The 104,478-nt window shown below is 50.1% G+C and overlaps 6 protein-coding genes across 12 annotated transcripts; 3 read left to right on the forward strand and 3 right to left on the reverse strand.

The window, feature by feature from the left end:
• Positions 1 to 4,275: 4,275 nt before the first annotated feature.
• MRRF (mitochondrial ribosome recycling factor) lies at positions 4,276 to 17,121 on the reverse strand. Of its 3 annotated transcripts, none has more exons than XM_030461177.1 (7): positions 17,032 to 17,121; positions 16,275 to 16,474; positions 15,712 to 15,867; positions 14,349 to 14,467; positions 12,048 to 12,139; positions 7,098 to 7,257; positions 5,084 to 5,606 (listed from the first exon to the last, which is right to left on the reverse strand). In XM_030461177.1, exons 2-7 carry the CDS (start codon positions 16,447 to 16,449, stop codon positions 5,529 to 5,531), a joined length of 780 nt encoding a protein of 259 aa, XP_030317037.1. In that variant the 5' UTR covers positions 16,450 to 16,474; positions 17,032 to 17,121; the 3' UTR covers positions 5,084 to 5,528. The 3 variants fall into 3 exon arrangements, with proteins under 3 accessions (XP_030317040.1, XP_030317037.1, XP_030317038.1); XM_030461178.1 differs by lacking the exon at positions 17,032 to 17,121 and adding an exon at positions 16,843 to 16,929; XM_030461180.1 differs by lacking the exon at positions 16,275 to 16,474 and having other exon boundaries at positions 4,276 to 5,606; positions 16,475 to 17,067.
• On the forward strand, positions 17,113 to 27,300 carry RBM18 (RNA binding motif protein 18). 2 transcript variants are annotated; one of them, XM_030461181.1, is made up of 5 exons: positions 17,113 to 17,357; positions 22,246 to 22,372; positions 22,912 to 22,998; positions 25,255 to 25,340; positions 26,687 to 27,300. In XM_030461181.1, exons 1-5 carry the CDS (start codon positions 17,245 to 17,247, stop codon positions 26,844 to 26,846), a joined length of 573 nt encoding a protein of 190 aa, XP_030317041.1. In that variant the 5' UTR covers positions 17,113 to 17,244; the 3' UTR covers positions 26,847 to 27,300. The 2 variants fall into 2 exon arrangements, with proteins under 2 accessions (XP_030317041.1, XP_030317042.1); XM_030461182.1 differs by lacking the exon at positions 22,912 to 22,998 and having other exon boundaries at positions 17,114 to 17,357.
• Positions 27,301 to 30,523: 3,223 nt separating this feature from the next.
• LHX6 (LIM homeobox 6) lies at positions 30,524 to 46,376 on the forward strand. 2 transcript variants are annotated; one of them, XM_030461214.1, is made up of 10 exons: positions 30,524 to 30,603; positions 31,097 to 31,237; positions 31,393 to 31,575; positions 31,671 to 31,792; positions 37,180 to 37,400; positions 39,437 to 39,537; positions 39,621 to 39,716; positions 41,366 to 41,540; positions 42,197 to 42,300; positions 43,778 to 46,376. In XM_030461214.1, exons 1-10 carry the CDS (start codon positions 30,526 to 30,528, stop codon positions 43,796 to 43,798), a joined length of 1,242 nt encoding a protein of 413 aa, XP_030317074.1. In that variant the 5' UTR covers positions 30,524 to 30,525; the 3' UTR covers positions 43,799 to 46,376. The 2 variants fall into 2 exon arrangements, with proteins under 2 accessions (XP_030317074.1, XP_030317073.1); XM_030461213.1 differs by having other exon boundaries at positions 30,526 to 30,603; positions 42,197 to 42,292.
• A 300-nt stretch (positions 46,377 to 46,676) lies between these two features.
• Positions 46,677 to 61,168, reverse strand: MORN5 (MORN repeat containing 5). Of its 2 annotated transcripts, XM_030461217.1 has the most exons (6): positions 61,082 to 61,168; positions 60,858 to 61,005; positions 60,323 to 60,434; positions 59,378 to 59,509; positions 48,031 to 48,146; positions 46,677 to 46,775 (listed from the first exon to the last, which is right to left on the reverse strand). In XM_030461217.1, the coding sequence occupies exons 1-5, from the start codon at positions 61,129 to 61,131 to the stop codon at positions 48,067 to 48,069; spliced, it is 522 nt and encodes a 173-aa protein (XP_030317077.1). In that variant the 5' UTR covers positions 61,132 to 61,168; the 3' UTR covers positions 46,677 to 46,775; positions 48,031 to 48,066. The 2 variants fall into 2 exon arrangements, with proteins under 2 accessions (XP_030317077.1, XP_030317075.1); XM_030461215.1 differs by lacking the exon at positions 46,677 to 46,775 and having other exon boundaries at positions 47,606 to 48,146.
• A 45-nt stretch (positions 61,169 to 61,213) lies between these two features.
• Positions 61,214 to 63,358, forward strand: NDUFA8 (NADH:ubiquinone oxidoreductase subunit A8). Its single transcript, XM_030461218.1, has 4 exons — positions 61,214 to 61,341; positions 61,428 to 61,591; positions 62,464 to 62,629; positions 63,111 to 63,358. Exons 1-4 carry the CDS (start codon positions 61,291 to 61,293, stop codon positions 63,246 to 63,248), a joined length of 519 nt encoding a protein of 172 aa, XP_030317078.1. The 5' UTR covers positions 61,214 to 61,290; the 3' UTR covers positions 63,249 to 63,358.
• Positions 63,359 to 76,893: 13,535 nt separating this feature from the next.
• On the reverse strand, positions 76,894 to 104,254 carry LOC115599271 (carboxyl-terminal PDZ ligand of neuronal nitric oxide synthase protein-like). Of its 2 annotated transcripts, none has more exons than XM_030461433.1 (11): positions 104,114 to 104,254; positions 100,983 to 101,054; positions 84,587 to 84,679; positions 83,844 to 83,902; positions 82,286 to 82,394; positions 82,027 to 82,168; positions 81,495 to 81,655; positions 80,473 to 80,640; positions 79,665 to 79,830; positions 79,089 to 79,446; positions 76,894 to 78,654 (listed from the first exon to the last, which is right to left on the reverse strand). In XM_030461433.1, the coding sequence occupies exons 1-11, from the start codon at positions 104,216 to 104,218 to the stop codon at positions 78,165 to 78,167; spliced, it is 1,923 nt and encodes a 640-aa protein (XP_030317293.1). In that variant the 5' UTR covers positions 104,219 to 104,254; the 3' UTR covers positions 76,894 to 78,164. The 2 variants fall into 2 exon arrangements, with proteins under 2 accessions (XP_030317293.1, XP_030317294.1); XM_030461434.1 differs by lacking the exon at positions 104,114 to 104,254 and adding an exon at positions 97,314 to 97,443 and having other exon boundaries at positions 100,983 to 101,033.
• Positions 104,255 to 104,478: the final 224 nt, after the last annotated feature.

The following is a 104,478-nucleotide window of genomic DNA, read 5'->3' on the forward strand; positions in this document are numbered from 1 at the left end:
AGTGCCATTGTCCCATGGGGAATGTCCCCAGCAGCCACTGATACTTCAGTCCAGCACAAGGGCACAGCAGATACTGATGCCTGGAGACTCCTCATGGGGCATCGGCCTGGGCTGGTTCAGCCTGCATTGGGCTTGGGGGGGCCGTGGGGGCACAGGGCCAAGTGGGGCAGCAGTGGGGCAGCCCGGGGAGTGAAGCTGTCCCCGATGGCCGAGCCGGGCTGGTGACCTCTTCTCCAGCTGGGCCGGGCACTGCGGCAGAGGACCCGTGGCACAGGGAGCTGACAGGGGCTGTTTGGGGAGCTACAAATCAGAGCTGAAAAGCCGGGGCTGGACAGGCTGTCTGGGAACTCGTAACCTGAGCCCCAGGAAAGGAGGACTCAGGAAAGCGCTTTCAGCAATCATATTCATCATCTTCAGCTCAGACTCATTAGGCTCGGGGAGCCCAGCCCCGCCACCGCCACCGCCTCCCGCACGCAGATAGAGCCGCCGGCTCAGACAAATAAATGCTTCCAGCTTCCCGGTGGATGCGGCAGGTCAGGGAGCATCTGATGCCAATTACCCACGGTGTAGGGTTCCCCGGCACCGCACAGAGAGGCAGCTCCGGCCCTGCCGCCCGGGTCTGCCCCGGCCACGGGGCTGCTCAGCTGCCTACACGGTCCCTCCAGTTTGGGGATCACGGATCACCCTCTGATGCCTGTGCCAGGGGTCATGGGGCAGCCAAGGGGGCATCTTTGGTCTCCTGTCGCAAAGGGAAGAGCAGCCCTGTGACACTCATGTTTTGGGCTTCTCCCTCCTGGGGTCAGGGCTTGCCCACCCGAGTGTTTCAGGGGATGCTCGGGGGTCACCTCACTGCATGGCTGTCCCCTCCACGCCGGCTGTGCACAGCACTGAGCACTCAGCGCGGCACTGCAGGGATTAACTCCCCCAGGGCACTTCCTCCCGGGCTGTCCCATCACATGCGCTCACGGGGACCGCCACGACCCCCGCAGGGACCCCTCCTCCTAAACTGCCCCGCCTCGTGCAGCTGATTTGGAGCTGTCTGGGCGGAAAACACGTTAGGGCTACACATCACCGTGGATCAGGGCGTGGGTGCCCTGTGCCCACCGCACGCGGGTCCCCACTGTCCCGGGACATCCCTGGGGCTGCACATCCCCGCCTCAGGGGCGCTGCGGTGAAACGGGCTCTCCGGGACAGCTGCACATTTCCATTTCCCCGGGCTCAGCCCGGCCTGGATGTCCTTAATTGCCCAAAGGTCGGTGTCCCCGGGCCGGGGGCCACGTGTCGGAGGGACCCCGGGCAGGAACCTGACACGGACTCGAGTCATTCGGGATCAACGCTGGGGGCCAGGAAATTGCAGCGGACACAAACCCAAATACACCGCGTGTCCCCCCAGGTCATCAGGGGCTGGGCCAGATTCCGGCTGACAGTTTAAATGCCTTAATTCCTCAGCCACGGTGGTTCGAGGGGGTCCCGTGTGCCGTGGGCTTCTCCCAAAGCGGCCTCCGAGCTGGAGGTTTGTCTGTAATTGGAGGCATGTTGCATTCCCCTGAAAGTAGCCAGGTCCCGGCGGAGGGAGGCTGCGGGAAGGCAGCAATTTCCCTTATGGAATTATTTACCTGATTAGAGAGTTTATTTTATCAAAATTGCTTCAGAATGGGGCTGCTCAGTGTGTCCAGCGAAGGGAGCTCCCCGGTGGGGCCGGCGGCCTGGAGACAGGTAATTTGTGTGGCTAATGGGACTAATCCACCAGGCAATTACACCAATAGATTTCACGGCTGCAAAGTGTTCTGTTCCCATTAATTAAAAATCTGTTAAGAAGATTAGCGTGTAAAGGTAGCAAAAAAAACCCCAAGAGTTTCTTTCTCCAACGGCCCCCAAAGGCGAGTGTGGGAGTGCTGGGTTGCTCGCATTAGCACAAAAATTATTCTTTTAAAGGTAAGGGCTTCAAATCCAAAGTAACCGCTGACAGTTTCCCCCGACTTCCCTACCAAGAGGTCCTTTATGTTTAATTATAGCTTGTTTAAATTAGCCCTGATTGTTCGCGTGGAGTGCTAGTTTAAATTTCTTTAGAACGCGTGGTTGGCTGTGCCCTGCCGAGGGCAGCAGCCCCTGCCCCAGCCCCAGCCCCGCCGTGCCCCGGGGAGGAGAAAGGGGTCCGGGGGGTCCAAACTTGGCATTCCCCGGTTGAGATGGTCGCACCAGAGGAGGAGCCGGGCTTGCTGGTACCTGGTACCAGATCCAGCCCTACAGCAGGTGCTGGGCTGCGGTGGGCACCTCCCCAGCAGGGTGGGCAACTCCCCAGCAGGTTGGGCTGCCCAGACCCCACCAGCAGCTTCTCGGCAGCGGGAGCTCTGCCCCATGGACTCCCTGCTCCTGTCCCCACGCTGCCAGCCCGGCGCTGCTCAGCCACCGGTGCCACCCCCTGGCCTTCGGCCACAGGCGGTCCTTGAGCAAAACAAAAGCAAATCCCCCGGCAGCTGAAGGTGCCATTTTTTACGGCTGGGCTGAACAAGGAAGTATTTTTTTATCTCTTAAAAATCCTGAATATTATCTGACAGTTTATCTTGTTTCTCGCATCCGTGTCTTTGCAGCAACGCCAGCTCATTTACATGTGTATTGCGCCTGCCTCCACGGGTGCTGAGGTCAATTGAAACTCAAGAAAAGAGGAGAAATTTATGCAAAACTGTTGATTGCATTTGTATGTAATGAAATCATCCAATATTCATCTGACTATAGACTCTAATCTGAAAGGAGAAGTGAAGGACATAAGAGTCACTGGAAAGCAATAATGAGCTTCTGTAGTGATTAAAAAAGCACTTGAGCTTTCTGAAAATCCAGCCAGAAATCGTGTCTAATCAACACGGAATATAGGAGGCAGAGATTACATTGATACATTTTGCAAAGCTCACTGTTGAAAATGTATGCGAGCTGTAAACTCTGACATGCCATCCCTGGTCTGTTTTACACAAATCCGGGCGGCACACAATCAGCACCCGGGCTCGTCCCTGGCACAAAGCAATCTCGGTGTCTCTGCTCGATGACTCACAAGGAGTGCAATCACATCTATTTTGAAGAGCAATGTTGGTTTTTAACTATGTCGAGAGCTTCCAGCTTCCTCAGAGTTTTTCCTTCCTTCCTTTCACCTCCGCTTGGTGTTTTCCAGGGCTCAGTCCTGGTCCCTGACACAACTTCTGGCTGTGCCACCCTGGGTTGGGGTTTGGGAGCACATCCAAGGGCCCCGGTGACCCCAAAGTCTCTGTAGGGTGTGATGAGCAGGGATAGGGCCAGGGCAACCACTTGTGCCTTGGGACCACCACCCCACCTGGTGGCCGTGGCAGCGCTGGTCTGGGGGTAACTCTGGGGGTGCCCCAATTCCATGTGTGCCATGGGGTGAGGGCTCCCAGGGGTCCAGCCACAACTCTCCCCCCCCCTGCCCTGCACTTCCCCATGGTGTTGCTGAAGCCAAACCATTTGGTGGCCAAAGCATCGTGGCTGACATCAGCCCCACGTCACACCCAGCCCCAACATTTTCTGGCTCAAGTTCTTTTCCCCCACCCAGGTCCTTGGATGCAGCTGCAGCTCCTTTCCCACCCGCCAACAGCATCAGCTGCAGCTTCTTATCAGCCCTGGATGCAGCCCAGGCAGGAACCAAGGGGAGGTTTCTGCCAGTGCTGGTGGAGCAGATGGGCTTTTACTGCAGCTCCTGGCATGGAGCATCTGAGCAGTGGTGATTTGTGCAGCCAAAGGGACGAAACAGGACCTGTCCAGAGCCACCTGCAACTGTGGCCACAGTGAGTGTCCATTTCTCTTCTCCTGGGTGGGTCACAGTGGCCCTCAGCACTGTGCTGTGGCCAGGGCAGGTGGAGGGGTTGTGGTCCCTCAGAGAGGTCTCTACCTTTCTTCCCAGCTAAAAGCTATTTTTGCACCTGGCTTTGCCTCACCAGCATGGCCAGCCCTGGGCCTCCTCCTGCTGCTTCCCCAGGGCCCAAGGAATGGTGGCTGTGCTGGGACAGGCAGTTCTGGTGCTGGGTTTTAACTTGTGAGGTGTACTGAGATGCTGTGGGATAAGGACTGTCAGTAAATCCTTGGGAATTTCCTCCAGCCCTCAGGTCTAGGGTGCTGCTGGATGCTTAGGCTGTGCCAATAGCAAAAACAAACAAACAAACAAAAACCCTAAACAAAAAAAAAACCAACCCCCAAAAAAACCTAGTTGATAAATGTCAAAAGAAATCCAGTAATCAGCTGAAAGCAATTTACCCAGCCATGTAACTGCCCTGGGCTCACCATTTTCCTTTATTCATTTATCATGGTAAGAGCTTTGGCCAAAATACACAAAGCAGAGAAATTGTTGACATGTGGGGCCCTAGCAGAGCAAATCCTTCATCCTCCTCCCACTGCGCACAAACTAACTTTTTGGGAGTTGTTTATTTAAGGACTGCAGAGCACTTGGTGCTCTTTGAACCCCAATGCCTTGGGAGCAGAGCTGGGGGTTGGCCACCACCTCCCCTTGCCTGGGGCTGGGGGGAGAGCTCTCTGCTGCTGTTGGGAAGTACCTGCTGGTTCTGAGGAGCTGAGCCCTGTGCCCAGCACCCTGTTCTGCTTCTGCCTCCTCCTCCACCTCTTAAAATGTGGCACTGGTGGCTCACAGGGGTGAGCCATAACAGGTCAGGGAAGGCAGGTGCTGGTTTTGGAAGGTTCTTGTGTTGGTTTTTGGTCTTCTCAGTCCTGGGTAAAGCAGCTAGGCCAACAGCATTGGTATCAGTTCCCTACCCATGAACCTCAAGGAACCTCACAGAATCAGCTGGGTTGGAAAGGACCTCTGAGATCATAAAGTTCAGCCCTTGAGCCACTTCTGCTGGGGTTCCCAGACCACGGCACTGAGTGCCACATTCAGTCTCTTCTTAAAAACCTCCAGGGACACAGAATCCACCACCTCCCTGGGCAGCCCATTCCATGCAAAGCCCATCTCCCCTGCCCACCCTGCACCAGCCCATGCTGAGCTCCCCTGTGCCTCCCCAGCAGCCAGGCTGGGACATGTGAGTTTGAAGGGATACACCAACCAGAAATTGGCTGTCTATGCTCCTCCTTGTCCTGTTATGACTTTATTTTAAGCAAAAATAAATGCCAAGGCTTGCAGCACGTCAGTGCAGGTTCCTCCTTGCCTCTGCTGGGCTGTGAGGTGTGAGGTTGGGGCCAGCAGGGCAGTCCCTCTCCTTTGCCTTGGCTTCTGTGTGGGAACCCTTCCAGCAGCCTCCAGTTTTCCTTCCTGCTGTTTTATTTTTAATCTTAATTCACCAAAGTCTGTTGCCACCTGGATGAGGAACAGTGAGGAGAGTTCCCCCCCTCCCTCCAGCACACTCTGGTATGAGGAACTGGAGTAGCCAAAACACCAGAGCTGCTCCTCCAGAAGTCCAGCAGAGCCATCCCTGCCCGTCACTGAGGCTGCTGACTCAAGGCAGGGATGGCCCCAGGGGTGGGTCCAAGTCCTGGGTGTTCTTGCTGGGGGAGTGTGTCCATAGGGATGGTGCTTATCCAAGCAGCTCCTTGGTCTTGGCTGCCAGCAGTTTGTCCATCTCGGCTGTAGCACTGTCTGCCATTTGCTGGATCTGTGGCAAGATGGCACAAATGGCACAAGTGTGAGTGGTGTGCTAGGTGAGGCCGAGTGTTTAAAGGGAAAGAAATGACTGGACCACCTCCTGAAACAAAACCTAAAGTCCTAATGAAATCCAAAATAGAGCATGGGGCAATCACTGGCTCTTCTTGGGGGCTCCCATCAGCCCTCAGTGACTCTGTGCTGGTGTCTCATGTGAACAGACTGGGGAAGGGCTCTGAGAAGAGATGCACAACAGAAACTCTTGGCTGAACTTCACAAGGGACTTGGTGAGGTCCTGATTTAAGGGAGGAAGGCAGAGGTGTAGAGACCTGCTGGTGCTGGCACCAGAGAAGGAAGGGTTTATCTCCTTACCTCCTGCAGCCTTCCCACAGCAAACTAGGAGCACGGCCTCAGTACATGCTAAGTGTTCCCACATCAAGTACCATCTCTTTATTTCTTGTAAAAAGAAATATAGGGTGATTGTTAAAGCCCTGCATAGAGATCAGGTCTCCTGGTAACAAGGTGTGGACACAGCAGCAGGTAAATGGGACCAAAATGTGTATGCATGTATTTGAGTGATGGCAGACAAAGGCTGGAGCCCATCAGGGAGTTCTGGACTATTTTTTGGGGACTAAGATGCACTCACTGCCCAGGTCTAAGGTCTGGTGACAGTGACCTTTCCCCATGCTGAAGAATTTGGGTACAAGCAAAAATGAGATTTGAGATGCTACCTCTCCAAATGCAGAGGGAGACCCATGTGTCTGCTTTGGGATGACTGCTTCCCAACAGGATTCAGCTTCAATGGCATGGCCATTTTTCCTGCTTGCACAAATGCTCTGTATATCAATGTTTATTTTTGTGAGCACACGGGGAACTGTCCTGAAGCATTTGCAATGTATCTAACTTTAGCTGTTAATAAACAAACAGCTAAAAAGTAATGGCCTGCCTTCAGAGGCATCAACTCAGTAAAACACTTAGGCTTGTGCCTGAGTTTATGCCCAAGTAATTGACTTCAGTGACATCTGCTCTTAGGGAATTAGGTATGTGCTTAAGTATTTTCCTGAATCAGAGCCAGAAACTCCTAACAGAGATAATCTTGCTAGCCTTCTCATTAATAACAAACCCAGGCAATCCTCATTAACACCAGCTGTTTCACAGTGGCCACGCAAGTGGTGGTAAAGCTATGGCCAGGGATCATTTTGCTCCCCAAGTTCAGCTCATTTGTGCATCAATCCCTCCTAGAGCTTCCTTGGAAGATTTTATTTTTTTCCTATGTTAACTTACAATGGTTTACACCACAAATTTGTCTTTGAGATTGAAGCTCTACATCTTGCACAGAAAAAGCAAATCCAACAGCCACTGCTGACTCAAAAAATGCAGCCCAGGGCCACCCATTCCCCAGCTGGGTTCTCAGTGCTGGAGATTTGTCAGCAAGGGCTGGGACAAAAGCACCACTGAGCTGTGAAACATCACAAGGTAGCAGGAGGGGGAAAAAAAAAATTACCTGTTTTTCTAGCAGCCAGATGGTATCTTCAGACACTTTGCTCTTGAACTTCTTTACCTGGTTCACACTTTTGCTTCGCACCCTTCTCAGGGCCTCTTTGGACTTGTTGGTGGACTGCTTGGCAAGCTTGGCCAGACTCTCCCTGTGCTCCCTCGTCACCCTAGCAGTGAGGAGAAAAGAAAAAACTAAAAGGAAAAACCATGTCATATGTAGCACAGCCAGATGTGTTTTGTGTGAAGGACTTTGGGTGAATGCCATGATCCTCTCTGAGCATCCTGGAGGAAGCTGCCACGCAGCACTGAGCTGGGCTGTGCTGGGACACCCAAAAGCTGCCAGGGTTGAGATGGAGCTTGCTCTGTGTGGATGCCCTACATCTCATGGGCAAAGGGACAGCTTGGGGTGGTTTTTATCTTGCTTTGATCCAACGGAGTGAAGCAGCCACTTCTGTGTAGTGCAGCCAGGACAGCACAGCCCAGTCAAGCAAGTCCCCAGCCTTGGATGGAAAGTTCCCAGCACAGCCCTGAGAGACTTGGACTGAATCTTACTTGTTTTATAGTTGGCGCTGCAGTGCTTGAAAGTCAGGTTGAAATGTTCAGACTTTTATTTTTTTCTGCTGCTGAAACATCTGTGAGAAACAAGGAAAATCCATTTCCAGATCTGGGAGGTGAGAAGTGTAATCCTGCAAAGCCAGGAGGAAACCTCTGTCCCTTTCTGAAGCTTGGTATCATCTCCCTGCACCTCAAAAGCTAAATTATATATCTGGAAGCTACAGAGCTTGTTTCACTGAACCTTATTCCTGTTCATTATCACCAGGCTTCACCAAAACAATCTGCAACACCCTGCTTGACAAGATGGGGATGTTGGACATGGCTCTGGAATGAGTATCTCAGTACAGCTGCAGGTAACTCAGCCCAGGAGAACTTCAGCCCCACTCTCCCCCTGATGTGCTCCCAATTTCCTGCTCTGGTACCACAAGAAAGTCCTCAGCTTCCCATCCCAGACCTAAAGCTGCAGGTGATGAGGGAGCCCAGCCATCTGAACAAGGCACAGGCATGGCTGACATGTCACCTCAGCTCTGGTAATGCTCCAGCACCTACAGCTGATCACTGTCAACATCAACTGCTAGTGCTTAACAATAATATTTTAATCATTTTCATGGCTATTGAAGTTTCCAGACGGCCTCAAGAAAGAAAAACCCCGGTGTGCTCCCTGGGACTGGCTAGCAAGAGATATTGCAAAATAAACATTTCACAGGAGTATTTAGAAATTGGCTGCAACAGCCCAGGTCACCAAAACACTGAGGCCAAGACTCTTCCTGCAGAGAGCTCAGGAAACACGGGGTGAGAGCTCCCAGGGCAGCCCCAGCTCTGCCCCACGTTGGGGAAGCTGCCAGGGGCAGGATGGGACCCTCAGCCTGGCACCAATCCCCTCCCTGGGCATCCAGGCTGCTCAGAGCAGATGGCTGCAGAGGCACGGGAAGCTTATTGGAAGTGAGTGGGGTTACTGGTGGTTTCCTCTGCCTCCCACCTTCAGGGCTTCTCAGGTTGGAGCTCCCCAGCCAGGGTCCCACGGCAGACATAGAACCAGCAGAGCCGGCTGCAAGCAGAGGTCCAGGGGAGGTCAGATTCTCAGGCAGATTTTTTTTTTTTTTTTGGTGGGGGGTGGTCTGTGGGAAGTCAATCCCAGCTGCTAAACTTAGAGGAGGGAGCTGGAAATCTCTCCCATCTCCTGCTGGGTGGCAGGGCAGGAGCAGGGCTGCTGTGGGAGGGAGAGCTCCCCGGCAGCTCCTCAGCTCTTGTGAATTGTGCTGAGGGTATCACTCGCCTGCTCAGGGCTGCTGAGCCTTTAAGGAAATGTTTTTGTTTATGCAGCACTGCCAGATTTCCTATGCTTCTTGGCACGGGGTCACAGCTTTCATGCCTCCTTGTCTGTCTTTATTAACACCAATTTCTTTTTATCACCGCGTAGCGCCGCGGAGTTTCTCAGAGGGTTTTATGTTCCAGCCAGACTGTGTGTAAATTCTCAGCAATGCTACCAACAATGCCAGAAATGGACACTTTTGCAAGCAGATGCTGTTTCTGGTTAAGGAATCCATCAACACAAGCCAGGCCCATGGTTTCTAAGGACAGTTGTTTAATCCTGCCCCCAGATCTGGGACTTTTAAGCTGTTCTTAGATATGTTTTCTTTTCTGTCTAGTAACTGTTGCCCCTACCCCCCTCTCTAAAGCTAAAAAAAAAAAAAAAAAGCATGAAGGGAAGCTGAGGAAGGGGTGCCAGAGGTGGGGAACAAAAGCAAGGTTTCTGCCTGCTGCCCCTTCCCTGGGGAAATCTGCCCTCCCTTGAGCTGAGGTTTAAATCCTGCCCCCCCAGGATGAGAACAGAACCTGGTGGGTGCTCAGAAACACACACCCTGGGTTAACATCTCTTTTTTTCCTTCCACCAGCCAGCTGTAGGGTGACACTGTGACCCTTGGGTGCTCCAGCCTGGGGTGGGAGCAGACCCACAGCAAGAAGGACAGGGCCACACTCCTCACCAAGGAAAGGCATTTATGTGGGTAAGAATAATTTCTGTATCTCAAACACTAGGAATTTCCTGTGAATGAGAGGGATCAGCTAAAGGAAAGTGGGTTTAACTAGATACTCTGCATGCATAATTGCAGATAAACATAGGGACCAACGTGAATTGCTCAACAACACAAAAAAAAAAAACCATGCAAGAGGCTCCTGCTGATGAGAGACCTGGAGCAACACAGCTCAGGAACAGCTTTGGTTTGTGTCAGATGGATTTTTGAGTCCTTTCTCCCCACAGTAGGTATCTTTGCATGTTTCTTAAAGGGCAAAGGAAAAAAAAGCTCACAATGAGTCATTAAACTTTCAAATGAGTCATCTGGCTTTCAGTAAAGCATGTGTAAAAATATTACTAATTTACAAACAATATCCAGCGTAACACAATGGGTCCAAAAAAGATGAATCTAAAAATGAGGCAATACCATAAAAGACACAAGGTCAGGTCAAATTCGGCCAAGAGATCAACCAATACAAATGTTCCCATGGCTGGTTTTCTTTACTTTTTTTTTCTTCTTAAACCCTCAGAGAGCACTTTTTATACAAATAAATATTGCCTCTGCAGTGCTAGCAACACAAACAGGCAAATGCCCTGGGGAGCAGAGGGGATCCTAGCAGGAAGGAGAAGTAAACATGAAAGGAAAGAGTGTATTTTTTCTGTTAAAACTGCAATGCAAAAACTAAACTAACAGAATAAATACTGAGAAGTAAGCTCCATTTCAAAATGCTCAGTTGAAATGCTCTCAATTTCTCAATATGTGTCAACTGACACATAGCTGGATCTGCATAAGGCACGATGTGAGAGGCATGTGTGCCCAGCTGGTAGGTCAGAATAAAGGGTTTTTAATAACAGGTAAGGATAATTCAGGTTTGGTTTTGCTTTTGCTGTGCCTCCCATTATGAAATAACCAGTTTCTGCAGAAATCACATTGTCTCTTCATCCTGGATCTGTCACCTACCATAATTTTGGCAATATCACTGCATCTGTCATAATTCTTTTGTACACATCCTTAGGGTTGTCAAAATGAAGAACTTATTGGTAAATTAGTTAAAGTAATTCAGGGATGCAATATTAGAGAAGCCTCTACCAGAATTAGATTGTTTCCTTCCCCCCTTTGCATGAGAAGGTTTTAAAAGGTTGGAACTGGCTGCTTGTCTTGTGGATGAAACTCAGGGAGACCCAGTGGTGTTACTGATGAGCAGGTGAGAACCCCCCAGGGGCAGAGCTGCAGGGCAGGGCTCCCCAGCCAAAAACCTCTCACTCAGGACTGGCTGGGCTGAACCAGCTGTGGGGAATGGGGACCAGCAACCCTTACAGAGCAGAGGAACAAGGGGATGCAGCAGGCAGATCTCTCCTGGAGAGAGAAGACCTGGTTTTTGCTCTGCAAAAGGTAGTGGCAGACTGTGCATGTATGTTTAAAAAAATAAGATTTTTTTTTTTTTAAAGATTGGGCTTTGCAGTTTTCTGAGTTTCCTCCCCTGTGATTCATATTCAAGGATGACCCAAGTGCCCATTAACAATCAAACCACTGTGCAGCAACCCGGGAGCCTCAGCAATTATGAAGATAATGATGGCCTCCTCCTTCTCCTCCTCTCCTGAGGAATGGGGGAAGGGCAGGGAGCAGAGGGAAAAGAAAATCAGCAAATAGAATGATAATGCCATTCCTGCTCACCGACAGCAATGGAAAGCTGCAATTAGACTCCTCTGATCAAAATGCTAGACAAAATCCCACAATTTTTTTTCCAGTAGATCTAAAGCACCAGAAATACTTGCTTCATCTTTACTGAGGAGTCACCTGCTAGTGAGCTGCAGTGCACGAGTGAGGTGCTGGTGAGCACAGGCACTGTATGGAGCTGGTTCTGCCCTTCCTCCTGGGAGTTGTTCACAGCACCCCAACACCAGGTAGCCCCAGAGATCATGTACAGCCCTGTCTGCCCAGGGTACTGAGATGGCTCTGTTGCTACAGGGTCTCAGTACCCACAGGTGCCAGTCACCCCTAATCCTACAGGATCACTACAGCTGCTCTGTGCTGGTGTAATTAAGGGAATTTACACCAGAGCAGCAAAGAATCAGCCCCTGTGTTCAGGCAGTATGCTTCAAAAGCCTTTGGCCACCTCTTATGAAGTCCTGCAGCCAGCTAGGACCAAATTTCCTCTGCAGGGGGAAGATAAGAACAGTAAGACCAACCCTCAGATGCAAAAACGGTGACTGAGAGCTCAGACACTTGGAAAAGGTTCCATTAGGGACTCAGATTTTTTGTTTTTGTTTTTTTTTTTCCTGAGCCTGAAATGCAGCTATTTGGAAAGCAGTTGCACCATGACTTTACACTGCAACCTCTTGCTTTCTCTTGCAGGATGATGAGCTCAGGCAGCCCCAAGTACTCACTTAGGAACTGGCACCCGAATTATTGTCCCATCCACTTCTGGGTTCAGGTTCATGCCACTCTCCCTTATAGCCTTCATAGCTGCAGCTGTGCTCTGTAAAACAGATCAAAAGGTAAAGGGAATTAGGAAATAATCATTCCCATATGCCAGAACTCTGTCAATAGTTGGCAATCCATCTCCATGGAACATGGAAACATTTACTTCTGTTACCAGTAAGATCAGGAAGTTACATTGGTGCAGAGAGCTTTGATCAAACCGAATGGGGAACTATGGCCACGCTCAGTATTGGGGTAGGGGGGCACGAGGGGGGGAGAGGGAAGGGAAGCAACAACAAAAGAAAACTGTTTTGCTTCTTTGAAACTATTTGAATGGTTTGAGGCTACGCAGAGTGAAACCGCAACGTATTCCCAAGGCACGGGCTGACTGTGGCAAAGGAGATGAAAGATTCTGAGCATTTAGAAATTCCAGTTGAATGTTTCCCACTAGAAATCACCCAGTGCCAATTTAGAAATGTTAACTAACTTAACCACTTCAGCACTACAGCCTAACCACACGACAGCAGGGCAGTAGCAGCTGGCTGAGAAATTGCACCTCTGCCCAGCTCCCTGTTTATTTTGCAGCTTATTGCTTGGGATTAACTTCTCAAAACCCCACCACTGCTGGCTGACACTCTGCTCTGCTTAAAAAGTGGGTTTGCAGGTTTGCCTGGTAGAGTGATTAAACATCTTTCCTACCCTCATCCTCCCCAAGGTGCTGGTGTGCTGTTAGGGTCAGCCCTGCAGTGCTCTGCCAGGCTGCTCTGCTCCTGACAGTGACAACAAGAGGACTGAGTGAGTCTGCCTGCTTGAGGGTGACATTTCCTATGTGGTGTGGTGCTATTTCAGGTGCTCTTCCCCATTGTTAACTTTAGCTCCAGGCTGCTGCAGCTTAGCTTTTGTCAGCTGAGGCACAATCTGTGGCTGTTCAGGTCCCTGACATCATGGGATGAACTGACTGCTCTGCTGGTGTTTTGCAAGACACGACTGCTGTCCTCTAGAACACAACAAGGGCAGGGAAAATGTAACCAAGATGATCTCAGCAGGTCAGGAATGTAAACGTGTTATGTTATGGACAGTGCTTGCTCTGCAGGAAGGAAATGCTGGGTCAGAGCTGTGGTGTTGAACACAAACAGTGGAGGAGATCGAGGAAGGGGAAATACTGAAATATTTTGCCCAACATTGCTCAATACTGCCCATCCTCTGTAGCCCATGAAATGCATAGCCACACTTCAAAAAACCACAATCTTGTTTGGTTTTATAACTCTCAGGCCAAACAGATTTTTGGCCTTCCAAGTCCTTTTCTATCAGTGTTTTCTCTCCCAGACTCCTCAGGCATTTTTACTTGCTTTTCAGTGCCAGGAGGCACTGTCTATATGCTGTGAAGAGTGACATCAGGGAAACCTGTCTGTAATGCTCTTAAGGAGCTCACTCTGCCTGTGGAATGGCTATGGTATAAAACAATTGCATTGAAAAAACCAGTTTTAGTTCTAGCTGAAATGAAAAATGGGCTAAGTCATGGAGTGACTTCCTGGCCCTCTTGGCTCTGAGCAGCTCAGTGTTCTCCCTGATGAGGGGCCTTCATTCTCCACAGCCATTACACAGGCTGGATACACTTTTAAAAAACACTTAGGCATCAAGTGCCTTTCACTGACCTTCTCTGAGACTTTGCTGATTTAATTAATTGGGGAAAGCCTTTGTAAAATAAATAGAGATAAGCTTTGGCAAAGCTCCAGACCTGGAGTGGGATGAATAGCAAACCTTGTGCTTGTCACATCTGCCCAGCTCTACCTGCTGAGCCTGCTGCAGGGTCCCAAGGTGGGATTCAGATCTGCTGCCTCATTTAGGGGCAGATCTCAGTGAGGCTCCTGCAGAAAACAAAGGGAAGCCAGCTCTTCCAGAGGACATGGCAAAGCACCTCAGTTGGGTTCTGATCTGCAGGCACTGCCCAGGAGGAGCTGAGCCATTCCTGAGCAGGGCCCCAGGACAGCACTGAGCACTGTGCAGTGGGTACAACCCCACTGGGGGTACAACCCCAGAGCCATGGCAGCCAGAGGGGCAGCACAAAACTCTCCTGTGACTCTCTGAGAGGCTCTGTGTGCCTGGGGAGTTGCTTGCCCAGTGCAGACAGCACCAAAACACTGCTCCTGTGGAGTGTCAGCAGCACAGCCACAGCTCTCCACCCTGCCAGGTTTGAGTGATTCTTGTCTAATGTTCTTTTGCTCAGCACCAAGCTGTTGGTTCCCATGGTGATTATCTCCCCTTACCTCTGGAAAACTTGTCATGTTCACTACCAAGAGCTGTGGTGACTTCTGTGAGATCTGCCCCAGCTGGTTGAGCGGAAACTTCCCCTCTTTTGTCATCACCACGATGTGATCCAGGGCCCCTCAGAAAGAAGCAAACAGAGTGAATTTCAGTATGAGGCAGCAGCTCCCAGGGATGCTGAAGAAAAAGGGGTATGCAGTGTCCCACTTCCCTTCTGGTATGCAGACTACAGACAAAACAAAACAAAAACCCCCGTGTTTATTCAGGCTTCAGGTGCTGTTTGTGTTCCTGCATCCCCATTGTGGTATTTGCAAACTAAATATTTCAATGCTGCTCTGGAGCACAAAACCACAAAAACAAAACTCCTGTTTGTTTTTGTTACTGGAACAGAAAAACTTAAGCAAGATTGTTAAGAATTAAAAGGAAATTGCTACTTTTTAATTCTCAGAACTTCAAGAAAACCGAAATGTTGTTATAAAAACCAAGACAACCATTGTCTGCAACTTAGTGGTGTTCTCTTAAACCTGTCTTTTTTTTTTTATTCCAGGTCCCAAGAGGAGATGTTGTTCACTGCCTAATTTAAAGTATTCAGTTTCTCCCTGAGCTACCCTTAATCTGCTCTCTGGTTTCTGCTGCAAAATGTTAACAGGCCAAGAGGCACATGGGACAAGAGGTACTTTATCAGTGCAATTAAAAAAAATACCTATGGTTAAAATAAATAGTTAAGAGACTGAGCTATGCTTTTCAACTCCATTAAAGACTGAAGTGCCCCTGCCAGAGCTGGGGTGGTGAATGATTCAAATGTGGTCATTGTTTAATGTTAAATTTTATCCCTGAAACTTGATACTTGATACAAATATGTATGTTCAGAGTGTTATAGTAACTGTAGCTTAGTCAAATATATTCACATTTTTTCTTAGAACACAAAATTCACTAAGTGAACAAGGCTTGTAAAGGTCACTAACCACAAAGACACACAGCAAAAGAAGTTTGTATATGCCAGACACCAGCCTGGTGGCAATTTCCAAAAGGCTAATTTAATGGCAATTGGATTTTTCCTGCCCTACTGCACCATTAGCTGACAACCTGCTTCTTCATCACATCTGCAAACAGTTCAGTTAGACACTTCTGACATCTCCCACTTACAAAGGCTATTTCCAGGAAACTATTAACAAAAATGGGTTCTTCCTGGTCAAGGTCAGGGTGAAGAAAGCCTTTAGCTGGGGATGTCAAGGTTGGAGTAATTGGGTGCCCAGTGAACAATTTAATAAAAGGAAAATCAATTTGGATAAAATCAGGAGTTCTCTGTTCCTGGGACAGGTATCCTCACTGACAGGCAACAGAGCATATGTGAAAGGTACCAACCTGGTGAGGTTCTAACACTGAGATTTCTGCTGAAATCTTCTTTCAGAGCTTCTACCACTGCCTGCATGTCTTCACTGGTTTCCTCCAAATTGATAATGTCCTCCACGAGGGCAGCTTTGATATTCACTTTGGCTTGGCTCTGCCCCTTCCCTTTAGCTGCAGATTACACACAAGATTAATTTCCATTTCTGACAAGAGTTCACTGCTGCTTTAGAAAGAAGACATTAAAACCCCTGTTAGATTCAGCACTGAGTCCAAGATAAACCCAACTAACTCTAGTTTTCGGGGTGTAAATGGGCCAGCAGAGAGTCCAGAAGCCACAATGCACTTGCAGGTCAGCCTGGGTCATGACAGCTGCCACCTCCTGCCCCAGCAGGGGCTCTCCTGGGGACAGGCTATGGTCAGGGGACACTGCTGCACCCTCAGGCACAGCGGCTCCTCCTGAGCTGCCTCCTGCCCAGCTCAGATCAATTCTGATCCAGGAGAAAAAAGGGAGGAAAAAAAGAAAATCTGGCCACACACTGCAGGGGTTGCAGACCCCAGGAAACAGGCGGTGCCGTTACCTTTTTTGGTAGCAAACTGCCGGGTCAGCAGCACCTGATGGACCCCCCGCTGGCAGCCGAACCGGAGCGGGTCGGGACAGCCCGCGGGAGGCTGCGGGAGCCCCCGGAGGGCAGCGGAGGAAGAGGAATAAAGCAGGGGGGGCAGGTGACGGAAACATCTGAGCGCCATGGCCATCCTTGGGGGCTCTTCTCCGACTCACCTGGAAGAGAGAAAAGGCAGGAGCTGGCCCAGGGTACCGGGAAGGACCGGATTCGGGGTTCGGCTGCGCGAAGGGAGGGGGTGAGTGGGGCTGGGGCGGGTCCGGGGCAGCGCAGGGACCAGTGGGGACATTTGGTGTCAGGGTTTGGTGGACTCCGCCCCGTGTCCTGTCACTCGGCTGCCCCGGGCCCGGTACCGCCCAGCACCCGAGAGCTTTGGGTTTCTGAGTCCCGAACCCCCCAGTTCATTCCCCTGGGACTGTTCCCGCAGCTGCGGCTCTGCTGTGCTCGGGACGGAAAGTTTGGCCCTGCTAGGGGACAGGCGAGGTGGCTGCGAGACCGGATCGAATCGGACCGGACCGAGCGGTACCCCCAGCTCCCGCCAGCGGGCTCCGGGACACCGATCCTGGAGGCCCCCGTCCCGCTCCCCCGCAGAGGGCTGGGCTGCCCCGCCGGGCCGGATCGGAACCGGGGCCGGACCGGAACTGGGCCGGGGAAAAGTGGTGGGGATGGGGAGGTTCGGGGTATGTGGGGGGTTCGGTTCCGCTGCCGCGCTCACCGCCCCGCAGCCCTGCGCACTCCCGCTGACATCATCGGCCCGCGCCGCCGCGCTGTGTCGTCATAAAACGTCGCCAAGGGCGGGGCGAGGCCTGGGCAGGAGGGAGCGGCCCCAGCGGTTCCGTCCCGGGGCTGGTGCTGAGTGTGGGCCCGGTTCGGCTCGGTCCGGCCCGGCTCACTCCGCTCCGCTCCCACCGCTGCTCTCCGCGGAGCTATGGAGCCGGGGCGACAGACGCTGCCGCTGGAAAACGCCTCCATCCTCTCGGAGGGCGCCCTGCAGGACGGGCACCGCCTCTGGATCGGCAACCTCGACCCCAAGATCACCGAGTGAGTGCCTGAGCGCGGCTCCCCCGGAACCACCCAACCCAACCCCATCCCACCCTGCCCTGCCCCACCTCATCCCATCCCACCGACTCCACCCAGTCCCATCCCATCCCCCCGGCAGCGGCACCGCCTCCTCCGGACCCCTCTCCCACCCCACCTAAGGGTCTCCTCCCCCCCCCGTTACCCCAACACCCCCGGACACTCCCACATCTCCCCTCCAGCCCCTGTCTGCTCCCTCCCCAGCCCTGGCCGCCCCCCGGGGTAGCTCTGAGCACTGCCGCTCCTCCGGTGCCCCCCAGGTGTGGTGTGGGTGATGGTTTGGGGGACCCCAGTGCCCAGGAGGGTGGCACGGGCTGGTGTTGCACCCCCGGCTCTCAGCTCAGCCCCCAGCGAGAGGTGACAGTCACCCACTCTGTGTTTGAGTGACCCCTGGGCGCTGCTGCCCTGAAGGGTGTGTGATGTTGGATGAACTCGGGAAATGTTGGAATTTGAGGTTTGAGGCTTTCAGGGTGAGCAGGAGCCTTGTTGTGTTGTTTGTCTGATGCCAGCAGTGGCACTGAAGTTGGACAGAGGAGTTACTCACTCAAGTAGCTGAGTAGTAACAGTGTGACTGGCTGCTTGTGGTGGATAAGTGTGTAAACCACACACATTTGTGTGTATTTTGTGTTTTCTCCAGTCTACAGATAATTATCCTCTGAGCAAACATAACATTTGAACCTCTGAAATGTCAAGGAAATGTGACTTGCTGTGCAGTGTTGGGATAGTGTGCTGAGAAATTAGTAGGTTGTATTAAAAAAAGAAAATTCCCCAAAAAGCCCAAACCAAACCAATTTGAGGTTTGCTAACAACAAGCATTTCTGATTAACCATTGTGTGGGACTGCCATGGAATACTTTTTCTTCCTGCTTCTTTTTGTGCATGTGCAGGTGCTGGGTTTTTATTCTAAATGTTGCTCATCTTAACAGAGCACTTTTCTAATAGCCTCTAAATGGAGTCATTAATGCATTGTGCTTTCCAGCCTTTCAGCTTTGGGTTATTACTGCATTAATTACCATTTTTATCCCTATGTTCCTTGGGTTTATCCACATTCCCTGACCACATAAAATGAGGGAGAGGGGAGTTCTTGAGCGTGTGGTTTGCTAGGACCTTAAAGATTCTGGGGATGTGTGAATGCATGAGATCCTGCACTCCCCAGGGTGGTTGTTGTGGTGCTTTTGCAGACCCTTTCAGCCTGGGTTGTTCCTCTGAACCCTGACACAATGCCCTGTGTTCAGAGCTGGGGTGACAAGAGTTCCCTCCAGTGTCACCAGACCCAGAGTGTTTCTGTGTCACTGAGTGTTCGAAGTTGGCTCAGTGATGAGTGACAGTGCCTGTAGCTTGTTCCAGGCTTTATAATTCTGTGGTTTGCTTTAAAAATGGCTGTGCCCTCCTGCTGCTGTATTGTGATCTCCATTCCATTGTGAATAATTTAAAAAAAAACCAAAACACTTTTTCCCTTTAACACCTTCTCAGGGTAGAGAGAGAAAGAATGCAGGTCTTGGGCAGGTCAGCAAGTTCCTATAAACCATCTTGACCCTACTCTCTTATCCTAAGGGTTTGTATCTCTGCTCATCATTGCTCATCTGAATTCTTCCTGGTTGGGGTTCCCAATTCCACACTAAACACATTTCTCTGACAGCCAAAGTTCTGCTCCTTCCCTGGCTGCTCCTCTCGGGTTTTTTAAGGGCTGCCCCTGCAATTTCTCTGTTTGATTTAAGATGGAGTGAAGTTGATTGAGTTGTTGCAGGGTTAATAACTGGGTGTGACTTTCTTGAGCAGGAACGAGCTCAGAAAGTCTTGAATTAATCCAAGGCTTCCATTTTGAGAGCAACCTATAGCTGCAATCAAGCCCTGGGGAGTTAATAGGCAACATACACACAAGCTGCAGTCACAGGAATTTATATAAATGTTGTGCTGCCACAAATTGCAGCCTGGCAGGAGGGTTGTGCACAATCTGAGCAGCTGTAACTCAGCTGGGAACCTCAGAGGGTCTCCAGCCCTAGGTGCTGGGATGGGCCTGCTGGTGGCCATTCCTCCTCTCCAGTAAGGTTTGGTCTGCTTGGCTGAGTTCCCTCCCTGCATCCAGCATCCACCCCCGGGGATGGAAATCTGGAGGAGGTGTAAGGAGCTTGGAAGGTGGCCTTAGCAGCTGGGGGGAGGTGTTCTCTCACCATGGGACATCATCTCCATGCTGAGTGGTCCCTGCTGTGGGGCTGGCAGGGTGTAGGGCATGAGGAGGGCAGCAGAGGGTGGGTTCTGGCTTTGCTGTCCCTGAGGAAGGAACCTGTGGGGTCCCCCACAGCTGTTTGTCCCCCGGCTGTGGCACCACTTCAGCTCTCAGTGCTCCCTTCCCACAGAGGAATAAACCCTCCACGTCAGTGATGTCTCCTGCGTGGCAAGCAGGGCAGGAGTGCCTCCTCTGCCTGTTCCTGTTTGTAAAACTTTTGGAGGCTTTTCAACGTTTTGGACAGGCAAAGGTTTCATTTCCAGCTCCGCGCTTACGCACAGGCATCCATCTGGTTTCCAGGAGCCTTTGGATGACCATTCATTTTCCACAGGTACCCAACAGCGGGTGTTGGACTTCCTCAGCTGTTCTGCACTTGTCTGGGATCCCATCTTGATGAGTCTCACCTAGAAAACAATGTGTGCACGAGTTGTTGTTACAGCCTCCTGCTGACTCCCAGTGGGGCAAAATTCTTCGCAGTAATGGGTTTTGCATGTGGCCCGGCACCTCTGCGGTCTCCTCGGGACAGCATTGTTCAGAGGAAGCTTTGCCTCTGCTTGAATAGTGCTGGGGGTGCCAGGAGGAAGAATGGAGGAAAAGGAAACGGGGGAGCTGCTGGTCTGCCCCGAGTTCACATCAGATGACAGGAAGTGGAAATGGAGGTTGGCTGCGGGGCCACGTCTGTGCGAGTGCCTCCCAGAGCCCCAGTCACTGTCATAGGAAAAGCTTTTTGTGTGTTCTCACTCTTTTATAAGGTGTTTTTGGTGTTTTTTTTTAAGGCTTCAGGTCTTCCTTCAGCACTCAGGTCCTCTTGGCTTGGGGAGCTACTCATCAATTTACTGTTAATGCCCTGACTGTAACAACAACAAAACATAACCCTGAAACTGCTGCTTGCACCAGAGCTCAGTTCTGAGCTGGTCTGGGGAGAGCAGGGGAGCTGCTGCTGTAGGAACTGCATGGTTGGACTATGGTGTGTGCATCCCCTGCAGCCTGGAGATTCTGAATAAATAGACTACATGGGTGGCTTCTAGGCTCCTAGTGAACTTTGTTTTGAAGGAACAACTTCCACTTTGCTGCAAAGAAAGTGGTATTTGAATGCAGAGGTTCTCAGAATCAAAACCACACCATGAGGTACCCCTTTCAGCTGGGCAGCTGCAGGGGGGTTGCTGTAGCCAAACAGAATGCAATGCAAATCTTTGTTGCCCTTCCACTACCTCTGGAAATGCCAGAAGGGGAACAGCCTTCCAGTGGCAAGGACTTTATTTTCACACTGCTGAAACTGCAGGTGGTTTTTGTAGCAGTGCCTTCACAGACACAAACCTGAAGTGTATTTTGGAAGCTCTGGAAGTTCAACATGTGGGGTTTTACATACATGAAATCTCCAAAGTTAGTGTTTTCACTTGTACATCTGACTGCATGTTGGTAGTTGGAGGTGCAGAGGTAAAACTTGGCTACTGTGTAACCAGCTCCTTGGGGTTTTTTTGGGGTTTTTTTTGTTTGTTTGTTTGTTTTTGCCGTGTTCCTGCTTTGCTGTCTCCCTTCCAAGCAGAGAGTGAGGTTTCTAGCCTCTTGGAAAACCACAGTGCTTCTTCTGTATTCCAGAGGATGTAGGAAGCCTTCCATAACCATTACAATGTGTTTATTCCCCTGGGAGATAACTTGGCCCTTCTGCACTGCTCATCTGAACACTTGCTGCACCTTCACCTCTTTAAAAGTGCACATCCTGAATGTCCACTGTGACCCATCCTGTGGGATGACTCACATTCCTGGAACTTTCTTGCCTGGCTCCTGAGGCTTAACAAAGGGCTTGTGGCCTTTTTCAGACATCCTATCAGGCTTTATTAGGAAAAATATTGTCTGCTGTTGCCATCTGGGCTGTCTCTAAAGTTATCTGCTGCATTTGGCCATCTTGACCACTGCTGGTCACTCACACAGGGTCCCACCCAGTGCCTGGGGGCCACGTCCAGGCTCTCAGAGCAAAGAGCACTGGCTGAACATTGGGCTTAAACTACATGGCCTGCTCACAGGTGCTGTACAGATGATCAGGAGCAGATAATTCCTGATTAAGATGCCCTTGTTAAACCCTGAGAAATTCTTAAACTCTTGGGTTAGGGTCAGAGAGTGAAATGGGAACAGATGTCATTGTCCTTCTGGGTCAGCTGCTCTTAAACTCAGATCCAGGGAACCAGAAAAGCTGTAAAGAACTCTCAGGATAGCTGTAGTCTGTACAACAAACATTCTCCTTATGTTAAGTTGCTCAGGGCACTAGATACTTAGCAGACAGATTTGCTCTGGCTTTTCCCAGTTTGATTGGAAGCAGCACACTGCCCACTGGATGGCAGGGAGAGAAGTGGCTGAATATGTGTCTGACTTTCATGTGTGTGGCACTGGGAAGATGTCAGAGCCAGGAGCACTGGCAGGGCTGGCCTGGATGATACTGAGCATTTTTTTGGCCTGGTCTGCTGTCAGTTCCTGGCTGCAGTTTGTTCTGCTTTCCTAGCTCTGCCAGGTGTGGGGGAGAGTGGCTGTGACTGTGTGTGTGTGTGTGTGTGTGTTTTGGGGGGTTCTTCTCTATCTCCTTGTTTTCAGAGTGGTGAAGAGTTTCACAAATGTCTTGTCTCCCTTTCAGATACCACCTTCTCAAACTCCTTCAGAAGTTTGGCAAAGTAAAGCAATTTGACTTTCTCTTTCACAAGTCTGGTGCTCTGGAAGGGCAGCCCAGAGGTTACTGTTTTGTGAACTTTGAAACCAAACAGGTAATGTTGTTTTATCTCAAATTCTGATTTAAATGATGAGCTTATTTCCCCATTTTATTTTTTTTGTGTTAATGTAAAGCTAAAACAGGAAGAGGTAAATTAAATATCTTGCCTGCACAAACCCTCAGACTCCAGCAGATCCATTCTGTGACTGGTTCTGTGAGTAGCAATAGTGATTTCCTTTCTCTTGTGCTGACTTTTCCTGAATCTTGCTTTCTAATCCCAATCGGAAAGGGCCAGCCAGTTCTTTGGTCCACTTCTGTAGTGAACTCGAGGAGTTGTACTGTGGAGAGGCTGTGATAATTTTCCCCATTTCCTGCCCCAAAAGAAGTGAAAGAATAAACCATTAAGGCTGATAAAAGTCTGCTGCTCAGATGTTGGAGTCTTTCAAAGGTATTCCTGGATTAGGATACAGTGGGGAAAGCTTTGCTGTCAGTTAGCTGTACTTACAGAAGACTGATTAACAAAGAGAACAGTTTACATCCCAGTTGGTTTTGACTAAAGTCTTGGTTTGTTTATTGAACTCTCTTCCTGAGCAGGAAGCTGAGAAGGCGATCCAGTGTCTGAATGGGAAATTGGCCCTTTCCAAGAAACTGGTGGTGAGGTGGGCACATGCACAAGTGAAGGTAAGCTGCTGGCTGGAGGGGTGCTTCTCATTTGCAGAGTTGAAAAAGTTTAAGGAACCATTTTTAGCAAAGCTTCCCTTAGCCTGGCTAAGGAGAAGAGGAGGCTGAGGAGAGGCTGAGGGAGCTGGGGATGTTCAGGCTGGAGAAGAGGAGGCTCAAGGGAGACCTCATCACTCTCTCCAACTCCCTGAAAGGAGGTTGGAGCCAGGGGGGGGTTGGGCTCTTTCCCAGGCAACTCTCAGCAAGACAAGAGGGCAGGGTCTCAAGTTGTGCCAGGGGAGGTTTAGGTTGGAGATGAGAAAGAATTTCTTTCTGGAGAGGGTGATCAGGCATTGGAATGGGCTGCCCAGGGAAGTAGTGGATTCTCCGTGTCTGGAGATCTTTCCAAAGAGCCTGGATGTGGCACTGAGTGCCATGGGCTGGGAACTGCAGCAGGAGTGGATCAAGGGTTGGACTTGATGATCTCTGAGGTCCCTTCCAACCCAGCCAATTCTATGATTCTATGATAAATACTTCCAGTCTGTTCTAGGAAGCAGCTCTCCCAGAAACAGGATTGACAAACCCCCACTTCTGTCAGCCTGAACTGTGCTGGATTCTCTGCCAGTTAGAATGGGGCATTTTAACCTGATGTTCTTTGTGAGGAAGTTTCTGGTGAGAGCAGTGTGAGCAGATTACTTCTATAAATGTCCATGTTTTAACTTTTCCCAAACTTGGTGAGTGGTTGGCTGGAAGTTTGGGTCCTTTCCTTTGTGATTTTGCTCCCTTTTTGGATAGGACATGCATGGAAATTCCCAACTACAGAGTACTTGGTTACATTGTTTCACTTCTGAAAGCGCTTAAGTGGCAGCAGCTCTAATTACTTTTGACTTTAAAGCAACATATTTCACCTCTACATTGAATATCGTTTTAGTGCTTGTTCTGTTGCATGAAACATCAAGTTTTTAGTTTTAACTTAGGCAGTACTTTCTGGAATATCCTTGGTTTAGTATTTTTTTAATAATTTTTTTGCTTCTCCTGTGGTTTTTTACTGTCTGGTATTTGCTAGAACAACTTACTATTCTATCTGATATTTGGTAGAACAATTTATTTTTAGTATCTTTGCTTTAGTATCTTTACTCCAAAAGGATTTTGGAGGAGGTGGAAGGGGAGCTGCTTGTTGCTGTTTTCCTTTGAGTAGTTTATAAGCAGCTTTCTACCCTCTCTCTTATCAAATATGCTGTACATCTGTTTTGGATGCTAAAAAGAAACCAAACCAGGTATCTTTGTGAAAGGAGACCATGTTGTTTTAATTACTGCTTCAAGGGCTCGGGGGTTCTTGTCAGCACATCCAACCTTGTGCAAAAGCCAGACTCCATTTTCTCTAGCTCTGAAGCTACTACATTTGCCATGTGCTTCCAGATGCCTGAGGAGTGATCAGGCCATAGAAGGAGTTAGAGCCAGAGGAGCAAGTGTCTGCTCAGTTGGGAGTTCAGTGGGTAGCTCAGTGCTTGGCAGGCCAGGCCATGGTGAGGAACGTTCATAAATCATTGGTTCAGTCTGCCTGGCACTTCCTCATCTGTGAATGGAAAGATTTAACAAGACAAAACTTTGGCTTACTGTGATGAGTGTTTATTTCAGACTATACCAGCACCATGCTAAGTTGTTCTAAGATGGGCAGCCAAGGCTTACCAGACACTGTCAGTTGGAGCAGCTCTGCTGAAAAACAACCCTGACTTTGTGCCAAGCGAAATAAGGAGGCAGAACACTGCAAATAGTTCAGGAGGCCCATTGCCCAGAGATGACAGAATCACAAGCTGCTTTCTACAGAAAGGAGGTGGTTCCTAACTGGCCTTTTTTTTTTTTTTTCTTCTTTAATTTTTTTTTCCAGCACTGGGTGATTCTGTGCAGTTATGTGCTTGGGTTACCTTCTGACTCTGCACAATGTCTGTGCAAAGAGTGTTAACAATCCAGTACAGGAGTTACCTTAAAATTTACCATCTTTGCTTCATGCCTTGTCTAGGAGGAAACAGGAAGTGTTAAGACAGGATAAGGTTTAAGGATCATGTAAGTGTTCAGGATCAGAGTCTGTGTTCTGTGCTGGTACTCAACAAATATTATGGCTGGGATTTGTTTCAGTATTTGGCCACCAAAATTGTTTCTAGTGAAAGCTTCACAAAAACTGAGGTGATGCTAATCCAACCTGAAAACATAACTTTGGGCTGATGGCTCTTTGTTCATCATTTCACTTCACTTCAATCCTTGGTCTCTTGTTTGCAGAGATATGATCACAATAAAAATGAGAAGATCCTTCCAATCAGCCTGGAGCCATCTTCCAGCACAGAGCCTCCCCAGTCTAACCTCAGGTAGGAGAAGGGGTGGGTGAGAGGTGACCAAACTCTGCAAGTAGTAGGGGACTCATCTCTTTAACAATTCTGGAGTGCTAAAAATGTAATATGGTAGAAAAGCTGGTTTCAGGAGGGCAGTGTGCTGCAGAGGGACTTGTTTGATGTGGGACACTCGAGACCTGGAGTTCATTTTCTAATGTGTGAGATTGCTAAAGTGGTGGGAAGAAGAGAGTTGAGGAAATGAATTGAGAACATGTGGTGTTTCATCTCCTTTGGCTGAAATATCCTTTGTGCTGCTGCTTGTGAATTTCATTGTGAGGTTATGTAGTACACAAATTAGATTTAGCAAAATACTTATGAACAAGAACTTCTATTGTAGGGGCAAAGGATTAAAGCAAAATCACAGGTAGTCCTTCACATAAAACCTTTTTAATTTTTTTTTACTTTGGCTACCATTAGGGCTGGTGGGTTGTCTTTGTGGGATGTAGTTAAATTCTCCAGCCCCTCTATGTACCTAAGGCATGTAGTGCTGCTTTGTTAATTCACTCTGGTTGAGAGGGTTATGTGATTTTCCTCTGTGTCCTGTCAGTGGAACCCTCTAAGGAACAAGGACTGGGGATAACAATTTTGCCTGCAGATAAATGAGCTTGGAATTCAGAAATAGCAGGGAAGTCCTGAGCAGAGAGACTTGAGCTGTGCAGCTGGTGAGCTTGCATCAGAGGCAGGAAGGAGCTGGTTTAGTGAGCATGGATGCTGCAAGAAGCCACAGCAGAGAAGGGAGCATTCCTCAGCCCATACCCAGTGGAGGACAGCGAGTAACAAAAGTCCTAGGAATCTGGGGTGTAACCTAGGATAGCTTCTCCCTTTGGGATAAACCCTGCTAATGCTGAAATAATGTTTCTTCCTGACCTAATTAGAGTCTGGGGTTTTCCCATCTTGAGCAGTCTTGTAGCTGGGAGGAAGTCTGGCTTTCATTTCTCTGCTGTTTCCAGCAGCCTGGCCTGAGCTGCGCAATGCTGCACATGCTCAGACCTCTTCACATGACATCATTTTACATTAAGTAGGAAGCCTTGTTATGTACTGGTCTTGCTCAGTGTCCCCAGGAAAGTGCTGAGTTAGGTGCAAGGGCTGTTTTTTTGTGGTGCTGTGTTGTGTTTTGGAGGAGCAAATCCATTGTGGGCTTTACGGAGCAGACTCCTGCCTCCCAGCTCTGCTCTGCTGGTGTGTGCCCATGGGGTTGCCTGGGCCCTCCTTGCCTAGTGGAGGAGTTGTATGTCAGCAAAACCTCTGGATTGCTGTAGTCTGATTCCCTGCAAAGACCACGCTCAGTTTCTCTTCTAATTTTTTTTTCCTTCTGTTTCCAGTGTCAGTGCAAAAATCAAGGCCATTGAAGCCAAGCTGAAAATGATGGCAGAAAACCCAGATGCGGAATACGCAGCAGCACCCGTTTATTCCTACTTCAAACCTCCGGATAAGAAAAGGACTACTCCTTATTCCAGAGCAGCCTGGAAATCTAGAAGATGATGCTTATGAATGGTAGCAAGAAACACTGCTTTGTGCACCTGGGCTCCTCCAATGCTTTTGTACTTTGTAGAGTGAGGACCCTGCCGCCCGAGCGCGGTGCTGCGGTACGTGGCCCGGGGTTGTGCGACACCTCAGGTGCTCTGCTGAGCTCTCCTGCCTGCCAGCACGGCCCCACAGCTGTTCAGAGAAATAGGTTCCCTTCAGAGCCTCTGATGAACACGCAGACAACCTCTCGTTAGTGTGCATTCATTAGCAAGATTAGAAACAGTAACCAGCGCGTGGAGTAAAGCACATCCAAAAATACTCCATTTAACTGATTACTTTTTAAAGTATTTTTGAACAAAACGTATTCCAATTTGTGTTTTTAATGGAGGGGAAGCACTTGGTTTGTGATTAACATTCTGTAGTTACCATGGAAGACTTTTTCATCTCAATAAAACTCATTTGAAATAGATTTTGCACCACTTTTAGTAACTGTGCATGTGGTAGTTCATATGCACCAAAGCAAGTTTGTTTTGCATTTTGATTTGCAAAACTTTCAGCTGTTCCTTTATGATATGGTCACTTTAAGATAAGTCCTGATGGTATTTTCAGTGTCATTCTGGCAGTGGCTCTGGGTAGGAATTCCCACCCCACTGAGGTCTGCACCATGCCCTAAGCTTCAGAGCACTGCTGGGGGCACATCTCCTGTTTGCCTGCAGTACCCCCTTCAGTGGGAGCTCCTCATCAACCAACTGTGACAGTGTGAGAAGAGCACTGCAGCCTCCCAGACATATGTCAAGCACCCGACCTCAGCAGTTGCCTACTGACTGCTTCAGCCTCTGATCTGCAGGAGCTGCTGGAAGGGGTTGGTTGTGTTGTGGTGGGAAGTGGCACAAGCGGTGGTGGTGAAACAGTTCCACAGTGTGCTGAGGGTGACCTGAACCATGTGCTTGGTTTACAAGCCTGATAGATGGCATTTTGCTTAAACCATTTCACCTGTAGCATGTGCTTCTCTTCCACAAATGTTACCTGCAAAATAGAAATCTGAGGAAAAAACACTGCCTGGCAGTGTTTTACACTTAGTACATGCAGTGCTGTGGTTGTGCGTGCAAGGGGGGTGTTGCAGGGTGTATCCAGGAGACTGCTCTGATTTTGCTGATATCTGTTCTCTCCAGTCCTTCCTATAATGAATCTTCACCTCGTTGGTCTCTGAGTTGCTTCCTCAAGCTGTTTAGCAGTGGTCTCAAGCAAGAACAGGAAAATGATTTTTAAGCAGCCCCTGGTGTCTGTAAGCAGGTGTTGCTCCCTGGTGTAGCAGAGAGCTTTGTATCCCACAGCAATGTTCTTACAGCAGCTCCCTGCTTCCCACCCGAGGGTCTGGAAGGGAGCTGTGCATGTCTGATGGATGGGTCGTTAAAAGCCTGAATAGTTCAGAAGTAGGTCTAGGTGCTGTTAAATGTTGCTTTTTTTGGTTTTGGGCACCTGAGTAAAGAGAAAAGCCATATCTTTGGGAGCTTGTAGCCCTCTGAATGTCAGTAACACCCATTTACATTCCTCTGTGAGCAGCCTGTGTTTTGTTCTTCCCTGGTCTAAAGTTTGTCATCCTCCAGATCTGTATCTGCATTATTTAGAAGAGCAATCCATTCTCTTTCTAGTAGGAAGAAAACCAAACAGGTAGACTCAGACCAGGTATGTGGTTGTGTTCCTGTCAGAAACATCCCTTGCTATTATTTGTATTTAAATACAATCTGTTGAAATTCTTTAAAATTTCTTTAAAATGCATGTTTTTCTCCAGGAAAGTGAGGGTGGTGAGCAGGAAGTGAGGGTGGTAAATGCTTGGCATCACCCGAAGGCGACTGATACAAATCTGGGCACAATGGCAGTAGTCTCTTGTAATTAATTTTTTTTTGGTTTTTTTTTTTGCACTGCCTCAGTCAGTGACAGAAGTGCCTTGTCTGTGCTCTGGCCAGACACAGACCTGGGGGAGCTTTATTACTGCAGGTTGGTGTTTGTGCCCATCCCAAGAATACTGCAGCTTCCCCAAGGCTCTGCACCTCCTTGGCAGTGCAGCAGAACCCAGGAATTTCTAACCTGAGGCTGGAAGGAGGTGAATGCTGGGTGAGCTCTGGCTGTGCCAGCTCTGGGGCTTTGCAGATCCAGCTGGGTTGGGAGCACACTGCCTCGCTTTGCTGGAGGATGTGTTTGTTGCCTCTGAGGCTGTAAGTACAGAGGTTGGCAGTGGGATGGAGCAGGGCTGGGCCCCCGGGTCCCCTCAGGAGGGGACTTTTATCTCTGGTTGATTCTGGTGTGTGATTCTGATTCTTTTGGTGTGATTCTGTCCCTGTTAGGGGCATCTTGCTCCCCAGCCAATCCCTGTGGGCATGGTGTGGTACAAAGGACAATGTTCACCATGGCCATGGTGTGAGTTTTTTCTCAGCAATTTTCCTGCCTATGGTGACCTCTTCCCTGGAGGTAGGTATCAAGTCATGCCTTCACCTGTGGGAGCACAAACCACCCTCCACCCCAAATCCTGGAATTCTCCTGGGGCTGAGTGACACACAGCCTGGTTGCTGCCTTGTAAGAGCTCCAGCACTGGTGGAGGGGACACAGGGGTGTAGAAGAAGGGGTGAGATTGGTGCAGTGCCTAGTAATTCCCCAAGAGCTGCTCGGGCTGTTTCGGATGCAGGCAGAAGCCGTGTTCCTCAGTGCAGGCAGTGAGGGCAGGAGAGCAGCAGGGCCAAGGACTTCTTCCCAAAGCTGGGGAGAGGCAGAGGCTGGGTCCCCCTCAGCCTGCTCTGCCTTTGCAGGGCCTGGAGCACCTGGTCTGTCACCACCAGCAGACACCCGCCCACGCTGCGGTGCTGGGGTGGGCCCTGGCTGCAAACAGAACCCAGGTGGTGTGTAAGGGGGGCAGTCAGTGTTCATGGCTGTGTCCATGAAAACTCCTACGTGTTCCTGCTTGGTGCAGTCGGAGCTAATTCAGACCCTGCCCGTGTGGACGAGTGGTTTAAATTGTCCTTTCTCAGCCCTGCTCCTCCGCACTTGTCCGTGTCCCCTGTCCCTGAGCAGAGCTGATGGGCCTCGGGCTGAGTTTCCGAGAGGGTTTTTCGGGCTTTTTATGCAACCTCAATGTTTAAACCTAATGTCTTGTATTTATTCTAAAATGGCTTTCATCTGATTTCCCTCTCGGTTAACAATTTAGCTGTCAAAATCAATAACGGCGAGGATCCATCCCCGGCCGCCATCAGCTCACGTTACCGTCCTGCAATTACTCCGTGGTGGAACCGCTGCCGGGGCTTTGCCGGGGAATTATCAGGTTACTAATGAAGCCCGGGCAGAGGCGGGCGGCCAGACGCCGCGGCGGTGGGCGCGATCCCCGCTGCCGCAGCCCATCCCAGCAGGGGGCTGCGGGGCCCGGCGGGGCGGGCAGCGCTGCCCCGGGGCCGGTGCGCCCCGTCGGGGCGGGAGAGGAACCGGACCGGGCTCCCCACCACCACCCCTTCGCCGCTGCCGCAGGTAGCGGGGCCCGGCGGGGCGGGCGGCCCCCGGGGCGCGGCGGGGGGGTGGGGGGAGCCGCTTCCTGCCCGGCCCGCGGCCGCCCCCGGCGGGGGAGCGGGGCCGTCGCGGCTCCCCGCCCTTCCTGCCGCGGCCGTGGGCACGGAGCGCGGCGGCGGGCGGAGCGGGGCGCGCCCGCCCCATGCACCGGAGCCATGAGGGAGGGCAGCAGCCCCCGGGCCCGGGCCGCCGTGCCCCGGCCGGCGCCGAGGTGGGCAAGGTGAGCGCTGTCGTCGGGCCGGGAGAGGGCCGGGTACCGCGGGGGTCGGTACCGGGGGCCGGTACAGGGAGCGGGGCCGTTTCGCTGCCTTCCGCGCCCGAGGGGAGGATTTTCTATCCCGGCGTTTTCTGGGGCGTTTTGTGCTCGGCGGAGGGAGAGGGGGAAGAATTTCGATTTTTAATTACTACCATTAAAAAAATCAAATTTGCAATTCTTTGGGTGGCCTGATGGATTCCCTGATTGACAGCCGGAATTGACACTCTGGGTACCTCTTATCTCGGGCATTTACGGCAATTTCTAATTGCAGGTAGTTTGTGGGGTTTTTTCAGCGCTTTGGCTCGCATGGGAACCGAGCGATTACTTCAAGAGGCCCGGGTTAAGTGCAGGCAGGGAGAGAATTCAATCCACATTCAAATTGCTTCATTAAAGAGACGCAGCTTTTGTTGCAAAGGATTTAAATGGCCACTAGAAAGTTCTTATTTATTGTTTTGAGGCGGTTTATATAGGGTGCCCCGCTCTCGCCCGGCGCATGGAGCCGCAGCCTCCTTCTCCCGCTCTCTCCCGCAAGGTGATGCCGCCGGAGCCGCTGCCCAAGGGGAGTGCGCGCTGCCTCGACCCGCACACCCGCACCATGGTAAGGGGGGGCCGGGGGCTGAGGGGACCAGCCAGGACCCGTCGGGCCGGGGGGCTGCAGAGATCTAAGGGGCCGTAGGCTGCGGGGATCCACCGCGCCGAGGCGCCCGGGGCTGGCTGACCCGGCTGACGGCCCCGCGGCGGCTCTGCCCGCAGTCGCAGCCCGACGGGGACCCGCTGCCCGGCACCTTGGAGAAAGAGGACGCCCGTTCGGCACCCAGCACACCCTCCACACCGTCTGTCTGCTCCCCGCCATCCTCCTCCTCCTCTACGCCGTCGGCCGGCAAGAACGTCTGCTCCAGCTGCGGGCTGGAGATCCTGGACCGGTACCTGCTGAAGGTGAGCGGCGGCGGGAGGGGGACGGCCCCGGGTGTCCTGGGGTGGTCCTGGGTGTCCTGGGGTGGCCCCGGGTCTCAGCCCTTTCTCTGCCGCAGGTGAACAACCTCATCTGGCACGTCCGGTGCCTGGAGTGCTCGGTGTGCCGCACCTCGCTGCGGCAGCAGCACAGTTGCTACATCAAGAACAAGGAGATCTTCTGCAAGATGGACTACTTCAGGTAGGGGAGACGGGCTGGGAAGGGGGCGGCTTCACATTGACACCCCCGTTCCGGAGGGGACTCCTCACCCGGCTGCTGAGGGGCCGGGGCCGCTCCGGTGCTGGCCGAGAAGGTTTGGAAAAGCCGCCGGCTCCCTGGAGCAGAGCGACGGAGGAGCATCCCCTCGGGGCACGGGGAGGCAGGCGATATGGGGTGCAGCTGCACCCCCGAAGGTTTTTTTGACCCCTCTCCTGGTTGTCGGGGTGTCCGTGCCCCCTGGTCCGGGCTGTGCGGGCTGCCTGAAGCGCCTCGGCACCGCGGTGCTAAACCTGCGGGCGCTGGTTCAGCGGGGACTGCGCGGAGGGGCAGTGCGGGGCTGGGCTCGGGCCGGATCCGCACCCCCGGGTGAGGGTGTCCTGTTTCTCGCGGCTTCTTTTAGGTACAAACCTAAACCCACGAATTTTCCCCTAAAAGAGCAGTATCATGGAATGGAGGATCGTGAGCTGCTCCCTAGGGTTTAACCAAATCTTGGAGCTCCCCGCTCTGACTTTGCCCATCTTATCAGGATGAGGCAACACTGTTTGCGCCATCAGGAAAGGGAACCGCGGGCCGACAACGGGAATGACCCGGGCGAGGAGCGCGGGTTGTCGGCAGCATCCTCCTGCCGTGGCGGAGCGGCTCGGGACTGCCCTGGGCAGGACAAAGGTGCCCCGGGCACGGCGTGCTCGGCAGGAAAAGCCTTTGGGATTTCTCTGGCACTTTTTATTCTGAGGGTCTCTAAACGTTTGCTAAGTCGCGTCTCAGACCTTGTCCCAGCCGAGCTCGGTGCCGCCGCGGGTCGTGCAGAACAGAATCCGGCCCCGCGGCTCCGTGTCCTGCCCTCCTGTTCTTGTTATTATTTATTAAACTGCGATTTTGGGGTGTTTTTGCCGAAATTTCCTTCGCTCTCAGCAGAAAGGTATGGGGAGATCCGCGGTGCCGTTGTGTTGCTTCGGGGCACTTTCAGCGGCTTTCTTTAATTAGTAACCGCTCCGATGCCATTATTTATTTTTATATATATATATACATATATATGTATATATATATTTTTTTTAAGAGTGGACGTTTTCAAAGCCGGTTTTACAGTATCGAGTGGATCTCTAAATTGCGTTTGAACAAATCCAGCGAATAACATCTGTTAAAAATAATTCTATTTCGTTCGAAGCCCCTGAGCACCGGGCTCGGGGCTCTGCCCGTCGGTACCGGCAATGCTGAAAGAAAACTACAACGAAAATCACTGAAGGCGCTGCAGGACGCTCCCAGTTCCCGGACAGCTGGGTCGGGGGGCGGGGGAGCTCCGCGGCCGCGGTTCCCACTTGTCTTTTCGTTGAAAAACATAGGTTGGAAATTTTTTTTTTTTTTTAATTGTGGTTCGCTATGTGGCTGGAGTGGCAGAACTCGGAGCTGGGCGGGTGAGGGTCCGTCATGCTCCCCCCCCTGTTCCCCGCTCCATCCCTCTTGTCGGCGGGGCTCACTGCGACCCTCGGCCGAGCCCCGGTGCGGAGCCCGCGGGGGCAGCGAGCAGGGGTCGCCCTCACGGCCGGGTTGAGCCGCTGCTGCTGATGCCGTCGGGGCGGGTTGGGGCAGACTCCTCCTTTGTTGCCCCCTGGTAAACCCGGCTTGGGGGCTGCTCCATTCCCCTTCTGTGCTCAGCCGGCCCCCGGCAGCATCCTGTCCCCCAGCTGAGAGCCGGGACTTGTCAAAGGACAAATCTGATTCTCGAAATGGATATACATATATTTTAAAATTTATTATTGAAGCTTGTGGTTTTGCTTGCTGGGTTTTATTTATTTGTTTTGTTTTGGTTTGGTTTTTTTAAGCAAAGCAGAAATCCCATCATTATACGTGTGCATCTTTGAAGCCAAGTCAGATGGGAAAGGGCGGTGGGATGCGCTCCACATGGAGCACACGGGCAGCTGCTTTTGCAGCAGCGCCAATTTCCCTGGAGCCGGGGCTGCTCGTGGGCACCGGGGCTGGGGGCTGCCAGCCGTGGGTCTCAGGCACTGCCCCACTGGTGTGTTTAGGCCTGGTCTGTCTCACCTTCTCTTCCCTGCTGAGGCGAGGGGCTGTGTAAGTGCTGGCGCTGCCGCGGCTCCGTGGCCTCGTGTGCGTTTTTAAGCAAACGCTGCTGTTTCCTGTGTCTTGTCAAATAATTGCATTTGGCATCCAGGGCTGCAGCACTTCGAGGAGAACCAAATTAAAATTGGAGCTCATGGAGCAGAACATTGTGTTCCCGGGCAATGTGAGGGCTGCTCACGGCCAAGCTCCCACGGCTGTGGCTGCAAGGAGGACTGAAGGGATCCTGATGTGATCTTGGGGGTGATCCTGCTGGGGCCCCCGTGGCTCCCTGCCTCGATGTACGGGGCACACACGTGTGGTGTCACTGGCCCTGGTGTGTGTCCTTAGGGGCTGGGCAGCAAAAGATCTGTGCCATGGGTGGCCTCTGTCACCTCTTGCTGCTGTGTCCATCTGGGACAATGCTCCTGCTTGAGCATCATGGCTCAGTGTGGAATGGACTCATTGGGACAACCCCTTGCTGGTCTGCTAGGCGATTTGGAATGATGTCTGGAAGCCACAGCTGACTCTGTCAGCTGCTAGGGGTTTCCTACAGAGTGGACTGAGGAGGGGATGGGGATGTTTGGAGCTGTGTGTGGACCTTGTCCTGTCCCTGCAGGCAGGGGTGGCCAGCAGGGCTCAGGGAGTTGCGGCAGCCAGATTCAAGTGGCATGTGAGAGCCAGGACACACCAGGGCATCCTCCTGCCTCTGCTCTTCCCATGCCCCAGATGTTGTGGTCACTCCTGGGGAAGGCAGGATGAGTCTTTTTGGGATGAGTCTTTGTGGAATGAGTCTTTCCTGGTAATGTTGTTGGCAGTTTCCATCTCCCAGCTCTAACCATCGTGGGGAGCAGGCAGCATCTGCTCACAGGCCACACACAGGGCACAAACTCATGGCTCTGGCAGATGCTGGTGATGTGTCAGCCTGTGCTGCAGTGCTGGGCTTGGGGAAAGCCTCTGGTGCTGCATCTCCTGCTGCAGCACACCGCTGTCCCCATCCCTGTCCCTGCCAGGAGGGTGTCAGGAGCCACAGGAGTGCTGGGCCTGCTCTGGGCTCTCACTGCCCTGTGAGTTCAGTGAACTACAGTCAGGTTTATTTTTGAGCCGTTTTTTCTAGTGGTGATGGGACAGCCTGCCCACTGGCTTTTCTGTCCTTGTTTCTGTGTTGGTGACAGTCCCTATGGTGATGGTCCCTGTCAGGGGGCAGCAGATGCCCATTTCCAGCCCCATCTCAATTTGCTTTCTGCAAACCCCAATCCCTGTGGCAGGTGTTGGCCAAGAGCTGCAGCCACAGCATCTGCAGCTGCAGTGCCGCAGCCCCTGGGCCCGTGTCTGGCTGCTGAGTGCTGCTCATGCAGTGGCTTTACAGGGACAGTGGCACCAGCCTCTGGCTGCTGCAGCCCTGGAGTGTCCCTGCCCTGCCAGCCTGGAGGACACTGTGCCGTGGGGCTGGGGCCACCTGGGTGTCTCCTCCAGATCCCAGCTGGTGTGTGATGGTGATTTGTCACCTGTCCTGCACAGTGCCTTGTGCCTGAATTCCCCCCTGGTCCCGGGGGCAGAGGGACATGCCTGTCCCTGTGCTGTGCCCCCCCTGCAGCAGGCTGGAATTTGAGCAGGGAGCACCAGTTCCCACGTATTATTAGCTTGGGATCGCCTGCCCCTCGTTTGATGCCGTTCAGCAAGTACGACTGTTTACATAGCACATTGTTCAAAGTAATTCAATTTACAGGAATGATCTTTATTTCTAAATAAAAAATTAATACAGTTCTTTTGTTTGTGCGTTTATATAAACTAGCTGGCACAAAGTCAGTTTACAGTGTTCCCATCTGAAGTAAATTAGTGAAGTCTCTTAGCTAAGTCTCTGTATAATTTCAGAACAGAAATGTCCTCTCTAAGGCAGCCCGGTTTTGGTTTGGGTTTTTGTGGGGGTTTTTTTGTTTGTTTGTTTGTTTGTTTGTTTGTTTTTTTCCTGGGGGGGGATGTTGTGTTTGTGGGGTTTGGTTTTTTGGGTTTTTTTTTTTTTTTTTTTTGGTCAGCTATGGTCAGGCTGAAAAATCGAAACCCTTTCTTCTCCTCCCAAATAGTTTTGCAATTAGTAATTCCAGCACAGGACAGTCTTTCTGCATATCGCCCAGCCTGGGGCCAGGCAGCGCGGCTGCGGTGGCTGTCGTGGCTCTGGTGGCTGACCAAGGGCTCCTCCATCGCCGGGGCTGCTCCGGCCGAGCAGAATTGAGCGGTTTTTGGTGCAGGTTTTTTTTCTGTCACTCGGTGCAGCCGTCTCTTCTCTGTGTTTTGTGCGATGCTGGAGCCGCTCGGGCCGCTCCGCTCCCCGGCTGGGGCAGGGGCTGGGGGCCGGGTGGGAGCTCCCGGCAGCCCGTGGTGGGTGCAGGGGGGAGTGCGGCAGCTGCCCCCGGGGCTGTGTGGGTGCCAGCACCAGCTCTGCAGTAACAGAGGAGATGCTCGCTTCCCCCCTGCTGCTCTTGCTGCCGATGCTCGTTGCGTTTAGTTTTTGAAGCAGCAGCAATCCTCAAACGCAGAAGCCAAACCAAGGCTGTGCCTGGCCCTGCCTGCGCTGTGAGCAGCACCTCCCGGCCAGTCCTGGTCCACACAGGGCTGCTGGGGCCACGTCTGCTGCTCCACACAAATCGCCTTTTCTCAGTAGATATGATTTGTTGTGTTTATGATGTTTTTGTTTGGTTTTGTTTTTTAGTTTTTTTTTTTAATTATTGTTTTTGTTCGTTTGTTTGTTCTGCTTTTTGTTTTTTGGGTTTTTTTCCCAGAAGCTTGTGCTAACGCCCAGTGCCCAGTCAGGGGGCCTGGCCCTCTGGCCCTCTTGTTGCCTCTTCATTGCGTTGAGCTGCTTCCCAGTGTAGCTCACTCTGGTGCAATCACCATCCTCTTGCAGTGAGGAGACTCCTTGTAGGAGGAAAAAGCAGATGCATGTGGCTGTACGTGTGAGGAGAAAACACATGGTTTGATTTATGGCAACAGGAGAGAACCAGCTCTGACACAGTTTCCATCCCAGTCTGACACTGGCGGTTATCAAAATAAAAAGCCCATGGGCTCAGAGGCTGATTCATGGTGCTGCATCACCCTCAGCCCTGTCTGGAGCTGTGGGGCCACAGCAAGTCACGTCCTGCATCGCGGGGGAACAGCTCCAGCGCGATGGTTTCAATGCGGCTATTTCCCTCCAAGGGTGTTGTGGGGTTTGGGCTGGATGGGGTGAATGATGGGGCCGGCAGCAGCACCCATGTCCCTGTGCCATGCTGCCTGCCTGCACCCTGCCCTGACTCTGCCTCTTCTTCCCTCCGCAGCCGGTTCGGTACCAAGTGTGCCCGCTGTGGCAGGCAGATCTACGCCAGCGACTGGGTGCGGCGAGCGCGGGGCAACGCCTACCACCTCGCCTGCTTCGCCTGCTTCTCCTGCAAGAGGCAGCTCTCCACTGGTGAGGAGTTCGGCTTGGTGGAGGAGAAAGTGCTGTGCCGGATCCACTATGACACCATGATAGAGAACCTCAAGAGAGCAGCAGAAAACGGTAATGCAGCCCCAGCTCCACGGCCTGGGCCAGGACTCATTGCAGGGTGCCAGGGTTGGTCATGTTATTGCCAAAAGAGGGTGACGGCTGGCCCTGGGGGGAGCTGAGCATGAGGCCCTGGGGTAGCAGAGGGCTCCTGGGGGTGGTTGGTGTGCTGGCAGAGCCCGTGGCTCATGGGGGATATGTGCCGTGGGCAGTACTGGGGATGAGCCCCCAGCACAACACATGCAGACAGTGAGGAAGCCGCTGGGATTTTGAGGCTGTGAGTCATGAATCCAGAAGGTGGGAAAGCTGGCGGTCAGACAAAACCTTCCCGTCATTTTCCACCCGCCCTGCCCGCCCAGGGACACGCCGTTCCCAGCTGGACTGGGCCATGCCAGGTGCTGCCGTCCCCATCGTGAGCCCATGGCCAACCTCTGCTTTCCCAACCCAGTCCTGCTGCCAGCAGGGCCGGGATGGTGACACTGAGGTCACACAGGCAGCAACCCCACTCCCCTTGGGCACAGCCCAGCACAGAGAGATGCACAGAGGAATGGATTGGTGGGATTAGCCCAGCATGGTGAGCGGGGAGGCCATGGCCATGCTTTGCCAGGGCTCTCCTGCTTTGTAAAGTGCCTGAGGTGTGCTGACATGGGCAGCTTCCTGGGCTTGGTACCGCAGGAGCCCTGATGTGCCTGGGGCAGGGACACTCTTGTGCCTATGGGAGTGATGGCTGCAGTGTCTGTGGGCTCCTATCACATGGATGCTGTGTGGGCGAGGGGAGTTCTGCCTTAGGACTCTCCGCAGCTGCAGAGTCACCAGGGAAGTGTCCAGTGCCACTTCCAGAGCTGCTCTGGGGCTTCACCCTGGGCTGAGTGCCCTTGGTGGCCTGTGCTAGTGCTTGGTGGGCACGGGGAGGCAAATGCCATGTCCTAGCCCATGCAGCATGTGGAAACCATTAACAACCTGACACAGAAATAATCAATGTTTCTGTTTATAGTGTTTGAGTGGAGGATGAAAATGGAGTGCCCAGTCGGGTACGGAGGGTCCCAGCTTGAGATGTAGTTTGCAGCATCTTGGTCCACATGCTCAGCTGTTGTGGAGACGTGAGTGAGGTGGTGGGGAGAAGGAAAGGAGAGCAGGGATAGCGGGGAGCAAGGATGGAGGGGGAGAAGCCTCAAGGTCTGGAGAAGCAGGCTGGTGTGAAGAAGATGGCAGGGTCTGGTGTGAGGGTCCTGCAGAGTTGTTCCCCCAGCTGAGGGCTGGAGCAGTGGGTTTGCTGGTGTGGGCTGAGCCCCTTGTGTCCGGGCAGTGCTGGGACACATGGTGAGTGTCCTGTGTGTGTACCTGCCCATGTGTCCCCTGGCTTTGAGAAAGGGATGGGATTGCTGTGGGGAGCTGCAGTTGCTGTGGAGCTGGAGGGCCATGCTTCCCCCCTCCAGTAATTACCCAGCAATTTCTTCTGCACATGAGGTTTTACACACAAGAAAAATAAACAGATGTTGCTGAAGTCAGAGTCCCATTCATCATCCTAAAAGAACAAGTCAAACTATATGAGAAAGTCCTTCAACTCAAGCCAAGACAATCACAGCCCGGTCCAGCTTGCAGAGCCAGTGCTGGGCTGTGCAGGCGCATCCTGGGAGCGGGGCGAGCGCCAGCGCCTCTCCAGCATTCTCCCTCATCCATCACTCCTCGGTGTTTCACCCGCACTGCCGAGAGCAACCACAGCGGGTATGAGGGACCACAGTGCTGGCCACCCCCGCCTGTGTGGCTGTGCAAGTGTGACAGGGCTTGCCACGCTGGGGAGAGAGGGGACAGTGTCCCCTGGTGTGTCCTTGTTAGTGTGGGTGCTGCACAGAGTGTGGGCACCCCAAGGCTTTGGGATTGGGGCTGCTACTGCTCTGGAAGCCAGAGGAAAGTGGTGAGGAAAGGAGCAGCTGGGGTCCCGGGAGGCAGCAACGTCGGGGCTGTTTTCCCCTGGTTTTTGCAGTCATGGCACGCAGGGAGACTGGTGAGCAGGGGGTTTCTGACCCGTGGTGTGGGGGTCTCTCTCGTAGGCAACGGGATCACGCTGGAGGGGGCTGTGCCCTCGGAGCAGGACAGCCAACCAAAGCCGGCCAAGAGGGCCCGCACCTCCTTCACCGCTGAGCAGCTGCAGGTAGCGGGGCTGGGCCAGGGGGCAGGGAGGGGGCTCAGCTACCCCACCTCACCCTCACCCTCTGTCTGCTCTCTAATCCCCAGGTCATGCAGGCACAGTTTGCTCAGGACAACAACCCCGATGCACAAACGCTCCAGAAGCTGGCAGACATGACGGGGCTCAGTCGGAGAGTCATTCAGGTGAGGGATGGGCAGGGTGCAGCACCACGGGGCTCCACGGGGCTCAGGTCCCACGCGTGGACCCCAGCACTTGCCACATCCAGCAGCTCCGTGCTGCCTCACGGGCATGCTGGCTTCCCCGGGTCCCAGAGTGATGCCAGCACTATCCTTTCCCTGTCTGGCTGGTGGGTTTTTGTACTTGTTTTTCCTTCTGATAATACAGTGAAAAAAAACCCAAACCAGCCCCCGGCAGCACCCATAAGCAGCCGGTCGCTGTGCAGCCCCGAGCTCCGGGCTCGGCCCAGGCAGCAGGTATCCATCCCCAGCAGCCATCCATCCCTGTCAGAAGCAGGCAAAGCTGGGTGCTTCGGGAAGGGCTGGCATTGAGAAGTTTAAAGGAAAAAAGGGGTTTTGCGGCCCCAGGGTGGCAGGAATGTCCCCTGCATGTGCTGGTGAGGAGGGAAGGGAAGGGGTGCTGTAGAGGCTGAGAGAAATGTCCCCTCTGCAGCTCCCCGCAGAATGCTCAGCTCTGCTCTCTGGTGACATTTATACTTGTCCCTTTAATGTGCTGCTGACATACTTTCTGTGTACAATAAAACCATGAGCGATTGAAATAATTTTGGAGCTTTCATCTGGGATTATTTTGCTAACGACGCATCTAAATTTTGTGTGTGAAAATCTGGCTCCAGCCTCAGTGACTGAGGCTCTTCATCTAGCTAAAGATCAAGCAGCCTGCACACTGGACTATTTTTTATGTGGATATTTTTTAAAGGCGCTTTGAACAGGAAACAATTTGTCAAATGCTTACGACTGTTTCCCTCTCTGTGGTCCAGCATGCATGGCCTTAGCCTTGCCTTGGAGGAGATTTTTACTCCCAGCTATCTTACAAAAATTAAAGGATAAGAAAGAAATCACCACGTTAGCACAGAGACCCCCTCCATGCACTTTTTAACTCTAGGATGTAATCCCCTAACTGGTCCTTTAGTTAGAAGCTGTGAGGTATGGTCTGAGGGCTCATGCCTGCTGGTCAGGGGGCTGGAAGCCCTGCAGTACTCTGCTTTCTCAGCTTTAGTGTGCTGCTGATGTGGTTTTTGAATACAATAAACCACAAATAAGTAAAAAAAATATTGATTTAATTGTCCTTAAAGTCAAATTTCTTACTCTAAGCTTTTTCACTTGGTTTTCTTTCTTCGCCAATGCTCACGTGTTTCCCAGCTGATCCCAGCTGTGCTTTTAGACCAGACTTTCTGAGGCTGATGGTTTAAATCTAAATAAGACCTCCTTAGGGTGCTCCTATCGTTTGTGATCAGTAAGGTGAGATTCTGCCTCCCCTGCTCAGGGTGTTCCACCCCTGTAATATTACCAGTAACAATTAATCTAACAAAGAATGGTGTTGGTTTTGACCAAAACCAATTCATAGCAGAGATGCTGCTTTGGGCACCCTCATGTCTGTGCTGACTCGAGACAAAACTCTTGCTTCAGTGAGTGTAAAACAGAGCTATGGAAGCCAGTGGAATAATACTGAGGCATTTCAAGAGGGCAGATTTCTAAATCCCATTTCTTTTATAAGAAATATTTGGGAGCAACACCCATCACAGGAGCTTGGAGAAGGACCACGCTGCAGTCCAGTTGTCTCTCCACTGATTCAGGGTTTGCTGCTTTTCTTCCAGGTTTGGTTTCAAAACTGCAGAGCCCGCCATAAAAAACACACCCCCCAGCACACGGTGCCCCCCTCGGGAGCCCCCCCGCCCCGCATCCCTTCCTCGCTCTCCGATGACATTCACTACTCCCCCTTCAGCAGCCCCGAGCGGGCCCGGATGGTGACACTGCACGGATACATTGAAAGTAGGTGCCAGCTCTGGCAGTGGGTGCTGGGGGGGAGAAGTGGGGTGGTGGGATGTTCTCTGGGAGGAGGTGGTGGCACAGAGCCCTTGTCCTGTGGGAGTGAGGCTGATGCATGTCCTCCTCTCCCTCCTTCTCATGGTCTGATGGACTTTGAGGTTTCTTGAGGGTCCATTTTTTGGAAAGCCCAGGCGAAAGCAGGAGAGACGGGGCTGCTGCAGCTGCTTTCCCTCCATATTTCATCCCCAGGGCTTTACCTGCCTGGGTCTTACCCGGCTTGTCCTTGGCTCTTTTTGTGTTTCCTTTGTCATGGAGAAGAGGTGTGAATGTGCCCTTTTGAGCTTGGTGGTCAAGTGGTCTCCTTCCTGCTCACAGGATCAGAGTTTCTTTCTCTCACAGTTGCCAAGTGCTGGTGAATCATTTACAAGTGAGGGGCAGCTTTGGTCATGCCTGGACAGAAGTTTTGGCTCCGTGACTCTTGTGAGGCTTCTCTCCTCCCTCGCCCTCATGGCTGTAGCCATCCATGGCTCCTGCTGCCCTCCACTGGTCCACTGGGTACCCATTTTCAAGGCATGTTGGGAGCTGCTCCCTGGTGGAAGCCTGGCCGTGCCGGGGTGTTGTTTGTGATAACAGAGGCTGAAGCCTCTTCTCATCCACAGGTCAGGTACAGTGTGGACAAGTGCACTGTAGACTCCCCTACACTGCTCCACCAGTGCACCTCAAAGCAGACATGGAAGGACCACTATCTAATAGGGGTGAGAAGGTAATTGTAGTCCCTGTTTCAGGCTTTGGGCTCAAACCTCAGCTGTAGCAAAGATGTTTGTGTAACATCATTGCTGCTGCCATCTCCTGTCAGCATCACTGCTTCCCATCACCTCTGGCAGCTGCCACCCCCTCACATGTCTTTTCTTAATTGTGGTGGCCCTAGATTGATGTACCAACTGTTGGCCAAAATGGCATCATTTCATTCTTCACTAACCCCTCCTGATGCTGCGATGCTCAATTCCTTGCCTCCATTCCCCTCCACATCTTGGGGTGCAAAGAGCCCCTGGCTGCTGACGGTGGGGTGGGGGGGACTTTAGCCTGTGCTGGCTCCCCAGTTTTCCATGAATTAATAAGCCAGATTAATTTCGTGGGGTTTTCAGTATTGCATAAAACAGTAACAACTGCTGTTACAGTATCTGAAGTGGGAATGCTATTTCACAACTTCTGGACAGCAGACAATAACTGCTGGTTGATATTTTTCTGTTCAGCATTTCCAGTTACTGGCTGCTCTAGCACAGCTTACTGGGGGGCAAGACTGCTGAAATATGCTTAGGCTTATAAGATTTTGTTTAGGATCACAATGTAAGTAGCTTTATTTTGAGGAAACACCAATCCTTTGGCAACTCTGATTGGTTTTAGCTTTCATCTTTCCTGGTAGAAGTTCTCAGCAGCTCTTTTTAAATCTCCCTGTTCAGTGTGGCAGCTGCAGATTATTGAGCTCAGTTCCGATCAGCACAAGCAGGGGCACAGCCAAGTTACTTCCTCAGTCTAAATGCTAACCTTTTGCCATGATATCTGCACAGCAAGCTGCAGAGTTTTTAGAAAATCTGATACAGTCCTGGTGCTGTCAAAGAAACTTCACTGTGACCGAGATGCAATCATGGTCTGGCAGCTGCTGCAGAACTGGCTCCTCTGGACATGGAGCTGCCTCCAGCCAGCTCCTGTTCAAACCACCACTTGCATGTGGAATTCCTGAAACGTGAAGCAGCCCCTTTTTCCACATCCACTGTTTTTTAAAAGTAGCAGTATCGGAGATTCTGGGAAAACACAAGTAAACACTGCATCTGTGTTTCCCTCTGCCCATGGGCCCCCCTCTGGCTCCTCTTGGGGTACCCAGCACAGAGAAGCAAGCTGGGACCAGCTCAGCACTAGAGAAGGGCCAGACAGTGCCTTGGCAGAGCTGTGAGTTGGGTGGTTTGAGGAAGCCTGTGCTAAGATGCCAGTGAGGAGGATAGAGTGAGAACCTCTGGTACTGATCTTCATCTTTCTTGGCAGCTGCAGTGTCCCAGAACAGACACACAACCTGCTGCTCTCTGTGTCCTGCCTGGCACACTGCAGTGTCCTGGTGAAGTTGTGCCTGGAGCTGCTTCCATGTCCCATATGTCTGTTCTGTTGGTCCCTGTAACCCCATTTCCATTGCGAGGGCCGTCTGCCTGGGAAAGCAGCTAATGCTTGGCTCCTGTTTTTCCCACTAGGTCATCCTCTTTCAGTACTGACTGCACAGACCCTTCCCCATCTGCCCATGGGGCTACCAGCACCGCTGCCCCTCAGCCGCTGAATCCCAGCATCCAGCCCGAGGCAACTGGTGTCCATCACACAGGAGAAACTCAGCTTCAGCATCCTCCGTTCTTGCCACTGTGCAGCACCTGACATCCAGCATCCTTCCTCCAGCAACACTCTGTGTGTGTGTGTGTTGAGTGCAGAGTTACATTTTTCACTTGTTTCTTGTGGACTTGTAGAACGACCATGAGTCTCTCCAAGGCAATGCCAGTTCCAAGCTAGTGACTCCACTGTGCTTGCAAACCTTGCTCCCAGTCCCATGGGAATACGAACAAACCAGGACACGCTGAGCCTCGGGGGGGGTCAGTGATCACCTCTGAACATAAAGGCAGGAGGAATTTATGTGGTTTGGCCTGATTCTTTTTTTGCACCAGTGAAGCGCTGTCGGTTCCTGGACATCCCTCATTATTTCCATTTTCATGTGTGAAATCTGAAATGGGCTTTTTTGGCTCAGGGATTCAGTAGCTACACAGACCTTCCTGAGCCAAACCCGTGGGTAGCTGAGACTCCACTAAGTGGAAAACATGATGCCAGCTGCACATAGGCAGTTTTTCTTCCTCCTCAAAGTGCTTTAGAATCACATGTCCTTTGATCACTCTAAGGTAAGTAAATCTTAGTGGGTTTTTTCCCCCTGCTTTATAGGAGGGGAAACTGAAACGTCCTAAACTGAGCGGAACCGTGGGGTTTGGTGGCAGAGCCAGGATTAGCACTCTGAAGCTTTTGGTCGCTGACTTGTTCTTAGAGCACTGAATCTCTCTCTCCTCTCACAGCCATCTGCCAAATCTTTTATTTTCATTTTTATTTTTTACTCTTGTTCTTTATTAACAAGCTACTTTATTTCCTTGGACTCATATTGGATCACAAATGGGTGATTTCAGAACGTGTCTACACTGAACTCTCAGACACTCCATACCCTGGGACCGGAAAATCCTCAAGGCAAGATGGCCAGGAATGTGTAGAAATGTTCTGCCCTGGTGTGGACCCAAGTTCAGTCAGTGGAAACAGTGGGGTGGAAACTGGAGACCAAGGCAAATCCAGTGGTAAGGCCAGCAGGAATGGGTGCTAGCCAAGTGGACAGCAACGTGATGGCCAAGTCTTTGGTCTGGCAGCCCCTCCACAGCCCCCTCTGCCCCCCTAATGTTCTCCCTGGCTGTTACTCTTGCCAAATCCTGGGAGGAAGGCAGAGCCCAGGACTGGGGCAGGAACCTAAGGGCTGGTTGCAACAGCGAGGGAAGTGCTCAGCAGTCTGGCCCCACACCCGGAAAATAACTCTGAAATGATCCTTCACTGATGGTAATAACAAAAAGTAAACAAGTAACCTTTGCCAGCCCTTCTCAGTTTGCACCGAGCCAAGAGCAGGTCTGTCGTGAAGCCTCTCTCCATGCAAGCACACGGGTCTGTCTTGCTGCTAAGTCTGGGAGGCCACATCTCCAAGAATGTGAAACCCTAGGATGAGCCAGAGTCAGCGTGTAACGTGACCCCAGGAGCACAGACAGGAACCCACCCCTTCCAGAACTGCTTTTTAAAACACGTTATTTTTCTCTCTGGGAGCTCCTGGATCAATCTCCAATGCTGACACGGGTTTGGCCAGCCCGTGTTGCACACATGGTAAGCCTTGTCCTGCCAGTGTCACCGAGCTCTGTGTGACAGCCACGGCCAGCAGTGGCTCCGGCCACGTGGGGAGGGCACTGGGCAGGGTGGGTGCCTGTGGGGTGGCCACGGGGGTCTCTTGGGTTGGGAAGTAACTGAGTACAAGCATGCAGTGGTGTTTGTTGGAACAAATATGTTTATATATACATACACATACTCTGTGTGTGTGTGTGTGTATATATATTAAAATATGTATATATATATAGGGAGAGTGATGGTAATGCCTTGGACAGTTAGGTCAGTGTTCTGTGTAATTGCAGCCAGCAGCTTCATCCCCATTTTAAAACAGCATTTGAGAGAGGAAATTAAGTCTGCAAAGTGTTGTTGTCATCTGCTGACGTGTGAATAACCATTTCCAGTGACACAGCACTGCTACATGCCTGACCAGACTAGAGCCACCGTGGCAGAAGTGTCCCCCCCAGGGAGGGGATAGTCCCCAGCCCCCACGTTACAGTCACTTTTCTCCTTACCCATAGCAGTGACAGGATGGGTGGTCCTGGTGGTGACCATTGGAGTTTGAACCAAATGGGTTGCTGTGTCCACACACAACAGCCTTGAGATGCTGTGGTTGTTGTCAGGGTCTCTGGGCCTGACTTTCTTCTCCATTTGTGCTTGCACATCCCAGTGACCTTTTATGTGTGGAATTAGTGCCACGAAGGCACAGGTAGCTGTTCTGTGTAGGACTGAAGGTGAGACTCCAGGCTGTGACTTGACCTGACATCCCAGTACTTGAGATTTCCACAACAGTTTTGTTGAGGGAGAAAAGGGTTTGGTGCATTTCTCTTCTCTCTCTCGGTGGTGCAATGAAAAGGAAACTATGAAATATGTACCTGTGAGGTATCAACTTAGTTACTGATAAAAAAACAAAACAAAACCAAAACCCACTTGTGAAATGTCCTGTATCTCATGGTGTTTGAAACCAATCCCACTGGTGGGGGCAGCCTGGGTGCTTCCCTCCCAGGGCCATGGGGTGAGCTGGCCATGCTGGCTGGGCTCGGGCACCTGCCCCATCAATAGCCAGGAGCAGCTTTGCTAATTCAGAAATCAGGCTCTGTTTATATTAAGCCCAAATTGTTTGCAAAAACTGGAAGCAATTCAGCTTGTGCAGTTTTAGAGCTAATTATGTGTATGGAAAATACTCAACCGTACCAAGAATGTAAGAACTCCTCTAATTTATTCAATACATTGTTTCACAACGTATTTCACACTGACTGTTGCCACTGAACCAAACCTTATCTCAGGTCATTTGCATTCATCTCCTGTCTGTAGATTAAAAAAAAAAAAATAAAATTAAGATCATTCTCATTTTCTTAGTTTATTCAGTAATTGCCAAATGGGTTCTGGTGCAGCAATGCCGACTCCACGCACTCAACTTTTCCAGTTGCTATTTACAAAACCTTTTGCAGACAGAATCCAGTGTTGAAAACCAGTGGAAGGCTTTTCACTCCAGATTGATAAGGTAACTCAGTGTGGCTGGGGTCTGAGAGTGGAGTGGGATACAGTTTAATGACAAATTCTTTTGTTTGTTTGTTTGTTTTGGGCTCGTGCTGGTTCACCCAGTGCCCGAGCTAAAGGTGCTCACACAACTTCCTAGCAGGGGAACCAGCCCTGCACTGCTACCAGTGCCACATCTGTGGGATGCCAACTCTAGACACAGCAGTTTTATTTCATCTGCCAATCATTTTGTTGTAGCATGTTGCAATTCTGCATGTCTTGGCTACAATGGTTAAAAAAAAAAAAAAAATTAAAAAAAAAAAATTCTCTGAATGAGTGGACAGTCAAGACTAATATTTATTTTAAAAAAAAGTAAAACTAAATTGTAAGCACTTTTTTGTAAAACCAATGTCTGTTTTGTTACATACTTTTAATGTTGTGCTTTGTAAATGTCTTATTTGTGTAATAAATAAAGTTAATGCAAGTAGAAGTGCTGGCACTTACATCCAGAAAATGATGTAATTCCATTTTATTTTATTTTTAAATACTTTCTGGCTTACTAATCAAGCAGCAACCCACCCAGTTTTCCTCTTTTATTATTTTGTTAAACTCTGGCTTCAGGAGAGTTCAACAAACGTTCGTAGTAAATGGATATAATTTCCTAGTTAGCAAACCAGTCATTAAAGAATACCTCTGGTGTACATTATTACAATGATCAATCAATATCAAAGTACTGAGCAAAAAGAGAGGAAAGGAATTCACCAGGACAGCTAACTAAAATCTGGGAAAATAATGTTGATTAAGATGGATTTGAATGACTTCAACGCTGAATCTGAGGCACTCTTTTTAACAAATTGTTTTCAGGCTTAATAACGTGTGTGTGTAGCACACTGCACACCTCTCGGGAAGATTATTGTGAGTACAATCTGCTTTTCTTCCACTGCTTTCTCTCAGCGTGACTGATTAAATGATTATTTCCATTTTGTTTGTGCTGACAAAGATGACAAAAAGATTATATTCCTGTCAAGGGAAAGGGTGAGACAAATGCAGGAGGACAAATTAGATTTATTGTGAATCAGATTACCTGCTTTGGAATATTATTGCCTGGCAAGAACTGTTTTTATGGCTTGGGTTTGTGTTTGACTATTTCATCCCAAGCTTTCCGGCAGGTCCCAACGATCCACTCATGTTCTTCATCATCTAAAAGGGAGATAAAGAGAACACCAAATATCACTGGGTCAGGGCTGCTTGTTGTATCACCAGGGTCCTGATCAAACAACTCATTTTTCCTTTTGAGAAATAAATCCATTGGCATCTCCTAGGACACACTTTGTTGTTGTTTCTTTCAAAGATTTTGTGCTGTTGTGTTGGAATTATCAAGGCAGGAGATACTGGGGCTATGGCTATGACTCAGATTATTTGTTTGATAAGATTAGCTTGGGCAGAACAATGAGATTGACCCCTCTATATTTTATTTTTTGACTTTTTGGCAGGGGATGTGAAGGAGGTATGTTGAAACTCTCAGAAATTAAGATACACATTTATTTTTAAATTCAGTGTCTGTATTGCTTGGTGGTTTCTGAAAAGTGAAGCAAAATCCATAGTCAAAACCTAGGTTCTTGTCTTCCTGTTTTTCCTTTGGTGCTGTGTTTTGAAATGTAGGTTATGACAGGTATGGATAAGCTGATCGAGTGGCTGATGGATGGTTTTTAGTCCATCTTGTGTCCCTTGTTAGTATTCATGTCTTTCATATTTATTCTCGGAGCATAATGACAGTGTGGAAAGAAAAAAAAAAAAGCAACAACAATGTAGAGAAAAGCAACTGTCCAGCAGAGTTTGAATATTGTGTTTGATTACAAAAAAATGAGTTGGCAAATGTTAAGTTGTGGCTTCTCAGTTCCAGGGATTTAAACTGTCTTGTCTCCAAAAAAACTGTTTTGCTGCCTTTTTCTTTTGTGTTTGTGGAGGGGAAAAGAGGTCTGTGTAGCAGACCAGGAAAAGCAAACTTCAAAAAGCTTTGAAAAAAAAATCAAAGTATTATTAAAACAATACCTGTATTTATTTTTATATAAATGATATGTATTGGAGCTGCTTCTTGTGTTTACCACTGTCATAACAAATTCATATTAGGTGCTTGTGATGTGTGCCTCTAACCTGCCTCTTTCTAAATTTTAAGAGGTTTGCAGCAGCCTTTATTACCTGAAAGAGCAGATGATTACAAGGATGGAGCCAAAGGTGCTGTGACCATCACTTGGCACAGCACCTCAACCCAGTTATTTGCACAGCTGCCCTGCACAGCCCTGCTTAGGTAGGTCAAAATCCCTTGGGAAAGAAGCATGCTGCTTGTTAGGAGTCAGGTTTTCATGGAGATCTTTGGGCTGTGGAGTTAAAGCAACGTAGGAGTGTCTGAAATGCAAGAGGTAGGAAGGTCCTGGGCATGAAGATGTGATCCTCTGAGGCATGAAAATTCATAGGGAGGGTATGAGACCCATTAGGTCTGATATCACAGGAGGTTTTCTCTTGGAGCCTGCTCTCCAGTTTCCTCTTTGTGTCCAAAGTACCCCTGGTGCCCACTGACCCTCTTCTTGTCCCCCCTTCATGGGTGCTGGGTGTACCCGTGGGTGCCCATCACAGTGATGTGGGGGGGCTGCAGGACACACCTATAGTGCCACTGGTCCCTCAGCTCAGTCCCTTGCTTTAATTCCTGAGAAATGGTTTCCCTTTGGACAGGACAGCCAAGTTTGTCTCCTTCTGGGTTGCCCTGAGATGATCTTTTTTATTCCTTGTGCCTATGACTCGATAGATCCATAACAAAACCCCCTCTTAATGGAACCCTTCTCATTCGGGTATAAACTAGGAGAAAATACATGCTGAAAAATCTGCTAAAAGGGAAATAAAAAAGATAAGCCTTGCTTAAAGATCACGTAATCCTTACAGAGGCAGAGATTCCCCCTGAGGGCTGCAGCAGAAATGCAAATCTGGTCCTGAAGCAGTCTCAGAAAACACCACCAATGCCATAATCAATGTGCTGGCTTTTGTTCTATGCTCGAGGTGTTCCAGCACAGTAATGATGTGATCACGTGTGCCTAGGGAGCAGACTGACCAGCCTGGGCAGCTCTGCCATTTTAGCTGGAATTGTCTTAAAAAAAAACAAAAAACAAAACAAAACAAAAAAATAGTTTATCTGAGCTTGGAATAATTGCAAGAAAATGAAACTTTGTTCCTGCCCTGGTACAGGAATACACAGAAGGTGCATATACTGTATATATGTCACCACTGCCTAGTTGGTATTAGGGACAGATGTACGTGGCTGACCTGGGCACCACAAACAATCCACCTGCTGACCAGGGAGCAACCCACAGTGCTCACCTGGGGAGCATCCCAGGGGATGCACCAAGAAATGCAGGTGCTGGCTTGGCTTTGGATAACAGGGTTCCAGGATACCCTTGGATGCCCAAGTTGCTTCTTTCTGCACTCTGTTTTTTCATAGTCTAGGAAAACACTCAGGGCAGGTTGCTCTGAGGATTTCAGCTTCCCCAGACCCAAAATGTCTCTGTTCATGCCATGCAGCAGTGTCCATAAGTACTGCTGAACTCACACTCAGCTTAATCAGATGTAAAAACTGCATGAATTCCAGTTTGTGTACGAAAAGGAAAAATAGATGTAATGACTGAATATGCCAAAAAAATAATCAAAAGCAAGTCCCTAGGACTGGTGTCCAACCTCATGTGCCCTGCTGCTGGTCCTTGGTCTCGGAAAGAGGAAATGAAAGCACTGATCCAGGACAGAGAGAAGCCCAGACCAGAGATGAGAATGGCTCCAGGGCTAGCTGTGTGAGAAGAGGCAGGGGAATATGAGAATGTAAAGAGTTAAGCTATGGTAAAACATACTTTTGCTACTCTAAAGAAGACTGGTTGATAATTACTGTAGTTTTAGGGCTATTTGAATCAGTGCAGCTGCAACCTCTTCAGTAGTAACCCCTGAAACAAGACAAACTGGGTTTATTGTACTGAACAAGTCTTAAAGCTCCTCCCTGATTGTTAGTAATTGGCAGCAATGGACTTAACAGCCTCTTGACTACCCTTTTTACACTCTACCTGACTGTGCAGCTAACAATTTAAATCACAGATGCCGATCCTTCTTTGTGGCAGCTGCTTGTTAACTACACGTTCCTCTTTTTCTGTCCCTGGCTGCTTCCATAACCCTGCAACACCAGGGTTAGATTGGAGAATCACATTTCATCAATATTTAAAATGGAATTAAACCTTGAAGTTTGATTAATGCAACCAGATAGTGAGTTGTAATTACTATTTTGCAAATTGCAATTGTTTGAATATGTTAATATGATTGTCTAAGCACATCTTCACCTTCAGAAGTAATTTTCCCTCTAAAAAAGATTTGAAAAAAATACAAACTCTTTAATCAGTGGTAAATTATCACCCTGTGCACAATTAGGTAGTATGGGGTTCTTCATGTTGTGTGCTGAATTCTGTGTCAGCAAATTTATCTGTAAAAGTTTATCCATTTTTTTTTATTTTCCTCAGTAGAATAAACATTCATGGAGCAGACTGCTGAAACGGGACTGTGTTGAGATTTGAGGGGAAAGTAAAATGCTTTGTCTGAAAATTTTATTGCAATCTGGTGTATGCCTGTTCAGTTAGTAAATGTTAACATTATTTCTTCCAAAGTTAGTGAAATACAATTATTACAGTCACGACAGATCACTGAAATCTTGAAATGGACCAAGAGATAGCAAGAGATCTTAATGGATGAGCTTGTAGGACATATGTAAGTACTGATTGATTCTTTTGAATTATTTTCTTGCTCCTTAATCAAAAATCAGATCAGTTTTCTAACACCCACAGAATATCTTTTGAATATTGTGGGCCAGATCCTCAGCCTGGGATAAAATCTCTTATTTTTGGGATTAATTCCAGCTATTTTTCTTAGGGAGCCAGAGGCATACCCAATCCCCAGCAAGAGCATCTGCCCCGAGCAGATGGTGAGCCTGGCATGCAGGTCCTGCTGCTCCATGGTTGGACACTCTGCAGTCACCAGGTCAGTTTGGACAGAACCTTTTTAAGCACCTATGACCCAGCCAAATGTGTTGGTTCATGCTGTATTCCTGTAAGCAGCTTGTTTCCAAATTAGTTCTTGCCAACAAATGTTGCTTTACAAGTTTTTCCTTGTTTTGGGAGGCTTTAGGGGAAGGTCCAAACAGCAGTGAAGTCCAAGCAGGTGTCTGCCAAACCCATGGTTTGGTGTATTCTCTGGAGCTCACATTGCAGCCCACTTAAATCAGGGTTTTTCTGCTCAACAGCAAAATGAAACCACTTGACTAATTGTCAATGCTCAGTCTAAAAGTAGTGGCAGAAGAGACTTCCCCAACTACACACTCCAGATTTATCTCTTCACTGGGATTAGAAACAGCTGAAAAATTCAGGGTGGCCTTGCTCCAGGGTGCTTCCAGGGGATGACTTGAAAACACACTGTAATTTAGGTGCATTTAATCTTCCTATATTAAATGTATATGGCAAAGTTTAGAATTATTTGCTTCCAGCTATCCCGTTTCTGTGTTGCTTATGGAAACCTCAGCTGTGAGAGACTTGTTAGGACTTGGCATGCTTAGGTGTCTGCCAGGATGCAGAGCAGAACTTGCCAGCAAACAACAGGGCTGGTGTGTAGGCTTTGGGTTTGACCTCTTAACAAACGCTTTCCCAGGAAAGCACCTGGAGGTGCACAGGAAGATGTACTGCATTGAAATCAGGACACTTAGAGGTTTACACAGAGGGAAAAAAACCCCCAAACCTCCATTGTTCACCTTAAAAAACCTTGTCTGATGTTGTGTTAGGTCTCCATAGTGCATTTGGTAGCTCTGTGTGTTCCTGGTGCCTCAAGGGTTTTGTCTGCGCTGGCGGCCTGATGCAAACCCCTGATGCCTTCCAAACCTCAGGTCCCTGGGTGAGCTGGGAGCAGAGGAGGGAGCACATCATCCCTGTGTGAGCAGGAGGGAAGCAGCCATCCCCTGGCATGTCCCTGCATCAATCAGGACAATCAGGCTCACAGCTCTGGTGTTCCTGGGGACACAGCCATGTGGGAAGAGCTGCTTTCCACCACCCTGGCTTGTAAGAGAGTGTGTTTACAATAGGCAATCCATGAACAAGAGCTGAGCTTCCTCTGTTTGCAGAGGGCTGAGCACACACAGCCCATTGTAAACAACAATATCACTTCATTCTTTTGCCCGCCTGACTCCTCCCGGCACCCGCAGTGCAGTTTATCATGTTCTTCCACTGCACAATTACAATCCCATGTGATAGCATCTCAGGCACGGATTCTGCCTGGCACACCCCTTCCATTTCCACTGTCCCCCCACCCCTGGGTCCTGAGCACCACCTTCCTTACTGCACCTGACCCCACCAACATCAAGGCTGGCAAGAAAATGGAAAATATGTTTTCAATTAACCTTTGCCTCCACCCACAAATTCTCACCTTTCCATTTACTCTTAATTGCTCTAATTCCAAAATGGCCTCCAAATGAACTTTCCATCTCTTGTGAAACTTGTTTTCACATGAACTGTATAGTTGAATATAAACCTATAAGACTTGTCTATAACCTATTAAATGGATTCACAATAGGATGGCCAGCACACAAACAAAGCTGTTGTTCTTGGCATGCCACTCTTTGGAACTGAAACTTTCACAGCTTTCAAAACTATAAGTATTTTAAAACCAGGAAACCACAAGAAACAATATATCAGCAAAAGCTATAGCTACTGAAATGACTGGAGTAACTCGCATTATGATGCATATGTTAATTTTATCATTGTTGACCATAGCCTTGAATATAAAACATATTGGTTTATAATCTACTTTACTGAATGGAGGACATTTTATATTGAAATATGTTACCCAAATTTAATCTGAAAGTATTATCTGGATTGCATGGATGAGAAGTCTCCAAGTGTCTCTGTCACCTGAGCAGACTGACACTGGGAAAGACACAACAGGCATGCATTTTGCAATGAAATTCAAAATGGGCCTGATCTTCACACATTTCCATACAAAAAGACATGAAAAGGGCATGTGATGGATAGGAAAATTGGTCCAACATTTTAAAAAGTGTTTGGAGTAGAATAAGAAGAGATGTGAAGCTACTTATAGTAGTCTGCGACCTTGTCTTTAAGTCAGCTCAGTTCCTTTCTGCCACCCTCACTTCATACTCATTCATCTCCCTTACCCACACAGGACTCCCCAGTTTGATGCTTGCTGACTTTCTCCCTCTCCTCCTTCTAAGATCTGGCTCCTCAACTCCTTTATTTGTTAAGCACTGGAGATTATTTAGCTCCCCAACTCTCACATCAGGACAAAAGCAAGCTGAGTAACAAATAGGAAGAGATGGATGAGCAACACTTAGAAATCCAGTGGGCAGAGCTATAGTGCAATTTCTAAGCTTCCTCTGAATATTGGTCAAATCTTTTGACTATCATAGAAACAGTGAGTTTCTGGAAAGCAAGTACCAGAAAACTGGAATTGTACAAATGTGGGCAAAACCCCTGGGACTAGATGCCAGTGAAAAAGTGTATGTGAGATGGAGGACACAGGAAAAAAAAGGGGAATTTCTATGGACTTGTGTGAAACCTCATGGGCAAAAAAACCAAGATGAGTGCCATGGCAGAGAGAGAAAACATGTTTTGCAGTGGAAGTTTGGTGGAATATGAATCCAACAGGCCAGAAAGAGGAATTAGCAGGAAAAGGGACAAGCACTTGAGCAGTTGCAAGGAAAGCAAAGGGCTGCTCTCCTCCCTGTGCTCTACTTTTGTAAACTGAGAGCAGCATTGACTCCCTGCTTTACAAAACCCTGTTTTCAGAAAGAAGTTTGTCAGCCAAAGTAAAGAGAAAAAGATCAATGGATTGCAATAAATGGCATTTAACATAAAAATGAGTAAAATTTACAATTCAGTTAACTTGTTAAATGTTAAAAAATCAGCAAACAATAGACACAATTTGTTTTGTTCAGAGCCCAGAGGTAGAGACCAAATCCTCTAAATTAATTTCTCCAAAAGCTGGGGTTCTTTTCCAAACAGGTCTGGATCCTATTCGTTGTAGAATATACTGATTACCAACTATTTTTAAGAGCTTTACACAAACATTATTTCTTTTGTTGTGTGAAATGCAGAATCAGCCATCTGGCAAATGCCCCAGAGCTAAAATCTTTTACATGACATATAATTCAAAATGATTAAATATACAACAGAAAATAGCTATAGCATTGCACTTAAAATAGCATGAACTTTTGCTGCCGATCAAAACTGATTTCTTTAGCTTAACAAGTATCCAAAGAACAATTATTTGAAGAGCTTTTAAGAGTTTCAATATGTAGGAACTAAACCTCATATAAATTCAGTATCTTAAGTTGAATAAAAAAGAAACAAACGTACAAAAGATTAAATGGTCCTGGGTTATAAGTAGACATTTAAATCTATGGGAAGCTAAATTCACTGGAACAAAAATACTATATTCCCTCTGTATGTGTATTGCTGGGGCTTTCCTCTCCATTGCTAAGGGCATCTGCCAAAACAACTCTTACATTCTTAGGCAATGACTAGGGACTAGCCTGGAATCATCCACTCCCTCCATCATCAGAACAGGCAATTTCAAAGAAGAACAGGGAATAAAGCTCTGTGCATGATCCCTAAGTGCAGTCAATCTTTTTGCCTGCACCACAGTCGACTTTTAAGTTAAACTTGCTGTCTTTTTTTCCAGAAATACTCCAGGCCTGAAAAATTGCCAGGTCCTCATCCCACACCCAACTCTCCAGTAGTTTATGAGAAAGAGCATGCAAACATCTGCATGTATTTGGGGTGCAAGGGGGTAGGTACAGAAATATTAGCCTATGTAATTATTGAGTGGTTATGGCTCTGTTTCTCAGCTCCATTTTTCAGACAAGCTGAAGTCTACATTTCTCAAAAAGTACTTGGTGCAAGTCAGATCTGAGCTGTAAGACAAAGAAGTCTAAACGTAGAAGATTTATCTCATGGATTTGCATACTTGGATAAACCTGAAATGGATGAATACACTGCTGCTGACTTTCAAAAAAATTATTCTTCTACATTGTTTCAGACCAAGGACAAGAACCTTCATCCCATGGTCACTGCCATTCTCAGATTCCCAATTTTATTTTTTTTTTAATTCTAAAAAGCCTCCACACCATTGCTGTGGAGCTGGGGCAACCTCACAACCTTGGATGTTCTAAACCCCAGACTTTTCTAAACTACAGTAAAATAATGCTCTTGGATCTTGACCTTTTCAGCTCGTAATGATTCCTGAAGCAGCAGGATTTTTCCTGCTTTTTACAAGACTTTCAGGCTTGTAGAAATCCAAAGCTGATTGCTGGCTGGCTTGGGACTGCACCAAAACCTTTCCTCTTAAAAAGACAACTGTCCTGGTTTTCCAGGCCTAATCCTGCTCTTAATAATTTGTTGTTAATTCAGTTACCTGACTGAGCTTTTAGGGTAGAGGCAAGTTTTGTGGCCTCCTGCTAATGATGCTGTATGAAGAGATGCACATATTTCAGGCAGTACAGAAAGCAACCCTGTGCACCACACACATGCTAATTGAACCTGGAGATGGAACATGAAAGTAGTAGCATAAATATTCTCATGTTACAAAGAACAAGAGCATGTTTTGTATTATTTAACGCATCCTTGGGAGAAGGATCCAATTTTCATCAGAGGTGTCTTTGCTTTTCATCAACAGAGGTGACCCAGGCAATCTCCTGTAATCTCTTCCATCTTGGTAGAACAAAAGTTTTTGGTTTTTGTTGTATCTCTTTGAAAGCTATGGGCTTCTCTGCTATTCAGGCATCCTAAAACCTGAATGTCATTGCTCTTGTAGTTTCCTGCTTTCTATTAAACAAAGTATCATACTTTTTACTGAAAAATTGGGAAACCTTCCCATCTTTCTATTGACCAAACAGTGTTACAAAGGTGCCAGGAGTCCTATTTCTGGAAAAAAAAAAAAGAAAAAGTAATACTCCTAAAGAAACAGGAGTCTAGTCCTAGCATCTATTAAAAATAAACAACATCTCCTCTTACAAACGAGCATTGCCATTGTTATTTATGAGTCCAATTTTGCCTACTTTGCAATACTGGAAAAAAGAGAAGATTGAAGAACACATGGAGAATCAAGAGAAATTTGAGCATCCCCAAGGAAACAGAGGTTTAGGGATGGAGTAATAATTGCAAGATTGCAATGAGAATTTGGAAAACTTTGCTAGATAAAAAACCTCTAACAAAACTGCTGCTGTCATTTCATTCCCTGGGCCTGATTATGCTCTCCTGATGGGGCTTTGCTCTGCTCTACCAGTAAGAGCTCTGTGAGTAAATGAGGATCAGACCTCCACGCTAGCAAAAAGCCAGGCTTGCCAGATGGAACAGGAGGCTCTGTTGTACTCCTTACACACTCAGCTTGACAAAGGAGTGGTGGAAGTTCCAACTGGCCTCTGTTTTCCTCTCTTTCAGAAGGGTACCTGGCTGCTGCCAGCCAGGCAGGCAGGGCAGTGTCAAGGCTGGATGCTTCCTCGCCCTCCTTCCCAAAGAGCTGAGAAACAATCAGAAATGGCTTCAGAACAGGGCCAGGGTGAAAGGTGAGGGCTGGGGTGTTCTGCAAGTCTGCTGCCAGACCTGAGGAAGATAGTGTCATTTTGGTAAACCTGTCAAGCTGTTGTAAGAACTTCCTGAATGCTTCCTACCATCTGCTTTTGATGCTTTCAAGACTTGGCTGGAAGCCTGGAGGTTTTCCTGCTCTTTCCTGCCCAACCTATAATGGAGTAATTCTGGATCTGTTCCCTGTCATCCCAGCCTCTTCCTCAGTTTCTTCTGCTTACAGCTGGGGGTTTTTTTTTAATTTTTTTTTTTTTTTTTTTTTTCACTGCAGTGGCCTTGTGCCCTGAATCATCTCTCCTGGGGCGGTGAGAGTTCCTCTGATGTTGAACAAGTGCCGGGTTTTTCAATTGTGTTCATGTTCTTGAGAGGAAGGGTCTGGCCTGAATGCCACATTCCTCCTTCACACTTGCATCAACAAGTTGAGCTTTGTGCCCAGGGACAGCCACATCTCCAGTGTCTCCCTGGGACCTCACGCTGCGCCGCGCCACTCGGCCAATATTGATTGATATAATTTGTAGGGCTTGAGATAAATGTCATAAAGGACAATGAGTTCAAAGAACAGATTAAAAAACAATAAATTGAATTCCAAGGCGTTCCCTCCTGTACTAATCTGTGTAGGTTCCTGTGTTTTTGGAAAGCATGTTGCTTATCTTCCTCATCAGTAGGCCCACTGCATTCCAGTATTTTGGATCAATGCCATTTGTAATAATCTAGATCAGTTTTTATTCAACGTTTATAAAACAGGCCATGTATCATAGGGTATATTTTATAGCAGATGGTATCTCCAATTCATTTAACCCCCCCCTTCACTTCCCTCCTCCGATATCACAGAGCGTACTTAGAAAAGCTCTTGAAAGTAGAGCTGAGCAGAATTATTTTTTTTTTTCAACAAATAGTAAATTTGCTGAAAAATGGAGTTTCCAAGCAACAAAACTGTTAAACTGTGTCATACTGAAAATGAAACACTCTGCTTTCTAGAAACACCAGGTCTTGCAATTTGGACATTTTGGGGTGGGGAAAAAGTGGGGTGGGTGGGTGGTTGCTTTCAGAAAACATTTTCATTTAAAAAAAAAAATCTTGACTAAAATGGTGCTAAACACAAAGGTGAAACAGCCAGAACACAAAGAATTTCTTTCAGGTCAGATTACATTTTGAGTTACCACAGTATCAACTGTTTGGGGGTCTTCTGTGTGGTTTTAATTTGAAAAACTTTTCTTTTGGCTTGATGGGAATTAATTTGCCCTGTGGCTTATAAATTGGAGGACTCGTTCACAAGACCCAATATTTGCCAAACTGTACAAGGTGACAAGTTTCTTCTTCAGCAAGGCACTTAAACAGAGCCCTGAGACTCAGCTCAATAAAAGGAACTATTCTAACATGTAGAGATAAGCAGAGGCTTAAGCACTTTGCTGGGTCACAACATGGAGTTTATTAGCTTTAAGGACCAATGATCTACACCTCACAACCACTCCCTTGCCTGAGATCATTGTGGAAGAGATTGAAGATTTGCCTGAGATCAACATACCAAATGGTAATAAAATATATTTATTCATATCTGCTTGGGAATACTTCATTGTAATTTTTCAAAATATGATTGAAACAACTCTGGGGATACATAAATCACTGATAAAAATAAGTAAAAAACATTTTGGCTCAGTGATAATAGAACCAAATAATGGACATTCTTATGTTTTAGCTTTAATCACCCACTCTATAAGATACTACAAATAAACTCATTTTTGTTTACCTTGCAGAAGATAATCATACCTGCATTTCTCAGAAACCTGAACTTGTAGTCAATAACAACCCTGGTTTCAGGATTATAGTATCCATCACCACAGTCGTAACATCCTTTTGGGATTTTTCTGGGAGGATCCAAATTTGTAAGCTGAGAAATGCCTGAAGAAAAAGAACAAAGGACTTGCTTTGGTTTTGCTTTGTTTTTAGTTGTTTTGGGTTTTTTAATTGTTCCTTTATAAAACATTTTGCCAGTTTTTCAGATGAAGAAAATGAAAATCCATATGCAAATAGCTTGTGATAGAAAGATATCACTTGGATTTCCTCATTCATGGTCCTGTGATCCAGCCCATTGAGCTAACATTTCAAATATGATGCCAAACACCAAAATAGGGCCAGGAAGGTCTTGCTGGCCTCATGAGCAGCTAGCTGCATGGAGCTACAGTCACCACTAAAATATTCTTTGTATTTTCTGTATTACATTACATATTTTATTCACTTAGTCCTTATAAATCTTTTTACCTTTTGACTGCAGACAACTAATAATATTGTACAAGTCTTTTGCTAAATACAGGCTGCACAGAAATGTTTATTTTGGTGTGTACTAAAAGGCTACGTGGAACAGACACATTCAAACTTTATTTGATGTTCTCAATGTAAATTAATTGCTTTGGCTCAACTGTTCTGTATTAAAAGCACACTGCTAATGCAGAGGAGGTGAAATAAATCAAAGGGTTAATCAGGATAGCAAAAGCTGTGGATAACAAAGCCAGGTCCAGGGCCACGATCCAACAGAGCCCAGCCCTGGGTGAGTGCTGCTGGTGGAAGGTGGTGTCAGCATTCTATGGTCAGATCCTGAAATTAGCCAGAACATTTCTGCTCCATGTTACTCATGTAGCTGAATTAATCTTTCTTAAGCAAAGTTGTTAGTTTAATTCCTTCCAGACTCTTCGGATTGCAAATGCAATTCAGTACCTGCTGGTTTAAGACCAGAGCAGATTTCTGTGTAAAATCTTCTGTCGTAGCCATCACAGTAATGCCATTTTTTATCTTTGTATTTGAGACCATCTGCAAAAGTGTATTCCCCCTGCAAAACATGTTCAAGAACAGAGTTAATACTATGTTGGATGGGGGGAGGGATGGATAGATGGATGGATGGATGGATGGATGGATGGATATATGGATGGATGGATGGATGATGGATGGATGGACAGATGGACAGACAGACAAATGGATGGATGAAGGATGGCCATGACCCACACTCCCATTACCAAACCCCGTGGGAGCCCAGGGAGGGCTGGGGCTGCCATATCCCTGGGCCCCCCAGGGAAGGGATGCCGGCCCTGACCAGCAGTCCCCTCACAAGTTTGGCAACCAGACACCTCCATGTGGACAAAAAAATTGACTTGGCTGGGAAATCCCCTTATTTCATCCCAAAACTTCCCCAGCAGCCAGGCTTCCTCGCCGGTGGTGCAGGTCCCTGGGGGTGAGGTGCCCCCAGGCCGGGTACCTTCTCGGGCACCCCGCGGTGCCAGACCGTCCGGTATCTGCCGCCGTTGGGAAAGAGCAGCTCTCCTTCGCCGTCGAACATCCCGTCCTTCAGCATGCCCCAGTACTGGGTGCCCGTCGGCAGCGTGTAGCAGCCCGGCCCCTCCATCCTGCGAGAGACGGGGCGGTTGCTGAGGGGCGAGGAGAGCCGGGCAGCCCCCCCACACCCCCTCCCCCCGGGCCCACCTGCCGCGCAGAGTATCCCCTCGGTACCGGCTGCCGGTCACCTCCTCCATGGCGGTTCGGCCGCCTCACCATGGCAACGGGGCACGGCGGGGCACGGCGGCTCCGCCTCCCCGCACCGCGCATGCGGAATCCCCGCCCGCGCCGCCCAGCGCAGTCGCGGTGCGGGGCGGCCCGAGGGGAACTCAAGGAGAGCGGCGGCCGCCGCCGCCATGCCCGGCTCCGTGCATGTGCCCTCCTTGGAGGAGCTGGATGTGCAGGAGGTGAGTGAGCGTCCGTCGGGCCTTGCCCAGCCGCCGCAGGCTGGCCCCGGGGCCGCTCCCCTCCGTTACCGCTCCGTCCCGTCTAGGTGTCGGTCAGCTCGGCCGTGCTGAAGGCCGCTGCCCATCACTACGGCTCGCAGTGCGACCGCCCCAACAAGGAGTTCATGCTGTGCCGCTGGGAGGAGAAGGACCCTCGGAAGTGCCTGCAGGAGGGCCGGCAGGTCAACCAGTGCGCCCTCGACTTCTTCAGGTCAGCGGGGACCCCGGCCCCGAGGGGAGGGTGCCCGGGGGTCACAGCTCCGCTGAGGCCTCGCCCAGCTCTGCGGTCATTTTAATTAAAAACGCCGGAGCCTCCGTGACCTTCGTGGTCTTTGGTGTTGGTTCTTGATGGTCAGCTCTCGAGGTTAGAGGCCGTGCCCCTTTTTTGTTCTTGTTTTGTTTGTTTATGGTGGAGTTTATCCTCTCACACGGCCTCTGCTCCGCAGCGGTGTCTCGGGTCAGTGGAGGGGTACTGGGGTGGGAGGTTGGCTGCTCCTGCACCTTGTGCCTTCGATGAAATCTGGAAGACCCACCTCAGCTTTGTGTTGTCTGTCCTCTCAGTCTGGTGAACTGCTGAGAAAGCCTGACTGGGTACCATGTGCCTTGCTGACCCAAAGTGTAGGCCCAAGATGTGTGCTGGAACCATGTTCTTCAGTTGTTAGTAAAAGGCCTGGTTTAGTTAGCTCCCTGTCCACTTCTGGTTAAGTAGCTAGTAATCAGAAACCTCTCTTCTAAGCTTGTCTTAAGCTCAAGGCATCAGATTATTCTGGAAGCATTAGAGCATTTTATAATGTAATGTGAACTGTTTGGCAAAACAAGGATCTCAAATGGAGATCCACAGCAGGAGTGCCTTCCACAGATTTGTGAAGTTATTGCTGTCCTGGATTTTTACTGGTGTTGGTGTCAAATTCTGTTTAACAGTGCTGCAATTGCTGACTTCTCTAAAGACTTTAAATGTTCCCAGGAACTTAAAACTGAAAAAAAACCCCCGTTTTATTACAAGTAGAGGTTTGAATGAGTAAGACATAAAAGCATTAAAATTATAACACTTGTAAACAATTTTCTTTCTGTGGTGTCTCATAGGAAGATCAAGGCACACTGTGCAGAGCCCTTCACTGAGTACTGGACCTGCATTGATTACACCAACTTGTTGGAGTTCCGTCGGTGCCGAAAGCAGCAGGCAGTGTTTGATAACTGTGTGCTGGAGAAGTTAGGCTGGGTGAGACCTGATCTGGGAGAGCTCTCTAAGGTAACTTTATACCTCTTCGACCAGATAGCCTGATTCATCTCTTCCTACCTATGGACATTTTGTTCAGACAAGGTCTCAAAACTCTTCTCCCAGCCAGAAGGATGTTCCTGATCTCAACACTGGAAGCTTTTGGACTTTCTAGGAGTTGAGACTCATCAGCATTCTCCAGGGTTGCTTTCCTAGAAGGCTTGTTCTTTTCTTACTCTTGCTTTTTGCTTTTCCTGGCACAGAGACCTTTGCTTCAGGAGTGACACTAACACACATGTGGAGCTCTGTAGTTATGAGTGAAATGTCCCTCCCCTCTGTTTTTTCAGAAGTATTCTGGAGATAAGTTGTCCCATCAGATCAGCTGTGTCCTTAGCATTGTTTGATACTTGGTGGTGACTCTTCCTTTGAGTTGTGACTCATTCTAATTTTGTAGGTTTTCTGTTAAATGCTGTGAGAAGTCATATGATTTTTTTTAATTTTTTTTTTCCCCCAGGTTACAAAAGTGAAGACAGACCGTCCTTTGCCTGAGAATGCCTATCACTCTAGACCTAGACCAGAGCCAAATCTGCCCATTGAAGGAGAGCTGAAGCCTTCTCCCTTTGGCAGTAGGCTCTTCTTCTGGTCCTGGTAAAATGGGCAGACTGTGCTCTGACTGGAGCACAAAGACTTTATGTTTGCAGATGTAAAGTGTCCAGGATGTGTTTGGTATAACTTTAATCATTAAAGAACCCCAAACCATTATATGCCTGAGTAGACTTCTTTAAACATACTTATGTATAATAACAACTAAAAAAATATATCCCCCTGTTTTGCACAGTGCTTTCTGCAGTCAGACAGCCCTGAGGATCCTCATAGCACTAGTAGTGACAGCTGCTGTATAGAGACTACCAACCTTGTCCAAGGTGTGTATAAAAGTAGCCTGAGTCTTTGACTAGTGCTACAGTCAATAAAAAGCTGGCATGAAACCATTTTATTTACTTACTTAAAACACTGCTACTTAAATCAAGGAAACTTTGAGAACAAACAAGTCATTAATGTCTTTCCTTAGTCTTGCAACTCCTTCTGTATAAGTTTAACTGAAAATTTGTCTTGGAGCAAAGGTTTACTTCAACATGTGGCATTTGCTAGGTGTGGGGCAGTACTGGTTCTGACATAAAGGTTGTTGCTCTGCTTACCACCTGCTCTTTCAGGCAGGTATGTTGGTGGCTTCCATTTTTTAACTTTTTACTGGGAAACACAAGCTCCTTCATCAGAAAAATTACACTGAATTCTCAGCTCCTTAAAGGAAGAACTCTCTTCTAAAGGATGTTGTTACAAAGCTCTGAAAAAATCAGATTAACTTTGCACAAAGCAGTTCACGTGCAGTTTTGTTTGCTCTGGGACACCTTTAGTAGCCTGAACCATAGCAGTGACTGGAATAGTGCTTTGCTTCCTGAGTAACTGAGCTATTATTAGGAGCTGAAGATTTACCATCTCCTTGAGGTAGAATTAAACTGTAATGGGTCTGTAACTGCAGCATGTATTTCTGATCCATCAAGCTAGAGGGAAAATTGTCTAACACTTACCTAAAAATAGCCCCTCTACTATGGTTGCTCGTGGGTTCTTGCCACATCCTGCATGGGTGTCTTGACTGAAACTCCAAGCAGGTGCCATGGCAGAGGTGTTTGTATTTAAATGTCTCCTTGTCTGAATCTGTGAGGCAGTGTGCACCTTTGCAGCCTCTCCCTGCAGATCACTGCCAGCATTTCTGAGCAGCCACGTATTGCTGAGGAGTGATAACCCCTCTTCTGCAGAGACTGAAATTAGGACAAGCTTGAGATCTAATTAAATTCAGCTGAATGAAATGAGGTTTGGCCAAGTGGAGGATAAATTGTTCTGGGATGTTAACACGTGTCTCATCTGATCTTTTGTTGCTGACCCACTCCAATAGCCAACCTCACAGAAAGACTTCTTAGATATTACTATGGTTTGCTAATAACTTGCTATTGTCAGCATAACATATGAACCATTGCACTGCTGAGCAGCTGCTTTTGAATAAACAGGCGTGGGCATTCCAGTAGCCATCCCCTAATCAGAACTGAAGAGTATTTTTCCCATTTAAATTGTTTCTGAAAAGAAAGATGTGCATAAATAGGGGGTCAGGGTTTTCTGAACAGTCTTTTATGAATGCCACCCTGAAATTGGGTAGTACTGCAAGCAACAAAATAGTGATGTAGGCTGCAACCTCCAAGGGTTAAGATTGTTCATCAGTTTCCAGACAACTGAATCTACTACCTTGGGTCAGAGGTGGTTGAGGCAACAGTGATTCACTGAGCACATTTAAGAGAGACAAGGAGTCAAATAACTCTGCTCCCCTGGATTCCCTCTTCAGTTTGGGGCAGGAGTGGGCAGGTGAGTGTACAAAAGGGAACAGCAGAGGAGGACAATGAAGTGATAAAGTCAAGTGGAATTCAGCTGTGCTGTCAGCACTTCTTTCATTAACCTCTTTAAGAGAATTGCTTCTTGTCTTCATCTCTTGGCTGAATCTCTGTGAAAAAGTGTTGCCAGAGCTCTGTTTCTTGGAGCCTTGAGCAGTGCCTGTGTGTAGTTATTTCTGTTCAGAATGGTGTGGCTTTACTCAAAGTCAGATGCCCCCTTTGGAGCTGTAATGTTTTCTTGGAAACTTTAGAACAAGTGAATGTCAAGATTGAGTAAAGACCATAAAAGTATTTTTGAGGAATGTATCTTGACATTTTTTTGGCAGATGGAGAGCAGACGCATACAGATTCAACACAGATACTTTGCTGGTGATGTGAGAAGTGTTATTTGTTATGTTGTGGGCTCTTAGCTCTGCCAGAACTTCTAATCACATGTAGCAAATTAACAAAATGTTAAGCCAGTGTCATGGTAGTTTGCCACACCATGGATCAGATTAGGCAGAACCTGTGCTGTTCTTTTGGATTATGGATGGCAAGAGTAAAATCCCAATAAAATTCCTAATGTCAACCAGGTAGGAGGGTTTGCTTCTGGTGCAGCAGAACTGTGTAGTGCTGGCACAGCAGCATCCTTCAGAAGAGGAATTCCACCACTAAGACATCTGGCAGTTTGACATGCCCTGGTCCCAAATGGTTCTGCTTAACTCCTGGGGTAGTGGGGCTAGAGGTGACCTGTTAGTCAGCCCAACAGCGCTCCTGCTCTGCTTAGAGCTGACAAAGCTGAATAAGTGGAAAATAATTGGTTTTATTTATTTTCCTTGTGAGTTTCATAAACCTGTTGTATGTTATCATCCCTGCTGTAAAGTACCCTCCTCCTGGTGAGCCCTTTTATATTGAGTTTGGCCAGGGCTGAACTCTGCATCTTCATACTGAGGATTCATAATGTTAAAGAACCTTTGCATACAGGACGAGGATATTGCTGTAAAGCTAGAGGAGAAATTTGGAGTTCAGGGTAACTTTGAAAATCCTTTTGAAAGCTTGCATGGTGTGCTTGTAGAGGGAGAGTTTTGAAGCAAGAATTCATCTGGGTATTAATAGGAGATTGAAGACTCCCTCTTGTGGCTGCATTAAGCTGATCACAAGCATGTGTGTGAAGATTTTGACATGAAAGTCCAAAGTCTACTTCAGTATTGCTAGTAGAAACTTGGTTAGGTCTTTTTTCTCTGCTACAAGATTCACTTGAATTTTTTTTAACTTGATTTTTCCTACATATGTAAACTCTTGAATTGAATATGAAGTGAGAAGAGAAACAAAAAGGGTCTTTGAAAATACTCTGATCACCTCAATCACTTTTCATGTGACTTTAAGGAAGGCAAGGTAGAGCCAAAGTAGATGGAGGTGGTTGGGAAATCCCACTATCAACTGGATTGGCTTCTTTGAATCCACATTCCAGAACAGGATGGTTCTGATGCTGCAGGGCCAGTGCTAGCAGTGTGTAAAAAGATTCATTGCAATGTAAAAGCCATAGTTCTCTTTGTTAGGAAAAGACATGACCTTACCAAAGGGTCTTAGTAATGTAACCCTGTGCTTCACTTGATATTTTTAAGGTTATGGATTTTTATGAGAGCCCTTGTAGGGGGCTTCTAACTTAATCTGAAACTGGGACACCCTCTGCATGGTTGAGTGTGGTGGAAACAGTCCTTGGGCAAAGGGGGAAGAAGATCTGATACAGAATATCAAACTAGAAGCAAGAATTGTGTTGTTATTTTGGATATTAAGGCAATAAAGCAGATGCTGAGAGGGAGGTAGTTCCCAGACCCCAAAAGCAATTCAACAGCACTGCAGGGTTTATTCCTGGCTTTGATTTCTTTCTACTTCACCAAGAAGTTTCTCTGCTCCCTTACACATGCTGCAAAAGTGTTGGTGAGCCTAAGGTAGGGGTACAGATTCCTGAATGAGGGGTCTGTGCTTGATGGGAGAAGGCAGTGGGAGCAGGGGGTGAGGAGAGCTGCACTGCCTGTGTGCTCCAGGGCTGCCAGACTGGCTGAGAGCTGCTCTGGGCTGCCACAGGCTGGGACAGAACCAGAAGCTGCTGGCACACAGAGAGCTTTGCTGTTCCTCACTGGTAAGGGCTCAAATGAGAGCTTTAATAAGCTCCTCTCTTTCGTCTACATCCCAAGCATCTCTGCATTGCCTTTCCCTCTCCTGCCTGCAAATCAGCTTGGGTCACATTTGTCTTGTGCAGATGCCTGAACAAAAGGATTCCAACCTGCATGTTCCTGTGCTCCTGGCTGGGCTGGGAAATGCAGATGGTTCAAGTGAGTGTTGTGTTCACGCTGTGTTCTGCAGCACAAAATGGCGAACAGCTTTTTACTGGTTTGATAGGGTTTAAATTAATTTCTCTCTTCTCACCAGGGGAAACGAGGGCAGGGAAGAATGGCCATGCCTGTTGCTTTGTTAAGCTTGGCTTTGGCTCCAATTCTGGCATCAAGAAAGGAAATAAAATACAGGGAAGGAGAGCTTTATAAAGGAGCTATGGGTCTGCCCTCAAGTTGATAGGTGAAACTGTACAAAACACTGAGGCATTGCTCTAATATTTGTAAAATCAGCATGGCAGCTCTGTTAAGGGCTATGAGTCACCCTGAGGGTGGTTCAGCTTTTCATAAGTAGCAGCACAGCCTTCTGCCTCCATGCAGACGGGAGCGAGAATTCTAATGGAGTCAGAATTACCCCTTTGGTTGGAGCACGCCTGACCTCGGCTTTGTTCTCCCTGCCTCCCCTTTACAGCTGTGCGGGGAGCGGGGCCGGACCCATCCTTGGCTGGGAGGAAAGGGCTGGATGGAGCCCTCCAAGGAGCACCACGTCCATTGGAACCACCGCATCCCCCCGCCGCCCCTCCTGCCCCCGGGCTCTCCCCAGAGGCTGCTGCTCGGAGCTCTGCCCGCAGCTCCGGTCCTGCGGGACAGGCTCAGGTGTGGCCCGACTTGGCTCCGGGTTGCAGGAAGGCGCTGACAGCCGTGCTGACCCCGGCCATGTGCAGCCCCAGGGGCTCTGCCGGTCCCCGGGCGCGGCTGCGGGCGCTCGTGGCGAGGCTGTGCTGGGGCAAACAGAGGAAGGTGAGGGTCAGCAGCAGAGAGCTCTGCCCAAGACTCAGGAAGCACATTTTGGCAGAGGAAAGAAATACAATACAAGCAGGGAGGGAAACTCAGCTTCCATCCAACCCCCTCCAAGAAGCTCTTGGCTCCCTACAGCTGCCGGAGTCTTTACTATCAATTGTTGGGGTCTTTATTGTTACAGGCTTTCGTGTGTTTGTTTTCTGTCTTTTACACCAGCTCGTTGCAGAGAAAGGGAGCAACACGGGAGAGGCAGGGACAGGAGGGTAGAGCCCTGCACTGGGGGACAGACAACCCGGCTTCCCTTTCCTGCCTCTCACTATCTCATTGTGTGGCCTTGGGGCATGTCACTTCCCTCTCTGCCCCGGCTCCTCTGTGCGATGGGATGGTTCCACCCAACAGAGTTCTCTCTGCTTGTTTACTCACCTTTGTTCCTGTAAAGTGCCTTAGAAGAAGGAGTCTTGGGGGAAGCTCAGCATGGTCACGGTGGGCATGGGCCCATCACTCAGGGGCAACCGTGGTTCTCCTTCCCCAGAGCAAGTCACAGGAGTCAGAGAGAGGTGGCAGGCCCTCAACCTGTCCTCCTCGCTCAGCCTGGCAGCTTCTTGCTTTTGGGGACACGCTCCTGTGCCCTTTGTGCCCTGGCAGTGGGCAGGGAGCTCTGTGGCAGAGAAGGCAGCTGGAGACTTCTCTGTCTGAGGGTCCTGGAGCAGGTCCAAAGGAGGGCAACCAGGCTGGTGAAGGGACTCGAGCACAAACCCTATGAGGAGAGGCTGAGGGAGCTGGGGGTGTTCAGCCTGAGGAAGAGGCGGCTCAGGGGAGACCTCATCACTCTCTACAACTACCTGAAAGGAGGGTGTAGCGGGGGGGGGGGGCTGGTCTCTTTTGCCAGACGACTTTCAACAAGACAAGAGGGCATGGTCTTAAGTTGTGCCAGGGGAGGTTTAGGTTGGATATTAGAAAGAATTTCTTTATGGAGAGGGTGATCAGGCATTGGAATGGGCTGCTCACTGAAGTAGTGGATTCTCCGTCCCTAGAGATACTTAAAAATAGACTGGATGTGGCACTCAGTGCCATGGGCTGGGAACTACAACGGTGGTTCAAGGGTTGGACTCGATGATCTCTGAGGTCCCTTCCAACCCAGCCAATTCTATGATTCTATGATTCTATGACAGTGTCACTCTGAGCACCCTCAGAAGGGTGTTTATTCCTCAGCCCTGAGTCCCATGGTCTCTGATGCCTTTCGGAGACCTCTCCAGCCTTCCAAAGACCGTAAGGGCTCTCAGCTCCAAGCCCTTCCTTGCAGCCACACAGTGTGGAAATGGCTGCATCGGGAGGGAGGGAGGTGGTTACAGCAGCCCAAGTCCCCAAAACACGTGTAGCACCACTGCACAGCACTTGTCCTTGCCAGCCCTGCTCTGCTCCCCATCATCACTCGCTCAGAGCCTTTGTTTCTACTAACTGTGAGTGAAACCAGTTGTGGGATGTTGTGTTCAGGGCATGACATAATCCCAGTCTGGGACTCCACTAGAGGAATCCTTTTGAAGATTTACTAGCTCAGCTAATTACAATAAAACTCTGAAGGTGCTGCACTCCAAATGATTAACAGTTAATAAACGGAGCTTTCTGCTTTCTTGTGCTTTTTGCTAGGAAACAAACCAGAGCAATCCTGGCTATGTCAGAGGCATTTTCCTTTGAGAAAGAGATCTGACAGAGACGTGCAAACATGTTTTCACAAAGTCACTGTCCATCTCTGTGTTGCTGGTAGCAGATAATTTGATTAAGAATATGTCACTTCCTTGCTTCTTTCTCTGTATATTGCCTTTCTGTGTTTATTTCAGCCTGAGCAGTGACAACAGCCTGCAGGACTTCTTTGCTGTTTGTTGACATTTTCACTTTCTGATGCACATCCTTATGTTACCCCATGGAGTTCATGGGGTCAGCCATGGGGGGATGGTTTGAGGAAAGGCAGCATTATCTGGAAATACCCCATCCCTCCCAAAATGCTTTTATTAACAATACACTTAAACCTGAAATTGATCTACTTCTATACATAGTCCCACTTATCTGTTATTTTCTTTAAAATATGTACTTGCTATCCATTCCAATGCCTTGATCATACTTTTGGGAGGATGTGTCATTATGTGTCATCTGCAGTAAGTCCCTCGTGTCTCACTCTCTGCTGTGTGCAGCTCTGCTACATCCCTATGTTCCTGCTGACCCTGCCTGCCTGTGCACTGCCACCTCCTCCCTGCTGGACCTCCAAGGTCCCCTCCAAGGGCTGCCCTGGAGCTGGGGTCCCCTAGGCTGGGATCACCCCTAGAGCTTTAGCATCCTCTGCTCATAGGTGTGAAATTGACTTAAGCAGGAGGTGGGAAAGTGTTGAGAAGAGGTCCCGGGCTAAGCTAGAAGCTGGTGGATGGAGGTGACAATGTGACACCCACGAGACTCCAAAGCCACCACATGAACCTTGGTAATGTCAAGCTCCATCTTGGGATTTCCTTCAACTATCACAGGTCAGCTGCTCCATGGATCTGTGGAGGAGAAAGGCCCACAGGTGCTGTTGGAGCCTCGTGTCCACCTGTCTCCAGCATTTCCAGAGTACAGGCAGATCCTGGGGAGCAACCAGAGCTACTGGGTGCTGGCCCTGGGCCGAGCCTGCTGGGGGAGTTGGGTGGCTGGGCCCTGGTGTTGTGGGCAAAGCGCTGTCGGAACAAAACTGAATTGAAGGAGTTCTTTTCCTCTCCCTTCTTTTCCTCTCCCCTTGGCCCTCGAGGAAATCTTTTTCCATTTACTATAAAACATGGTCCTTAATAGTGCTGAAGTGTTCTACGTATTTTAAATAAACATGAGTGGATTTGAGCCCAGGAGGACATGAAAGAATGCAGCATTTGCGGGGTACCGGCCCGCCACACATGTCAGCAATTTGGCTGCCTTGTGTACTTTGGCTTTTAAAAAAGCATTTAAAAGTAAACAAATGAAGGAAAATCTGGCAGCTGGATTTCCAAGTAAATTGCTTTCAGCTGATCTACCCCATTCCCAGCTTGCTTGGGCAGTATCAAGCCATACAGATCCAGCAAGAAGAGCGAGCGGCCAAGGAGAAGAGCAGGGGTGGGAGGGAGAACAAAAGCAGGGAAGTTCTGTGGATTTAATTCTTCCATTTCCTTCCTTTGCACCAAACACTCCCTGCCTGTCACTGCCCTCGTGTCAGACGGGCAGGTTAATGCTTCAGACAGCAAAGTGTGCTCCATCTTCTCTCAGCCTTCATTCTGCTGGGCTGTGCCTCCTTTCCATCAGGCCTGGAGAAGGGATGGGATGGGATGGGATGGGATGGGATGGGATGGGATGGGATGGGATGGGATGGGATGGGATGCATCAGTTGGCAAAGAGCAAGTGCTCCAGCAACCCCTCATCCCTAGTGCTGCCCTGCTGAGCGTGGACAGAGCCCCATCCTGCAGAGGACATGTCCCCAGGCCCTGTAGGATGAATCTGTGTCTTGAGGAGCCAGAACAGGCATGGATTGGGGCCCCTCCGAGGCTGCCAGCCTGGGGAGGGCATCACCCCTCCAGCAGTGGGGGGAAAAGCAGGGCTGGAAGCAGCAAAGATAATGCAGTCATTAGAGGAATGAGGGCTCCTCCGGAAGGGTCTGGTGCGTCCCTCGAAGGAGGAGACTCAGCAAATGCTGACAGATAATGAGGAGGTCCCAGGCTGGACAAAGGGGTGAGGTTGCTGAGGTCACACTTTGGCTCAGCTTTGACTCGCGTTTCCTCAAGTTTATAAAACTTTCTGCGGGTTGGTTCAGTGAAAAGGGCAGAGGAAACTGGTGAGCCTTCAATCCTGGCAGTGTGGGGCCAGGGCAGGGCTGCTCTGAGCCCTCCGGCAGCCCCTGCATGCATAGAAAATGGGTCCAGGGCTGTGAGCAGTGCCTGCTGCCAGCTCAGGGCAAGGCCAGGGGCCACCAAGGCTCCCTTAGGGGCTTCCAGCAGTGACACACGAGCTCCTGCTGCTGCACAGGAGTGAAGCATGAAAAACCCATGAGTGGTTCCAGTGCCAGCACAGTGGTTTGTGTCCCCACAGGACAGTGCACAGAGCTCTGTGCAAGGGAGCAATTAGTCAAAATGATTTCTCTGATGGCTTTTCTCCTCCTGGTAACTCAGCAGATGAGCTCAGATTCCTGTCTCAGGACTAAACCCCTCTGCTGCTGGCAGTGCCCAGGTGCTGCCAGCTGTAACCTGTGAGGAGAAACCCTCTGGGTGAGCAATGCTTGGCCAGAGTGAGGGGGCTTGGCCAGTGTCCTCAGGGCTCCATCAGTGCCCTCAGCACATGCTGCCACCACTGAAGTTAGCAGGGCTGACTGCCCATGCTCTGGCACAGCTCTCATCATCTCTTGGCACAGCTGCCCTGGCACTGCTGTTGGGAGCTGGCAGCACCCACAGGCACCTGCCAGCACCGGGACCTCACCAGCAGTCTCTTGGCTCTCAATGTGGTGGGGAGTCATGGTTTTGGACCCTTTCCCTTCTGCCACCCAGGTGGGTTCCAACACCCTGCCCAGGCTGGTGGGGACACTGGGGGTGGCTTCTCCCTTCCACGGATGGCAGCCTGTCCCCCCTGAAAAACACCTGCAAAGAAGAGGCCATGGGACATAATGCAGAAGAATCTTCTGATTTCTTTATTTTTTTTACCCCTGTGCCACAGCCATGTCCCATAATCATGTCTTGTCAGCAGCAGCAGGTAGTGGGGTGCAAGGATGCATCCCCTGGGGATGGAGATGGAGATGCCCATGCCCCAGGTGGCCATGATTCTCCTGCTCCAGGTGTATCAGATCCCCAGGATCACCTCACCACAGGCCAAGGAGAAGCCCTTCTATGCAGCTTGTTTGCAGCTGATCCTATAAAGCTGCAAAGGGGCTTCTCCTATGGAACCTGCAGAGCTGCTTCTTCCTGCCCTGCACCCTGGTAAGTGCCATGGCTATGGGGGGGGGGGGGGGGGGGGGCTGGTGGGGAGGGTTGTGCTATGGATGTATGTCAAATATACCCTTGTTACAGCCTCTCCTGAGTCTGGAGGGCAGCAGAGGTATGTGGGGGGGGGGGGTCCCAGGGGTATAGAGACCCCTGGGCCTGCATCCCCCTCCCTGACTGACCCCTGGTTTCTCCATGGTCCACGGGCTCAGCTGCTGCCCATGGCAGAGCGTGCAGTGGGCTCCCTGCCTGCTGTTTCCTTATAATTTAAGAGCCTTCCTCACATTAATCTTTTTATTTTTATTTTGACAAATGTATGTTTCCAGGAAGTTGCTGAGGTCAAAGCAGCATCTGTTGCTCGTTATTTTGGGGGATGCAGAGGGTCTTTGTGAGGGTTTCCAAAGCAACAAGGAATTAAGTGGTTTGTGAAGCAAAGAGCAGGAATGAGGAGCGAGCTGGGGCTTCCCGAAAGGCGGCTGAAGATGCTGATGAAAATCAGATCAGCTCGTCTTTATTTTCTTGGAAACTTGATCTATTTTTCTTGTGCAACTGTCAGCCTGACTCCCGTATCTCAGCTTGGCCACTGCAATCACTGTTTCTTGGGGCTTGGGTTAGCATGGCCTCGGGCAGGTTTCCTTTCCCTGGGTTGGGCTGTGCCAGCAGTGAGGACCCGAGCTCAGTGGGACAGGAACAAAGCTTCTGGGTCCTGTAGTGCACTTTGACTGGGGACACCGATTGGAGACCCCCGGGATGGGCACCAGCTCCCATCCCTCCACCCTAGGGAGAGGTCCCTTGTCCCCAGAATCACACCACAAATTGCCCAGCACACCCCAGCGGGAGGACCCGGTGGCAAAAGCTGCTTTGTCTTTCAAAACAACCCGAGGAGGGTCCGGTGCCAAGGCGAGGGCTTGCGAGGAGCCCAGGAGATTTATCGCTGAGGAAATACTTTCTCCAGCGAGGGCTGACGGCCGCAGCAGGAACAATGGGAGATTCGCAACGTGAACAAAGCTGATTTCGTTCTTCTTTTTATCAATGCGTTTTCCTTGCGGAGCCTCCCTTCCTGGAAGTGGGAGATGCAGCTTTCCCCGCTCGCCGGCCGTGTAATCAGCAGGAATGGCCATATCCTGGCTGGGAAGCGAGCTGTGAAACGCTGTCACCCGCCGTGATTTATGAGCCGGTGGCAGCGGCTTGCGGCGGGGCTGGCTTGGGGACAAGGTGCCAGGGCGCGTGCAATATCCACGTATTCTTTCTCCTCCTCGCCGAGTCCCCGGGGAGCCACCAGAGGAAGTTAATGGATTAGACACACACGTTCCACTTGATTTTTATTTTTTTATTGCCGTGTCTTTCCAAACGCCTTTAGCAGACGCGTGAGCACAATGGGACGGGGCGGCGAGTGTCCCGGGCGGGCAGCGGGGCACAGCCTGCCTGGAAAGGTCAATATGGGGAGGGTTTGCTTGGGGACAAATTGTCCTGAGCGGGCACTGTCCCTCCCCTCTGGCACCGTGCTCCACACAAGCAAATCTCTCGCCATGCCCGAGGCTGAAATGTCCCTCCTGGGAGGGGGGGGGGGGTCTCAACCAGCCATCTCTGCTCCCGTACTCCGCATTATGCAATCCTTGCCCGGTACAGGGAATATGAAATTATTTCAAGTGATCAGATTTTAATTATGCAACACAGAGGATGATTATTGTACGCCAAATTGGTGCCGAGTGCTTAGTTATGTATATGCCAAATTTAGTCTATACTATTATACCCAGTGGGTGGCCGTAGACAATCAGGAAGTAATTAGTTTTGCTGGAGGTTGTTCGCTGCCTGGTTCGCTGTGCTGTCTAGGGAGCGTCTTGCTGCGCTCCGTGAATACCGCGGGCTTTGAGTTCAATACCGTCTTTTTGTGACAGGCTAATAAGCTGTCTGCATGGCGGCCTGTAATTAGCGCTGTCGATATTCATTTGGAAGCGGGGACGGCGCTGAGCGGCTCCGCCGACGGCTCTTCCCTTTGTCGCGGCTCTCGGCCCGTCCCGTCTCGTCCCCGGGGAGCGGCGATGGGCGCCCGGAGCTGGGGGGATGTGGGTGGGTGCAGGGTCCGCTCGCGTGTGGGTGGGATCCTCGGGTCCCCACTGAAGAATGCACCCAAACATGAGGGGGTTGAGGCCCCCCAACCCGGGACCAAAACCTGCCCCAAATACCCCCCGTGCCAACCTCGCCCTGACCCTTGTGGGAGCTGCCACCGGTCCTCAGGTGTCCCGGGTGCCCCGTCCTGGTGCTGTCTGGGAAGGCTGAGCCAGTGGGGGGGGTAGGGGTGTCGGATTGGGGATGTGCGGGGGGCTCTGGCTGGGGTGACTGTCCCCTCCCCAGAGCTGCAGGCTGATCTCCCCAGGGAGCCCTGAGCATCGCCTGAAGCTGCTGAGGTGCTGTGTGGTGGCACTTTTCCACAGCAGCCTGATCCTGCTGCCTCTGAGCTTGTCTGCTGGGGTTTCAGGTGTAGCATTGTTGGTGGACCTGGGGCTACGTTGGCTTGGAGGTCACTGGGGCACTGTCCTCCCTGAGATGCCGCTTGTATCAGTGTCATGGGGCAGCAGGAACTGGCGACCTCCATGCAAACAGCCCGGATTTGCTGGGTGGGAATTGTCTGAAGTATGGAGCAACTTTTACCTCTGATACACAAAGGAAACTTTCCTCCTCTTTTTGTTGGAGATGCTCACTCCATTGAGATGATTGGCATACTGGAGAGCTGAGAAACTAAATTGTTTATACACTAATGAATAGAAGCTTGATTGCAAGATCCTGTTTGGAAAATTATAGTGCTGAATTGAAGCTGTACAATTACATCCAAAATGCTGCATATTCATTTCATCTGCTTTGCATAGAGATTAACAAGCGAGCCCTAAAGCAGACTCTGAAATTAAAGCTAACACCAGATTTAGTCACAGGTTACAAACTAAATGGCATTGTTTGATGGATATGAATCTTTACCACCTGCCTGCCTGATGATTGCTAGCAGCTTACCAGACAGCAAAGGAAAAAGTTTCTTCCCACGAAGGAAGCATAATAAGATGCTGGGCTGGAAGTGCCCCCTCCTCACGTGGGCAGCCCCCCAGGCAGATGTCTGCAGTGGTTTAGGGAAGGGGTTCCTGGCTCTGTCATGCCAGAGGCTGTACCTACTCTGTGGAGGGATGGCAAGTGGCCCCAGGACCCCCAAACAGGACCTGGGTGCAAGGTCCATCCACTTTCCAGGGGTTGGATGGTCGTGAAGCCTCCATGCTGCATCCCCCATGGGTTCCTCCTGTCCTTGGGGAGTTAGGGACCTGGCCTGGTCCCACCCCACTCCATCCTGCAGCCCTGGGCTTTGCTGTCTGTGATCTACCTCCTCCCTCTGCAGTTCTCCCACCCTGTGTGCCAGGGCTGGGCTCAGTTTGCAGGCCAGGATTTATTTTAGGACAGGAAAGGGCAAAGGGTGTGTGTGGGGAGTGGGGTGCTGTGCAGTGGGCAGCAGCATTTGGTGATGTGTAGCATGATGGGGGGGTTTCTTTGGAAATGGATCCTGTCCCTCACTGAGAAACCTGTCCCCTGAATGGCAGCATGTGGGTACAAAGGACATCCTGCAGTCACTGGCACTGTACAGGGGAGCAGACAGGGCTGTGGCTGGGCAAGCAGAAGGCTGGTAGCTCGGGGCAGCCTTGGTTTCCAGCAGATGTCTTGTGGCTTTGGGAATACCTGAGGGGTCCCCAGGTGCAGACAGCGGCTTATGGGGGTCACTTTGTGAAGCCCCTGGTGCAGCAGAGACCACAGCACTTGCTCTGCAAATTGGACACCTTTATTTTCTTTAAAAGTCAAGTTACCAAACTGCTGTGTACTTCATTCCTATAGATAGGCTGGGCTGTCTCTACTGCACTACAGGACAGCCCAGCTGTGGCTTTACAAGCCCCAGGCCCCGTCACCATCACCCTGCTGGCTCTGGGGTGCATGTCCCCTCATCCCCATCTCCCCCACGGGAGTGGAGCAGGGTCAGGAACAGGGTCTGAGTCTCCATTTTTCCTCAACACTTCCCCATCTTCACCTTTCAGCACTTCCCCAATACCCTCTGTCAAACAACCAAGGCAGAAGAGCATCTCCTTGGGACCCTTCCCAAGCCTCAGCCCTTTACCCAGGGCTGTGCTTCTTCCTCAAACATTAACTCATCCCATGACACACCTCAGAGTCCAAACCCAAAACACATCATTACACCTGAAAATCCCACCCCAACCCCAAGACACGGGGTGAACCCTCTATCCATGGGGACACCCACTGCAGAGCTATCCCTGGGGCCAGCCCTGCACCCTATCATTGACCCCCAGGGGATGACCCCAGCTTGGGAGGGCAGTGGGTGCAGGAAAAGGCACCTGTGGGGTAGGCAGTGGTGGCTTTGCTGCATGGGACACAGTGGTGGGACTTCTGTCCCCAGAAGCAGAGCTGGGCTGGGTGTACCATGGCACTGGTGGACTCTGGCTGCCCTGGAGAGACCTGGTCTGTGGCAGCATGGTGACAGCCTGGATGTTCACAGCCCTGTGCCATACCCCTGCCTGGGTGCTCTGTCACTCTGCTCCCAGGGGGGCTTCTGCAGTGGAGCATCTCATGGGCAGTGCTGGGTGGGAACATCCCCAAAGCATGTCACACCAGTGCTGTCCCCCTGGCCTCCTGCAGTGTTGTGGGCTGGCTCCTCGCCCTCCCGAGCCACCCCGCAGGCAATTGTGATGTCAGGCACCCTGCCAGGGGCTGGGGGTGACACCAGGCCATTGTGGGAAGGCTGGTGCTGGGCTGCAGAAGGGACGTAGTGACAAATGTGAAACGTTCCCCTGCCAGGTGGTTGGGAGCTGCCTGGAGGCAGGGACCCCGTGGAGGGGTATGGGGGGCAGCAGGAAGGCAGTGTGAGCTGGAAGACTGAGGCTGGCCAGGTCACATCCTCCAGTGGTGTGGGTCAGGGACAGGAAGGGGACCTTCCTCCCAACCTGGGCACAGGGGCCCCCAACCCCAGCATAGGCTGCTGGCACTGCCTGCCAGCCAGCTGCCACCTTCTACTGTCCCACTAAGAGGGGACCTTCCTGGGCCCTAGGGCAGCGTCCAGCTCTGATTCAAGCAGCTCATCTTCTGAGAAGCTGATGTGCAAGCAGGTGTCTTCAGCAGGGGAGAAGGGCAGTGTGCTGTCCATGGGGCTGCCCAGGGTGGCCAAGTCCTTGGCCAGGGCCTCGCTGGCTGCAGGGTCATGGATGTTGGGCAGGGGACACATCTGCCTGCTGTCTCCAGTCCTGTCCTTGCTTAGAGTAGGCTGGCAGGTCCCAGCAGGGATGGGGTCCATGCTGGTGGCAGAGCTCCGTGCAGGAGTCCTTGCCTCAGAGTCCAAGAGAGTGAGGGAGCTGGCGGTGATGCTGGTGAGGCTGGAGATGCTGGGGCTGGGCAGGCTCACGTGGGGGACACTCTCAGGCTTTGCCTCCACCTCCAGGCTCGGGGAGGTCTTGCTCGACCTTTTGCGCAGGATGGGCGGTGGTGGGTTGAGCTTGGGAATGTGCTGCTGCCTCCTGGAGAGGTGACAGGGGAAGGAGGAGGTGACAGGGGAAGGGTGCTTGTCTGCACTGGGAGGCTTGGGCTCGCTGCCCCAGGCTCTCCAAAAGCCCTTTGCTGGGTCCCATCAGTGCAACCCATCACCTACAAATGCTAGAGTAGGGGTGAAGTGATGTGGCAGTCATGATCTCGTGGCGATGACCATACAGGGGGACACAAGGGGCTTCTCACCCTGGTCCTGCCCTCCAGAGGCTCATTGCAGCTGAACCAGGTTGTCTGTCCCTGGTGAGTTCTGCTAGCACCCTGAGCACAGCCCTTCCTCCCCACCTCCTGCCGTGGGCTCTGCTGCCACCACCCTTCCAAAATATGGCCTGTGCTGGGGGAACCCTGCTGAAGCAGCTAGGGGGTGCATGAGGGTCTGCTTGAGGTAGTCAGAAGTGGCACGTCCTACCTGTCCTCATCCCCTCTGTCCTTGCCATCCGTCTTCTGCCGGCTGCTCCCGTTGAGGAGGGTAAACTCGCTGACCTCGGAGCCCTCCACACGCCGGCTGAGCCCATCCTGCCCCTCCAGCACAGCCAGGCACTCCTCCCCCTCCTTGCTGCCATAGCTGTGGCCACCCCTCTCCAGGCTGATGAGGTTGAGGTAGGAGCCCCCGGGGCCCAGGGCTGGCAGCGAGCCAGGGGCCACGGGGCTGCCCAGGATGCTGGCGGGGGTAGAGGTGGATGGGAGGTGGACATCCAAGCTGTAGTGGTTCTTCAGGTTCAGGGAAAGGGACTGAGCCAGGGACAGGTTTTGCAAGGAGCGGTCAACTGGTGAGACAGGGACAAGGTGTGTGTGAAGGGCTGGGGACCTCCAACCCAACTGCTCCCCAGGACCATGAGGGGTGCAGAGCTGCTCTGATGTCCCCCAGAGCTTGATGGGGCTCCTATTAGGGGCACCCAATTTGCTCCACAGAGGGTGTGGAGCTGCTCCAAAGGGGAGCACCCCAGCACCCAAACCCCCCCACTGCGGGGAGCACTGCACTCACCCGGCTGCCGGTGTTGCTCCCGGGCTTCCAGCACGGTGAGCTGCCGCACCAGCAGGGAGACGTGCTGCAGCAGGTCACGGTTGGTCAGCAGCAGCTGCCGCACCCGGGCCTGCGCCTCGATCCGCGCCGCCGTTTCAGCCGCCAGCTGGTCCTTCAGCAACTGGACCTGCGGGGCCGGGGTGGTTGATGATGCAGGGGCTGGGGTGGTGTTGCGGGACGAGCATCCCGCACGCTCCGGTACCGGCGGCTCGCGGCCCTCGTGCGCCCCCTGCCGGCCCCGCCGCGTCACCCCAACCCCCGCCGCCCCTCCTCGGGTTGGGGTCCGGCTGCGGGGAGGGGGGGAGGGGGGGGGGGGAGGGTGGTGGTTCCGCTGCCCGTCCCGGTAACACGGAGCAGGTTGGAACAGAGGGACTGCTCGGCCTGATGCTGCTTTTTGGAAAGAGGCACCGGGGAGAGGGGGCTTCCAAAAATGGGATGGATGCAAGGGTAGCTGGTGGCTCATGGGAAGGGGGGGGATGCCGCGACCCCATAGAGCGACCTGGGCTTGTGTGCAGCCAGCTCCATGCCTGGGGGAGGGAATGGCTGCAGCAAGCGGTACTGCGAGCAATCCTGCCAGCTCCGCGGCAAGCAGTGCTGCAAACTGTGCTGTAAACAATGCTGCAAGCAATGCTGCGAGCTCCCTGCACTGCTGCCACCCCAGCACGGGGCACTTAACCCCAATTGTCCCCACTGCCAGCCCAGCCTGGCAGGCTGCTGGAGCAGGGAGAGGAGAAGGGCTGGTGCCACCCAAGGGAGGGCAGGACCATACCTGGGCTACAGCCACCTGGGTCTGCTGCTGCTGCTGGAGGAGCTGCTGCTGGAGCAGCTGGAGGCAGTGCTGGGAGGCCAAAGGGGTGATGGAGGCCGAGGAGCAAGGGCTGCTGGGGCTGAGCAGCTGCTGGGAGCCAGCTGGGTAGAGGGAGAAGTTCTCGGGATCCTGAGTATAAAGAAATGGGCAGGGTGAGCAGATCGACCAGCCCAGGCTGGGATTTGGATCGTGGCTCCTCATGGCACTGACCCCAGCGTGGCAGAGCAGCCCTGGGTGCTGCCCCACTCTGTGATCCCAAAGACAGCAGTTTGGGAGCCCACCTGTCCCTCTATAGCACCGGGGGTCTCAGCTCAGAGCTCAACAGTGTCCCCCTGGCAGTGGGGGTGTTTAGTGTGGTTCCTGTGGCTGCTGCTTCTCTTGCCTCCTGCTCTTTTGAGGAAGCTCCAGCACCCAGAAGGACAAGCACAGGAAAGCCCTCCCAGCCTTTCCAGCCATGGGAACGGCTCCCGAGGGGTGAATTTCACTGCAGCTGTTTCCAGCCAGGCCTTGCAAGCGATACAATTGTGTGAGATGAAGCGAAGCCATTCAGGGCGCCGGGAAGTGCTCACGGAGAAGCTCTGCAGAGCAGCGATTCAGCCGGTTCTGCCCGATCTGCCGGTGCTGTCCGATATTCTGGTGCTGCTGCGGCAGGGGGTCCTGCCCTGCTTCTCCTTTCCAGCCCTAGGCAAAGGCTCACGCAGAGCCCCTCTGTGTCTGAAGTCTGCTCAGCCATGTGCTGTCACCGCACTCCCAGCCCTCGCCTCTCCCCCTGCCCCAGAGCTGGGACACAGCCCTGATGTGGGTAAATCTGGTGCTGGACACCCTGCTCTGTATGGGGCTGCAAGAGCAGGGAGCCAAGAGGGGGTTCTGCCATGGGGTCTCCATGAAAACCCCTCCTCATCAAGCTGTGACACAGTGACTCTGAGCAGAAGGACCACAGCAGCAGCAGAGTTTGTGGGCCACCCCCAGCCCACCCCCAGTACCTGGCAGTTCTTATCCCTTGAGGCTTGCCCAGGTTTCAGTGTGCTGATGTCCCCCCTGGCAGTGGGCAGCTCTCCAGGTCCCCTCTCAGACACACAGATGCCATCAGGGTCGAGGCCAACCTCGTCTGCACCCGTGATCTTGGAGCCCTTTATCTGGTGAACTTCAAACAAGACAGATAAATAAACCCAAGCCCACCCCGTGCAGGGTTGCAGCAAGGAGCCAGGGCCTGGCAGGGCTGGCAGCCAGGGTGACATCTCAGGGACCACAGTGTGGACTTGCTCCAAATTTTGGTGTGCTATGGCAGGGATTGGGCCAGCTCAGGGGTTGGCATCTGTAGAACCTCACGCTGCTGGACCAGGGGGGCTCAGTCTCTGCCCTTTTGGTGCCTGGGCTGTGCAGATCCCCCATTCTCCCCCATCTGAAGGGGCCAGAAGCTCTCGCTGTCACTCAAGCTGGCCCACGATGGACAGGCCACCTTGCAGCTGCCCACCCCAAAAGCACCCCTGCCCATCTGCCCGAGCCGTGTGTCACCTTCCAGCGGCTGCTCCTCTGCTGATTTGTCGCTGGCGCCATCCGCCTGCCCGTCGGCGTTCTGCAGGGCGTGCTGCAGGCTCAGCTTGTGGCACACTTCGAACGCCTGTCCCACCGTCCTCACCACCCGCATCGCCTGGCTCTGCGGAGCACACCCACCCCGTTCAGCACCGATACCTCCCCCCACACCCCCCGACGGTGGGAAACTGCTTCCCATCCCGGGGAAGCCCTGGCTGTAGCTCCGGGAGCATCCTCCTACCTTCTTCTTCGATTTGAAGACGTTGCACCTGAAGGAGTTGTTAGCGCCGTCCCTTGCGATGTAACTGAATATTTTCAGGTCTTGCGAGTCGTGAGACACGTAGAAGATTCTAGGTGGGAGAAAGACAAAAGGAATGAAATGCTCTGCCCCCCAAGGAAGCCTCGGAGGCTCCCGTGTCCCCACACCAGGCTGGCTCACAGCACCCCAGGCCAGAGGATGGATGTGGTGCTGGTGAACAGCCCCTCCTGGGAGTTTCAAGGCAGGAGGCAATGGATCTAAACGGTACTTCTGGCTTGATGGAAAACCTTCTGAAGCAGGGAAAAGCTTTTTAGAGGTGCTGTGGGAAAGCTAAAAAAAAAAAATAATCTATAGTATTGAAAAGTTTGTGGCTATTTTTAGCCCCAGCAATTAATCCTGGCCTGGGCTGCAGTGTAGCACAGCTGCCTGTAGAGTGAATGTCCTGCCTGCCTCGGTGCCACCAGCCTGGGGACCCCACACAGTCCCTTGGCAGCAGCAGGCAGGTGGAGCCAGCATCCCCTGGAAGCCTGTCCCAGGGATGCTGAGTGTACTCGGAGGAGTTTTCTCTCTCCTGCTCAAACTGACTTTTTCTCTTGCCTGTGCTGCAAAAGCCTTTTACAAGACCTTTTTATATATTTGATTTAATCAAGTAAAAATGTGACAAGTGAGTTCAGCTCTGAATAGAGCAAAAACCAAAGGGATTCTGGATCTGTTTTACTTTTTTTTTTTTTTTTTGTAATTGGAATTTTTTTGTGTTGAACTTACAGTTGGAGAAACTATTGCCTATGTACTGCATCTTGTCATAAGCTGTAAAAAATGCCAGAAGGGAGAGGTAGGCTTGGATAATGCATCAGCACATCCTCCACTCCTTATCCTGCCCCCAAAGGCTCTGACCCAGAAAACCAATGTTGGTGATCCCAGCCCTTGGGCTGTGGGTTTTGTGCTCCTGGTACAATTACTCACTTGGCAGATCTAACAGCCTGTGCAACCTGTGCTCTGAGCTGTGTCTGCAGGCTACTCACCATCACTGGGCTTGTCTTCAAATAAACCATTCCCCATGGGCTCTGAGGCATCTGGGTTGGGCTTGTGGCCTCCAGAATAATTTGATTTCTCACAGCAGGTTCTATGGAAAGTTAGTGCTATCTGACCCCATCCTGTTTAGGCTCGTTCCCTGTAAGTACTTACACCTTTGAGTAAGGGCCCTACTTCAGAAGCACACAATGAGCCATGCTCTGAAGGAAAGCCACAGGAATTTTGTCTTCAGAGTCAGAATCCCAGAGTAATTCAGGTTAAAGGTATCTCTGGGGGTCATCTAGACTAACCCTTGCCCAAAGCAGAGCCAGCTTCAAAGGTAGATCAGTCTGCCTCACTCTGAAAAATGCATAAAAGGATTCACCACCAGCAGGACCTTTGCCATCTTGTTAATATTTTATGGTTCTTTGGAAAGCCAGCCCTGGTGGAGGTAACTCAGCAAGTGGGAGGATGGATACACACTGCTTGGGGTTGTTAACAACCCCAAACCTGGAGCCCTGCCACCTACCTGTACACAGGATCGTGCATCACCACCATCTTACTCTCATCCCAGGTCCACTCCTTTCTCTGTAAGCAGAGGGCAGAAATGAAATTACAGTGAGTAAAGTCCAAATGAAGCTCCATCAGGCTGATGGGCAGGAACCCTGGGAAGTGGTGTGTTTGTCCCCAGCCAAATCCAGGCTACAGCATGACAACATGAGCAATGGCTGTTTCACTGGTATCTTGCACAAAAATAGATTTCTTGTTCATTTATCATATCACTTCATCTGATCACAATCTCCAGGGTGAACATGGACAGTAAGATTAATTTATAGCCTCAAATATGCAGAAGAGTAATGTGTTTTGGGGAAGAAGGCTCTGAGCTGGGGTGTAGGAGAGCTGAGTCCAGCCTCTGGCTCAGCTCATCCTGGGTGAAGAGCTGAGGGGTGCTCAGGAAAAAGCTTACCAGGGTTAACAGGAAAAAGGAACTATTTCCTGAAAGCTTGATGTTTCTTGATAGAAAAAAAAATCTCCTCTTCCCACGGTTTGCTTTTCTCACTCTCTTTTTCATCAAGGTTTTGTTATTGTTTTGATGAAAAATGTGAAAAATCGAATGTTTTCTTGTGAAAATTCTGAGTGGATTTTAAGACCAGGCCAGCTGTGGTTACCAGTGTGACTGTCCTGAGCAGCTGTAATACTCAGACACAGTCATAGCCACACTGGGGGTGCTCTGGCCCCCAGGGCCCCAGCATGACTGGAGAAGTCTCTCACCTTCTGCTTCTTGCGCAGGATCACCTTCACCCCATCCACAGACACTATGATGTTCACTTTCTTCTTCTTAATGTTCTTGGCTTTGAATTCATACTGATTGGAAGAAAAAAACAAGTTAGAAGAGAGGTAGGAGTGGGGGGGGTACCTGGTTTGTGCTATTAGTGTTTGACATTAAAAGGTCAGGCTTGTGTTTAATCCCAAGTGGGATTAAACTGGAAAGTGAGAATGTGTTTTACCCTGCTAAGAAAATCCATACTGGAAAGGACCCACTGCCATAGCTGGGATGCTGGGCAGGATCCTGGCTTTGTCAGGAACATCCCGTGGGACAGGTACAAGCAGGGCTCGACCCTCTGGACAGCATCCAGAGAGTGTTAATTTGGATCCTGGGGGAACCTTCCCATGTGTTGGCCATTCCTGGTCCTGTGGGACCTGCACCAGGAGATGGCACTTGCAGTGAACACCAAGAAGTGATTTATGGCACCTCCAGTGCCCTTGGATGTCAGAGCTGCAGAGCATGGGGAATATAAAATCACTTACGAATTGTAGGGAGGGCCAGATGGGTGGCAGTGAGGCAATTATGCCTCCCTCATTTACATAATTGCATTAACCTCAGTGAGCTTGGTATCTCTGGAGAACTCAGCTTCTCACCTGCAGGCATCTGCAGTCTGAACTCACCTCCTTTTGTGTTAAGAATTGAACTCCTGGCTTTTAAATGTTGCTTTTGCTGACAGCTAGAGGTGTAGCAGAGCCCTTCCACTCTGCAGTCCTGTATGTACAGAGCTGGTCCTTCCTGGCCCTATTTTAGGCACTCTCTTTGACTCCCAAACATGGCATTTTGATACCCCATGTTTTTTAACAGTCCTATCTGAAATCCAGCTTTCCTGGGCCAGATCCTCCATTTATTTAAACCAGCACATCCATTACTGCCAGTGCAGTTACAGCCACCATGCTCCTATTAAAAAAAAAAATCCTTGGGATTAACTCAGTCTACCATAACCATCCCTGCAAAGCAGAGGTGACAAATGCCCTGCTCTAATATTCTAATAATAGTCTAATAATGTCAATGGTGCTATAATGGAGCTTGGACCCAGCAAAGGGGACATCATGGGGACACCACTGCCTGCTGGCTCTGCCTGTGGGAGGCTACAGATGTGGAAGCAGCTTGCAGGCTTTTCCTGCTAAGGTGCCAGGGTGATGAAGCAGCATCCCAAGCCCCCAGGCCAGCCAGGTGTGGCACCCAGCAGTCCCAGGGGAGACTGAGCTGTTCTGAGGGGCTCCTGGGGCTGGGAGGTGCCTCTGCTCCAAATCCATCCCCTGGGATGCCTCTGCCACATCCCTTTGGAAAAGCAGCACAAACCGTGTGATTGGCAGACGCGGAGAACAAGGTGATGCCAAGCAGTGCAGTGCAGCTTGAAGCCTACCAGCACTGTGTAATTAGACATCTAATCAGAAATCTTATCTCTTAATGCAGTCAGCAGAGCTGCAGGTAGCAATTGAGATGTTAAGGGAGTCCAGGCACCTCTTGCAGAAATGTGAAGTTGAAGGGCTCTGTGTGTGGCAGCTGAGCACTGCAGAGACAGCATCTCCCCAGCTCCTCAGCACCCATTGTAAGCCTTGCCAGCCTCAGAGGCAGAAAATTGGGTGGCTTTTATGTTTATCAGGCTTTTGATGCTGCTCATTGAATTCTTAGTAAGGTTTATGGTATCAGACAGACCCTGGATTAAACCATAGCTTTTTGATCTCCCCATGAATTATTACTCTGAGACAAGCTCTTTAAAAACCTATCTATAGCCCCATTGCGTGTGAAGCCAGAGCTAAATTTGCTGTACATGGGGTTTTTTATTTATAGGGAGGAGTGAGGCTCTGGGTGAGGTGCTGGCCAGGCAGCCAGGGGCACCCACAGGATGTGCAGATGTCTGCAGGGCCAGGCACCCAGCATTGCCAGGCCCAGAACCTGACAGGTTTTCTCTCACCCTGCAGCCAAGCAACCCCTGGATGCTGGCATCCCCAGCCCAACCTCTCCAGGGCCTCCCAGCTCCACCAGGCTGCAGCTTTCCCCTTCCACTCCACTCAGTATGGCCAAACTGTTTCTCCTTGTCTGCTTGCATGAATGTCAATAAAACCCAGATAGATTGTTCTGCCCTCTAAAGAGCTATTTATCTTTCTTTATACACAAATGGCTGGGAAAATACTAGCTGAGCTTTCCAAGAAAGAGCCGGCAGTACAGTATATTTTCCCCTTGTAGCAACAGGGGTGCAATTACATTCAAACAAGGCTCTTTGCTCAAAGGCTTTAAGCAAAGTCCAAGTCTAGATTTTGCAGAGATGCTTTTTCTTTCTCTCTTGGATGGAAAGGAATAGTCAGGAGCAGCAGCAGCAGCAGCACATCTCTGGGTGCTGCCAGGAGTGATGGTGGGTCTGTAATGCCAGGGAACTCCATCCAGCTCAGCTCTGGGACAGTACAGGTCCCACACATTGTCTGAAGTGGTTTTGACCCCTGCAATCTGCAGGCAGCACCCTCAGGCTCTGCTCAGGATGTGGCCCTTGGCCACAGCACCAGAGGTGAGGAAGGAGGCCACTGAGTCCCTGGTCCTGCTCAGTCTGTGCCCTTACAAGTGGCAATTCAGCAGGAAAGCCTGGCAGCTTTCTTAGCTATGGAGAAAAGATGAGACATTTTATTAAAAAATGCAGGCTGAAGAAGGGCAATGAATCTCATTTAATTTAGTAGTGTCGTTAATTCTATATCTGATGTGCCTGACCTGGAATACTTTCCATTTCTGCTGTTAAATCCCTGTGTTCGAGTCCTTGCCTTTCCTACGTCCCACATACTGTTGGCATGTAACATTAACTCACCCAAGAGCTAGAGACTGTATGACTAGAAATGTTAATGGTGCTGCATAATGCATATTTCATCTGATAATTCCACCCAAGCAGATATAAATTACACATGCAGTTACCAGCTTCCATCTGCTGATGAAAGAGATGGGCTAATGCACATTGGAAATCATATGCAGTTTCCAGCAGTAAGAGCAACTTGCATGAATAGAGTTATTCAAGGAAGCAATTCTTCATGTGATTAATTACTGAAGGTATCAGGGCTTTCATTATGCAAATGAAACTGTCATAAAATAGAGAGTTTGCAGGTCTTAGAGGCAGCCTCTGTTTCCAAAAAATGCATCTTCCTCATTAACAAAGAGCAGAAGGGCTGAGAGAGGCAGCAGAGCCTCCCTGCCATGACTCAGACAGTGCTGCTGTGCAGCCCAACTTGTGTTAAGGGAAACGAAGGCAGAGTGCTTGAAACAGGGGTCAATCAGTGCTCCCGGGCACTGCTGCCTAAGTATTTTACATGCCCAGAGGAAGCTGCTGTAGGCCTGGGAATGGTCAACCTCTTCCTGCAGCTGTAAATCCTCCAGCCAGCCCTTTGCCCGCTGCCCCCCAGCCACCCCTCACCGTCCCGTCCTGGCGGGCTGCAGGATGGATGTGTCCATAAACAACCCCACAACAATGAGCAGTGCCAGCCCCTATCCAAACTTGGCCTGCCGGATGGACACAGGAAGCATGGCAATGAGGGGATGAACCCCCCTGGGCTCTGCCCCCTGATAGACGAGCTCAGGGCAGCCTCCCCGGCCCCCTCCCAGCTCTCTCCCAGCCCCCCTGCCCTCCCACTGCACCCGGGCATCTCCCGTGCCAACTGAGAGCTGTTTTAGGAATTATAGCCATGACAGATCCAAGTACTTCAAGGTCAGGAATGTTACTTATTTCCAACCAAACTGCCCCTTGCAGCCCAGGGACGTAGCATTGCCCCTGCTGCTGTTTGGATCTCCTGGAGGGCTGCTGCTCCACACCGGTCCTGCAGAAACGCTCCTGAGCTCTTCTCCCAGCAAGTGCAGCTCCTGCAGGGTCAGTTCCCAGACCCTTTGGACCACAGGCTGCCATCCAGCCTCCAATCCCCCCCCCTCAAGTCACTGTGGCCCCTTCAGCATCACGTCACAGCACGTCACATCACGGTGTCACATCACACCCTCCCCACTGGTCAGGGGCATTTTCCCCAGTCAGCCCCAGCCCGTCCCTCGCAGCCTCTGCCTGGAAACCACCGGGTTCTGGCCTTCCCTTGGTTCTTCTTGGGAAGCATCTGCCCATCGGAATCCTCTGACCTCCCTGTGGCCGGCAATGGGGTGCAGGGTCCCGGGGATGTGAATAGGGCCGGGCATAGTCTGGGTCTGTGCTGCAGTAACTGGGCAACACGGACACAAAAGCAATGCAGGAAGCGGTGGAGGCCAGGAGTGCACCTCCTGCCCAGTAGAAAAATGAGAATTTATGATCCTTGGAAACATAAAACTGTTCAGTGGAAAGCAGAAGCTGAAGAGAGAGTACAATAGAAAAGGAGAATGCTGGCAACATACCCAACGTCTTTTTTTTCTCATTTAAATTAGCCCCTTCCCCCATCCAACATATTCTCTGCAGATGCCCCAGCCCCCTCCCCAAGCTCTGAACTGGAGGGGCCCGTGGAGCTGCCACGGCCTCACCGGGTTCCTGGGAGTCCCTGGAAGGGCAGCATGGAAATGTGACCAGAGTTCATCACACCAGGATGGTTTATTTATTCCTAGCTCTGTGCTTTGGCAGCAGTGCTGCTGCCTGCAGGGCTGGGACTGCTCTGGTGATGCTCCAGCCTTGGAGCTGGGGTGCCAGGACGTGGCTTCAGGTCCTATGTGGGGAGCAGCAATGCGGTCACCTCGGGTCAGGGCTGGTGGCTGCTGGCCTCAGCTGGCCCAGCCATCCCTTCTCTCCTTTTCCTGTTTTTGGAGGCAGACAGTCAAGGGATGAAGTCACACATTTAAGTGTGACCCTCCCTGTCGCCTTCCTGACCCCAGGAAGTTTCTTTCAGAGCAGGGAACTGGAGGCAGGGGTACTCTTGGGTTGGCCAAGGGGCAGGGGTCAGACTCCAGGATTATGGAGTCCCAGCACCTGGCTCTAGCTCCTGCTGCAAAGCCTCCCCCCAAGCCCAGCTTGGTGCAACTGTGAAGAGGTGTTAATGGTCCTGAGCTGCCTCACCTGGGGGCCTCTACCCACACCACCATCTAAGCTCAGCTCAGGACCTGCTCCTTGAGTTCTAGGGTGAGATTGTTGGTCTCCTGCTCAGCTACAGCTAAGCCTGGCCCTACACCTGATCCTGACGTGCAGAGTGACTTTCCAGCTTTGTCGTGGCACTGTTTCCTCAGCATGGACCCGTGTGATCATCTGGAGTCTTGGTTAAACCGGATAACTAACCCGGGGTCTGCTCTGCTCACTCAGGTATGATGGGATGGTGTCCCAGCTGTGGACTGAGGGGGGAAGGAAGGATGAGGGATGGTGGCTGTGCCTGTTTGGTCATTAAATTCTGAAAAACCTCCTCCCACCCCTCTGTTGGGAAGAGGCTGTTTGGGCTTGGACAAGGGGAGCTGCAGGAACAGAGCAGGCAGGGGCTGGGGGGATGCTGCCTCCAGTCTGGAATCTGCAGGTTGGCCTGAGAAGGGCAAGGCAGAGAGATAAAAGGGCTGCTGTTTATCCAGGTCTCCTTCTCCCCATCTTCAGCTTCTTATCCTTGGGAGGTCTCAGGCAGCCTTTAAGGACAGATCGCTCTTTCCAAGGGTGAGGTGGTGAAGTGAAAGGATGTGGCTGGAGTTCAGAGGTTCCTCTGAGCCAGACAAAAGGATTCAAAGAGTGGTCTGAGCTACACCCATGGGGGAGAACAGAACTGCAGGGCCTGGGAGCTGCTGGGGAAACCAGCAATGGCTCTTTAATTAGTCCCTTCCACCTCTGAAAACAGGCAGACTGTTCTGGAACGAAGCTGCTTTGCCTGCTTTTTAAAAAAGGGTGTGATAGAAGCAGCCTTTTCATTGCCTCCTCCCTGTCAAAGAGATAAAGCAACACCCCTGAGCTCCATCCCCAGAGGCACTGGCAGCCTTGAAGCCCAATGCAAGGTGACATCATCTGCCCTTTAGTGCCTCTCTGACAAAAGCTCCCTTGTGTGACTGTCACTTCCAGGAACCCCCTGCTGTCCCCAGGTTTAATAGGGAGCTTTCCCACACACAGCCCTTCAGTCCTGGTCTCACCAGGGCAGGCCAAGCCCAGCTCACAGGGAAGCTGGGTCTTATTTTCCCTCTCTACCTCTATTCACTTTGAAGGGAAAACAAATTACCTTTTCCATCCGCAGGGCTTTGGGTGATTAATTAGTTTCAGTAATGAAGTAGTGTCTTGAGACCTTACCCCAATGGAATCTTATGTACCAGGCACTGAGTGCACGAAGAAATGGTCCCTATCTCTAAGAGCTGCTAGGTTACTGCAGATAAAAAGTGCTAATTTCATTAGAAGGAGGTCACATTCACCTGAAATAACCCTCAGAAGTGAAACTGCAATTATACACTGCAACACTTTCAAGTAATTCTGTATTTCCCCATAAACATCAGTATCAAGAAGCTCTGCAGAGGAGGTCCTGTTGCTGTACACATCCTAGTTGCCCTCCACTCTGGTATGTAGGACATACATGGCAAGCTAGAAGATGGATTTTTTTAATTTTTTTTTTCACCTTGTTCATCAATGTTCAAACAACAAAGGTCAGAAAAGCAGGAGCCAGGACTCTGCAGCAGGCTCACAGCAGTGTCCAAAAGCCTCTGCCTTCCTTTGTGGCTGTGGGAAGGTAACAACAGTATTTTGTGTTCAAACCAGTAACTAAGTCAACCCAGCCCCTGCTTCCAAGCGGGACATTTGTCACCTGTGGATGTCACCACCCATGCTGCTCTGCAGTCTCCTCCTTAAAGCCTGACTTTGGGATGCAGAGGAGAGGGATGCTGAGCATGTCCACCCAAAGCAGACATTTATCCAGAGGAGGAGGAATCTAGCTTGCTTTTGAGAATCTGGAGAAGCTACATCTGAGTGTCTACCACCTGCTTGTGGTGTTACTGGTTTTGGGTTACTGTTTGGTAACCCAGGGAGGGACCATCCCCTGGCTTCTAACTTGCTATCACACACTATGTGCATCCTGGGTGCTGCCTTGTGGCTTCTTCTTGCTACCTACTGGGAACATTAGCACTTTCTTTGCATATCTATAGCAGAGGTAGCACCTCTATCTTTGAGCAAGCAGAATTCAAGCTAGAATGCATGTTTCTGGAATACAGCACAAGTGAAGACAGAAGGGAGCTCCCCCCTCTCCATCCAGATGACCCTGGACAGACATCAGTCACATCCAGGTCTCCCCTAGACAAGAAGATCTGAACAGAGCAGGCACAGCATGGCTGTGCAGCTTCTTGCTAAGTGGTCCTTGGTTAGAAATTACTGCTAATAAAACTGCCAACAGATCATGGTAACCATTCTCTGTGACAGTTCTTAAATCTAAAGGCAGATGTCTGAGTTGTCCTTAAAATGCCCATAAAACCCTACTGAAATTTGAAACAAGACTTACTACAAGAGAAAGAAAATTCAACATTAATTGTGTCATTTCCCTGACTCCAGAATAGGAAGCAGTTCAAGGACTCTATTACCCCAAGAGAGTTACTGAGGTTAGTGAATCATTGTGAGAGACTCAGCCCGGGTTTAGCTAGTGGGAGTTGTGGATAAAGAGGGTTTTATGGTATCAGTGTTTATTGTCATCAAAACTGTCCCAGGGCATCTCAGTTGAGTGCCAAGGCAGAAGCAAGCAGCCTGGGCTGGGATTTCAGGCTCTTGGGCAAGAGGCTACTGGTTGATTTGCTTGCTGGCCATTTGCAGTGCTGGGCAGAGGTCCAGCCCTTGGGCTAGCAGTGGTATCAGTCCCTAGGTGTGAAGTTCAGGACATTTATAGGCTCTGTGCTGCTCTCCTACAGGTCTATGATTAACCACAGTGTTCCCTACCCCCATCTTACAGCTTCTGCAAGGAAGCAAGACAAGCAGGAGACCAGCACTGCCTTGGGTGGTAATAACATGAAAAGAAGCAAAAAATGTGCCTGAGCTGGACATTCAGACCATGTAATCATTAATGGCAGGAGCACAGGCTGCAGCAAGACTGAACCAGTCCATGATGGCTCAGGATCACTGAACCTTTAGTGTTTTGTGAACTGCACATGGCCCTGTGGCAGGTACCAGGCACTTGAGGAGGCAGCAAGTATTGATGGTGGCAGACACCAGCATTTGGGCCAGTTCTGCTGAAGCACCTGGGTGTCTGGGGGATAACTCTGTGCCCTGCACCCTCCTGAAGGCAGTGGTGATGCTGAGCCCTCCATACCTTGTGTCTGCTCTTAACAGATCTCACTGCTGCTCTGACAGTGGCAGTAGTAATTTATTTTTAGAGAGAAAACCCTGGAGGTGAGTGGGATTGGTGGGGTTCCTGGGGACATGCAGGACATGGCTGTGCAGGCAGCAGGGTGAGTGACAGCCCTGCTCTGTGATGCTCTCAGACTCACTGTGTAGAAACATCTCTGCAGCAGCAGTGACAGAAGGATGGAGGACAGGGGAGTGACTCAGGTGCCCTGAAAACAGTCAGGTTGTTGCCAATTAGTCCAAATAACCCATCTGGCCCAGGGAGAGGCCATTCAGAGAGTGTCTAATTGCTGCTGCAGGAAAAGAAAGCCTTTGTGTGATGTCTTTGAAAAACACCCTGCTCTCTCATCAATGTATCCTTCCCTCTAGGGACCCATTCAAGATTTTTATTCTGTAGATTTATCACAGAATTATTTGGTCAAAACATGAAGTAGCTTGTCAAAGTATTATGCTAAGTAGCACTGATTCTGTTTGCCTTCAGGGCTCATTTAGTACAGAGTAAAAAGCAGAAGGAAGAAAGCAAGCATAGAACCAAGCTCTTGTTAGCAAATCTTATTTTGTTAAGAGAGAAATCTTTGTGGTCATGGTCCCTCAGGGCCTGCTCTACACAGAACACCAATCCATAAAGTAAAAAGGGCCCTTGCATTTGACAAAATCAAGACAGCACCTACAAAGGCACCCAGTGTTGTGGTACCAGGTCTTCCTCCAGCCTAAGAACCAGAAAGTTTGAGTCCAAAGCACCAGATTACACCAGAACTACAAGCTGTTCTTAAATTTATTGTTCACTGCATGTAGATAGTTTCAGCCATGGGACAGGTCTAAGTGCTTGTTTTGCTCCTGAAAAATCTCCCCTGCTCTGGTGGAAATCAATGCTGTGCTTGTGTCATCTGCCACACCATGGGCAACCCCAGCTTCTGACTCCTTGCCCACTCTGATTAAGGCACCTCCTTGTTAACAAACTAATCCAATGTGCTTGCAACCACTCTGCTTTCCATCTCAATTATGTTTCTTTTTTCAGACACCAGTAATGCAGCAGCTTTGAGCTGGGGCTGATTGTTCTACACCAGAATGTAATTTGAAAGCCATTATATTCCATCCCTGTAGTACTCTGCAACCAGTAACATAATTGTTGCAAAAGACACTTTATTTCAAACTAGATAAAAGCTTTGCAGAGATCTCATACATTGGTATTTCAGCTAGTGAAACCAAATGCTTTGGTAATATAATAATAATTCTTTTAAAGCCACTTTATTTTATAATTAAAAGGTGCCTGCCTCATTGCCAAGATTTAGCATCAGACAAAAAGCTCTGTCTTGTTCTATCTAGTACTAACGTTTTAATTTAGCCTTTATGTGTTTAACTGCTGCTTTTATTAGCCTTCAACTAAATTCCAATCCATCATGATTCTTATGCAAAACAATATTAATGTGCCTCACTAGTTCCACCCCCTCGTTGGAGATGCCATCCAGTTCCTAGCACTCTGAGGCAAACATTAAAAGGTCACCGTTGCTTGGAGATGACACATTTCACTGATCCCTCCATCCATCTGTTATCAATCATCCATGGCACAGTCTCTGAACAGGGTATAAGAACTGCAGGGTCTGCAATCAGCAGTCACTTCTCAAAAACCAGGCAAAATCCATCCCTTTATGAGCTTCTTCCCTTTGTGTTACTATTCTATGAGGAGCAGAAAGAGGCTAACACAACTTGGGTTAGTCTGAGCCATGGCAGATTCAATTCTTCCATGTTTTTAAAGGCACTCTTCAGTTCATGAAAATGACATTTTCCATGAGGCTGGGGAAGCAGAGTATGCATGAAACATCCCCTGCCAAGGGGATCCCAGGCTGGAGACCACATGGAGAGAGCTCTAAGGAGCTGCACCTGTATCACTCAGCCTTCTAATCCCAACCTCCCCCTTCCTTGGGGACGCCTAGGAGACAGAGTCCCCCCTGGGTTTTGGCTAATTTGGGCTGCAGGGCACAGTGGGAAAGGGGAGGTTACAAACCTCAGTGAAAGCCCTTCCTGGAGGTGGAAGGAGTGGCTGGGAGGCTGCAGCTCTGCCTGCTGTGAGATGTGGCCCTGCAGGCTCAGCTGAGGTCATTTGTTTGCCTGGAGAAAAGGATCCTTGCTGAACCTTCTGCCAGAGGGTTCTCTGCCTTCCTCAGCATCCTGATAATGCCTGTGCTACAGAAAGGGAAGACTCAAGTTGTGCCAGGGGAGGTTTAGGTTGGATATTAGAATTTCTTTACAGAGAGGGTGATCAGACATTGGAATGGGCTGCCCAGGGAAGTAGTGGATTCTCCATCCCTGGAGATACTTAAAAAGAGACTGGATGTGGCACTGAGTGCCATGGGCTGGGAACTGCAGTGGTATTGGATCAAGGGTTGGACTTGATGATCTCTGAGGTCCCTTCCAACCCAGCCAATTCTGTGATCCTATGATTCTATGACTCATAGTGGGGCTGTCACCTCCTGTTGCAAGGTGGCTTCTTTTAAGGGCATCTCTGTCAGGTCTGTTACCTCCTGAAAGACCAGCAAAAAGACTGGGGGAACCAAATTCAGGTGCTGTCTGTGGTGTAGAACAGAAAATGCTTTTCAGTACAGCTGGGCACTGAATAGCAGTAGCTTCAGTACTGCCTGCCCTTGTTAAACCCACTAACTAGTCCTCTGGCAGGGGAGAAGGCAAAGAACCTGCTGGGGCAATGAAGGAGCAATAGGAAGGGATGCAAAATCCACTGTATCATGAACTGGGCTCATGGCTGTGTCTGGGCACAGCAGAGCTGCTGCCTGGATGGTAACTGATGGTCTCCAGGGCCTTTGTCTCCACACCTAGATCTCCTCTGGAGTATGAGTAGGTAAAAAGCTCCTGGCATGGCTCGGGTAGGACCCTCAGAGCATGTTGCAGGACTCCTGCCTGCAGGGAAGCTCAGCCTGATCCCCATCCCCATGCAGGAGCCTCTGCTATAGCTGCAACAAATAGAGGAAAACAAACTAATGAGGTATTAGGGCTAAACTTAGCTGCAATTAACACTCAATTACCATCCTGAAAACACTCACTGTATTTTTGCAGGGCTTAGAAAGGTAAAACCAATTAGCTTAATCTCATGTGGTTTCTAACCTTAAACTGCCTCAGATGTCAGTCATGGGTGGGACCCTGGGTGTGTTCCTGAGACCACAGGAGCTAAGAAATCTGAAATAGGACACAGCTCCCCCCAGGGGTTTGGGGAAGAGAAGGGCCCTAAGGCAAGGAGTCCTTGAGCAAAGGCATCCCCTCTGCTCTTGATGCCCCTGTGCCAATCTCAGCTCTCAGCCAATTGTCTGCAAGACTGTTCCTGAGCCTGCAGCTTTGCTGTGGTGCCTGGTACCCTCCCTTAATAAAGCAGGTATGGTTGCAGGCAAAGGTGTGGGCTGGTAGAAGTCCAGAATATCCAGGAGTAGGCAGAGGACAAAAAGCCATCCATGATGACCTCTTGTGCATCTCCTTCCAAGTGCAAATTCCTCTTTTTTTTTTTTTTTTTTTTTTTCTGTGATAGACTTCTAAGCTGTGCTGAGGAATAGTTGCAAACTCTCTTTCTGTAGCAAGATCAGAAAAATGACATCTGTATTTGCTCCTGAACCACTGCAGTTTACATTGGCATGGCTTTAGGTGTGAGGTGCTATGTGGAACCAGCCCAGCTACCAGACTGGGAGCTGCTGGGGTAGAGGAGATGCAGGTCCTGTGCAGCTGTCCCTGCTGCCTCTGCTTCAAAGCCTGCACTGTAGGATTGTAACTTTTACTCACCCCGTTTTCAACTGATGTTAATGCCACTGGCTGATATTTGGCAGTGAATATAACTTAGAGTGTGGCTGGATTGGATTTCCTCATTAGAATACTATGTGGGAAAGTGGCAAATGTTGAGACTCTGCTTAGGAGCAAGGATGAAGCAAGAACAATCAGGGTAAGAGGGAGGCTGAAGTGAGAAAGTGGTTCTCATGCCAAGGAGAACTCAGACATTTCTGATGTATCCTTCGTCAAGGTTTAGAAATGTTACTGCCTCTCTGACACAGTGGCCTCTGGGGAAAAAAAGACTTCTCAATTAAATTAAGCCTAAGAAATGTGGAGGTAACAAAAGAAGCACATTAGTCTGGATGCCTGCCTCCTGCTTGTTCATCCTGGTGCTTGGATGGGCACAGCACCAGTTGGCTGTTTCCTTATTACAAGGAATACAAGGAATTGGGATTAAATAACCCAATATCTGGCTCCTTTCTGAGTGCTGATACCTGCTTAGATCCAAGGTAGAGCTTCCACACAGACCTGAAGTTCCCAGGCTTCGTAGAATCTGAGGTGTAAATTCCAGGGAAACTTTCTATGCCTTCAAGGTAATTAAATGGAGTGACTTGGGGAACTGCTGGCAGCAGGATGCCTGCGGGGACAACAGGCTTTGACACTTACTCCTACCATGTCCTTGTACAACTCACCACTCAAAATAGCAGCAGCATTTCACCAGGGCTGCTTGCCTGGCTGGGAAGTGCTGGACTGAGGGCAGCGTTGCTCTGGAAAGGTGACAGCTGACTCTTTCTCCTCTGCTCAGTGCTAGCTCTCTGGAAGCTGGGGAAGGGATACAGGACATGTGATGTTAACCCTTCACATAACATCAGCTATTCCCTGGTCTCCTGGGGCAAGCTTTCCCAAGCAACCTCAGGAGCTTCAAGGAAAGTGTTTTATAAAACCCGGCTTTATCCCTAGGCCTGTACCCATAAGCATCTTTATAAAGCTTTCCTGTTACTGTTTTAGTGTTGTGTGGGCTCCACAACACCTTCCCTCTTAACTTCAGTGAAAGCCTTGACCTGACTAAGGGGAGAACTTGGCTCTTCAGTTGTTCACCAACAGGCACCCAGGAGTACTGTCTAGGGAAAGGGAGGGTGGCCCTGCTGAGGCAGGGAGCTATATCAGCCCTAAAGAAGGGCTTTCACACTCTTCATCTTGGCTGCCACTTGACTTGTGCAGGAAGAAAAATCTTGTCTGGCATGTAAGCTCCCTAGAGAGTAGAGTAGGCTCAAATATCTGCAGATGGATCCACTTCAGAACTCTGCCTCTGAGCAGGGACAGCCAGACACCAGCCCTGCATGGCCTGGAGCAGCAGGTGACAGCAGACATGGTGTGACACCTCTCCCCAGGAGGTGGGTGCTGGGTGCTTGGTGCCATGGATTGGGGCAGCCTGACACCCCTGTCAGAGCACAGCCTATTATTCAGGTCACAAACTAATTTCATCACCTCCCCTGACAGAGCAAGAGGAGGAAGAGGGATTAGTTTGAACCCTGACAGTCATATAATAACGTGGCAGCTGTATGCAGCTAATAATCCACTGGGAGGATTAGCAAACTTGAAGTTGTCTAGCTCTGCATAATGGGCAGCTAAGAACAGCAGCTTCCCTGTTCTACCTATTGCATTTGCATTCCCTCCAGTGGAAGCATAGAACATGATGAGACAAGGTTTTCCAGTCTGTTATGAAATGGGAATCTGATGTGTGACTAATGGAGCATTGCTAGCAATTCAACCAGCACCCCTTCAGTCAGGGAGATGGAGCTAAGCTTTACTATGGAAGTGAATCTTAAATACCTACTGCCAAAGAGCAGATCATGGTTTCTGCAGACAAATGGTAAAATGTGTCATTTGAGGCTCTCTGGGAGTAATGTCCCCACAGCCAGTGTGCTCTATGTGTCTTGAAGTCTGCAAGCAGACTGCTCTGCTAATGCATGGAGAATTTCATCAAACTCCTCCCAGATTCCCTGGTATAATTCATATGCAAGTGGCAAAAGAGCCCAGCACAAAAATCAATACAGTAAGATGTCAATGAGCAGACTTAGAAATTGGAGTTGCTACTTTTCTGACTGACCCCCTCCCTCCCCACACTCCAAGGACAACTTTGAGTGCTGGGCAGCTCAAGGTTTTTACCCTGGGGCGAGTGCTTTTCATTCCAGCATCAGCCATAGTAGCAGGAAAGCAGTTTCAGAGCTTCTATCAATTTACTAATGAATAACTGGAGTAACCAGCCCTGTCAGAGCCTAGAAGAATACAGGGCTGGGACTCCTCATCCTCCTCCCCAGGCCCCTTCTGAAGTGGCAGAAGCAATGAGTAACATTCTGCCCGTGCTTTGGGCTGCCCTGTGCTCTGCTGGCTCTGTCACCAGCTGCTCCAGGGATGGCTCATGCTGCCTCCTCCCAAGTGGCAGGGCACAGAGAGCAGCCTGGGAAATGTTGTGCTGGGGCTTGTCCTGGGTGACTTTTCTCTTCCGCTCCAGTAAAGAATTCCAGTGGAACACTGGAGTGTACAAAGGACGAAAGCTTCATCACAACATGCTCCTGCCAGCACTTGGCAGGGGCTGCAGGACCTTTCTTGCTCTTGCAGGCACTACCACCCACAATAAGATGGTAGCAAAATACTAGTTTTCACCAATAGTTTCTCCCAGTGTTTCCTCCCAGTTGCAACTGGTGCTGTTGAGAGTCCATGGGAAAAAACTCTGGTATAGTCAAGGCCTCTGCATGCAAATGAACACTCCATAAATAACCCCCATCTTCTCTCAGTTCCTAGGTTGTGTACTCTATGCACTAGAACTCTCTTCAAAGACCTCCCAGTTCACTCTTTATGCTCTAATTAAGGATCAGTGCCAATTAACTATCTTCAATAGAGGAGCATCTTCCGCTCAGCAGCCAGGAAGTGTCTGAATGAGATCCCACTGTACAATACACACAGAGCAAGGGGAAGCCCTCCCTTTTTGGAAAGGGCTTCCAAGATTTAAAAACCCAAGACAGAATACAGGATGCCTGGTTTAAAAATCTTGTGTGATAAGATGAACAGAGGGCACCCACGAACACAGAGTGGTTTTGTGCATGTTTTCACCCAGCACCCAAGCATGTTATCACATCCTCTGAGATGGATCCCATCACAGAGCTCTCAGCTGCAAAACCAGAATGCAATGCTTTCTAGAAACTGGTATCAAAACATTGGGTGTTTTTTCTTGCAAAGGTGTTATCCACTCAGAGACCAGCAGAATTGCAGTGTTAAACCTGATGCTTAATGTTGATTCAGGTAAAGAATTACCTGTAGGTTTGCCAGCCTCTCAACTGCCCCAGTAGTCCTCACCTATTGCCCCTCTTTGCTATAGCTGTTCACCTCTTCCATAAATAACCAGGCAATTTAGATTGCTGCTGCACTGTGATCTGAGCAAGCAATAGCAGAGGAAAGTCATTTCTGAGCTTGGCTGGAGATGAATACATCAGCTTCCCAGCCAGTTACAGGCTAAGTTTAAAAAGCACTATTTAAAATGAAAATTAGATGGTTAAACAGTCTGTGTGATGGGGGGAGAGGATAATCCCTTCAAAGCTTTAAATGGAAGATTCTCAAACCTGCTTCAGCTGATGTGAGACATATGAACAGCTTCAGAATTCAGACCCCTGCAAACTTCAGCAGCTGTGCTGCCTTGTGGGGTAGATACACTTGAACTGGTTAACCATGAAGCAGATGTGAGCTACCCACTCTGCTAATCATAGCTAAATCTGGTCACCATTCACAGGCTGTTCTGCAGAATAAAGAGGTAGAGGACAAAGAGCACAGACTTGATGGTAAGAAACAGGAACTGTAAAACTGTACTGGAGGATGGGGGGGAAGCAGCAAGTTATTCCATGAGCAGCAGAATCCACAAAGTCTAGACTGATGGGATTTACATCCAGAACATCTGCCAGGCCTCTGATATTTCAGTGTATAATAATATAATATATTTTGAACTGTCAATGACTTCGAGTGCTTTTGAGGAGCAGATTGTGTACATCTCATTTTTTCCACACACAAAAATCCCTCAAACAGAGTAAATATATCTGTTAGGTTCAAAGAGAATCCCCATACCTGCTCAGTAGAGGATAGGTTTTTATGTTTGACTTTTGCTCACTGATCCCTTTGCAAGGAGCAGGGGATGGGTCTATCCTAACATGCCTTGGGAACTTGTGGAGAAGCATGTTACAACCCTGGATGTGCTGAGATTTGAGCTGCAGATAGGAAGGGTGTGGGGGAATGCAGAACAGTGCACTGCAACCAAGTCACTCCCGTGAATGTTACTTTTTATTCCATTTTATAGCTCTTTTTGAACTCACCCGAATCCTCCTCATGGCTGCCACAATCTCCACACGGCTGTTGGGCCTGGGCACATCCAAGCTCCCAATGTACTGAAAGAGAGAGCAGTGAGAGAGGCTATAAAATAATGCCCAGGTTAATGGTGTAGGCTTCTTCCAAACCAACAGCATCTCATGGAGTTAATCCCTGCTTAGTTACATCCTGCTGACCCAGGACACCATGGGGACATCCATTGTGGATACTGTTATCAAAGTCAGGGAGAAGTTTGTGGATTTCTGAGGTTGGGTGTCAGCTTCTGACCTCAGGTAGACTCTGGATGTGCCTTTACCAGTGCCTCACAGGGCACTTTTGTTCATCAAGCAGGCAGCAGGACCTGTGAGAGCACACATGGCAGACGGGAGAGCTCTTGGCTCTGCTGCCAAGGGGGGGAGGCACAAAGCTGCCAGCTCAGCCTTGGGAATGAGGAAAACATGAAGCATCTTGGAGTCACCTTGTGTGTGGAGCAAAAGGACATTAATGTTGTAAAGGGTTGTGGCTCACTGCTCTGGGGACATCAAGGGCATGTTGGTGGGGGCAAGAGAACTGCCATGGGAGTGAAAGGGGGAGGGACCTGGTGAGAATTGGCACTGTCCTGCCAGAACAGGGTGCTGCAGGGTGCAGGGTGCTGATCTTGGTTCTGGTGGGTTCCCAAAGGGTTCTGTCAGCTCCCTCTGTGCAACACAGTCCATCTGCATGGCTGTCACAGGGTAGTGGGAGGCAGAGGGCATTTTACAAAGCTCAGTCCCCTTCTCAAGAGCATTTGGTTTGTGAATTACATCTGTTTGAGTGTGTGGCTTTTTTTGGAAGTTGTTTCCATGTGGAGGGGAGGAGAAGGCAGCTAAGCAGGAGGCCCCTGCAAACATACACATATGAACAGAGACAAAATGCTTCCCTAAGAGCAGCCCCACAGCTGTCACTGTTACTGGCATAGTTCTGGGTTTATTTCTTTACTCTAACACTTGCAGCTTGCAATAGGTTTCATCTTGAAAAACTTCTGGTAGTGTTTTCAGAGATGAGCTCTCCTGGCTCAGTGTTTACTGCTCTTTTGCCTGCCTTGAAATAAACACCACAAGCAATCTGAAAGGTCATCCGGATTTTCTGATGCTTCTGTGAGTGCCTTTACAAATTGGCATTTTTAAGAGCAGTTAAGTTCTCTGGTATCCTCTGGTAAACCACAGGAGAGTCAAACCACTCAGACCATGAGAGCTCGAGGGCAGCAGGGAAGGGAAGAACAGAGCTGGGATTTCCCTCTGCCCTGATGGCCAGGGCTTAGCTGTGTCACTCCAGATCTGTGGTGTCTCTGGCTTGCAGGAATTTCCTTCCCTGCTCAGTGGTGGCTGTCAGTACCCTCACAGGTGATCCAGATGGATCCAGCATAGACCTTCATCTGCCAGCAGAGCTGCAGCGAGGAAGAGGTCATGCTACCAAAGATGAATAAATAGGAAAGGGCAAGAAGAGAGGTGGTGACTGCTGAGCCAGTAGAGATTCTCCCAAACTCCCTGCTTTGGAGTAGTGGTACAGAGCCCTGGCAGCTCACACAGCCCTACACAAACAGGCACCATTCTACATGCAACTCCCAGCACTGATGACCTGAAGTTTGTCCCTGAAGATCATAGAGCAGGTACAAAGAGTTTGGTACGTGGAGATTAGAGACCAACTGTGGTCAGTAAGTGTGAACACCTGGTAGCCAGGGACAGCCTTGCCATTGCCAGCCTTGCAGCTGCCTGGTGTGCTCACAGCCAGCATCCTAATTGGAAGAGACAGAACTGAGAGCAGAACTGAGCAGGCATGTTACTAAGGTAATACAAACCCCACCTCAGACCCACACAGATACAGCACCTCATCCACTCTCTGAATAGCTCTGGGTGCCTGAAGCTGTCAATTCCACTTCACTCAGTTAAAGCTACAGTCGCTTCCCATCTTCTTAAAATCATCAAAGCAAGGATTTTTCACCTCAGCATAGTCTGTGGCATAGTATTAATTTAAAACAGAGAAATCAAAGATTAATTGTTTTTCTCTCCTAGGGAAGAGATTTTTAAAATATGTGATTAACTGGCTATTCAGATCTATCCTTTATCCTGCTTAATTCTTACAGCTCTTTTAGCAGGAAAACAAAAAAGCAATGAATCCACATTTCAAAGCTTTATTTCAATATATATATATATATGCCCCTTCATTCCAGCTCAAGAGACAGCAGGCATGAATTCCATTTCTAATCTGTGTTAGACCACCTGCAAAGAGGGGAAAGGAACCCTAGAGTTGCTCCAGCAAAATGCAATTCTACTTGTCAGCTGAATTATAAACCCATTCCCAGTGCTGTCTACAGAATGTCAATTTCAATGGAGTCACTTTCTCACAGCACTGCTGCACTGACAGACCATTCCTTATGATCCATGCACAGTGTTTTGACAAATATCAGTGTTTCTGATACCTGTAGACTGTGTGCCTTGAAACACAGCCCTTGCCTGCCCAGTTTTTCATGCAGGGAATGGGTCAGATGAAGCATTAATATGGTTTTAAGCTGTACATAACAGTCTGCCGGTTTCCAGGGGAATAGAGAAGTGTTCTGTCACTGCAGGAGAAATGGGGACCTGCCCGATGGGGACAGGACTGGCACCAGATCCAGCAAGGACATGGCATGTGTTTCTGGCACAGACATCATGTCCCTTGTGCTGTCAGGAGGGCTCTTTCAGCATCAGTTCTCCAATGAAGCACGCAAGGCGGCTTCTGTGGCTTAAAGAGATTTAAAAAAAAAAAAATACTAGGAGAAAAGCAAAAACCTGTTTGATTGTGACAGTCAAACGTAAAGCTTTCCTAATTCGCTGGTGCTTCCTTTATGCTTCCTCAGACCCGGCACACAGGTGCAGGGGCATCTCCAGAGCCTGGCAGAGCCGAGCCCCGGGCAGGGCTGGAGGGGACACAGCCGGGGTTGTCCCTTTGGCCAGCACATGCCTCGGGGCTGGTGGTCGCCTGGCCCGGGACCCCCAAACCGCGGGTCCCGGCACCTGAGCCGGGTCTGCAAGAGGCGCGGGCGGAGCGGGCCCGGGGGAACACCGGGACTGGAAGGGGCGAGGGGGCCCCGCCGGGACTGGGGAGCGCGGCCGGGGCTCACCTTGGCCTGGAAGTGGATGCCGTGCTGGAAGGCCTCCTCGTTGTGCAGCGGGACGCGGGAGTCGCAGCCATCGTCTACCAGGTTGTACCGGTTCTTCACCGGCATGGCGACGGGCGGGCGGCCCCCTCAGGCCCCGGCCCCGCCCGGCATCCCCGCCGGCAGCGCCCGGCCCCGCGGAGCCCGGGGGGCAGCGGAACGGGGCTGCCGGCGCCCGAGCCCGGCCGCGTTTTGAATGAGCGTCCGCGGGTGCGAGCGGGGCCCCGGCCCTCGCCGCGGCGCCATTGGCCCCAAGTTCCCTCATGTGATGCGGGGGGCGGTGGAGCCCGCCCTGCCCCGACCGCCCCGCCCCGGCCAGCCCCGCAGCA

This window comes from Calypte anna, chromosome 17 (genome assembly GCF_003957555.1).
Source record: "Calypte anna isolate BGI_N300 chromosome 17, bCalAnn1_v1.p, whole genome shotgun sequence".
In the NCBI taxonomy this organism is placed as follows: Eukaryota; Metazoa; Chordata; class Aves; order Apodiformes; family Trochilidae; genus Calypte; species Calypte anna.

Bases quoted from the DNA above. Each gene is read 5' to 3' on its own strand.
- LOC115599271 (XM_030461433.1), bottom strand. From the start codon at position 104,218: ATGCCGGTGAAGAACCGGTACAACCTGGTAGACGATGGCTGCGACTCC. The intron at 82,169-82,285 runs GTAGGAGGATGC...TGTGCTCCGCAG, and splicing joins TCTTCAAATCGAAGAAGAAG to AGCCAGGCGATGCGGGTGGT. The intron at 78,655-79,088 runs GTAGGACGTGCC...TCACCTCTCCAG, and splicing joins GACAGAGGGGATGAGGACAG to GAGGCAGCAGCACATTCCCA.
- MORN5 (XM_030461217.1), bottom strand. From the start codon at position 61,131: ATGGAGGAGGTGACCGGCAGCCGGTACCGAGGGGATACTCTGCGCGGC. The intron at 61,006-61,081 runs GTGGGCCCGGGG...CGTCTCTCGCAG, and splicing joins GGGGATACTCTGCGCGGCAG to GATGGAGGGGCCGGGCTGCT. The intron at 48,147-59,377 runs GTATGATTATCT...TCTCCCTTTTAG, and splicing joins CAGGTTTCTGAGAAATGCAG to ATGATGAAGAACATGAGTGG.
- LHX6 (XM_030461213.1), top strand. From the start codon at position 30,526: ATGCACCGGAGCCATGAGGGAGGGCAGCAGCCCCCGGGCCCGGGCCGC. The intron at 30,604-31,096 runs GTGAGCGCTGTC...TATTGTTTTGAG, and splicing joins CCGGCGCCGAGGTGGGCAAG to GCGGTTTATATAGGGTGCCC. The intron at 31,793-37,179 runs GTAGGGGAGACG...TTCCCTCCGCAG, and splicing joins TGCAAGATGGACTACTTCAG to CCGGTTCGGTACCAAGTGTG.
- RBM18 (XM_030461181.1), top strand. From the start codon at position 17,245: ATGGAGCCGGGGCGACAGACGCTGCCGCTGGAAAACGCCTCCATCCTC. The intron at 22,999-25,254 runs GTAAGCTGCTGG...TCTTGTTTGCAG, and splicing joins GGGCACATGCACAAGTGAAG to AGATATGATCACAATAAAAA. The intron at 25,341-26,686 runs GTAGGAGAAGGG...TTCTGTTTCCAG, and splicing joins CCTCCCCAGTCTAACCTCAG to TGTCAGTGCAAAAATCAAGG.
- MRRF (XM_030461177.1), bottom strand. From the start codon at position 16,449: ATGGCCATGGCGCTCAGATGTTTCCGTCACCTGCCCCCCCTGCTTTAT. The intron at 15,868-16,274 runs GTAACGGCACCG...TGTAATCTGCAG, and splicing joins GCAGTTTGCTACCAAAAAAG to CTAAAGGGAAGGGGCAGAGC. The intron at 5,607-7,097 runs GTAATTTTTTTT...ATCTTGCCACAG, and splicing joins TCTGGCTGCTAGAAAAACAG to ATCCAGCAAATGGCAGACAG.
- NDUFA8 (XM_030461218.1), top strand. From the start codon at position 61,291: ATGCCCGGCTCCGTGCATGTGCCCTCCTTGGAGGAGCTGGATGTGCAG. The intron at 61,592-62,463 runs GTCAGCGGGGAC...GGTGTCTCATAG, and splicing joins TGCGCCCTCGACTTCTTCAG to GAAGATCAAGGCACACTGTG. The intron at 62,630-63,110 runs GTAACTTTATAC...TTTTTCCCCCAG, and splicing joins ATCTGGGAGAGCTCTCTAAG to GTTACAAAAGTGAAGACAGA.